The following is a 123,393-nucleotide window of genomic DNA, read 5'->3' as shown; positions in this document are numbered from 1 at the left end:
GACACTAGGACATAGAAACAGACCCAGGTGCATATTTTGCTGGAGAGAGCTACATAAAAAGACAGCAACAGATGGAGAGTAACAGAGAGAGAGAGAGAGAGAGAGAGAGAGAGAGAAAACAGAGACCAGCAAGTCACATGACAGCAGACAGATGAGGCCTTTTTCATTCATTCATTCATCCATTCATTCATTCAGCAAATGTTTGTAGAGCCCTACTGTGGAGGGCTGGGTGCTGGGGACCCCGAGGCACACCAGGACCCCTCCCCATGTCTGTCCTCACGTGATTTTAATGGGTGAGTCAGACAGGGATTGAATCATCACTCACCCAACGTAAAATTCCAATGGGAGCAAGTGTTCAGAGTTTCTCCCCTGCTCTTTCCTAACGGGCTCTGAGAGCCTTGGTGGGATGGGTGGCCGGGTCAGTGCGGTCAGGAAGGCTGAGATCTGGAGGATAAAGAGCTGACTTGGTTAGGCGTTGGGTTTAGATGGACTGTGTATGCAAAGGCCCGCTTGCATGCACTGATGCAAAAGCAAAGACTTGGTTCCAAGGCCTGGACCAGACTTCCCCTTGGGAGATGGGGTGGTATGGAAGGCTGATGGGAGAGACAGGGAGACCCTGTGTGATAAGTCTTCTCCTGGGGGTGCAGCAGAAAATCCTGGGGTGGAAAGGACTATTTCAGCATGTGCTAAGGCCCTGGACCAGCGGGCCCATGGCATGGATGCCAGACGGGGGCTGTTGGTTTATTATTTCCCATTGGACCGGAGAGCGTGGCCTCGGCCACCCCCATTCCTCCTCAGGCTGAGTCGGGTGCCCCCTCTGGCTCCAGTGCACAGGGCCTCCTCATGGCTGCATACACCACATCGTCGTGTGTTCATTGTTGGCTCCGAGCTCCCAGGGGCAGGTGGAGACTGGGTCTAAAGGATGCCTGCTACAGAGAAGGCGCCTTGGTGTGGAATTAGGGCTCTCCCATTGCAGGGCTGATCTGGCCCGGCCAGATGTCTGGCCTGACTGCTGGTCTGGGCACCGGCAGCCTGTGAAGGAGGAGCCAAACTGGAGTGCCGTGTGGCACAGGGGACGTGGCCGTGGGCTGGAGCTGTGTGGCTGAGTGTGGGCAAACCACAGATGCCAGCGCCTGAGCGACCCTTGGAGAACATGAAGGCTAGTGCTCCCCAAACTTGAATGTGTGTCAGAAAGACCTCAGGACTGGGTTCTAAAGTGTAAAGTTCCCAACCCCTCCGGTGTCTGAGCCAGCACATCTCCAGGAAGGGTCTGGACCTGTGCTTTTTTTCTTTTTCTTTTTCTTTTTCTTTTTCGGCCACTGTGCAGCATGCAGGATCTTAGTTCCCCAACCAGGGATCAAACCCTTGCCCCCTGCAATGGAAGCACAGGGTCTTAACCACTGGACCACCAGGGAAGTCCCTGGACCTGCGCTTTTAACAAGCACAGGGGAGGAGACTGAGGCCCAAGTCCCCCCGTCAGTAGCCGAGCTGAGATGGAAGATGCCACAACACGACCCCCGGTTCCAGCTCGTCCACTTGCCTCACCTGGTTCCCTGCCCTTGTGTCAAGCACTGGGCTGGGGCTCAACTCACTATAGGCCTTGGGCTATGTTAGAAACCCCCTCTGCAGATGAGAAAACTGAGGCTTGGAGAAAAGAAAGTACCCAAACAACGCAGCTGAGCTTCAGTTCTTGCTGTGCTAGACTTCCAGCAGGGAGGGGGTTCCCGGCTGCTCCTCTCTTCCCCGCACCCTCCGTGGACACACACTCAGAGTGGGAAGTCCCCCCAGAGCTTTTTTACTGACTTTGCTCTTTTCCTATAGTTTCTGGGGAAGTTGCTTTGAAGTGTTTTCCCCTTGTTTTTTCCTTTTCTGGCCCTGAAGTTGTTCTAAGTCTTCACTAATTTATAACTCTAAATTTGCTTAGCAGAGCTGCTGCCTGGTACTTGCTGGAAAGTCAAGCCTGCTGGTTCCCGCTGGGGGTGGGGGTGGGAGCGGGGGGCTGGAGGGCCAAGACCTGAGAAGCAGGGGCCCCTTGTGGGGGATGATGTGAGGGACAAAGGCTTTGTTCCCCCTTGTCCCACATCCTCCAAGTTGGGGCCACGGAAGACTCACCGGCGGCCTCAGCCTAACTTCTGGGTGGGATGATGGAATTGTAACCTTGACCGTGTTTCTCAGGTACCTCCCTGAGCCTGTTTCTTCCACAGAATGGGCTTGATGGAAGATGCTGATCACCATGCCTGGCTTAGAGTAAGCATTCAGTAAATGTCAGTTATTGTGTTTTTTTTTTTTGGTTTTTGGTGTTTTTTTTGGCTGTGCCACGTGGCTTGCAGGGATTGAACCCAGGCCCACGGCAGTGAAAGCACCTAGTCTTGGACCTAACCACTGGACCATCAGGCAACTCCCACGTTATTGTTATTATTAGTATTTTTCAATGGTTGCTCTGTGGAGCAGGGAAGGAAGGGATGGAAAGCGGAGGGCAGGGGGTCTACAGGGGCTTCTCAGAGGAATCAGCAGATGAAGGGAATTTCGAGGCAGCTCCAGGACCTCCACTTCTGTTCCCATCCAGAGCAGTATATGGACTGAGCTTCTTTGCAAGAGTTTATTGGAAAAAAAGATTTTGCCCCTTAAAAAGGGTTGGAAAATTACCCCACAGACCTGCATTGTCCAACACATGGCCACTAGTTACATATTAAGGTCTGTCTGGCGCAAACTGGGATGTGTTTTAAGTGTGAAATAGACACTGATTTCAAAGACTTAGTACAAGGAAAAGAATGTAAAATATCTCAATTCTTAAAAATATTACATGTTGAACACACTTTGGGTATGTTGGGTTAAATCAAATATACGACTAAAATGAATTTCACCTAGTTCTTTTACTCTTTCAACACGGCTACTAGGAAATTTAAAATTTCCTCCGTGGCATGCATTTGTGGCTCATATTCTATTTCTGTTGGCCCGCGTGGCCGTACACTACTAACCAGGACCAAACCCCGGGGCCTGGGAGGCTGGGGCTGCAGAGCTGCCTGTGTCATGAAAGGAAGACCTCCCTGCCTCCCAGTTGTCTGCCCCAGCTTGCCAGGGTGCCCGAAATCCCAGTACTAGGGCTTTGCTCTCTGGGGTCTGGAAAGCTTGGAAGAAGGGAGATGATTTCTGCCCTTAGCATTCTGGATGAGCCATGGAAAGAAAAATCTGGGAGGACAGGGCCCAGGCAGGGGATGAAAGTAGATGCCCGGAGGCCTGAGGGATGGCCCTTTGTTGGGGGAGGGGGTTGGAAATCTGGGTCCCAGACTTGGGGCCCCCAAGCAAGCCCATCACCAATCCTTTGCTCCTTCGCAGCCCTCACACCATCTGAGCACCCTGGCTGATAGGGATAACATTTAACATCTAGGCTTACAGATTCTCTGCTCACCTTGCCTGACCTTGTTTGATGGGTCCTACATGCTGCCTTGAAAGCACACTTCCATACATCGAATCTATTTTCCCTTTGGTTTCCATGATGGAATAAGAGATAGGTTGCTCTGAAGAGAAACAGGAGTAGTTAAATCCAGAAACCATTCAAGTCTCATTTTTAAAGGCTAGATAGTTATTATCAGATAAAATCATTCTTCCTGAAAATCCAAGGAAAGCCACGGAGATGGCAGAAAAGAACGGCAGTTGGGGGGATTGGGAGTCCAGAGGTCCTCGCCTGCCACTCGCCACTGGGCTGCTGTGGGTTGATCCTTCCCTTCTCGGTACTGCGGGCTGCTTACCTGTAAGATGAGAGCATTGGGCTCACCGTCCTCACCTTTGGTCCTTGTGTTCACATCCAGGGCAGCCAAGCCCCAGCTCCCTCTGGGCTTGTCCCAGTGTTCAGAAAAGGGATACCTTGAGATGGCTAGGCTGTCCTTCTACCCTCCACTCCCACCCCCACCCCGTGGAGTCTCACCTCCAAGGAACAAGGAGCCAGAAGTGGCCCAGAATCGTGGGAAAGGAAACAATGCACAAGGAGGTCAGGGATCCAAGTTGGGCCCAAACCCCCCAGGGAGCAGGGGGCAGAGTCCATATGGTAGGTCTCTCGGGTGGCCAGTCTGCTGGTCAGAGACCCTGAATCAAACACACTGGGCCAGGAAGAAGAGACCGGCTCCTGCCTGGGAGTTCCTGGGCTGATGGGGAGACAGGACGCCCAGACGCACCGTCACTTCCACAAATGACCAACCATCCTACATTCCCACCTGTGAAATGGGGGCTGGCAGGCCCACCTGGTTAAGTGAACGAGGACGTGGAAAGGGCTTTGTCATGGGAGCAATCCTGTGGCTTTGAGAGAGTTAGGAGGAAGGTGGAGAGAAGAGCCTTGGTTTCCACATCTGTGTAATAGTGGGGACCTGGCCAGGCCTGGGTGAGGATGGGGCAGGGCCAGTGCAAATGCGCTTCAGAAAGCTGGCAGGAGAAGTTCCTGTAGGTGGAAAGAAGCCACTGGCAAGGATTTCTCAACCAAACTCCCCTCTCTGCTTAAGGAGATGTTGCTGCCCTTCTCTGGAGAAGGAATTGAACTTGACAGAAATGTGAGTGTCCATGACCTTGTCCTTTGAATCCCCACCTTCTTATGAAGAGCAGTCCAAGCAAAAACTCCACGTCTGACTTTGCCCCTAGATGAAACCAACAAATTTTTTAAATGAGAATTGCCCTTTGTCAAGCACCTACTATGCATCAAGCACTTTGCTAAACATTTTCCTGTATTACATGCCATTTAATCCTCATAGCAATCTTATGAAGGACTACCTTTTTTTAAAATTTATTTTTTTTATACAGCAAGTTCTAATAGATATTAGTTACCTATTTTATACATATTAGTGTATATATGTTCATCCCAATCTCCCAATTCATCCCCCCCACCCCGCTTTCCCCCCTTGTGTCCATACGTTTGTTCTCTACATCTGTGTCTTTATTTCTGCCTTGCAAGCCGGTTCATCTGTACCATTTTTCTAGTTTCCACATATATGCACTAATATACAATATTTGTTTTTCTCTTTCTGACTTACTTCACTCTGTATGACAGTCTCTATGTCCATCCACTTCTCTACAAATGACCCAATTTCGTTCCTAAGAAAGGACTATCTTTTTTTTTTTTTTTTTAATTTTTATTTATTTATTTATTTATTTTTGGCTGTGCTGGGTCTTCGTTTCTGTGCGAGGGCTTTCTCCAGTTGCGGCAAGTGGGGGCCACTCTTCATCGCGGTGCGCAGGCCTCTCACCGTCACGGCCTCTCTTGTTGCGGAGCACAGGCTCCAGACGCGCAGGCTCAGCAATTGTGGCTCACGGGCCCAGCCGCTCCGAGGCATATGGGATCTTCCCAGACCAGGGCTCGAACCCGTGTCCCCTGCACTAGCAGGCAGATTCTCAACCACTGCGCCACCAGGGAAGCCCGAAAGGACTATCTTGACTCCATTTTACAAATGAGGAAGCTGAGGCCCAGAGAGGGCAACTAACTTGGCCTAGGACACAGCCAGTGAACGTGGAGCCAGCTGTCATACCCCAGTCACACGCAACTGAGCGGGGCCTGGACATGCCAGGCCAGGGCCTTCTGCTGTATCACACTGCCCCCAGTCTCTGCCTGGGTGAGGCTGAAGTGAGGCTGGCTGTTCCCACTGGGAGGAACAGCCCAGAGGCAGGCCGTGCCCTCTCAGCACTCCACTTGTTTATCTGCCGCTCTGGATTCTGCCTGCAGAGGGCAGTCCTGAGCACACACCAAGCTTCCAATCCTTTAGGCCCCGGGGTCCAGAGGTTTCTGGCACTCTGCCCCTGGACTTGGGGTCCAGGAAGCATCCTGCCCAGAAACCAACAGCTCAGCCAGCCAGCCCTTCCTGGGACCAGCTTCCCCTAGCTGGGCCCACTGAGGCCATGCCTAACCCCCAAAACCTCATGGGTCTGTGCAGATGTAATGGAGGGACCATAGGCCAGTGGGCAGAATGAGGGCTATGGAGAGGGTCCCAGCAATGCCACTCACATGCTGCATGTCCCTAAGCAAGTCACTTCATCTCATTACAAAACGAGGCCAATAATACTGCCTTGCAGGCTTCATGTAAGGAATGGTGATAGCCTAGGTAATATGCCTAGTAGATATAGGTGCCTAGTAGATGCTTAACTAGCAGTGCCCATCATCACTGTTATCTGCAGCGGCCACGCCGTGGTTCACTGAGAGGCTGCAGGAAGGGGGAAATGGAGGCTCTGGGGGTGAACTGCCTTGCCCAAGGTCACACGGTGGTAAGAGCTAGGATTTGAAGCCACGCGGTCAGGCTCCAGACCCTGGCCCTTCCCCTTAGTCACTCTGCCACACCAGGGCCAGCACAGGGCAGGTGGGGATGTGAGTCTGAGGGGGACCACAAGACAGGGTGCTTCAAGGTGTCCCCAGGCCTCCCGGCGACAAAGAAGATGAGAGAGTATCCCCAAGAGGCCGGGGCAGCATGGGATGGAGGGCATGACTGTGGCCTCATTCCCAATCCCCTGCTCTGGCTGATACCCTCTGCGGGCAAGGCATTCATTGGGCACAAGGGCCCCTCTGGGCTTGGCCTCGGGCTGGGCAGTGTGGACACAGCCTGCCAGGGGGACACCTGGCCAGCCAAGGTCAGCCTTTACCAAGGGCCCGTTGTGTGCCCGGCAGGGCCCCAGTGGGCTTTGCTAGGACCTAGTAGATTCTCAATCTGACTCCCTCCATCTAGGCCAGGCACTCCCCGGGGTTGGGGCCTGCCTGGTCTGTTTTCCTCCCCACAGTGTCCAGCATAGCAAGGGCCTAGCACAGGGCTCAGGGCACCGCGATGAACCACCGTGCTCCTCGTGATGAATTAAGATGCACGCTTTGCAGAGGATCGGAGGTGTGCTTCTGACTCCTTAGCACGGCTGGTATGGAGGGGAAGGGGGTGGCCTGGGTTGGGGGAATCAGGAGGGCTGCCCAGACAAGATGGGACCTGACGTGTTCAACTGCATCTGCTGCGACCTTGGGCATGTCACTCACTGCCTTCCTTTCCATCCCAGGGGACAAAGGCTGAAGAGGCACCCGGGCCAAGCCACCGGGAAATAACCTGGGCACGGCAGGGGTGACCAGCCGCTGCACTTCCAGTTTCCCCAGCGCGTGGCGCGCCGGGCCTACGGTCGCTCCGGGCCCTGGTGTCTCCCGGGTATCCTCCCGGTGCCCGCTGAGTGACCTTGACCCTCTGGCCCGGCTCCTGCGCCCCGGTCTCCCGGGCCGAGCCGCGGCTTTCTAATCCGCCCCGGCCTGACCTGGGAAGGCAGAGGGGAGTCGCGGGCAGCCAGGGGGCGCCGAGGCCGCCCCTCCTGCGGGCCACCCTGGCGGCGGGCGCTGGGGCGGAGCGCGCTCAGGGCGCCGGGCGCGGGGCGGGGGCACGGCGCTCCCCCCGCGGTGCCCAGACCGGGGCGCGGGGCGGGCAGGGCGGGCTAATCCCGTATGTAAATGGCAGCCAATGGAGGGTGGTGTTGCGCGGGGCTGGGATTAGGGCCGGGGCGAATGGCTGGCAATCTTACTGGGATTACAGAACAAAGAGCCTCCCTGCGCTCCCGCTCTCGGCTCCGCTCCCCGCGCCGCGCCCCGCCCTCCGCCGCAGCCCGCGCCGGGGGTGGGGGCCGCCGAGCGCCAGCCCCCCGGCCGGCCCGAGAGCCCCCGCCGGGCCCCCTCCCCGCCCAGCGCCCCGCTCTCCTCCCGCCCGCCCCCTCCGCCGCTCCGCGCCTCCCTCTGCCTCTCCTTCCCCCATTCTCCTGGATTAATTAAGGAGGCAGCGGCAGGAGGCTGAGTCCTGGCCGCGGGCCGGGGCCGGGGCGCCGCTGGCAGGAGCGCTTGGGGATCCTCCAAGGTAGGAGAAACTTTTGCGGGGGGCGGGCGCCGAGGCCCTTCTCCCCTCTCCTCCCATCCCCCCCGGGGCCCCCGCCCCTCCCCCTCAAGGTGTTACAGAATCTGGGTCCGGCTTTTGGGTGCATTGGGAGGCACGTGACTGGGATTATAATTCGGGCCGGGGGAGGGGAGGGACGGCCGCCCCCACCTGCCGGGAGGGGGTGGCAGTCGGGAGCTGTCACCCCCCGGCCCTTCCGGAGGTAGGGGCGCCCGGGGCGGGCAGCGGGCGCCCGCAGGCTGCTGCAGTTGGCGAATGAGGTCAGTTGTGCTGCCCAGGCGGCGGGCGCCAGTGTGGGAGCGGAGGGGCTGGGAAGGCCGCGGCCCCCGCCCCCCAGTTCCCCCCACCTCCGCCTTTCTCGGGCTGGGCCGGTCTCCTGGCCGGTGCCCCCCACTTACAGGCTGAGTTCAGGCAGGACTGAACAGGACAGCCAGGCAGGACTGCCCCGGCACGGTGGTTCCTGTTGGGGTCCCTGGGGAGGGGGCTGGCCTGAGTGGTGGCAGCTGAGCTCCTCGTGGGGTGGGGGGAAGGAGACTCAGAGGATGGCAGCAGGGGGTCGCAAAGCTTTCAGAGGAGCAAGTTGGGGATGCCCTGTCTGTGGGTGGTCTCTGAGTTCCCGCAGATGGGTGGGGAGGCCCCTGGAGCAGCCATAGGATGCTGGATGAGCTTTGGGTATGATGGGCTTAATGCCTTTCTTGGGTCCCCCAGCCCCTGCTTGTGGCCAGGGAGAGGGGTGATGCCCCGGCCTGGGCCCAGGGCAGAGGGGGACAGTGCAGTTGAGAGTTCCACCCTCCTGGCATTGCTGGAGGGGACTCGAGCCCTGGACATCTGGCCCTGTGATCCAGGCTCCCAGGACTAGACCTGGGGTGGGAGGCTCCTATGTCCACATCACAGCCCAAGTGAGGGAGCTCGGCATGTAGGGGTCTCCTTGCCTGGCACGTGGGGAAAGCGATGGCCTTGGGTGGAGTATGGTGCTGTTGATGTGGGGCGTGGGGCAGGTCCGGACAGCTTCTAGAGGAGTGGGCATTTGCGGGGGCTTCTCTTACTGCCCACAGCAGAAGGAAGGGGTGGCCAGAAGCTGCTCTGACCCCTCTGGCCATCGTCTCCCTCGTGTGTCTGGTTGCTCGGTGGCTAGGACTGCTGCTCCCTGGTACTGACCTGGGGCCTCCGGGCTGGGGAAGTGCCTCTGAGCAGCCCATTTATTTCAGCAGCGTCATTCCCAAAGGGTAAGGGCATCGGCATCGATTATTTATTCAGAGTGAGAGGCAGTGGTGGTGGGGAGGTTGGTGACTGCTGGCAGGGAGGGGCCGGGCACAAGGGCAAAAAGGATGGGGGCGGTCACGTGGCCATCAGGAGCAGGGGCCCAGGAGGGTGGGAGGTACACTCTGCCTTCTTCTGAACAGGGACCAGTGGACCAAGGGACAGGCCTGGCCCCAAGGGGACAGGATGTCAGAGACCCCAATCTGCTTTTGGGAGGTGGGGAGCTGAAGACCACACCCCATTCTGTACCCTGCTCCGAGGGTGACCTAGAAAGTTGTGGCTCTGACTCAAAGGGTCCCAGAGGACCCCAGCGGAGGAAGCGAGGCAGGGTTGGGACTCGGCCGCCACTCACTGACCACTCGTTCAAAATGTGGGTGGACTTGGGGGGAAAAGGTTGCAAAACTGGGTCTGGGAAGATAGCATTGTAGGGGCAGGCTTAACCTACTTAAGAGGACCGTTCTCTAGATGCTGGAGGAAGGGTCATTTATTTGCAACGTGCTTCATCTGTTCATTTAAGGCAGTCTCCCCGAGCTGGCTAGCCTTCTGACGTGGTTCCAGTTGTTTGATGCTTGGAAGTAGTCGGAAAGGCAGACGTAATGATAGGGGTCTCGGAGACAGCTGTTCTTGCAGCCTCCCTGTCTCCAGCAGCCAGGGCGTCCCCAGTTTGGCAATGGCCCAGTTGTTGGAGACCCCGGGTGAGGATCTGAGGGTGATGTGGTGGGTGACAGCCTGGGGCTCTCGTGTCCTAAGCGTGACCTTGGAACCACAGACCACATCTGCTGGTCCATCCTCATTCCAGGTTCTGCTTCGTGTCCCCTGGCTCTCGTCTGCCCACCCGCTGCCTCCTGGGCCCATTCTTTGAAACCTGCAAGCTTGCAGTTTTCCTGAATGGCCTTTGCACGTGCCGTTCCTCTCACCTCAGAGGTTCTTCCCACCTGCGGGGGCAGGGCTTCCTTAAATGGCCCCACTTGGTGAGGACTGGGGATAAGAGCTGTAGAATTTGCCTTTTTCCTCGCCTCTGTCCGGACTCAGCTGGCTGTCATGTCCTCCAGCCGGAAGCCTTCCCAAGCCTTCCCAGGACTGGCCAAGGTGCTACCTCTGTGTCCCCATGACATTCTGTCCTTCCCCTGTCCCAACATTGATCTTAATCAAGAGTTACACGTCCCGATTGTACTAGGGACAGGGCGGGGACTGAGGCTTGCTTTCGGTTCCGTGGTGCCCCAGGGCTGGTCCTCAAATACTTATTGAGTGAATGAATGAATGAAGTCCTGCCCCAGGGTCCGCATTGCTAAGCACAGTTTCTCGTGTTGTTCCTGAATTCCCATCTCTGGGGCAGGTTCCCACAATGGTTGGAATCCCAGGGTCTTTCCCTGAGCTTCCTGCCCCACATCCTCTGGGAGGCTCCTCACCCCATCACCCCAGCCTATGTCTCCCCCAAACCTGAGCCTGGGGCTTTGCTCCCTGAGTGTCATCCATCCAGCGTCTCATTTTTTTTTTAATAAATTTATTTATTTATTTATTTTTGGCTGCGTTGGGTCTTCGTTTCTGTGCGAGGGCTTTCTCCAGCTGTGGCGAGCGGGGGCCACTCTTCATCGCGGTGCGCAGGCCTCTCACTATCGCGGCCTCTCCCGTTGCGGAGCACAGGCTCCAGACGCGCAGGCTCAGTAATTGTGGCTCACGGGCCTAGTTGCTCCGCGGCACGTGGGATCTTCCCGGACCAGGGCTCGAACCCGTGTCCCCTGCATTGGCAGGCAGATTCTTAACCGCTGCGCCACCAGGGAAGCCCCGTCCCGCATCTCTTGATCCTCCGACTCTCAGCCATTCGCGGACATCTCTCTCTTTGACGCTCGGCAGCCAAGACACAGCCAGGTTCCTTGGGACAGACCAGGAGGGTGTGCCAGCTCCAGGGGGTCTGTGGAGGCCTCAGGGGGCACTGGGAACAAGAACTGCAGGGTTAATTCACAAGTCCCAGAGGGCAGAGCGAGACCCAGGACCGAGGGCTCGGGCGGGCTCGGGATCCCCCGGGAGGATGCGGGGCCTATGAGATGTGACCCCTTGTGGTGACTGGAAGGGAATTCCCGGCAGGAATTCACAAGCAGGGGCAGACTGTGGGGAAGATTGTTTTATATGGGAGGAGTGAAGGAGACGAACCTGGTCCGAAGACAGTGGCACGTCACCCCTTTGGTGACAGGGTGACAGCGGGGACTTCTGGGTGTAAATGTTGGGGTGTCCAGGTACTCACTGCCTCGCTGGGCACCCAGATTCCTCATTTGCAGGATGTCTGGCTGGGACTGTCTCACTGGGATCGATATTTCGTCACTTCAGACTTAGTGCTGTGGGTTATGTCTGATGACACAAAGAGGCTCAGAGCCCTGGGGGAGGATGGCGCATGGGGCACAGCCCTTGTTCACTTCGGGGTGAGTTAGGTTTCCTGAGTGAGCTGGGTGAGGCTGTGCTTTGTCCAGGCACGGGCTTGGGGTGACTGGCGGGGGTGTGCCAGGCAGGGAGCAGAACTCTCGCTCCGAACTCCCTTCCTCCTGGTCCCGAGCTGGGCCTGGCTGACCCACAGCTATTTGTGTGCCCACCTGTCTCCCTGCTTCAGGACCACCTGCTCCGGGCTGCCAGATTTAGCCAGTTAAAAGAGGGACACCCAGTTACATTTGGATTTCGGATAAGCGACAGATAATGCGGTATTGGGGCTCTAAATGACACTAAAAATTTACTTCCTGTTTACCTGAAGTTCAGACTGAACTGGGGGTCTTGTGTCTTTTCTGGCAACCTTTCAGCTGTGGCCTCTGGGCAGTGGGACTGTTGGGGGTTAGGGAGGGACTCAGGGTGTGGCTGGGGCCTGGAGTTGGGGTCAGGACTCAACCTGAGGCTCGGGGGGATGGTCTAGAGCGAGTCTGAATCAGGCAGCGGCGATTCTGATTTCCTCGGTTGGGCTTTCTCCTGTCTGGGGTCCAAGCGTCCAGATCTCCTGTTAGGCCTGGGTAGCATGGGGCCTCAGGGATCCCCAGCCCGCGAGGCCCTGGCGTTCAGAGTCTTCTGTGCCACTGTGGTCCATGTGGTGTATTAAGAAGTGTTGGGAGGAGCAGGGAAATTGCCGGGGTCGCCCTATCTGACACCGAATTAGGATTTGCAGGGCCAGGCCTGAGCCCTGGGAGGCTGTTTCTCTGGTGCTCCCCACCCCCCGCCCCCCGCCAAGGCTGGAGATTGTGCCCCCCCGGGGCCCCTGGTAGGGGAGGGTCCTTGTTGGGCTGGTCACAGGTTTGAGGGGTTGTCCCTTTAAAGGGATGCCGGGTGAGTACAGCATGCCGGTTGCTGGGAATTACCTCCCCGCTGCCACGCCGCCATCCGAGGCAGAAGCCCCAGCCCCTGTGTTGCACTGAGGCCCCTGGAATGTCGCAGGAGGGCCCAAGGCCAGGGAGTGACCCATGTCCCCTCCCCCCAGCTGGCTGTGTGCTTGTGTGTAAAGTGGCGATGATCCCCCCGCTCTGCCCGAGCCCAGTGGCGGTGCTGTGGTTTTGGGGGTTCAGTGTTGCATGGTGGAGGCCCCACAGAGGGGTAGGTGGGTCACACTGCTGCGGGTCTGGAGTGGAGACGGGGTGGGAAGCCAGAGGCGGGAGGTCCCAGCTTGAGGGCTTGGGGTCCTGGGCAGCTCATAGGTGCCCGGCCTGGCTGTGTGGTTGGGGAAGGAGGGACAGCTGAGGCCATGTCCCTTCCTGGCCTGTAGCTGGAGGAGACCCTTCAGGCTGCTTCTCTCCTGGAGGCTTGGGCAGGGCCAGGCCTGTTTGCTGGTGGGGTCTAGTGGGGTCTCAAGGTACGTTTTCTGGCTCCTGGCAGAATTGCCCTATGGGGGGGGGTCTGTATCTGTCCATCCATCCATCGGTCACTCCACAAGCTAGTGAGAAACTTGCAGAGCCTCCAGGTCTGCAGGGTCTCAGGTCCTGGCATCCAGCCCCAGGCCGGCACGTAGGAAGGGCTCACCCCACGTGTTATCATATATATTGTCGAGGGATGAGGAATATCTGGTGAAATGCCCAGGGCTTAAGTGTGCCGTCCAAGGAACTCGACCAATGCATGCATTCACATAGACCAGCCCCTGTCAAGACATAGAACATCCCATCCCCCCCCAAAGTTTCTCGCAAGCCCGTGTGCAGCCAGCCCCCTCCCTTCCCCCAGCCCCTGGCAGCCACTGATCTGGTTTCTGTCTCTATGGCTTCGCATCCTCCAGAGCGTCACATAAATGCAATCACGCGGTATGCAGCCTGCGTCTAGCTTCTTCCATTCCGCCTAATGCGTTGTCGGGGCATCGGGAGCTGGTCCTTTTGGGGGCTGAGTAGTACTCCACGGCACGGCTATACCACAGAGCTCCGCCACTCTTCTCGTGGAGGAGAGCTGAGCTCCGGCTCGGGGCCGCCCAGAGGAGGGGGCATCTTTTCCTCATGTTCACAAAGACACCCCCTCCCCACCCACTTTGAGAGCCGACCCTGAGCCAGGATCGCTGCACACTTCTGTCCGCAGAGCTGGAATTTCATCCTCCGTTTCTGGTGACTTGCACAGACGGGGAGCTCCCGATGAAATTACACCTGCCTGCGAGCCGCCCTCAGGGCTGCAGTCTTCCACCCGCCCATCGACCAGGTGGTTCCCTGGACAATTGATGCTCTGGGGGCAGAGTGTGAACCTGAAGGGAGGGAAGCTGTCTGTGCCCAGTGGTGTCTTGCCTGTCTCTGTGTGCCCCACTCCCCATGGAGTCTGGGGGTCTCTGGCAGTGAGTCCCTGGTCTCCACTTCTCCTGCTCTATAGTTTGGGATACAAATTCTGTGTTTTCCTGAAACAAGCGGATATGGAAGGAGGGCAGGCAGGAGCATGATGTAGGGTCAAACAGAATGGGACTGTGTGACCTCGGGTGAGTGACACCACATCTCTGTGCTTCGGCGTGGTCATCTGTGAACAGGAGAACAGAGCATCTGGTTTCCAGGGCCAGCATGAGACTCAGCAGGGGTCACACAAGCTGCTGGGCTTCCACAGAGCCCTGGAGGGCACGGGACCCTGCGGGGGAAGGAGGTGGGGACATGCGGGCTTCCAGCACCCTGTGTCCCCCTCTGAGTTGGAGTAGGGCCACTTCTATCCAAGTTACCTTTTAGGGCTCTAAATAAAACGTTGGTTGACAAACATCTGAGATCCACAGTTGGCTGCGGCTGTTCTCCTGAATGTTCGCGTGGGCGGCAGCACTGAGATTTCGGTTGGTCACAGAAGCTTCTGGTCAGGCCGATTCCAGCTCTGCTGTCTGCCTGCTGCGCGTGGCTTGGATGGCTGCCAGTCAGCTGAGCCTCAGTTTGACCATCTAGAAAACGGAGGCAGCACTGCCTGTGGGCTCATGAATGGCGGTCCCTGAGTGAAGGGGGGCCCCCCCAGGGGTTGTGGCTTCCTAAGAAAAGGGAACACCGTGGGTGACAACAGCATGGCTTGCATGGGTGTCTTGAGAGATTTGGGGGGTTTTAACTGTTTCTTTTTTTTTTTTTTTAAGGAATTCCTTTATTTTTATTATTTATTTATTTATTTATTTATTTTTGGCTGTGTTGGGTATTCGTTTCTGTGCGAGGGCTTTCTCCAGTTGTGGCAAGCGGGGGCCACTCTTCATTGCGGTGCGCGGGCCTCTCACTATCGCAGCCTCTCTTGTTGCGGAGCACAGGCTCCAGACGCGCAGGCTCAGTAGTTGTGGCTCACGGGCTTAGTTGCTCCGCGGCATGTGGGATCTTCCCAGACCAGGGCTCGAACCCGTGTCCCCTGCATTGGCAGGCAGATTCTCAACCACTGCGCCACCAGGGAAGCCCTTAACTGTTTCTTGTGAGGAAGTCATTGACTTTTCCTGATGAGCCAGCTGCCCCCACCTCCACCCCACCATTGTCCCCTCCCCCATGTCCTCAAAAGCTGGACCCCTGAGTCCCACCCTTGGGCTGTACTCGGTGGAGGGACCATGGCAGGCTAGCCCTGTGCAGAAGGGCCCTCGGGTGCCCCTGGGTGGCTCCCTGGAGCAGGCAGGACTCCTGCCTGCCCGCCCACCCAGCCAGCTCCAAGGTGGTCCTGGCGGGCTCCAAGGGGGTCTTGTGACTGGGCCCATCTGGTGGCTCATGTTTATCCAGGAGCTGGTTTTTCAGGTGTGGTGGCTTTCAGCAGGGAGGCCCAGCTTGGGAAAGGTAGGGCCTCTGGGAAGGAGCTGGGTGCCCCTGTTCTCCATGTGTGCCCTGGCTGGGGGTGCAGCCCTCTGGGTGGATAGGCTAACTACAGCCTCCCTCTGATCCTGGTCCATTGCCCACCCGCCCGCCCGGAGCCAGCCACTGCCTCAGATGCTCTGTTCTCCGCACATCCGGGGCGGGGAGATGCTCCTGGATGCCCTGGGTGGGAGGCCAGTGCCCCTCCTTGGGGGCAGGCTCCTTTGGCTGCCGTAGAGCCTCTCCACTTCCCAGCAGGGTGCCATTTAACCATCAGAGCCTTTGAAACCAGACAGGCAAGGGTTTGAGTCCCACTTCTACCCCTCACCTGCTGTGTGACTTCAGGCGAGTGACTTTACCTCTCTGAGCCTCATCTGAACAAATGAGTGTGGTTATCCCTGCATGACAGGGTTCTTGGGAGGATCCGCTTGTTCAGTTGGGAGAAGCTGGTTCCCATCCCAGTGAAGAGTGTTTTCTCAACTTGTCACACGATGATCCCAGAGCTGGCCCTTGGAGAGCTCCAGGCCTGCCCAGAGAGGAACTGGACACCATCATTCCCTGCTCTGCTCTTGCCTACTCTGCCCACGGAGCGTGGGCTGTGCCGTGCCTGAGTGTCTGTTTCTGTAAGCTGGGAAAACCCCAGGGGTAGAAGTGCTTAGTCCCCTTGGCCTGTCCACCTCTCAGACCCTTGGGGTGGGTGATGAGGCATCCCGATGCCAAGCCCTACCTTGGTGCTGGGCTACCCAGGGGTATGGGCCCCACCGTTCTCCCCAGTGGGCCTGAGGGCAGCCTGCAGGAGGTGACTGGAGGACGGGTGGGATTCAGGAGTAGTCTGGGGTGGGCATTCTGGGGTGGGGCGAGGTGGGGGCAGCAATGTAGGAAAGGGTCCAGAGATGGGAAATGACACTCCAGAAGGCCTTCCGCGGGGACCAACTTGGGGGCCTTGTGTTGGGTCCAGGTGAAGACCTTCATCTGATTGCATCACTCCCAGCCAGGCCCTGCCTGTTTCTGTGATAGCCACGATGAGCTTCATCAGTTTTCAGAACATACTGCGTTCCCGTCTTGCTTCACAATGTGCTGTTGCTTCTCCTTTAAACACGTTTTACTGCTCCCCATCCATTTCACTGGGCTAATTCTTGCAGGTCCCAGCTTGGATGCCACTTCCCTCCGGAAGCCTTCTCTGATGTCCCCTCCCGGGTCTGTGTTAAGTGCCCCTCCTCTGTGTTCCTACAGCTCAGCGCTCCTCACCTGCTGTGTTCCAACTGGCCTTGTACTTGTCTGTCTCCCTCCAATGGGTCGGGGCCGTGCTGCCCTGTCCCTCCGCATCCCTGCCCCCAGCTCGCTGCCTGACACAGTGAGTGTCCTGTACCAACTTGTTAAGTGAAGTAGAAGCAAGCTGGGTGCCGGGACATTTGGCGCGGGGCCTTGGAAGGTCAAGGGGCTTTTCCACCCTTCCATCCCAGCTCTCACAGGCTCACCCCATCGTCCCCAGTTGCTGGCCAGTCTGCTGACCTGGCTGTGCCTCTCAGAGGCATCCAGAGGGTAGTGGCAATGGTGGTGGGGGGGCCCTGTGTGCACACCAGTTTGGGGGGTTCCCCCTCCGTGAAGGGCAGCTGGTGCGTGTGGAGAGAGCACAAGTGTGAAGCCTCAGGACAGTTAATCCCCTGGACTATTTAGACACACGCTTTTTGTGCGTGCACGTGCGTGTGCACACATCTGTGCGGTGGTCCAGAGGCCGCTGGCAGCGACCGTGCCCAGTAACTTGACGTTTAGCTGAGTCCTGACCACCAGCCTCAGACACGTGCCGCCCAGCGTGCGGAGCCCCTCTAGTCCCAGCGGGTGGCACAGGGACGAGACCATCAGTTAGGAGCGTGTTTGGCTACAGGCTATAGAAAACCCAAGTGCAGAGGCATAAACAAAGAGGGGTTTATGTATTCCCCCCAAGAAGAAGCCTGTGGGTGGGTCCTCAGAGCCTCGGGTTGGGGCTCGGTGGTGCCTTTAGGGACTTTGTTCTCTTCCTCTCTAGCATGTTGGATTTTTTTTTTTTTTTGAAAATTATTTCCTTTAAAAGGTACACTTCAGGACTTCCCTGGCGGTCCAATGGTTAAGACTCCGTGCTTCCACTACAGGGGGCCCGAGTTCGATCCCTGGTCGGGGAACTAAGATCCCATGTGCGGCCAAAAAAAAAAAAAAAAAAGTAAAATGTACACTGCAGTGTGTTTTCATGTATTCATAAAGTTGTGCAGTGTTCACCATGGTCTAATTTCAGAGCATTTCATCACTCCAAAAAGGAGTCCTGACCCATTAAGTAGATCCACACACACCCATCCCCTGGCAACCAGTCGGGGTCTGTCTTTCAGGATGTGACTTCTGCCCAGGGCTGGGGCCCATAGCTTCTGTGGGAGCCCCCATGCCACCTTCCTCAGGCATCCTTCTCCCTCCCCTACTCCTGAGCCTCCTGGATGGGGTGTGCCACAACCCTTAGAGCTGGAGGGGACCTCGGGATACGTTGACCTCTTTTCCTTTTCAGATGGAGAAGCCGAGGCCCAGGGCTGGGAAGACACGTGGCTAAGGTCCCAGAGTTACAAGAATCAGGATCCAAAACCACATCTCGTGACTCTTGGTCCAGGGCTCCCCGTCCTCCTGCAGGTGCCCCGGAGCCTCCCCGGGCTTCCTCTTCAGGAGGCTGGGTGGGCGCATTGAGGCAGAACAGCTGGCGGGACGTCTGGGGGCAGACCGTGGTGAGGGGGGTGGTGGTAGGGGAGTGAGAGTGATCAGGGTATGGGAAACACCCCAGATGAGGAGAGAGGAGAGCCTGCAGCGGGACCTGGTGGCTGTAGATTCTGCTCGGAAGCGGGAGGCAGGAGGCTGGTGAGCAGGTGATGCGATGGAGTGTAGGCTGATGGCCCCTGGGACCGAGCAGGAGAGAGGGGCACCGATTTCTGCCCCCAGGGGCTCATGGTGTCACCTCGGGGAAGCCTCAAGCCTCATGATGTGTCCAGGTAAATCCCAGCGGACACCATCCTTGGGGTCTGTAGAATGGGGCTGACGAACTGGAAGGACTGCCTAAAAAAGAGACCCCTGGAGCCCGGGGGCAGGGGTGGGCAGGTGGAGTATTCGTGGGTAGTGACACTCGTGGTACGGGTGGACCCAGTCTTGGTGATGCAGGTGCTACATTTATCTGGTGTAACGTTGAGTCACTGCCTGTGTGGGCCGCGTCCGTCCTCATGGCGCTGCGGAGCGCTCTCGAGACTTCCGTGAGCACGTGGGGTGGTGGGCAGGTGGGCGTGGCACAGAGCTGGCGCTGGCTAAGGTCCAAGTGCCCACCACCCACCTTGGGGAGCGAGTTCAGAGCTATGTCAGTCCCACCAGGAGGGTTCTCACTCTGCAGGCCTTGGAGGGCCAGGACCCTGGAGCCCAATGGGAGGGGACGTAGGGATGCCAGGGGCAGTGCCTGGGACCCCTCCCTGCCGGCCTGCCCCTCTGCAGGGACAGAACTTTGGAAGAGGAGTGATTTTCTCATCCCAGGCTTCAGACAGGCTTTCTTTTTTGGAAATGAAACCAGTGCCTCCTTGCTCCCATTTTCTCGGCTTGGCGTCTGCTGCTGCAGACATGAGGGCAGACTGGGTGACCCCATGTCATGGAGGGCTGGCAGCTGCCAGAATTCTCCTCCACCGTCTCCACAACTCACCCCAACATCCCGGAAGGCCCACGATCCTGGCACCGCCCTCCGCCCTGTTTTTGACTCAGAAAGGTACATCTCCGTATCTGTAGGGTCCCTTCTGGTTGTCAGGACCCATGATGACTCCGAGAAGCCCACCTTGGGCCTCACTGCGACCCCAGAAAGGAGGCCCGGCCCCTGTCCTGAAGCCCCTTGCTCTCTGGAGGGAGGCAAAAAAGACAGTTTGGAATAATGAACCAGGGGAGGACCCCTCTGCCTTTCTGCAGATACCCGCATGTGAGCCACTGGGCGGTGAGCCGTGCCTGGGGGGCTGCTCAGGGGAGGTGTGTGGGTGTCGGGCACATGTTTGCTTCTGGCAGACTTTGCTGTGCAGCTGGCCCCGAAGTCTTCCTGCTGTGTGACCTCGGGCAAGCTACTCAACCTTGCTGAGCGTCCGTGTCCTCATCTGCCAGATGGGTAGAGTTGTGCTTGGAGGGTTGCTGCAGGGGGTTGAAAGAAGGATGCTGACGGCACAGCACTGGGTGGTCACACGTGGCTGCTGATGAGGATGGCCGTACTGCGACTGAGGCTTCGTGGAAAAGTGGGGTTCAGCCAGGACCCAGGCCAAGGTGGGATTTGGATAGAAAGGCTCCGTTGGGGCCTGGCTCTCACCTCCCACCCCTGCTCTGTGAGGAAGGAAGGAGCAGGGTGCCATAGGTGTCTACGGGAGGAGGAGACAGGCCCAGAGAGGGGAAGCAGGTTGCCCCACATGACACAGCCCCGGTAGGTGGCACACCGTCAGTTAGACCCAGATCTCCCAAGGGCTGGCCCTGTGCGCGCTCCCGAGACCATGGGCTTTTGGAAGTGGGGGCTGCCCGACAGCAGTGATCGGGCCCTAAGGAGGGAATGGTGTGAGCTGGGCTGGGCTCCTCCAGGCTCTCCCCGTCCCTGGGGTTGGGAGAGAAGGGCAGGCACGGGTCACTTTATTGAATCACATCACCTGGCTGGAGCTTTAGGGGAGCCCCAGGTTGTCCCCGGTGGATCGAGGTAGCTAGGCTCCCCTCGCCCAAGTGAGGGTGGAGGTGGGGGCGTGAGTTCGGAGAAGGAAGTGGTGTCTGTGCACCAGCCTGAGTACACACAGGAGGGGAGGGCCGGGGAGAGGAGCGGGAATGTGGCCTGGAGCCCTGGCTCCCCCTGGCTTGTGCGGTGGAGGGCGGGTCACCTACCCCCTGGGCCTCAGCTGTCCAGTGTAGGATGGATGATGATCTAGATCCTGCCCCCTTCCCAGGGTGCTGGGGCCTCAGATGTGACGTGTGAAAGCAGCTGTGGCTGGGGAGGGCTGATCGGTGCGCACCTGTGTGTGGGAGCCTGTGAGTGTCCGTCCACAAAAGAATGCGTGTCATCCCCTGGGGACCTGGTCATTGCTGTGAACCAACCCCCTGATCCTGCAGGGGCAGGGATTCACCATGACACCCCCAGGATGGACCGTGTGGCTCCATCTTCCCCGTCTGGTGGCGTTCCTCGTCTAGAGCACACAGTGGGTCTGCAGGTGATACTTAACTATTTGTGAAAGGAATGAATGGGACTTGGGGCACCAGCACGTGTCAGCCATGAGATGTGTGCGTGAGTGTGAGGACAGAGGGTGCAGGGACCTGGGGCAGCAGCAGGTGCAGTTGACAAATATCTGATGAGTGGACCTCTGAACGGAGGTGGCCTCCTGTCTCATGTGTGGGTCACCATTTATAACCTTTGGCTTCTCTTTCCCCACCTGGGAGCTCTGGGGTGGGAACTGGGCCTGAGTCACCCCAGTTCTGGGTCCATGTCATAACAGGTGCAGTGAAAATACTGTGCAATTAGTTAGGGTCCTGTGGCATCCTTCAGGTGGATAAGGGGCTCAGGGGGGTGGACAGGCCCAGGACTAGGACTGCGGGAGCCCCCGGAATGGGAGGGCAGGAGGAAAGGGTCCTGGAGTGTATGTGGTCAGGATTTAAAGGAGTAGGAACAGGGGACTTCCCTGGTGGTCCAGTGGGAGCTCTGTGCTCCCATTGCAGGGAGCCCGGATTCAATCCCTGGTCGGAGACCTAGATTCCGCATGCACGCTGCAACTAAGAAGTCCGCATGCCGCAAATAAAGATCCCACATGCCACAAGGAAGATCCTATGTACTGCAACTAAGATCCCTGCGCAGCCAAAATAAATAAATAAACAGATAGATAAAGAAAACATTTTTAAAAATAGAATGAAATAAAGGAGTAAGAACAAGAGGGTGAGGGAGCTGGAGGGCATCCAGGTTGGGGGTGGTGCCTGTGGACAGGCCAGAAATGAGGAAGGGGTGTGAGGGGGCGGGTGACTCAGATGACTGCTCTGGAGTAGATCAGGGCAGGTATAGAGGCCAGATGCCAGGGAGGGGTCCTGGTGGTCCTTCCATCTGGAGCTGAGAACTTCTAGCCCAAGTTCTCCAGTTATAGATGGGGAAACTGAGGCTCAGAGATGGGTGGTGCCCAGGCTCCACTTCAGGGTGTCATCAGGAGTTAGAAGCTAGGTTCCTTCCCATGGGTTCCTGGGACCCTTGCTCCACACCCCTGGTGGCTCACAGGTCAGGGGGCCGGGTTGAGTAGAAGCCAGAAACAGGAGGAAGGAGGGAGTGGGCTGGCTCAGGAGGGCGGGGCTGGGTTGCCAATTGGGGTGGGGGCCTGTGAGCCAGCCCAGCGGCCCAATTAGCTCACCCACAAGTGATTAGCTTTTTTCCGCCCAGCCTTTTCCCGACAAGACAAGGCCTGGTGCTCGTCGTCCACGTTTCTCATCCTTCTGAGAAGGCCTGTTTACATCTGGCAGGGGGGCTCTCGGGAGATGCGCTCGCCCCAGGGGTTGGCACCACCTGGCTTCTTCCCACCGTCCGCTGACACCCAGCCCCCAAGCTCTGCAGATGCCTGAGAACCGGTGCTGCCACTCAGCTCAGTGATGAGCTGCCCAGGGTCAGCCAGCTCCCCTGATGCCCAGCTGAGTGCCAGGCCTGCATTTCCCACCCAAGTCCCCACAGCACGTAGGGGAACAGAAGGGTCCTTGTGCTGCCCCCCAGGAGCCCCGGGTGAGCTGACCTGGAGATGATGAGACAGGTGATGTCAGGGGGAGACAGCCACTCAGCAGGTGATGTCAGTGCGAAGCCCTCATCACCATCATCTCGGCTGCCTCTTTAACGAGCCCGTAAGATCTCCAGGCCCGAGCCAGACACTTTTCACACGTTATCTCACGCGTGATCCTCTCGATGCTGAGAGCGGCGCATTTGGTGATGCCATTTTGCTCAGGAGGAAACACGTGGAGGGTTTGGGTGCCCAGTGGAAGTCACAGGCTGGTGATAGCTGGGTGGACTCCTGATCCCAGCTTTGGTTGACCCCAAAGCCCAGGCACTTCCCCGCCTCCTCACGCCAAGAGGGGCAGACAGGGCAGCAGGGGGACTCAGGCCGGCCGGGTGCAGGTGTGGTAGGGTTGGACATGCCGGGGCAGGGCCTTGGATGCCAAGGATGGTGGAGTTTGGCTCAGCTTGGTTTTGCCTCTCCCTCACTCTTCAGACTTCTGGTTCCTTTTAGTGACTCATTCATCCACCCAGCAAGTATTATGGACTGCCCGCTGTGGTTCTGGGGGACAGCCGTGAACAAAACAAAATCCCCTCCCCACGTGGGCACGTCCTGTTGGGGAGGCTGGTGAGACCAGCACTCTCTCTGCCTCCCTGGCTGGTCTTTGGGTCCAGCCTCCGCTGACTGGCACACACCTTCCCGTCCGATGGAACGAAGCGGCCGTGGGGTCGGCACTCTTTGTTGTCCTGGATTGGCAGAGGGCTTGGCACAAGGGTTCTTGGGCCTGTGTCCTGAACTCAGAGGCTTTGGGGTCCATCTGGAAGGACCCGGGAGGCCTGGTCCCCAGCGGAGACTGTGTCTCCATCCAACCCGATTGGTTCCAGGTTTTCTTGTCCTAAAGGATGAAGCCCTTTTGAGCCCTCCCCACCCCTCTTTCTGTACCTCCTTTCTCGCCCACACCCCACGGCCTCCACCTGCTTCCACTCTACATCTGCTCCCCTGGGGTCACCCATTTGCCGCGCCTCCCACCCCCGTGTTTGTGTTCTTCTAGGCTCCTGTTTGTGTTGGCCAGCCTCCTGACCTCTGACCTCCACCCTTTTCCCCTCCCCTGACTCTCTGACTCTCCCTTGTCCTCAGTGTCCCTGATTTCTCCCACTATGTTCTCCCTGGCACGCTAGGCCTTTGCTACTGCCCTGCTGTATGTCTTGCAGATCTTGTCCCTTCTGCCCAGAGCTCCCGACCAAGCCCAGCCCCTGATCACCCAGGGGTTACAGGTGTCCCTCGGGATCCCAGTCTCAGCCTCTGGGCCTCCTGTCCTCCAGCCTCTTCCCTCTGTTCTGTGCTGAGCTGGGGGCACCCTCATCTGCTCTATCAACAGAACCAGAAACCCGGATGTCACTCCAGGCGCCTCCCTCTCAGGACACCCCCATCCACTCAGTCACAAAGCTCTGCCCTGCTCAGTGATCACATCCATCCTCTCCTCTGTCCCACTGCCACCATCTGCCTCAGTCGTGGCCATCCCTGGCCTGGACTGTTGCAGAAGCTTGGTAGCTACCAGTTCCCCATCTCCAGTCCTGCCCCCTGTAGTTCACCTGCCAGAACCCCCTAAACTAACCTTGTCTTGCCCCCGCCCCAAACCTGCTGGTGGTTCCCATCCCCTAAACGATGACCTTCCAAGGTCCTTGACCTGGCCCCAGCAACTGCGCCCACGTCTTCACCCACCACTTCCTGCCCTGCCCTGGACGTTCCAGCCACGCAGAGCCAGACCCCGTCCCCACTCAACCCAGTGCTCTGCTCAGGCTCGACCAAGACACATGGCCGGCCCTGGCTGGTGGTTGGGTTTCCTGAGCAGCCGGTAATTTGGCTTTCCTTCAAACGGTCCTGCCTAATTTGGCTTTCCTTCAAATGGTCCTGCTGTATTTTTGCTCAGCATTTTATTCCAAGGAGGTGGGCCCTACGGGGGGCGGGGGGCAGAGCAGTCATCCCCCTTGTAGGTGAGCGGTGCCTGGGTATTGCTGCCCTGGCTTTGCTCCTCCTCTGCAAACTCCTGCTCCCACGTGACATGACACTGCAGTCAGCTTGGGTATCGCCTCCTCCAAGGAGTCTTCCCTGATTCCGCCTTCCACCATCCTGTGCGTCTTGTGTGTCACTTTTTACCTTTGACGAAAGTATAATTTGCTTAACAGTAAAATGCGTAAATCGTAAGTGTCCAGCGTGATGAGTTTTAACCTATGTATATGCCCCGTGTAACCACCACTCAAATCAAGAAGTGTCACCCTGTGTTTTAATCTCCTTTTTTCTAAGTCTGTTTTATTGTAACTATCCTAGCTCCTCCCAGCCTGGGACTCTCTCTAGGGCAGGAACACCTGCTGTCTGTCCCAGTGCTCTGTGGAATGAAGTGTGATGGTTTTGGCGTGTGTGCGCATACGGTCATGTCCCCACATGCGTGACCATGAGTTGGGGGCGGGGTGTGGCAGAGGCTGTGCCCATGGGAACTGGTGCATTTTGAGCCTGGCTGGGGGCCCTGCTGCGAGGCCAGATGCCCCCTCCTCAGCTGGGAGAGTGCCTGATCCCGCTCCCCAGCCCAGGGCCTCCGCAAGGAGCAACGCCCCGCCCAGAGAGGCCCCTGCCGGCTGGCAGCCTGGAGATTAGTCTCCAAGGCCACGACGCCAGTTGCCATGGGCACGCGGGCCCGAGTCAGGATTGCGATTCCTCATCCTGGTCACGCAGGCGGTGGCCGCTCCTGCCCGCCCGCCAGGAGCCGGGCTTTAAATAACGAAATGGAAACCTGACCCCCGGGGAGCTGTCTGCCCACCGGAGCCTGGCCTCCCCTCCCGCTGGGACAGGCCCCTGAGGCGACCCAGACACCGCACGCTGCCAACAGCACCTGCCCTGTCTCCTCTGGGGCAGAGCCTGGCTTTGGGGGTTCCCTTCGTTGGCTAGCGCCCTGAGCACAGGCGTGGCCCTAGCCTGGTCCTCGGGAGCCCGCTCTGAGAAGAGAGCTCACCTTCATGAGCCCCCATCCCCACCTGAGAGGGCTAAAGCCCCACCCACCTTCCAGAATCCGGGGCTCAGCAGGGGCGGGGATTCCCACGGCCAGGCCCCAGCTCCTCCTCCAAGCGGAAGGCGGGGACGGCAGAAGCCCTCCCTCGTTTCCCCAGGAAGCAGCATGATGCACGTGTCTGCCCTTTGCCCGGGCCTGGGCTGCTTTCCTGTCCTGGGGGTGGGGCAGCACGTGGGTTGGTTCTTTAAAAAAACTTTTTTTTTAAAGAATGAGGTTTCTGTTATTTCTTTCCAAATTGCAAAAGTCCTACTCCTCACGTCAGATCATTTACAAAACGCAGAAGAGTAGAGGAGAGAAAGTCACTTGTGGATGCCGCCCACCGAGATGAAATGTCTGGAGTCTCCATCCCAGGCTTTTCCGCGAGGTCATTAGTCTGTATGATGCCGGTTTCAGCCCCGGTGGGGCACTTAGGTTGTCTGCCATTTCCCTTTTTTGTGTGTTGGCGTGTGTATTTACGGACGTAGGACATGCTTTGGTGAAACGTTTTTGTACATAAATCTTTGTGTTTTGGATAATTTTCTCAGGATAAATTGTTAGGGAATTCCCTGGCTGTCCAGTGGTCAGGGCTTCACACTTTCACTGCCTAGTTCAGTCCCTGGTCGGGGAACTAAGATCCCGCATGCCTTGCGGCTCGGCCAAGAGAAAAAAAAAAAGGATAAATTGATTAAAGGAGTGGGTCAAAGGGTGGGAACTTGGTTAAAGCTCTGGAGACGTGTCAAGGCAACTTTCTTGTGTGTTGCGTAACTGGGAATCCCAAACCTGTCTCTTTAAAGCGGTTTCGTGAGGGGGAAAAAGCTATTTATTACGTCAGCAGCTCGATAATTGTTAGAAAGCAAGTCACCCAGGTAACTACCCAGATCAAGTTTGGAGCATTCCCAGCCCCCCCAGAGGCCTCTATCATGCCCCCTTCCAGCAACCACCCCACCCCACTTCCCTGCCAACATGACCACCATCCCGACCTGTAACGTCAGAGTTTGGCCTGTGTTTGAACCGCACATTAAAGGAATCCTACAGCGTGACCTTTCGCACCTGGATTCTTTCATAGTATTGGAGAGACTCTGCCGTGGCATGGCGTGTAGCTGAGTTTGTTCATACATCTGATGTCTTTTTCAACAGACCAGGCATCAGGGAGAATGCATTGGAGGCAAACACATGGGCAACGCACTGAAAGCAAGATACCATCTGAATTATTGCCCGTTTTCAAAGACATAAAGTGTGTCTCCCTAAAGGCCCTGCTCTGGTGAATAAGAAAGACTCTGCAACCAGCACAGCACTTAAGCTCATGGGAGAGCACGCCGTGTTATGGGATGAACTTGCACTGAGTGTGCAGCGATCTGGGGTACAGTCCGTCCCCTCTGGGCCTTGGTTTCCCCAGAAGCACATGGAGGTGGTCGGATGGGGGACCACCCAGCTCTGAGTGCTATGACATTGTATACTTAGAAGCACTAAGAGTTTCTTTTCTAAAGTGGGTGAAGTTTGGTCTCGCGATCCTATTTACCAACTTGCCTCACTTTCTACATAAAGTGAATGCAAGCTGTCTTTGACCTCTGCCCACATTACCCCGAGGCCAGGTGACTTGACAGAAGGATCTTTGCAGATGGTGCCCGTCTCTCCTTTAAAAACTTGCACAGACCCTCTGTAAGAGGCCTTGATAAGTGGGCAACTTCCACTTGAAAACCCCCAGGGATGGGGAACCCCGGGGCCCACGAGGCTCCTGGTCTTCCATTTGGGGACAGCCCTCCCAGTGGGGTAGCTTTTCCTGTGTTGAGTCAAAGCCTGTATCCCTGTAACCTCTACCAGTGTGACATGAATGCACATGGACTAGTGTGGGGCTTCAGGAGCCAGTCATGGAATCAAAGACTGGGGAGATGACGGGCATCACCAGGCCTGGCATCATGGGCCCCCTTGATAGCGCTCGGTAAATGGTAGGAGCTACTGTTAGTGTTCTTATTACTTTTTTTTTTTTTTTAAAGGCAAACTTTTTTTTTTTTAATTAATTAATTAATTTATTTATTTTTGGCTGTGTTGGGTCTTCGTTTCTGTGCGAGGGCTTTCTCTAGTTGCGGCAAGCGGGGGCCACTCTTCATCGCGGTGCGCGGGCCTCTCACTATCGCGGCCTCTCTTGTTGCGGAGCACAGGCTCCAGACGCGCAGGCTCAGTAGTTGTGGCTCACGGGCCCAGTTGCTCCGCGGCATGTGGGATCTTCCCAGACCAGGGCTCGAACCCGTGTCCTCTGCATTAGCAGGCAGATTCTCAACCACTGCGCCACCAGGGAAGCCCCCTTATTACTTTTTAATTGTGGTAAAATACCCATCACGTAAAACTTACCATCTTAACCATATTTAAGTGTACAGTTCAGTGGCTTTAGGTACATTCACATCATTGTGCAACAAATCTCCAGAACTGTTTTCTTCTTCCCAAATGGAAACTCTATCCCCCTTGAACACTAACTCCCCCTCCCCCCTCTCCCCAGCCCCTGGCACCTACCATGTGACTCTGCCTCTGTGAATTTGACTACTCTGGGTACCGCTTATAAGTAGAATCACACGGTATTTGTCTTTCTGTGACTGGCTTGTTTCTCTTGGCATAATGTCCTCAAGGTTCATCCATGTGGTAGCAGGTGTCAGAATTTCCTTTTTAAGGCTGCATAATATTCCATTGTATGTATAGGCCACATTTTCTTTATCCATTCATCCGTCAGTGGACACTTGGCTATTGTGAATAATGCTGCTATGGACATAGGTGTATAACTATCTCTTGGAGACTGATAATAATAATATTAATAAAATAATTATTTTTAATTATTATAAATTATTATTATACTAAAATAGTAATATTATTTTATTATTATCAACATTGCTATGATATAGGATCTCAAACCTGGGATGGTTCTGAGAAGTCACCTCTTTCGATCCCTCCTTCAGTGCTTGAGTCGGTCCATCCAGTATCCTGCTGAGACTTCTTCCGGCCTTGGATGCATGCCAGGGGTGGGATGAGAGCCCTACTACCTTCTAACACCTCTGACCATCTGAGTGCCAGGAACTGGGGTGGCATAGGGTGGAGGAAAGAGGCTTTGTGAGAGGGATCATGGTAGAGGGAAGTTCAACCAGCCATTCCCTCTGTCTCCAGTTGACCCACTGGAAGGAAGCAGGTGGGGGCTTTGACAGGAGAAACTCGAATTTGATGCTTGGGCCAATGTTCCTCCATGGCAAGGATTAGGGGACGGCGATATTTATCAAGAGAGTCTTGGAGACTGAGGTCTATAAGAATAGATTCCATTTCAACTGACAGGAATTAATCCCTCAACAGTGCAGTGAGGTACATCCGATTTGCCCTGTTTTCCAGATGAGGAAAGCAAGGTTTGGGGAGATGAAATAACTTGCTTCCTGGAAGGAAGGGCTTTTTCTCCTTGAACGGTGCCTGGCACTGGGGCTTTTTAAAGGTTATTGGATTGATTTATTTTTGTTTATTTATATCCCACCTTATTTCAGAAGGGATTTGAAAGATTCATAAAGAAACATAAACTATATATAGCAAGATGGTTGGAGGACTTCCCTGGTGGTCCAGTGGTTAAGACTTCGCCTTGAATGCAGGGGGTGCAGGTTCAGTCCCTGGTTGGGGAGCTAAGATCCCACATGCCTTGCGGCCAAAAAACCAAAACATAAAACAGAAGCAGTATTGTAACAAATTCATTAAAAATTTTTAAAAAGACAGTAAAAAACAAAGGTTGTGGCCTGACACGGAAGCAGAAGTGAGTCTAAGTTTGATGAAGGTGCGTGCCGTGGGGTCTGTTTCCATTAGGACTGTGTTCAGTTGCAAGTAATCTGATCAACAGAGACTTAAGAAGTGAGGGTTGGGACTTCCCCGGTGGTCCAGTAGTAAAGAATCCATCTCCCAGTGCAGGGGATGCGGGTTCAATCCCTGGTTGGGGAACTAAGAGCCCACATGCCGCAGGGCAACTAAGCCCTCGAGCCGCAACTACTGAGCCCGCGCACCACAACTAGAGAGAAGCCCGTGCCACAATGAAGAGCCCACGCAATGCGACGAAAGATCCCACGTGTCGCAACTGAGACCTGACACAGCCATAAATAAATAAATAAATAAATACAGAAAAATATATTAAAAAAAAAAAAAAAGTGAGGGGTTTGTTTTCTCCTATAATGAGAAGTCTGGAGGCAGGTGGCCCAGCCCTGGGGCAGCCTTCTGGGACTTCAGGGAGACCAGTGGCTTCCCTTCCCTGGCTTTTCCATCCTAGGTGGTGGCTTTGGTCATCCTGAGGTACACGGGACTGTGGGCCACCAGGCAGCAGGTGGAAGGGGTGGGGCAGCTCTGTGGGCGGGAGAGAAGAGGGTTGAGTGAACCAGCTACACCGCTGGCCACAGAATCCTAGATTCTTTCTGCGGGTCGATCACCAAATGGGATGGCCACTCTCTAGTCGCCAGTTGCAAAAGGAGTGTTGGTCTGTTATAAAATAGACCAGGAGGCAAAAACAGATGGATGATTTTTTTCTTTGGTCCCACTGTGAGGCTTGCAGGATCTTAGTTCCCCAACCAGGGATTGAACCCGGGCCCTGACAGTGAAAGCGCCGAGTCCTAACCCTTGGACTGCCAGGGAATTCCCCAAAGGGGTGATTTTTACAACTGGTAAAGGTTGACTTAACTAGGATGCTACAAGAAAAAGAAACCTCCACTGAGCGAGACTTATGAAACGTGGGCTTTTATTATATCCAGCCTGAAGCCCGGAGGTGGCAGGTCCAGATCATGAGCGTCCAGGTTCTTCCACGGGTCTGCTCTGCTGTCCTCTGCATGATGGCTTCACCTCCTGTGCTGGCTCCTCTCGCGGTCCTCAGACGGCTGTCACGGTTGGGGGTGTCACATTCAGACCATCCCGACATCCTCGTTTCAGTCCCTTTCTAAGAGCAGGGGAAACTTTCCTAGAAGCCTCGTGTCTCCGTGGCCAGAAGTGGGTTCCATGCTTCTCCTTAAACAAATCCCAGGTGAGGGAATGGGATTGCCTTGACCTAAGCCTCAGGGCGCCACCAAAATTTGCTGCCCCAGGTGTGAATTTAGGTGCCAGGACCTAATGGGGGCTCTGTTAGCAGGGAGGAGGGAAAGGACCGGGGTCAGAGGTGGGATTGGGATTCTGGTGTCTCGACCACAAATCCGGGCTGCCTTCCATTGTACTGTGGCCAGTGTAAGACCCCCTCCAGCTGCCCCGCTGGTGTGGAAGTCAGGGCAGTGGCCTGCTTTATTCTCTGCCAGCTGCAGTGATGGGTGGACAGCGGGGAGGGGGCAAGAACTCAGGGCCCCAGGTAATTCCATCCCCACTGGGGAGCCCCTGGGACAGGAGATCCCATGGTGGGTAGGGCTGCTGGGGAGAAGGGATACCCCCCCTCCCCTCAGGAGGGGAGAAATTTCTTTTTGTTTGTTCTCTCAAGCTTCTTTTTCAAGAAACACAGGCATATGGCAGCGGATGGTGCGGGGGCCGTGTTTGGGTGGTGTGTGTGCTCTTGCCTTTGGCGTGGTGATAGTATTTTTCTCCACTGGCTCCAGTGCCCAGCTAGTACATCGGGCATTGAGACTTGAGTCAAAGGTGCTCCCCTGGCATCCGGAAGAAATCCAACTCTTTCCAGTGGTGGCTCCTGGCATTTCCTATAGGGAAGGGATGGGAGAACTTTCCAGCAAACCCAGGTCTGAGCTCTGTAGAAGTCTGAACTGAGGAATGTGTGTCCGGGAGGTTGAGGATGTGGACTGGGGTTTGTGAGGGGGACGTGGTGAGTGAAGGGGTCCTGGATTCATTCCTGAGGCTGCTGTAACAATTACCATAAACTTAGTGCCTTAAAACAACCGAATTTTTTTTCTTATAGTGTGGGAGACCAGAACCAGAATCAGTACCACTGGGTCAAAATCAAGGTGTCAGTAGGGTTGTGCTATCTCTAGAGGCTCTCAGGGAGAATCTGTTCCCGCCTCTTCCGGCTTCTGGTGGCTGCTGGCATTCTGTGGCTTGTGGCCGCATCACTACAGTCTTGAAGGCCGGCATCTTCCCATCTCTCTCTGCTCTGTCTTCATGTGGCCTTCTGTGTGGGTCAGATCTCCTTCTGCCTCCTTATAAGGATACATGTAATGGCATTTAAGGCCCACCCAGATAATCCAGGATAATCTCCTCATTGCAAGGTCATTAACTTAATCACATCTGCGAAAGTGATTTTTCCATATAAGGTGACATTTCAGGCTCCAGGGATTAGGACATGACTGTCTTTGCGGGGCCTTTTCTGGGCCTACCACAAGTCCTTAAGGGCAAATTTGAGCAGCTGTTCTTATAGAAGGGCTCTCTGGTAATATATACCAACCAGGAAGAGGGGGTGGGTGGAAATTCCCAGCTGACCCCCGTTTCTCTTCCCATCTCAGCTCTGCCCCACACTGGGGGGCAACCTTGCACACATGCCTGTGGACACCCTAAACATGTACCCAAGTTCCATTCACCCTCCCAAGCAGCTGCCCCCTGGGGATGCACCTGCACCTGCATGGTCTGCCCTCAGGTGTATCAGTTACCTATCACTGCATAACAAATAGCCCCAAACTTAGCAATGTCAAACAACAGTCGTTTCTCATTTTAATCTCTCACAGTTTGGGATTTGACTAGACTCAGCTAGATGGTTCTTGTTCGAGGTCTCTCCTACAATTACAGTCAAAAGATGGCTGGGGTCGGGGTTGTCTCAAAGACTTCCTTACTCACGAGGCTGGTGCCTGGCCTGGGAAAGAGCTGGGGCTCCTCAGGCATCTCTAGATCCACTCAACCTGTCCAGCACAGTGGCTTCAGGACAGCCAGACTGCTTATACGTTGACCCAGAGCTCTGATGTTGAGTGTCTCCAAGAGAGCAAGATGCCAGGAGAAACCAAGCGCCCTTTGGGACCTGGCCTTGGAGGTCAGGGTGGCATCTCCAGAACATCTGTTGGTTAGAAGTGAGTGATTAAGGGACGTCCCTGGTGGTCCAGCAGTTAAGACTCCTCGCTCCCAGTGCAGGGGGCCCGGGTTCCATCCCTTGTCAGGGAACTAGATCCTGCGTGCCGCAACTAAAGATCCTGCATGTCGCAACTAAAGATCCCGCACATGGCAATGAAGACCCCCGTGAGCCACAGCTAAGACCCGGTGCAGCCAAATTAATTAATTAATTAATTCATTTTCTTAGAAAAAGAAGGGGCTTCCCTGGTGGCACAGTGGTTGAGAATCTGCCTGCCAATGCAGGAGACACGGGTTTGAGCCCTGGTCTGGGAAGATCCCACATGCCACAGAGCAACTGGGCCCGTGAGCCACAACTACTGAGCCTGCGCGTCTGGAGCCTGTGCTCCGCAACAAGAGAGGCCGCGATAGTGAGAGGCCCGCGCACTGCGATGAAGAGTGGCCCCCGCTTGCCACAACTAGAGAAAGCCCTCGCACAGAAATGAAGACCCAACACAGCCATAAATAAATTTAAAAAAAAATTGAAAAAAAAAAAAAAGAAGTGAGTGATTAAGGCCCATATTCAAGAGGATGGGAATTGGATGTCACCATTGGATGGGAGAAGTGTCAAAGAATTTGCCATCATGTTTAAAGCCACCTTGGGTGGACACGCCAGAGAAGAGGCCCCCTGGGAGTCCAGAACGGGGAATTGCTTGCCCAGTGGATTCCAGGGGCCTGAGTGCCCAGAAGGTGGTCTGGGGCAGATACGGGCTCGTGGCGGGGTATGTCCTCTTAGGCTTGTAGGCTGCTTGCCCCTTGGACCAGGGCTGGAGCAGGACCTCTGAAGTGCAGTCCCAGGCTCTGAGGTCAAGGGTGGGATTCCTACTAGACAGTCCCAGAACCTGACCGTGGTCTGTGTTGAAAGTGCTTCAGCCATCTGCCCTCCCAGCCTCACTGACGACCCTGAGCCACATCATGCTTGCTAGTGACTCAGGGTCTTTGCCTATGCCACCTCCTGTCCAGAGTGCTCCCTTCCTCCCCACCCACCTTGTTCATGTCTCCTGATTGTTTCAAACCTGCAGAAACAGCCCCTCCCATCAGACACCTTTCCAGGCCTTTGTGTACCAGGCCGGTACTCAGCAGGCCTGGGGGGCACACAGGAACTGGTGGTCTCATGGGGGCCCAGACACCTCTGCATCCTAGCTGAAGGAGAGTTGCAGGGTTGGAGGGAAGAAGGAGCTGTGGGTGCCCAGACGAGGGGCAGCAGGCCAGCCTGGAGGGTCAGGACATGCCTGCCCACAGCAAAGAGTGAGCCAGGCAGAGGGAAGGGTGTCTCTTCTGAAGGGCACAGGGGTGCTACGGCCCAGAAGCCAGAGGTCAGGCATGTCCAGGGGCCTGTAGGCTGGTGTGTTGGGCACCAGAGGGAGGGCAGTGAGGCTGGGATCAGGGATCAGTTCATCTCCTGGTGTAGCAGTGACCTTGGACAGGACGGTGACCCCCGAGGGCAAGGTTTGTGTCCTGTTCATCTGTGTGTGTGGCACTGCTGGGCCTGGGCTTGGGTTGGTGCCTTCTCTCTGACTGTCTCCCTACGGGGGGAGCCCCAGCAGGACTTGCATTAGCATACTTGCGTGTGCACCTGTGATGTGGGTAAGTGTGTGTTTGGGTTGCTAGTGCTCACACTCACCTGTGGGTCAGAGATGTGTTTGTCAGGTACACTCTTTCTCTCCCCCTTGCCCCATTCCAGCAGAGGTCACTGAGCAGCCACTCTCATTTTAGTGTTGACACTTAGTGAGTACAACCAAACGCTTCCCCTTACTCATAGAGTGAGTGTTATGTATCTCCAAGCCATGCTCCTTGCCTATGCCTCTCTCTGCAGAAATGCGAATACTGTCTGTCCATTTGTGTTCTCAGAGAACTCCTATTCACCTTTCAAAACCCTTCTCAACAATCATCAACTCAGGAAAACCTTGTTTGGAAACCCTGACTCCCCCAAAGCTAAATAAACAGAAATTGTTTAAATAAAAGGAGGGGGGAACTTCCCTTGTGGTCCAGCGGTTAAGACTCTGCACTCCCAATGCAGGGGGCCCGGGTTTGATCCCTGGTCAGGGAACTAGATCCCACATGCTGCAACTAAAGATCCCATGTGCCACAACTAAGACCTGGCACAGCCAAATAAATAAATAAATAAATATTTGATAAACAAAGAGGGGAGGAGCCCTTTTCCCCCATATCAAGCCCTGTTGCCTGGGTGAGCTTCTCCGCTTATTCTCATTTCATGGTTCTGTAATTTTTTTTTAATTCATTTATTTTTGGCTGCGTTGGGTCTTCGTTGCTGCATGCGGGCTTCCTCTAGTTGTGGCGAGCCGGGGCTACTCTTCATTGCAGTGTGCGGGCTTCTCATCACGGTGGCTTCTCTTGCTCTGGAGCACGGGCTTTAGGCGTGCGGGCTTCAGTAGTTGTGGCACATGGGCTCAGTACTTGTGGCTCATGGGCTCTAGAGCGCAGGCTCAGTAGTTGTGGCGCACGGGCTTAGTTGCTGCGCGGCATGTGGAATCTTCCCAGACCAGGGCTCGAACCCGTGTCCCCTGCATTGGCAGGTGGATTCTTAACCACTGAGCCACCAGGGAAGTCCCTGGTTCTGTAATTTTTTGTGGACCGGTCCTGTGAGCTCTAGGAGGACAGGCACGGCTGTCTGAGTCATTTCCAGGAGGTGTTAAGTAAACAAACTGGGGAGAAAGGAGGCCCGGGAAGCATCTCCCCTGGGGCCTCCCCACAGGTGGCCAGACCTCCAGCTTCTGCTGAGTTGTTGTAGGCTGCCTGCCCCCGCCCCCCCCCCAACAAGAGCACACATTGCCTTGGGACTTTGACCCAGCTGATGGCCAGGTGGAGGTGTGCTCTCTGTTCTTCCCAGTGTGGCCTTGCTGGGTGGCTGATAAGCACCCAGTGTAGCCCTCGGGGTTCAACAAATGTGTGTGGAAAGGAAGGAGGGGCGCCCAACACATGTGCCCCTGATACTGGGGGACCCGGACGTGCCGGCACGTGGGAGGAGGGCTTGGGCTGCTGCAGACCCGGCCCGTGGGTAGCCCGTTGCTCGCCACCCCCTAGATAGGCCGCTCGCAGGAGGGCGGGTGGCGTTTGTTTCTAGGTTCACCCCCAAGCCAGCAGAGACAAGTGACCCTCCCCAGCCTGGTGAGGCCAGGCCTCTTGGTCTCACTCTGACGGGTGGCTACTCTTGTTCTGTGTGTGTCATACACACACTGTCTCTTTTTTTTACCCATCCCCATGCTGACACATGAATGCTCACTCACACTTCTGCCTCTTTCAACACGTACTCTTCAACCTCTGGGGAGACTTGAGGGATGTGGGATTCCCAGCTGGGCCACTGTCCAGGGAAGGAACCTGTCAAAGGTGGCCCTGGGCTCTGGGGACAGGCTCGCTTCCTGCAGGCCCAGGAAGGAGAAATATACCCTCCTGGCAGGAGTCTCCTTACCTGCGCCTGCCCTGGGGTCCCACAGGCAGGGAAGCAGGGTGCAGGGTGGGCCCCCTTCTCTGCCAGCCGGGCTGAGCCCCCCGATCTGTCGCTGCTCCAGAGGGAAGTGAGTTGAAGGCTGCGTTGTGGGGTGGAAGGAACCGGGATTAGTCGGCGTGATCTGGACTCAGGTCCTGGCTTTGCCACGTCCTGGCTTTGGGACGCTTGAAACTCGAAATCCTTCTCTGTAGGATGAGGGTGGTTGTGAGAATTAACCGTGCATCGGGGCCTAACCAGTCCTGGGCACCTGGGGAGCAGTGCTGCGGCTTCTTCCCTCCCTCCCCTGGGCACCTGCTGTTCTGGCTCTGGCCCACTTTGCGTGTCCTCTGCGTGCGGCCCCGAGTCCCTGGGCTCATGGTGTGGAGGACCAGCGCCTGGGCTCCTGCGGTCAAGTGCACAAGCCCTGCCCTGGTTCCTGTCTGCCCGGCTCCAGCCAGGAGTGGGGCCAGCCCACCGGTCTCCTCAGCCACCTGGCTGTCCTGTCACCGTGCCTGGGGTTCCACCCTTAGCCCCGTTCCTCCGAATTAGAAGTCCTGCGCCAAGGAGGAGCAAAAAGAGAACGGACCGTGCGTGTCAGATGTCCCTGATCTCATCCTGGCTTCATCACTCACTTTGAGCAAAAATGTGCTGCCTCTGGGACTTGGTTTTTTCACCCTTGAAATGGGCCCAGTTCCCTCCACCCTGCTGCGCTCCAGGGGTGGAGGTCACGGGTGTCAGCGTGCTCGTAAACGGGCACTCCCAGGGGAGGTGGGCAAGAGGGTGGCTCTTCAGCCAGGGAGAGGAAGAGGGAGCTGGCAGGAGAAGCAGGGCAAGGAGGGAAGGGCGTGCAGGGTGCTGAACCCCTGGATGAAGGGGGCGTCTAGGATGGTGGGTGGGGAAAGGGGGGTTTTTTATGGGTTGAGTTGGGAGGTTTATCTGCAGCCCTGATTTTTTGCCTACACACCCTTCTCCCCTCCACCCCCCGCCCCCAGCAGCCCCATCCACTTCTCCTGCGGGGCCCCCTGTCACTGGGGGAGGTCAGGTTCCCTCCAGAGTGAGCACCTATTTTCCCAAGGGCCCAGGCCATGGGCAGCAGTAAGAACAAGTTCCAGGACAGTCCCCCCTTAGCCTCTCAGTGGCCCAATGCGGGGTGTTTAGGATTGGAAACCCCAGCCCAAGTGCTGTCTCCTCACCCTTGCCCAGGGCCCGGGGGAGTGGCCTTTCTGGGCCCGACTGCCATGGGGGCCTCCCTCCCGGGGGCAAGTCTGCCTTGAGCTGGGGCAGCGGTGACTCAGCCATGGACACAGCACTCAGCTAATCTTTGGCTCAGGGACCGGGAAGGCCTCCACCTCTCGGTGGCCGGCAAAGCTGCCACTGTCTGGGCCAGGAATCCTGGACAAGTGTAGGAGGCAGGCGGCGGGCAGAAAAACTGAGTTGCTTGGAAAAATCCCCAGAGATCATCCAGGCCCTGTACCTGACTGCGTGTCAGAATCTCCCAGGGGCTGAAAAATACAGTGTCCAGGGCCTGAGGTAGACTTGTCACCTCAGGGCTTCTAGGGGGTGGGCCCCAGGAAGCTGGGAGCTGGACCGGCAGGTGTTGGCGGCAGCTGGGCCACCTGCCCGCCTCACTCACAGATGGGCAAAGGGAGGCTGGAAAGCCGGGTGATGGGGCAGGTGTCACACAGCAGTGTCCCTGCAGACCGGGGACCCAGATCTTCCCTCCACCTGCCCCAGCTCTGCCTTTTGGGGCTTTATAAAACAAGGTTGTCGGGCTTCCCTCGTGGCGCGGTGGTTGAGAGTCTGCCTGCCGGTGCAGGGGACGCGGGTTCGAGCCCTGGTCTGGGAAGATCCCACATGCCGCGGAGCAACTGGGCCCGTGAGCCACAGCTGCTGAGCCTGCGCGTCTGGAGCCTGTGCTCCGCAGCAAGAGAGGTCGCGATGGTGGGAGGCCCGCGCACCGCGATGAGGAGTGGTCCCCGCTTGCTGCAACTAGAGAAAGCCCTCGCGCAGAAACGAGGACCCAACACAGCCATAAATAATAAATAAATAAAATTTAAAAAAAAAACAAGGTTGTCCCCTCTGGTCCCCGTGTGACCTTCAAACACATCAAGAGAGTGGCTTCCTCCCCTCCTGGGATCTCCTGGATGAAACAGCCCTGCCTCCTCCTCTGGGAGACCCTCCCTCTTTGTCCCCTCCCCTGAGGAGTCCCCAAGCCTGCCTCTCATCTCTAAGTGAACTTGGATATTTTGGACCCAAAGGCAGGACCTAATGTCCATGGCTTTGCCTTCCTTATTGGTGTCTGTCCTTGTCCTCAGTGGCCGAGAGGGGCATTTGGGCTCCCGGTTCTGCTGGTCCCTGTGTCATGGGGAGACCCACCATCCTGCTTTGCCTGGGACTAAGGGGTTTCTGTACTAAACGCAGGAAGGTCCCAGGCAAACCAGGGCGAGTTGTTCAGCCTGGCTGAGCATCAGCTGTAGATTCGATCGGCCGGTCTTCCTGCTTCCCGCGTCCTGGCAGGTGTGGGGAGTACAGTCCTCATGGTGCATGTTGACGGGAGAGGACCGGGCTTGGTGACAGAGGGACAGATGGCCGGAGCTCACGCTCACTACCGTCTGTGATGGAGTGATGATATAGCAAGGAAGGCGGCTCACGTTCTGACAGGCGTCGAGGCGGTGCTGCTGTTGCAGGTCCTGGGACCGCACTTGGAGGAGCACCTGTGCAGGACACCTGTCTGACCCAGCAGCCTCCCTCATTTTCAGTTCCTGGACTGTTCCTCCTTCGTGATCCAAATACATCCAAAGTTGCAATCCCCCACGTTACCTTTTTGTTGTGAGAGCCAGGCAAGGCCAGCATTGTCAGACCACCCTGCTTATAGCTTGCAAACATCCTGGCTCCCACCCAAAGTGGCTGACCATCACACTTTTTGTCAGTTCCCCAGATATTTTTGTTTTTGGCCACTCCACGCGGCCTGCGGGATCTTAGCTCCCCGATCGTAGTTTCCCTGACCAGGGATCGAACCTGTGCCCCCTGCAGTGGAAGCTCAGAGTCCTAATCACTGGATGGCCAGGGAAGTCCCCGTTTCCCCGAATATTTGTTGAGTGTCCCTGAAAACCCAAGCAGGTGCTCAAGGCAGTGAAAATATGGTAAACCTGACAGCCTCTGGTCTCCCGGAGCCACATTCCAGGTGGGGAAATCTGGCAGGAAGCACGTGAACAGGTCACTTCGGATGTTATGAAGGAAATAAACGAAGAGAGGGGGGCAAGGGGTGGGGGCTGCCGCCTGGCTGCGGGGTCAGGGGAGGCGCAGAGGACCCGGTGGTTGGGCTGAGGCCTGATGGGGCAAAGGGGGCAGCGGGAGGAGACGGGGACCGGGCAGAGCCTTCCGCGCGGGAGGAGCCGCGAGTCCGAGGCCCCAGAAGGGAGCACACGGTGTGTTTTGGGGACAGAAAGAGGGCAGTGCTGGAGCCCAGCACAGAGCGGGGAGGGCAGACAGGCCCAGGTCACACGGACCTGCAGCGTGGGGAGGTGGCATTCTGCCTGCGGTGGGAACCCCCTGGAAGCTTCTTAGCGGGAGAGCCACGTGAGACTGATGTGGCAGCTGTTTGCAGGGGGACCGTGGGGGCAGGAGGAGGGCAGGGAGGTTAGTGAGGGGCCACTGTCCCCACGTGGGTGAGCGAGGATGGTGGCCTGGACGGGGAGGCGGCGAGAAGCGGGCAGACCTGGGTGCATCCTAGAGCCGAGCTCGCAGGACTCTCCCTGGATTGTTTCAGGGACGTGGGAGAAGAGAGCCGGGGGTGAGGCCTCAGTGTCAGCCTGCATCTGAGCTGATGGCAGGAGAGGAGCGGATCTGAGCGGGAAACGCGGGCCGTGTTCCGTTTGGGTTGCTTGTTAGACGTTGAACGGGAGACGGGGAGGAGGTAGCATCTCAGGAGCCGGGGGAGGGGAGAGAGAAACGGAGAGTCACCAGTATACAGGTGACATGGAAGCCGCGAGATTGCCTCGCAGCGAGGGAGGGAGTTGGACGGGGATGAGAAGAGGGCCCAGGACCCTCCAGCGGTCAGCGGTCAGTGCCAGGAGGGGCGTGGCCGGGAGGTGGGGGGGAAGCCAGGTGTGTGGCCCTGGGCAGCCCTGGGAGAAGGGTTTGGGGAGGGATACTCCCAGCTCCCTGCTGCCTCTCGGCCCTCGTAGGCCTCACCCCCCCAGGAACCCGGGGGTGGGTGGAAGTCCCTTGTCACTGAGGGCTTCCTGGCCACTTGTGCCCCAGGTCAGGCGCCAGCCACCCATCACCCAGGATGTCACTTCTGATGTCCTCTCTCAGGTGACGCAGAGCAGCCCTTAGCTGCCTCCAGCCTCGCCCGGCCCCTTGTCCTCGCTTGCTGGTGTGTGGCGTGTGTGACCGCTCAGGCAGTGGCCTCTCTTCTTGCCATCCACTCCCTCTGGGGACTTTCTCCTGTTCGTTTTTTGGGCACTTGCCTCCTGGTTAACTAGCATACTTCGCGCTCTGTTCTGTGTCGTTTGTTGGTTTTATTGGGTGGTTTTCTTCTCCCTCGTTTTCAGATTAGAAGTAGCCGCACCTTACAAATGAGAAAACGGGGGGTTTAGGTGGTTGGTCCAATGTGGTCCTGGCAGCCCCACGCCTGGGTCTCACCGTGTGCGTGGTTCACGGCTCGTGGCTCCCAGCCCAGCGCTCTGGCCCCCCTGTTCCACCCGCAGCAGCTCCAGCCACGGGGACCTGCCCCTCTCTCCGAGGCCCGGGAGGGTCTTCTCCTGCCCTCCTACCCAAACGCACCCACCTGCCTAGGGCTCGGCCTCCTTGGGCTCCGGCTCCAGACAGAGCGTCCTGGGAGCCCAGATGGACCGGAGTCAGGGATGGCCCACAGCCCGGCCCCCTCCTCCTCCCTCCCTGAGTCCCTGGCTCCTTCCTAAATGGATTAGGACCTTTGCCGGAAGGAGCCAGCAGCCGTCTGGGGCGACCGGAGGCCAGGGCTGGAGCGCTGTCTGGTGCCTCCTGCTTTGCCCTGATTCGATTTGGGCTCCAGCAGCTGGGAGGCTGGCAGCCTGAGGCCTTTCTGGAAGTGGCTCAAGGGACTGGGGTGCAGGGGGTGGCTGAGGGGAGGGGGCAAGACTTCACGCGCCCCAGGCAGGCAAACCTCTCAGCTGGCCATGCAACAGACCTGCGATTGGGCTTCGTGCCACAGAAGGCCCCTGGCTGATGCTTGGTCCATTAGCAGGTCCCATCCGGGGCCTGTCATACCCTCAGCATCCCTTAATAACGTGGGTTTCAAGCTTTTATTAAAAATAAGGCAACCGGGACTTCCCTGGTGGTCCAGTGGTTAGGGCTCCACGCTTCCACTGCAGGGGGCACAGGTTCGGATCCCTGGTTGGGGAACTAAGATCCCACATGCAGGCGGCACGGCCAAAAATAAATAAATAAATAAATAAGGCAACCTAGGAGAAGAAATACATTTTATAAACATTTAGAAGTGAACCCATACACATTTTGGCCAACTGCTGACCTGGCCAGTTGTTTCTTTTGTTTGTTTTGTTTTAATTCATTTATTTTATTTTATTTATTTTTGGCTGCGTTGGGTCTTCGTTGCTGTGCGCTGGCTTTTCTCTAGTTGCGGCGAGCGGGGGCTACTCTTCGTTATGGTGCACAGGCTTCTCATTGCGGTGGCTTCTCTTATTGCGGAGCCTGGGCTCTAGGCGTGCAGGCTTCAGTAGTTGCAGCACACGGACTCAGTAGTTGTGGCACACGGGCTTAGTTGCTCCACAGCATGGAGGATCTTCGCAGACCAGGGCTCGAACTCATGTCCCCTGCATTGGCAGGCAGATTCTTAACCACTGCGCCACCAGGGAAGTCCCTGGCCTGTTATTAAAATCAGTATTTATCTACAGCCAAGTAGCCAACTTGGGCCAGGATGGAGTCCAGAGCCAAGCTCTGGTGCATCCCTAATTCCTTTGACTGTTTCCATCTCTGTCATTGGATGCGTCTCACCTTGTTATGTGTGACGTGCTCTGATTGTTGTTCCGTGTCATCGACTTTACAACCCACTAAAAGTCTACAGTCTGTGGTTTGGACTACACTGAGCTGGACACTGGGGGTGCAGCAGTGATTGGCAGACCGGTCCCTGCCCTCATAGAGCTTACAGTCCAGCGGGCAGCTGTGGTGGCAGAAGACACGATGGACTTGGCACTGTATTAGGTGCCAGGCCCAGCCGTCACCTGCCCAGGACCTCCGACCCCCAACCCCAGTTGCATGCACAGACTCCTTTACCCCCAAGAAGCAGGGAGGGCAGGACTCACAGGCTCCCTCTGATGCCCGCAGCTCTGTTCCCTGCTCCCGCCCCTGAACCGGCCACCTGGGGCCCTTGCACGGAGCACTAGAGGGTCTGAGCCCGGGGAGGGAAACTGAGCGTTCCTGCCTCTGCCCTCTACCCTCTCCTTTGCTTGGATTGGTGAGGGGACAGCTGCCCCATAGGAAGGTGCTGGCACTGGGGCATCCTGTGGGTGGGCCCCCTGGACCTGATTCCTGGGGTCAGGAAAGGGAGGGGCAGGATGGATCGGGGACCAAGGGAGGCTGACCTTTGTATCTAGTGGGGTCCAGGCCCGGCTGGGTAATACAGGGCCAGCAGACTTGTTCCCTGCCTGGTGTAGTCCCGATATGACGCCCTGATCTGAGGGGGCCTCAGCAAGGGGGGAGGATACAGCTCTGTCCTCCAGGAACCTCATGACGAGGGGCAACGTCCTGTGTTGGGGAAACCTCATCTGAGATGAAGGGGCCTCTGCCCCGTGGTATCTCTCTGCACCCCTGAGATTCAGTCCTGGAAGCCAGGAAGTAGACCAAAGCTCCACGGCCTTGGGGTGGTGGCCTTCCCCCGGGGAGCATGTGACTTGATACACAGCTGTGATGGGGGGGCTCGGGGACAGGTGGGAGGCCAGGGACACCTGCCCAGCCTGGGCAGGAAGGGGCAGGAGGTGGGGCAATCCGGGTCACCTTCCCAGCAGAGGTGACAGTTAAAAGCTAAGGGGGCAGTCCGTAGATGCCGAAGGGACCAGGGAGGGCACTCAGGGAGAACAGAACTGGTGACAGCTGAGGAGCCGTGAAGGATGTCTGTATGTTTGGAGGATGGTGACACTTAGAGTGCCTAGAGCATGGGGTATAAGGAGGAGTTGAGGCGAGGGACAAGAGTCTGGAACCTTGAATACCAAGCTGAGGAGTCAAGAGCTAATGTGGGCAGTAGGGAGCTATGGAGGGTGTGTGAGCAAGGGAGGGCCATGGCCAGAGGGATGTGCGTGGGGAGAGTTGGATTCAGGGCCTGCCAGACAGACTGCTTGTGGGTTTGGCTCTGGGGGTGCAGAGTTGGGGAGACATGCCCTGGGGCACCCCCCCCTCTGTTATCCTGCTGTCTGTTCCCACACCTGTACAGGCCGTGTGCAGGCTGCTGTGTGTCCAGGCCTGTCAAAGCTCAAACCCCATCATGCGTATAAGCCCCTTAGGTGAAGAGAAGGCCAGCTCTTGATTTGTCCCACCTGGAGGTAGAGGTGGCCTTGGGGATCCCGGGGGCCTGGCGGGTTAGCGGTGGGGGCAGCCGCCACGTGTGCCACGCCCTATGGCCCACGGCCACCTCCGCCTCCTCCTTTCCTCCATCCAGGCGACCATGGCCTTGCTGGGAAAGCGCTGCGACGTCCCCACAAACGGCTGTGGGCCTGACCGCTGGAACTCCGCCATCGCCCGCAAAGACGAGATCATCACCAGCCTCGTGTCTGCCTTAGATTCCATGGTGAGTGCCCCTGCCCGCCCCTGGAGGAGTGGGGCAGCCAGCCTTTGTAACCTCTGCCGCTCACAGGAGCCCTCGCCGACCTGGGCCTCAGTGTCCCCATCTGCCACAAGGCCTCTCTGCCGACGCCGGGGGTGGGAGGCTTAAGTGGGGTCAAGTGTGTGGAACTCCAGCCCCCGCCCCCTCGCCCCCTCACCCCGTCTTCGTTTCGTCACCTCTTACAGTTGAGGTCCCACCCCTGGGATGGTCACAAGTCTCCCTCCCAGCAGGTCACGTGGAGGGTAATGTGTCACAGTGATTCATTAGAAAGCTGTCACCCCCGTTGTTAAAGCCAGGGCTGTAACTGCATCACTCCTCTGACACCCTTGCCTCCATACCTAAACCTATAGCAGTTTATCCCAAATGAGAAAATAATAGGGAATTCCCTGGCGGTCCAGCGGTTAGGTCTCAGAGCTTTCACTGCCAAGGGCCCGGGTTTGATCCCCGGTAGGGGAACTAAGATCCCACAAGCAGCACGTCTCAGCCAAAAAAAAAAAAAGAGAGAGAGAAAATAATAATGTCATTTTCCTGTAGACTTTTCCTGGGGCAAGTTCTGTGATAGAGGGTAGGCAGGTGTCTTTAAAAAAAAAAAAATCTGTCTGGCATCAGTTAGCTGCACCCCCTGCATTTTGGTTCAGTGAAGTTGAACTTCAGAGAGGGCAGTACTTTGCCTGATGTCACATAGCATGATCAGTTTTTAAAGTGGGCTCCCAGGGGCAAAGTCTACAGTTTCCCAAGGACAGAGGGCCTCCCTTCAGGCTATTCCAGCTGCAGGCAGCTCAAGGGCTGCTTAGGTGGTATTTGGGGCAGAGGTGGTAGACACCCCTGGGAAGGCCAGCTGGGTTTGACCCCTCCCCTGTACAGAGTGGCCTTCATGAGGAGGGGGGCCCCAGGAGCTCAGCCCTGTGCCGGTAGCAGTGTTAGCTTGGTGTGGTGGTGGAGGTACAGTTGACACGGGCAGCGATGGCCAATGCCACAGCCACTAGCCCCATGTGACAATTGATACTTAAATTGTAATTTGTGAAAATTAAACAATTCAGTTACTCCATCACACTAGCTTCATTGCAAGAGCTCAGTGGCCACACGTGGCTAGTGGCTATGGTATCAGACAGTGTAGAAATAGAACATTTTCATCATTGCAGAAATTCCAGGGTCCACTGCTGGTCTAGAGGCTGTTTCAGAGGCTCCTTGGAGGAGCCAGTGACCCTGTAGCTGTCCTGGTGGCATGAACAAGACAGGCTCCCCCCGCCCTGCGACAAGGCCTTTACAGGTTTCCTAAGGGACCTCGTGGGTGACAGCGGCACTTACTTGGCAGTGACTTAACACCAGCACCCAGCGGGCCTGGGGCCGGGTCCTCAGGCGGTCTGCAGGAGGATTGGGGCCAAAGTGCTGTCCGTTCATCACCTCCCCCCGCCCAGTCTCAGACCCTTTTCCAGGCATTTCCTCCCGACCCCCATTCTCTGTGCCTTTGGGTGAGGCTACTCCCTGCTGTGGCCTCAGCTTCTTCAGCTGCGAAGTGACCATGCAGCGCAGGGAAGGCTGTCCTCCAGCTCTGCTGGCCACTCCTTGGAAACAGCTGAATCTGTTTGTCTTCTTTGTTATACAGTGTTGCCTCAGGGCAAGGGAGCAGTGGGGTTTGGTTTTAATCTTAGAGAGCAGGAAATGAACACCTTCCCCCCCGAGGAGCTCCCGGGGGACAGTCCTGCTGGCCCTGAGATGTCCCCAGCTTGCTCACCGGAGCGACTCCAAGCCGGAGCTGGCACTAAAGGCATGATCATGGCCCAGAGAGGTTGTAGAACCTGTCCTAGATCACACAGCAGTGGAACTGCGATTAGAAGCCAGACCTCCCGACTGTCCACAGAGCGCTAACTCAGATAAAAACCAGCATTTATCAGGCACCGACCGTATGCCATGAGCTTTGCAGGCAGGGTTTTCCCAGTGAAGTAGGCCTGAGATGCTGGTGGTCTTGGTCGCAGGGCCCCCTGTGTTAGGGCTTCCTGTGCAGTAGGCCTGCCAATCTCAACTCTGGGGCTGCAAAAAGAACCTCTTTGCCTCATGCCCACACGGGATGCCCCGGTTTAGAGATTTTTTCCCACCAACCACGCCCCATTGAATCCCCACAACAAGCCCATTGCAACTCTGGGAGCTGGGCTGCTTGCCTGCATTCTGCAGATTTGGAAATTGGGGCCCAGAGAAGGGCATGACTTGCAGGAAGAGGCTGATGCAGGATTGAAGCGTGGATCTGTCTGAGCCTTGGTTCTCCTGGGACCCATCCCACCTCCTCATCCAGGACTTGGAGAGCGCCCAGGATAGGATCATCCTTGAGGCTGGAGCCAGGCCTGAGGCAGGAAGCCCACCCCAGAGCAAGGAGGGCCTGGGAGGAGGAAGGGGCACAGGCCACGTGTGCCTTTGTCCTCCTCCAGCCCCTGTAACCTTGTCTTCTTCCCCTGACCTTGGCCAAGCTCTGTGGGTGTCGTTGGTTCATTCCCACTGCAGTCTAAGACCCAGAACATTGGGAGGGTGACCTCTCCCTGGAGCTGCTGGTGGGATCTCGGGCAGCTGGGAGCTCACCTCCCACCCCCCCAAAGCTGGCACTGGGGGTGTCCGGAGTGGGGGGGGTCCTTCCCTCGGCTCACATCCCTGCTCCCCCTGCAGTGCTCAGCGCTCTCCAAGCTGAACGCAGAAGTGGCCTGTGTCGCTGTGCATGATGAGAGCGCCTTCGTGCTCGGCACCGAGAAAGGCAGGATGTTCCTGAACGCACGCAAGGAGCTGCAGTCAGACTTCCTCAGGTTCTGCCGTGAGTACCCGGGGCTCCGGAGGGCCAGTCCCCACTGTCCCTGAGGGGAGGAGCTCTGGCGCTTTGCTGGGTCCCTGGAGCAACACCAGGTGGCCCTGTGTGGGAGGAGGCACTGGGCAGGAGGGGCTGGTGCAAGCTTCCCAATGTGGCGTCATCAGGGGCGGCCACAGTTTTTGTTGGAGTCACACAGCAGCCCCTCGGCCGATAGAGACTCCGGGCAGGCCAGACCCAGCTGCCTCCGTGTGCTCATGGACAGAAGGGGACACTGAGGCCCAGTGCTGTGGCCCAGTTCCTGCGCGTCCCTGATGCAGGGACCGAGTGCACGTGCTCAGCTAATACTTACTGAGCGCCTGTTGTGTGCGACACCCTTTAAGCACTAACTCACTTACCCTGACGTCAGAGGCTGGCACTGACCCTGTTACAGTAGCAGAATCTTGGAGCCGCCTCCTGGTGGCCCGTGGGGATGAAGTGACTGAGGACTTGTCCAGCACGTAGGAAATGCTCTAGAAACGGGAGCAGTTAGGGATGATGTGATAAATGGAGCCGCAGGCTGGGCCACGTGCTGGTGCTGTTTACTGTTCCCAGCAGGCTCGGGAAACAGTCATCACTGGTCTACAAACGAGAAAATGAGATGCAGTGAGTGTAACCAGGGGACACACAGCTGACGAGTGATGGAGGTGGAGTTTGCTCTTTCGGCTGCACCCTTTCAAAACAGGGGGGATGCAGGGACTTCCCTGGAGGTCCGGTGATTAAGACTCCGCGCTTCCAATGCAGGGGACGCGGGTTCAAGCCCTGGTTAGGGAACTAAGATCCCACATGCCACGTGGTGCAGCCAAAAAAAAAAAAAAAAACGAGGGATGCAGCATGGGCACCCCCGGGACCCCTGCCAAGGGGTCCTGGTCGCTCCTGGAAGAAACCAGCACCAGCACTCAGAGCTGTGAGCCGGGAGCCCCGAGGTAGAGGGGTCATTCTGAATCCCCCAACTCTTCAATGCTACCTAGGCCTTCAGGGCCCCTCATAAGCAGCCCCGGCCTCTGCATTCTCTCCTCCCAGCATCCCTGGTGCTCACCAGGCTGCACTGTGCTAAAGTGCACGTTCCCCGGCTCTGTGTATCCCTGCTCACCACTGCCTTTTGTCCCTGCTGTTCCCCACCTGGAAGGCCCTCACTCCTCCCCTCTGCCTGGCAGATGCCTCCCCAGCCTCCAGACTGACATCCCTCCCGCTCCTGGCCCCATCGGTGCCCCTCCGCCCCAGCGCCCATGCTTGACTGCCCCCCACCCCTTGCAGCTTCCTGTGCCCTGAACTTCCATCCACGCCTATGCCCCAGCTTGGCGGTGAGCTCCCGAGGCAGGTCACTTTCCCTTTCATGGTGGTTGAAGCCCTATGGGGTTAGAGCCTGGGCGGGCATTCTAGCCCAGATGTTGGGACTCAGAGATCTTGGGGTTAAGAGCAGGCCCTAGAGTCAGACCCCTGGGGCCACATCCTGGCTCTGCCAGCTGCTGCCTGCTGGGCCTCAGCCTCCTCATCTGTGAGAGGGGAGGACAGTGCTACCCTCTCCTGGGTCGATCTGAGGATTAAACGAATTCATACATGGCGAGCACTTAGAACAATGCCTGGCACTTAGTTCACACTCACTACACGCCAGCTGTTGTTTTCCTCACCGTTATTAGCATTTTCATTACCCGACCCCTGCCTGGGCCTCGACCCTGGGATCAGCCATTTCTTGGAAGGCTGTCCCCCCTCCGCCCGTGCTGGGGCATATCGTTCTGGGGTCCAGCCGCTTCCGCAGCCAGCCCCCTCTCCCACCCGGCCCTCAAAACCTGTACCCTCTCCAAGGTTGGGCAAGGGGCTGGACCGGTGTAGGGTGGGCAGTGGCAGGGTCCTGTGGCCCTAGATGGCCAGGCTGGGAGCCAGACTGGGGCCTGGGGAAGGTGCACCTGGCTTCCCAGAGCCAGGCAGAGCTGCTATTTATAGCACCGGGAACTTGGCTGGTTTATTTCAAGCTTCTCAGGTCCGGGAGGAGAGCACACTCCAAGCTGGGAGGGGCGCCCCCAAGCCCTCTTCTCATCCCCTTTCCAGTGCAGTTCCTAGCATCTTCCCAACCCAGGGATCCACTGACACTCCCAGGCCCCCACCCTGGCCCAGCCTGGCATGAACCTGCCTCTTCCCAGTCCCTCAGCCTCCTGTTGGGGTCCCCATCGTCTCCCCATTTGGCAGAGCAGAAAACTAGGGCCTCAACTTGTTAATTCAGAAATAGGTGATGGAGGACTTCCCTGGTGGTCCAGTGGCTAAGACTCCATGCTCCCAGTGCAGGGGGCCCGGGTTTGATCCCTTGTTGGGGAACTAGATCCCGCATGCATGCCGCAACTAAGAAGTCTGCATGCCACAACTAAGAGTCCACATGCCGCACCTAAAGATCCTGCGTGCTGCAACTAAGACCCAGCACAGCCAAAGTAAATAAATAATAAATAAATAAATATTAAAAAAAGAAAAGAAATAGGTGATGGAACAGACATTCGTTGAACCCCAGTTCTGAGCCAGCCCAGCTGGTCTCTCATGAGAGCTCATAGACTGAGGCCCAGAGAGGGAAGGGACTTGCGTAAGGTCACACAGCGAGTTGGAGGTGACCAGGGACGAATGCCCTCTGCTGGGCACTGGGAACCCTGAGGTAAGCAGCCCTGGCCTTAGGCAGGGCAGTTGGGGCAGGGCTTACTCGCCCCTTTATTCTTCCTTCATTCATCCACTTGCACTCCGTGTTGGGTGCCCAGCTACAGGGCTTAGCACAGGGCAGGGACGTCCCAGCTCACTGGGCTGGTGGTGTGATGAGTACTCACCATGGCCCCGCATGCTCTGTGTCCCACAGGAGGGCCCCCGTGGAAGGAGCCGGAGGCAGAGCACCCCAAGAAGGTGTCTCGGGGTGAGGGTGGCAGCCGGAACATCCCACGGTCTGCCCTGGAACATGGCTCGGACGTGTACCTTCTGCGGAAGATGGTAGAGGAGGTGTTTGATGTTCTTTATAGTAAGATCCTTCCTCATTCCATTTGGGGCCCCCAGGCGGGTGGGAGCCCCCGGCCCTGCCCAGAGGAGGAGGCCCCCTCCTGCCCCACTACAGGCCCTGGGCGGAACCTCAAGGCGTGGGTTCCTTCTCTCCCCACCCCCAGCCCTCCCTCATTCTGCATCCCCAGGCATAGATCTTCCGTCCCAGCCCCGTTTCCTGAACTACTATCCCTACCACCCCGCCCTGGTGCTGCTCACTGCTCCCTCGCGCCTGGAAGAGGCCCCAGGCTTGCCCTGGTCTCCTCGCCACCAGCCCAGCTCCCTGCTGCCCCCACCTGCCCTGTGACCAAGGGCATCTTCCTGAAGCACAAGTCTGACCACAAAGCTCTTCCCTCCACTGCCTTCTCGGGCTCCCTATCCCCCTGGGCGTGGCATCAGACCCTACCACGGCCCGTCCCCAGCCCCCTCCAGCCATGCTGACCCACCTCCTATCCTCCCGCTCATTCTGGCTTCATTTCACACCTGCTGTGACCTTTGGGCCGACCTTCCCCTCCTCTGTCTGGTGGACGCCGCGTTGCTCTCTAAGGCTCAGCTCCAGGAAGCCCCCAGCTCTGCACTGGGTTAAGGCCTCCTCTGGGCACCCACTGTGCCCTGTGCCCTCACTCGCCCGGTTGCTCTCCAGGATCAGGGACTGTATCTGCCCTTTCTGCTGTTCCTAGTCTGCACTTCAGAGCCGAGCAACAGCGGGCGCTCAGAGGGTGTTTGTTGAATGACTGAGTGAAGGCTAACTGCCCAGCCAAGCACTTCCTTTGGGGTGGAGGAGGGGAGGGGACAGGCAGGCCTGGTCTCCCTTGGGAAGTGTCAGGTTGCAGAGTCTCTGGCCCAGTGGTGACCTTCACACTCCCTGGGTGACCTCATGCGGGTCCCTTCCATCCCTAAGGGTCCCACCCCATGATTTTTAATTTGCTTTATTCCTTTCCCCACCGCAGCCTTTGGTTCTGTGGAGCAAAGGTCGGGGTGGGGTGGGGGGACTCCTGCCGTTGTCTAGATGTCAGGAGGAGGCCAAGAGGGGTAGGGGGCCCGGAGGCCCTGGTGGGCATGCTGGCCCCGGGGACAGGAGGACTTGTCACGCATGGTTGGCTGTGCCACTGCAGACGCTTTTGCCAGATGCAAGGTTCACGCCCCGAGCCCCCTTGCACCCCTGCTCACTCTGCCCCGACCCCCCTTGCCTGCCTCGGGCAGAATCAGAGGTGACTATGAGGGGAGGGGCTTCCTTCTGGCTCCAGGTGGGAGGCAACAGATGTCTGTGAGCCCAGACTCTCGGCCCTCCCTCCCCTCCCCGCTTCCCACGTGCTCACCAGCTTCTCATCCTGTCTCTTCTCTCTCTTCTGCTTCCTCTCCATTCCTCTCTTCCTTACCTGCCCTCCTCTCTCTCATTTTCCTTTTCCCTTCCTTCCTGTGGCTTTTTTCTTGCAGTTTCTCTCTCTCACCCCTCTCTCCTCACCTCCTGCTCGCAGCCCCGGGGCCTGCTTTCCCCTCCACCCAGATGCCCGGAGAAGAGAATGGCGGGGGCAGCAGGGAACCCCCTCGATGGGGCAGCCCCGGCCCTCAGGTGCAGGCCGCAGGCCCCTGTCCACAGGCCCTGCCGCCCCCCTCACCGCCGGCAGGGGCTTATTCTGTGGGAGGTTTGCAGTGCAGGGGCCTCTGGGGTCCTGTTGCCTGGGGGTCCGGCACCACGGGGAGTCACTCAGCACGGCCCCAGCTCCGGGGCGCGCCCGGCCCTCACCACAGCCCGGCTGCCGCCTCATACTAGGCCCCCTCCTCGACCCCCTCCCACAGGCGAGGCCCTGGGCCGGGCCAGCGTGGTGCCGCTGCCCTACGAGAGGCTGCTCCGGGAGCCGGGGCTGCTGGCTGTGCAGGGGCTGCCCGAGGGCCTGGCCTTCCGGAGGCCGGCCGAGTACGACCCCAAGGCCCTCATGGCCATCCTGGAGCACAGCCACCGGATCCGCTTCAAGCTCAAGAGGTGAGTGAGGCAGCCCGCCTGGGAGCGGCCCGGGGCCTGGTGGCTGGACCCCGGGGGCCAGGCCGGGCCGGGCGGTGACCTGCTTCCGTGCGGGCTCAGCCGCTCGTGGCCGCTTGTCCTGCCCGAGGGGAGGGGACTTCAGACTCCCACAGGGGACCCTGGTTGTAAGAGCTCCCAGTCCGATGGCAGAGGTGAGGCAGGAACTCAGTCACAGAGCATGCTCTGAGCCAGGTGTGGACGTCTTCCCGGGGGGCTTCTGTGTTGCAGAGAGGCTTGGTTGGGGAAGAAATAGCACCAGCAGCACTCCAGGTATCAGGAACAGCCCGTGCAAAAGCGTGGAGGCGGGAAGCCGCATCGTGGATGCCTGCTTGGGTTGTCAGCCGAGGGCTCCATTAGGGACTGACGGGCCATGAGGTCATGGAGGCTGGGCCGGGGAGGGTACCGATCGCTGGGGCAGCTGGGAAGCAGCCTGAGGGCTGAGCGTGGTCCATCAGGGCTTGGGCACCACGGCCAGTGCACGAGCCCAGGGAGGAGGGATGCGTTAGGAGGTGCGAGACGATCAGCTGCAGCTGAAAGGACGCGATTGGTGGAGAGGGGGCACCGAGGCCAGGGGGCAGGGCCCAGGTTCTCGGGTGGCCCAGCCGTGTGGCCCTGGGCACGTCACACCCCCACCCGGGCCTGCACCCCGACCTGTAAAATGGGGACTGGTCCTGCATACTTCACAGGCTGTCGTGTTCTGCAGAGGGAGGGCTCGGGGAAGACATACCCCGGGCGGGACAGGTGGGTGAAGCTGTCACGTGTCCTTTCCTTCACCCAGGCCGCTCGAGGATGGCGGGCGGGAGTCGAAGGCCCTGGTGGAGCTGAACGGCATCTCCCTGATAGCCAAGGGGTCTCGGGACTGTGGTCTGCACGGCCAGGCCCCCAAGGGGCCGCCCCAGGACCTGCCCCCAACCGCCACCTCCTCGTCCGTGGCCAGCTTCCTGTACAGCACCGCCCTTGCCAACCACACCGTGCGGGAGCTCAAGCAGGAGGCACCCGCCTGCCCTCTTGCCTCCAGTGACCTGGGCCTCAGCCGGCCCGGGCCTGAGCCCAAGGCCCCCGCTGCCCAAGACTTCCCAGACTGCTGTGGTAAGCTGCTGCTGGGACTCCCGAGCCTGGGGCGGGTGGGACAGAGGTCACTCATGCAGGGGCAGCTTCCCAGGGCAGGTCGGGGTGCTCAGGGCTGCAGGGGGCACGTCGGAGCGAGGAGCTGGGGCGGGACAGAAGGCGTGGTAGCTCGGACTCAGTCAGACCCCGGGCCTCTGCCCAGTCATCTGTGAACAGTATCCTTGGCCTGGGACCAAGAGATGCCCGAAAGGACTCCCAGGGGAGTCTATGGAGGGAGAGAGTAGACATGCTAATCAGGTACGTGCATTTAATGAGCACCTACTACCTCCACCCAGCGTGGATTAGGGGTACTGGAAACACAAGAAAAGGAACAGCTGGGCACGAGAAAGACCTGTGTCCGTATTTTGGCCCCTCTACTTAATGGCTATGTGTCCCAGGGCAAATCTCTACCTCTTTGAGCCTCAGTTTCCTCATCTGTAAAGTGGAGATGCCAATAGTACCTGTCTCGCTGGGCTGTCATCATGATGAAATGACAGGGCACGTTAGAAACGCACATTCTCAGGCCCAGCCACAGCCCTGCTGAATCTGGCACTTTGGGGGCGGGGCGAGCCCCAGCTACCTGCAAACTGACGAGTCCACCAAGTGTTTCCGACGGGCGCTCAAGTTTGAGAACCTCTGTATTAAAGCGCCGAGTCCAGTGCTTGGCACAGAGTAGGTGCTTATAAGTTATACTTAACTGTTATTGTTATTACGAGAAGGAGAAAAAAGGACACCCCTCCCCTCCACAGCCATGAGGGCTGAGCAGGAGGATGGGACTTATATGCCTGAAACAAGTGTCCCCATCTGTAAAATGTGACCTGGGATGTCCTGCCCTCCCCGATCTGCCATTCGGAGAGCACACTCTGCTAAAGAATGTCTCAGGCCTCTGGTCAGGGAACTTGCCTTGAGTTCATGATCACAGGGCTCAGTCCTGGGTTCTCCCTGGTCGGGGAGACTGTTACCCCAGAGCCCCAGCCCACGCACTCAGGCCAGATCTGGGGAACCCCTCTTGGGGCCCACCTGGAACCTGTACCTTTCCGCTCCCTTGTCCAGGACAGAAGCCCACTGGGCCTGGCGGTCCTCTCATTCAGAACGTCCATGCCTCTAAGCGCATCCTCTTCTCCATCGTCCATGACAAGTCAGGTAGGACAGTGCCGGTGGCAGCACCCTGACCAGAGTGGGGATCCAGGACTGGGGTGGTGCTTATTACTGAAATGGATGTGTGTCCACTGGGTCTTTGTGAGAGAAAGGAGGAACAACACCGCACAAGGGACTTGTGAGTGAAACCAGAGTAAAGCCAATGTATACTAGTTACATATTGCTGCATGCCAAATTGCCCCCAAACGTAGCTTAGAATGACAAGCATTTATACCATTTATACCTTACGGTTTCTGTGGGTCAGAATTCAGGAGCAGCTTAGCTGGGTGGTCCTGGCTCAGAATCTCTCAGGATCTCAGCTGGGGCCGTGATCATCTGAAGGCTCGACTGGGGCTGGAGGATCCACTTCCAGCTCACCCATGTGGTTGTTGGCAGGATACCTATTCCTTACTACCTGGGCCTCTTCGGGGCTGCTTGAGTGTCCTGACAACGTGGCGACTGGTTTCCTGGAGCTAGTGATCTGAGAGAGAGTAAGGAGGGAACCATGTCTTTTATGACCCAGCCTCAGAAATCACTGTCACTTCTGCCATATCCTACCCATTAGAAGCCAGGAACTTGGTCCAGTTCATATTCAAGGGAGAGAGAGGAATTAAACTCCGCCTCATGAAGGAACAAGGGTCAAAAAAATATGTAGACAGGTTTTAAGAGTACCACACAGTACAGAGAACCAGAAGGTTTGGGATTCATTTGTACCAAAAAGGGATATAGTGAGACTTTCCAGCAACTTTGCCTTGTGGAGGTCTCAGCCTCACCTTCAGTGAAAGGTTCTTTAAGAAACCTAGTTTCCTGGGATCAGAATGGAGACCACCACTGCCACAAACAAGCTGCATCCCGGGCAGGGAGGGGACCTGGATGTCCAGGCAGAACAGCATTGTGGGAGGCCGTGGTGGGCAAGGGATACAAGCAGAGATAGAATCTCACCAGGTACTAGGTGGGTGATCTCAGGCAAGTTACTCAGCCTCTCTGAGCCTCAGTTTTCCCATCTGCAAAATGGGAATAATATCTATTTCTGCACGTTGTCCTGAAGGATTAACTAGGATATTATACATATTGAGTACTTAGCACAGATGAGCACTTAATAAATTAAAGATGTTCCTTGTATAATTTTAATGAACCAAATGATCGCTCTAGTTATTAATATGAAATTGAAGCAGAGGCTTTGGTTTTATGGGAGAGGTCAGCAGGGCTGAGGGTTCGAGGGACTCCAACAGGGCCAAAGCTGGGTGAGACCCCGGGTGCACAAGGCATGAGGGTTAGGATTTCAAGGTCAAGACTCAGGAGGGGCCCAGGATGGACTGGCTGAGCCCGCACAGTATCTGCTGCCGTGGGGGTGGACAGAGAGGCAAGAGGCAGCCAAGCCATGGGGTCCCTGCTCCGACGGGCCCTCACTTGTACCCCCTGTGTTTTGATAGAGAAGTGGGACGCCTTCATAAAAGAAACCGAGGACATCAACACGCTCCGGGAGTGTGTGCAGATCCTGTTTAACAGCAGATATGGTGAGTGGGCGGCACGGCCCGTGGTGTGGCCCCAGCAGCGCACTGAGCATCTCATTATGTGGCAATCACTCGTGTTCCCCAACATGACGGTGGGAGCCATATGCTGGCACCACGCGCCGTCAACGCAAGTGTCACCTCCTGTCTGGGTAGGGGGTGGTTGTGTCAATATTTCCCTGCCAGATTCTCCAGGGGGCGGGACTGATGGCAAAGCCCCAGACCTTGGCTCACCTGTGTGAGGCGGGCCGCTTGGGGGGGCGGTGGCGACCATCTGGGAAAACGGCTGTTGGCCTCTTGTGCCTGCAAGTCCCCCACGCACCACCCTGTCTCCTGCCTCCTCACCTTTGCCCGTGCCGTGCCCCCTGCCCGGCGTGCCCTTTGCACGTATTGCGGGCAAACTCCTACCTGTTCTTCAAGACTCAGCCCTTAAAGCTCTGATGGTTTCCTCTCTGTTCTATGTCGCACGCTCGATGCGCTTTGTCTGTATCTGTCCCCGTGAAGGCCAGGACAGCACTGGCCCCTCTGTGCCCCCAGCACCCAGGACAGAGCTGAGCTCAGAGCACGTGTTGGCTCACCGCACTCTGGGCAGCAGACACAGGTGGTAACCGGGGCAGGGGTGCCCTCCGTGTGGTAGAGCTTCAGCCACATGCAAAGTGTGGCCACTCGTTGGCTAGACGGCAGGGGCTGGACCAGACGGGCCTGTAAGCCCTTCCCACTCTGGGTCCTGGGACCCCCGAGTGCCCTCCCACACCTGGTCTCCTTTGTCCCCTCAGCAGTCCTCGCTCACTCTCACTTATTCGCTCAGCCTCTGTTGCGCTCCATCTATAAGCCCCGCTCAACGGTCAGACGCAGTGTGGCTCTGGCCAGAGTGGGTGGCTCTCAGTCACTGTGGAGATGATGCAGGTACCCACAGACCACTCAGCACGCAGGCGTGATGTCATTGAACCCCACTTGAATCACGCAACCCCTCTCTGGGGAAGTCCCTCTGCACAATGGGACCAAGGGAGGGGGATGGGGGAAGGGGCACCACCCAGAGCTGCAGGGACAGAGAGGAGGGTCCCGGGCCGCCTACATGTGCGGGTCAGGGGAGAGCGCTGCCCTGGGAGTCCACGGACGCTTGCCGGATGCCCTGGAGATGGCCAGTCTCCCTCCCTAACCTTGGTCTTCTCACCATGACCAGACCACACCTGCCGGGGTAGGGCTTCACCTCCCTCCCTGCCTTCCCTCCCCTCCTGCTTGGCTACAAAAAACCCTCTTTCTCTACTCACAACACTTCTGACAGCAAAAGTGTGGGTTTTCCACGCCACGCAACCCTCCAGTTCTCTGTGGACACCACCTAGGGGCCCTACAACTCAATTCAATTCTGACCCTAACTCCCGGAGTTACACAGACCCCTCCCCAGGTTAAGGGCTCAGTCCCCCAAGACAGCACCCCACTTCAGATGCCAGTCACAAGTAGTGGGTCCCCAGGATACCCACACTTCCATCCAATTTGGCTGCACACCCGTGGTTCCCAGGACCCCCCTCCGCGGTTCGGCACTTTTCCATAATGGCTCACAGAACTGAGGGAGGAAACACTTTGCTTCTGTTGACCCGTTTACTACAAAGGATACAGATGAACAGCCAGATGAAGAGGTACATGGTGAAAGGTCCAGAAGGGTCTTGAGCACAGGAGCTTCTGTCCCCGTGGAGTCTAGGGTGCACCAGCCTCCTGGCGCATGGAAGCTCTCTGAACCCCTTCGGTTAGAGTTTTTACAGAGGTTGCATTAAGTAGGTGTGATTGATTTAACCATTGGCCATTGGTGATGAGCTCAGCCTCCAGCCCCTGTCCCCACCCAGAGTGGGGGATGTTTCCAACCCTCTAATCGCGTTTTGTTTTTTTTTTAATTAATTTCTTTATTTTTGGCTGCGTTGGGTCTTCGTTTTTTCATTTTATTTTTAATTTATTTATTTTTGGCTGCCTTGGGTCTTCATTGTTGCACACGGGCTTTCTCTAGTTGCGGCGAGCGGGGGCTACTCTTCCTTGCAGTGTGCGGGCTTCTCACTGTGGTGGCTTCTCTTGTTGTGGAGCAGGGGCCCTAGGCACGCGGACTCAGTAGTTGTGGCGCACGGGCTTAGTTGCTCCACGGCATGTGGGATCTTCCCGGACCAGGACTCGAACCCGTGTCCCCTGCATTGACAGGCAGATTCTTAACCACTGAGCCACCAGGGAAGTCCCTCTAATCGCGTTTTGAGCCCCCTACCTCGTGCCAGGCACTCAGACCAACTCTGGTCTCAAGGTGCTTCAGCAAGTGGCTGAAGGTGGGTCTGCAGTACACGCAGTGGTGTATGGTAGTACATTCTAGTACGTAGTAACGTGGAGGGATGGGGGCCCTCAGAAAGGGAGGACGGCTCAGAGGAAGGTGAGGTCTCTCGATAGGCTTGGGGAGTCTGGGGAGGCTTCATGGAGGAGGTGTTCTTTGATCCACCCTGGGGCCGGGGAGGCTTGGTCACGTGGGCTTGGTGGGCTGGGCCATCCTGGTTGGGGTGGGGCTGAGCAAGGCCCCGTACTGCAGGGGGCTGTCTGTACCCAAGTTTCTCCCCTCCCTCCCTAGCCAGGTGTGAGCAGGACGGGGAGTAGGGAGAGGGGAGCTGGGGAGGGCTGGCTCTGTCCACATTGGGTGGGTTCTGCCCCACCTCTGTGGGCATGACAGCTGCCAGTCTTCCAGCCTGTTGTGCGTGCTGGATGTTTCCAGAATGTTGAGCCTTTCCTAGAGGTCAGCACTTGGGCCCACCACCATGGCCAAATCCAAGGAGGAGTGTTGGGCTTGGAGTGGTTGAGGCCTTGCCCCTCCTCAGGCCAGAGCTCCCTCTGAGCTGTCCCTTCAGCTGCCCTGGGGAGAAGCTGCCGCCTGCCGCTCCCCCCCCCCCCATGAGTACTGGGGGATCCTGTGGCAAGGGTGGGGACGTTTGGCAGCCTGAACCATCCTGCAGACCCAGGACGAGCAGGTCCTGCTCCTGGTTCCGCCCTTTCGGCTACCAGCTCCGGGCCAAGTGAGCCAGCGACGTTGCTGGGGGTGCAGAGGGGGAAAAAAAACCAGAAAAGAAATGGGGGGAACCCCAGCCTTGAGGAAGCTGCAGTGTCTCTCTGTCACCCGGGGAGAGGCTGAGATTACACCAGGGTCTAAGGATTGTGCATGGTGGGCTCTATCCTCCTCTTCCCAGTGGGCAGCAGCTGGAGGCTGGGCGGGCTGGAGCTTCTGTGCCCTGGGCTGAAAAGACAGGCCTAGCAAGTCAGATGGACCCGAGGGGAGGTGGATTCACGTAGACTCGAAGAACCCAAGAGCCCATTCATTGCTCAAGTGCTGGGGCTGGGGGGTGGCTGGCGATGCTGGGGGTCGGGGGAAGAGGTGGTTTGACAGCTGCTGAGATGGTGAGGGTTTAATTAGACGACGAGCTAAGTGTGACTTCACAGTGGGATCTGGCTGCCAAAGCCTCCAGCGCAGACCTGGGCCGCATCAACAGGAAAACTATCTTGGCGGTGCCCCAGGGAGGGCCACAGACAGGCGACTCTGCCCTGCCCTGGTCCTGGCATGACTGCAGGGGGTCCGGCTCTGGGCTGGCACTTGTCAGGACACAGACAAATCCTGGTGTGGCCGGAGGAGCCAGGCCAGGATGGGGAGGGGCCTGAGGAACAGCGAGGAGACGTGGAACCCTTGGGAGAGGTTGGAGTGACCCTTGGGAGAGGCAGGAGTGAAGTGGACACCCAGCTCAGCTCGTCTCCCAGGCCTTGGGGCCCCATGAAAGTACCATCAAGCACATAGTAGGTGCTCAAGAAGTATTTGGTTGAGTGAATGAATGAAAAGGAGGAGCTGGGGTGTATGAGTGACTGAAATGGCACAGGACCGCACCTAATGGTTTGGAGGAAGAGAGCAAGTAACCACTTCCTGAGCTCGGGTTCTGTCTACACTGCTGTTGACAAAGCTGTCAGCTTCCAGCGGCGTCTCATGTCACTGATGAGTGAGCGGAGTGCTGGGCCCCTCCCTGGAGGAAAGGGCACACCTGTACAACTGGAAGCATCTTGCCAAGAGTCCACCTCCAGCCTGGAAGCTTCCCTCAGCCTCTCATTCACTCCCAAATATGCAGGAAGCAACTACTACGTGTCCTGCCCTATTTAGGTTCCAGACAGTGAACCTACGCACAGACGAATATGTTTGTAACGTCAGATTATGATAAATGTGGGATGAAAAACAAAGCAGGGTGGGCTAGGGAGGGATGGAGGGGGCTGTTTTAGGCTGGTGAAGTGACATTTGAGCAGATGCTTGAATGGAGAGAGGGAGGGAGGGAAGGGTATGGTGATCTGGAAGAAGAGTGTCTGAGTAGACAGAAGAGCAGGTGCAAAGGCCCTGGGATGAGTGCGTGCTTGGCGTGTTAGGGAAGCAACAAGGAGGCCAGAGAGACTGGGTTGAGCAAGCAGAGGGGGAAAGATGGAGATAAGGCCAGAGGTGATGGGGTCCTGGTCACGTAGGGCCTTGTAGGGCTTTGGCCATCGCTGAGTGGGAGGGGAGCCTATGGGCATTTTTTAAGAGAGTAGTGATGTATTTGGTGTTTCAGGAGGATCCCTCTGGCTGCTGAGTGGCCAGAGTGGTGCCTGGGAGGTGGGAGGTGGTGATGACCAGGCCCTGGGGCCCTGCATGTCCCGCAGCCTCCATCCCGCGTTCAGCCTTGCCGTTGCCCTTCCAGCGGAAGCCCTGGGCCTGGACCACATGGTCCCCGTCCCCTACAGGAAGATCGCCTGTGACCCGGAGGCTGTGGAGATCGTGGGCATCCCAGACAAGATCCCGTTCAAGCGCCCCTGCACCTACGGGGTCCCCAAGCTGAAGCGGATCCTGGAGGAGCGGCACAGCATCCACTTTGTCATTAAGAGGTAGGGGGTGGGGTGCAGGGGGGCAGGGCTGGGAAAGGGGGCGACAGCAGGCACAAGGCAGGGCCCTGGGGAGGCAACAGGGGTCAGGAGTGGAACGAAGGGGTTCTGTAACCTGACAGCTACGTGGCCTCCTCCTTCTGGCCTCTTTTGAGTATTGAATGGAAAAATGGAGGCACAGTGCCTGACCCGAGTAGACGCTGGCTAAGTTCTTAGAGGTGTTTTCCTGTCCCTAAAGAAGACCTGAGGCCTTTGTACTTACCTCCCTTCAGAGAGGAGCCCACCTGAGCTCAGGTGGGGCTGGGCCAGCCTCTCCCTTTCTGCACCTCCCATCGGACTACCCTGCCTGCTGGTAGTTTGTCCACCTTTCCTGTCCTCCCAGGTGGCCAGTTTCCCTGGTGCAGGTGCGGGTGGGTGGGAGAAGGCAGAGCACTATGGACTCTGGAACTGCAGCCCCTTCCCCCCGACCTGCCGCCACTCACCCCCCAGCCTTGTCTCCCAACTCCCACAGGGGTCTTTGTCCTCACAGCTGGCCGGACTCACCAGCGAGCAGGCATCTCCAGGCAATGCCAGGCTTCCTGGGATGCTTCCTCCTAAATAGTTAGAGAGGGAGGGGGCCAGAGGCCATGCCGTCCAGCCCCCTGCCTCCAGCAGCACTGCCTGCATCGGGCCCTTCCCAGGCATCCATTCTGGGAGCCCGCTGAGGGCGTGCTCCCAGCGTGTGCACGCACCCACGCGCCTGCTTGCTTGTTTGTTGCCCTAGACTGTAAGCAGGGACTGTGTGTCTCGTTGCTGAATCCCCAGCGCCCACAGCAGTCCCTGGCACGCGGGAGATGCCAGTACATATCTGTGGAATAAATGGATGGATGGATGAAAGTGCTTGTCCAGATTTGGGCTCGGGCCATCTAACTTGTTAGAGCTTAGGAAATAAACAGGGTAATCGGAGAGAAAAAAATGGTGGGCGGGTGGGGGTGAGGAGACCTGTTTAGGGTGGTCCGGGGGCCTCTGAGAGAAGGTCCCATTGGTTAAGCCAGAGCTGGGAGGTTGAGAAGGGCCGCCTGCACCCAGCTGGGCAGTGTCTGGGTAGAAGAATTGACCTCAGTGAGCAGCCCAGACGGCTGGGGTGCAAGAGGGTGGGGATTGACCCTGAGAGCGTGGAGTTGTTCTGAGCCTTGGGAAGGACGTCTGCAGGGTTGCTGGATGCCAGAGCTGGGGTCTGCCCGGCCCCCTGGCTGCTGGGGGAGAATGGACTCTAGGGAACAGAAGCAGGAGACTGGCGAGGAGGCTGCTGCAGCCGTGGGCCAGGCCGGCGTGGTGGGCACGGGAGAGAGCAGCTGGGGTGGGGATGGAATCCGAGCGGTGACGGGATGTGCTGGTGAGTGGACCGTGCAAGTGGGGAGGGGAGTGGGGTGGAAGGCTCACCCCCATGTTTCCAAGTGAGTTCACCTTGGAGATGAGCAGGAGATGGAATTTTCAGAAGCCCAGCTGAGAGGTCAGAAGCTCGGGAAGGAGGTCTGGGGGTTAGAGATAAAAATCTGAGAGTTGGCAGCGTGGGCCAGGAAGGGATCACGGGCAGGAGAGAAACAGAGAAGAGAAGAGAGGGGCAATTCCCTGGTGGTCCAGTGGTTAGGACTCCACTCTTCCCTGCTGAGGGCCCGGGTTCAATTCCTGGTCAGGGAACTAAGATCCCACAAGCCATGCAGCGTGGCCAAAAAAAAAAAAGAAGAGGTGGAGAGGGCCCAGATGGACTCTGGGATCCCCACGTTAGAGGCTGGGGCCAGGATGAGGAAGGGCCGCCAGCAGAGGAGGCTGAGAGTGGCCAGGGAGCTGGGCGGGCATCTCACTGCCACCGAGGGAGGTGACTCTGAGAGTCAGCTCTGACTGTGGGGCACTCCTGCGCAGAACCCTTCACCGCTCCCCCGACTCTCCGTGAGCCCCGGTGTAGCAGCTCCCAGGGTACCACACTCCATCCAGCCTGTCAGCAGCCACTGTGCCCGTCTTAGTGCCGCTCCACCTTCCCTCCTGTTTCTCTGAACTCCTGCCTCCTCACGTACCTCCAGCCTTTGCTGAAGCCCTTTCCTTTGCCTGGAGCTGCTCCCCGCCCTCCTTCCCACCTGTCCTGTCTTTCAAGGCTCACTATTCTGTCTAGAAGCCCTCCCCTGTCCTCAGTCGGAAAGAATTTCCCCCTCCGGCAGCAGGTGGCTTCTTCCCCCCATCCGCGTCCCCACCAGCCCCCCATCACCCTGATCACTGGCGGCAGTGGGACCACATCTGAGCCACCTCTGTGCCCCCTCAGCCCCTACCAGGGGTCCCACTTGATAAATCATTCTGGAGGTGAATTTGAAATCATTCGAGGGAATTCCCTGGCGGTCCAGTGGTTAGGACTCTGCACTTCCATTGCTGAGGGCCTGGGTTCGATCCCTGGCTGGGGAACTAACATCCCGCAAACCGAGTGGCGTGGCGGGGCCAAAAACAAAATCATTCGGCCTTCTGTCAGGCAGTGTCTCCTGTTTTCTAGCTTAAGTCTCTCTTGCTGCTGCCTAAGTCCTTTTCCTTCAGTTGACTCCTGGTAGCAAGGGAGGAGGCTAGGAGAGCAGAAAGCAGCAAGGGCATCCCAGTGACCCCTTACATTCCTGACCATGGTATTTGAGTCCTCACTGTGGCTGACCTTCATCTCCCTCTGTCCAAACTGTAGGTCATTTAATCCTTCACTAGTATTTGCCAGGCGCCTCCTGCAGGCCCAGCCCTTCACTGAGCTCTACTGAGGACTTCACGAAACAGCAGGCACAGTCCCCATCTGCCCCCAGGGGCTACCGCGAGTCATGGGGGGTGGTGTGATGAGTCCTGGGAGCATCAGACAGCATGTTTCCAGGTGTAGACTCGATGACATCTGAGCAGCAAGCCTGTGGGGCTTCCTGGAGGAGGAGGCTTGGCATCAGGCAGACTGGGCTTGAAGCCACACACTGCGTGATAACCTTGAGTAGCACTTCTCTTCTGAGCCTCAGTTTCCTCATTTGTAAAAATAGGGACAATGATGCCCTATTCCTCAGGTTTTTCTCAACATAGTATGAGGAGGTAGACATAACATACCTGGCATGGAATAGATGCTCAATAAACGCGAGTCCTCTCCCTTGACCTCATCTCCTTCACGTATAGAGAAGTACTAAATCAGTGCTGACAACCTGGGTTCGAATCCTGGTCCTACCATTTTCCAGCTGTGTGTCCTTGGGCAAGTTACTTAACTGCTCTGCCTTACTTTCCTCGTCTATAAAATGGGGCTAATGAGGCAGATTCCCTGGCGGTCCAGTGGTTAGGGCTCTGCGCTGCCACTGCAGGGGGCATGGGTTCGATCCCTGGTGGGGGAATCGAGATCCCACGTGCTGCACCGTGTGGCTAAAGAATAAAATAAAATAAAATGCGGCTAATGATTGTTCAGGCCTCATAGTGCTGATGGGAGACTACATGGATGTGAGCAAGGTGCTTAGAACAGAGGCTGTTCCTTTCTGAGCCCCAGTGCATTTTCACTGTTGCACATCCCAGCCTCGTCAGGGAGACATTTGAGATCACATTTGCGATCGTCCTTGCAGAAGGGAGTCAGAGAACAGAGAGCTTAGGAAGCAGCCAGGAGGGGGAGTTTCTGCCCCAGCCCCGGTGTCTGCAGTGGGGGGGATTTCAGGGTGCTCTCCTGACAAAAGGGAGAAGCCCCTCGACAAGGCCTGTGGGTCTTGTTATTAGTGGAAGGGGGCTCCCTGGCGCCTGGGTCCCCACTCATGCCCAGCCCTGACCCCTGAATCCCCGGTTCCCCCCAGGACACAAGCCCAGAGCGAGAGGCTGAGTTCACATGTGTCGGTTCTACCTAAGGGAGGACTTCAGAGGGAAAAGTGTCTGGAGGGGGTCCTAGAACTCTGCAGTGTGCAACAGCGACCCTTGGTCAGCGCTCATCAGGTGGGCCCTTCCAGGCCGGGCAGCCCATGAGGGCGTCTGGCACAGCATTGGAGCCACGTCGGATCAGACCTTCTCCCTGTCATCTGTCTCCCCCCATCCCCGCCCGCCAACTCCACTAGGAACTGCAGGCCAAGGTCTCACACCCCCTCCCCTGTGCTCCCTGATAAGTAAATATAACCATAAATAATAAAACCTGCTGTTAACGCTGGGAGCCTCCCCGTCATTGGGTGGAGCTGAGGAAGCATGCCTCATCGTGGAAGCCAGTTTCCTCCAGAATTATTCCCTGTGGCTGCTTCTCGGCCTTGGGGGACCCAGACGAGCGTGAGCCTCCAGGAACAGTGGGGGAACCTGGCGCCTCTCAGAATGAGAACAGGACGCCATGCTTGGGGTCTCACCGCCCCGGTAACCCACGCTCTGCCTTCTGTCACTGACCTTTTTGCCTCTGTTTGAATTTCCCTCTGGGCCCGCCTTGGGCACTGTCGGCCCCCTTGTATTTGGACTCAGACGAGCGGGACTTCATTTGTCCCATGTCGCCTCTGGGGGTGCCAGTTGAGTGACCAAAGCCCTGTCCCCTTGTCCAGCCGCTCCGTGGCACGCAGGCTCTGCTGCAGGCCCCCCAGGCCAGCTGCCTGAGGCACCCCAGCCCGCTGGGAGCCACCCTGGGGGGTCTGGGAGCAGAGCAGAAAGGACAGCAGCCCTGCGGGTAGGCGGCCAGGTGATCCCAGCTCCCTCGCTGACCTTTACTCCATCCTCGTCTTCCAGGAATGAGAATTCCAGGTGTCTTAACAGGGTGACTCAGGAGTCCCCAAATGGCCCCTGGGCCCCTAGCCATCCCCCCTCCAAGCCATCCTCTGTGTGATGATGGAGTGATCTGAGGGTCCCATGCCCCCTGGGGGCTCCCCACTGCCCACGGTGTAGAGACCACATGCCTGGGCACAGCACTGAAGGCTGGTCACCTCCCACAGGATGCCTCCAGCCGGCCAGATGGAGCCGCCAGCCCTCCCTATGCCTTTACCTGGACAACCTCTCAGCCCTCCCACCTGGGCTTGCCACCCCCAACTCCGTGAAGTCTTTCCTGACCCCCTCCCTGCTTGGGCCCCCTTGGCTTCTGAGACACACCTGAGGGGTCCCACATGTCACGCTGTGAGGCTGTGATCTGGGACGCTCCTGGCTTGTGCCATTGACGGAGAGCTTCCTGGGAGCAGGGCCTACCCCGTGCCTGTCGCTGAGACACAGGTGGTGGTGGGTAAAGACTGCGGAGCCCTGGTGGGAAAGGGGTGTGAGTTATCCGCCAGCTGTGGCCGAGGAGAGCTCAGGGCTGGAGGAAGCCCTGCCCCCCAACCTGGGTTGTCGAGATGAATAGGTTGGACCCTCCGGGACCCCCACAGGGGCTGGCCAGTGCCTCCCCTGGCCGTGGAGAAATGGTTTGGGATGTCTGGTTGTTTGGGGGTATCTGGCTATTCTGGACCGTGCCCTCTCCTGCCCCCATGTGAGGCCAGCCCGGTGCCCAGGTCTGTGGCCATGCACGTGGGACTCGAGTGACCATCACTGAGGGGACCTGGAGGCCGGCTCCCCTCTCATGCCCATCTCTCCTCTCTCCCCAGGATGTTCGATGAGCGAATTTTCACAGGTATGTGTGGGTACCGTCTAGTCTGTTCTGAAGCCACCAAGCTGATGCCCCCAAGAGTGCTTGAGCTGCCACCACACCGGACCCGAGGGAGCCTGGGTGTGGCTTCTGTATCCGGGGCCCCCAGCTCCCAGGTGCAGACAGGCTGTCAGGACATCCCCTCCAGACATGGGAAGCCCTGGATGGGGAATAATAAAGCTGACGTTTGCTGAATACTAACATGTGATGGCTACTCTCCTAAGCTGTTAGCGTATTTAATTTTAATTTAATTTAGTTTTCAACAGTCCTATAAAGCGGGTTCTGGTTTTTTCCCTAAAGTCTAGCTAGTGAGCACTGGGGTCTAGATGCAAACCGAAGTGCCCAGGCCATGACCAGTAGGTGGCCTGCCTCTCAGGAGGAAGAGATGGGCTCTGCCAGGTGCAGCAAAGGGAGCACGGATCTTGGGGTGCAACATATCTGAGTCCCAGTACCGGCCCTACCTCCCCCCAGCTTTGGGACCTTGGGCACGGTCATATGGGCCTCAGTTTCCACATCTGTGAAAAGATAAGAGCACCATCCTCTGGGTTCCTGGGATAACTAAATGAGAGAATGGTCCCATGGTACAGCCTTGGGAGAGACTCGGTCCCTTTCCCAAGGGCTCCCTCAGCCCCAGTAGCATAGCCCGTGTCCTGAGGTCAGGACAGCCGTTTCTGGCTTCTTCCTCCTGCCCAATCCTCTGAGATCCCCGGCATCCTTATTCCTCATCCCAGGGGAGGCATCTCTCCCTGGACCCCTTCCTGGCTTGGCTGGACATGGAGGCCACAAGAAGGAGGGACAGAGGCTAGACCACACCTGAGGGGTGCCCCGAGGAGCTTCCCCCAGAGGCCCCTGCTGGGTGCCCCACAGGCAGAGGAGGCTGGAGAGCCTTCGCCCTGACCGCCCTGCCCCTCCCCGGCTCTGCCCCCAGGGAACAAGTTTACCAAAGACCCCACAAAGCTGGAGCCAGCCAGCCCGCCCGAGGACATCTCTGCGGAGGTCTCCCGTGCTGCCGTCCTGGACCTGGCTGGGACTGCTCGGTAAGGCCACACCCCGGCTCTACCCCAGCTCTGCAGGGAGGAGCAAGGCCTAGGGCTGGCCGGAGGATGCTGGGCCCAGCGTCTCACTCCACCTGGACACCCCGCACAGGCACCTGTGCACCTCACCCCACTGTGGGCCAGGGAGAATCTAAAGGGACCCAGAAGGAGAACAGAGATTTCGCCAATTTTCTTCCACCTGGAGGACTCTTGTCACCCCTTGGGATCTAGCCATACGTTATCTAGTCTCAAAAGCCTTCCCTGGCACCCAGACTAGGTCAGGAATCTGCCGTGCATGTCCACAAGGCCTCGCACTCAGCTCACGGCCTGGTTGCCATTCACCAGTGCCCCCCACCCAGGCCAGGGATGGGCCATCTCTCCCGGAATCCCCACGTCCAGCCCAGGCCTCCCCGACAGTGTTCTATGAATGAACCGAATCCTCCATCCCAGGGTCCTGCCCAGCTTCACTCCCCAAGCCCCTCCCCAGACTCCTGAACCCTCTCCAGGCGGGTGGTCCCTACAGCTCTTAGTCCCCCCGACAAGCACTGATCAAACCCTCACTGCACTAAGTGGTGGGGCTCCTAGACTGGCCAGACCCAGGCCTCAGGAGCTCCCAGCTGGTGGGCAAGGTGGACGCCCAGAACGTCACCCCAGGATAGGGAGCAGGAGCTCGGGTGGGGCGGCCAGGAGACTGTTGTCCAGGAGGTGGGACACTGGGAACCTTGCTGGCGTGGGGAGGTGGGGCGTGGATCCTGGTGGGATGGGAGCAGATGTGGTCAGGGGTACATCTTGAATTGGCAGCCGCCGTGGGCCCCTGACTGCTTGGAGGGGGAAAGCTCGGGCTGATGCCATGTCATTTCTCGGCTTCCTTCCCACAGGTCGGACAAAAGCAGTCTCTCTGAAGACTGTGGGCCAGGTGAGGAGCTGGACCCCACTGCATGTGTCTGGGGTGGGAGGGCGTCCACCAGCCCCACTCAGCAGCTCTGGGGAGGAGGCCGGCTCAGACCATGAGCCTGGGTATTCATGAATGTCCTCTGTCCACCCCTGTCCCCTGACCCTCCCCCAGGCCGCAGAGCATGCTGGGAGCTTGCTGGGGGCCGGGAGGGGCAGGTGGGATGTGGGTGGCTTTGTGGGAGACCTGGATTCGGGTATCACCTCTGCCTCCACATCCCTGGCGATGCAGGCCTCAGTTGCCAGGTCTATACGTTGTATCTACCTATAGCTCAGACACCAGGGCTGACGTGACTTTTCCTGGCACTACTAACAAGTCACAGACAGGAGAATGTTCAGGAATGACTCCCCTGCCCGGCCAAGCTCACGCCCACACTTGACCAGATCCCTCGTTTCCCCCTCACAGGAACCTCCGGGGAGCTGGGTGGGCTGAGACCCATCAAAATCGAGCCAGAGGATCTAGATATCATTCAGGTCACTGTCCCAGGTAAGGCCTGATCCTGCCACCCCCGCCTGAAGGTACAGGGATTGAACACCACCGTGTCCCCTCCCGGGCTGTCCTGTTCTGTCTCCCGAGCACCTGCGCCGGCCAAGAAGGGGTCGCCAGGCCACTGTTTCTCTGGTCTGATTGTGAAAGGGTGCAGCATTGCGTGTGCTTTCTGTAGCCACATCTGCCCTCTGGGCTGGGGGTCAGGTCTCAGCTCCGACCTTCCTAAAGGTCCCCGCAGCCTTCACCTCTCTGGCCTGGCTTCCCTGGGATTTGAGAGGCTGCGGGCGAGAAGAAAAGGTCATTGGAGTAAGAGGATCTGAGTTTGCCTCCAGACCTGGATCCCTCTGAGCGTCAGTTTCCACATCTGTGAAGAGGGGCATGTACTTGTCATCTGGAGGCTCAGTATGGGGTAACCACAGGCTCCAGGCCCCTTGGGTCCCCGCTGTCCTCTGGCACAGCTACCCTCCCAGAGTCCAGGGTGCAGCTTCCGTAAGGGTCCTGCTCTGTGGGCGTGCTGGGCTGGGAGGTCCCTGAGGGACCGTGACGGGGTGGGACAGACAGAAGATGCTGTTGTCATTTGGAGTTTTGCCTCCAGACCCTTCCCCAGCCTCTGAGGAAATGACAGACTCGATGCCTGGACATGTGCCCTCGGAAGATTCCGGTTACGGGATGGAGATGCTGACTGGTAAGAAATGGGCTGGGGACCCACCTCCCTGGGATGTAACAGGGAGAGGGGTGGGCCAGGAAGCCTCTAGACTTTTCTTGGTATTGACTGTCCCCCTTAGGAGAAACTCAGTATATGCCTGGCTCCCCGATCCAGGCCAGGTTCCTTTCTGAAAACTTGAAATAGGCCTTGAGTTAATATTAAGTCTGGTTACTATGTCTTTCCCAGGAGCTCCCATTTGGATAAATTTGTTTGTTTATTCAGTAACTATTTACTGAGCACCTACAAGGTCCTGTGCAAGGTGCTGGGGACAGAGCAGTGAACCCAACAGAACAAAGTCCCCGCCCTTGTGGGCTGACATCCCAGTGCAGGGAGACAGGTAGTAAGCAAATCAATAAGAAAAATGAGGGAATTCCCTGGCAGTCCAGTGGTTAGGATTCCAGGCTTTCACTTCCAGGAGCCCGGGTTTGATCCCTGGTCAGAGAACTAAGATCCTGCAAGCTGTGCAGTGTGGCCCCAAAAAAAAGGAAAAAGAAAAATAGAAAGTCAGATGGTGGTAAGTGCTATAGGGAGACACAAAGCCAGGAGGGGAAGTATTAGGGGCAGGAGGGGGTGGTTATTACAGGATTTGAGTGGTCAGAGAGGACCTCACTGAGAAAATGACATTGGAGCAAAGACCTGAAGGAGGTGCGGGCAGGAGCCGTGTGGATATCAGGACAGAACTTTCCAGGCAGAGGGAGCAGCATGGGCAAAGGCCCTGAGGTGCGCTATGCCCAGCATGTCTGAGCAACAGCAAGGAGGCCGGGTGGCTGGAACAGAGTGAGGTGGGGAAAGGGAGGTGGTGGGTGAGTTATGCAGGGTTGTGTACATCAAAGGAAGGACTGGAGACTTAACTCTGAAGAGACAGGAACCAGTGCGGGGGTTGGCGCTAATGGAGTACATTTTAACAGTGTTTACTCTGACCGTGGAGCTGAGAACAGACTGCAGAAGATCTGGGGACAAAGACAGAAACAGACTCTGACGATAATTTAGGCAAGAGGAATGGTTGGGCAGGTGGATAGCAGCAGGGAGAGGGTAGGGTTCTGTGGGTTTTGTTTTTTAAAGTTTATTTTGGAAACGTTCAAAACCACCCAAAGTTGAAAAGAATAGCTTAATGAATCTCACATGCCCAACTCTCAGCTCCAACCATTCTCAACAGATGTTATTATTGATAATAAGTAAGAATTATTACACATAGTTAATGTTTTTAAAAAGTGAATCATTATAGGACTTCCCTGGCGGTCCAGTTGTTAAGACACTGCGCTTCCACTGCAGGGGGTGCAGGTTCGATCCCTGGTTGGGGAACTAAGATCCCGTGTGCCGTGTGGCACAGCCAAAAAATAAAAAAAAAATTTTTTTAAGTGAATCATTATAAAGACAAATAGTATGTAAATTATAGAAGGTTTGCGGATATGGCAGAAAACAATATTAGTACTTAGATGATTTGAGTTTGGAAGGCTCTGTATAAAGGGATGCAGGGCCAGGGCAGGAAACTTTAGGAAGATGGCTGGAATTTGTTTCCCTTGCCTGTGATGTCTGGTGTGGGCTTGATTAGGTGGGGAGAGGGGTGGGTATTTCTTAAGGATACTGTGCAAAAGCATAGTAGGTGTATTTAAATGAACAGTGTGAAGAAATCTCATAATGTTCAATGTGAAAAGCAAGTGCAGAAGGATATAGACAATATAGCACTTCTATAAATTTGGAGATGTAAAAATAGTATTGCTAATGTTTTATTTTAAAAAATCGTGTGCAAATATGACAAAATGCTAATGTGTATTCATTCCGGCTGATAGGTCCATGAGTGTTTGTTATAATATTCTGTATGCTTTACTGCACTTTTTAACTTTTCCCCTACCAAAAATAAACAAGTGACTGGAAAAATAAATAAGAAGGTTTCCTACAGGCCCAGATGGGTGGTGCCGCGTTAATTGGTGACAGAATAAAGGCAGAATATCTCTGCTCTTCGTCTGCTTCCGTCTTCTCTGTCAGGGAGAATGGTCTGGAAACAGGAAAGAGTGAGGAGGACCTGGGAGTCCAGTTCAATAAGGAGATATAAAGGGTCCCCAGAGCAGCTGTGGATGAGTGTGATCTACGGATAATACCTAAGACGTCCATAGGACGTGAGAAGTCACAGCTGACAACAGAGATAGACTTGGAGATGAGGTTTTGCCCAAATTGCAAACAGGTGGACCGTGCGTTAGTCCCAGGCACAGTTCTGGAAGAGATTTCTACATGGGCGACTGTGAGTCATCAGAGGGGACCCAGTGTGGGGTCATCCACAGGACTGAGTTGGCTCATACGACATCAAGATCTCCAGATGACCCTGGGCCAGCTGCGGAAGCTCCTCATGATCTTTATAAACAAAAGGGTTTTGACTCTAAATGCAGTTTTAAGTATTGTTTTCAATTTAAATAAAAGTTATTTGAATTTCAAGCAAAAAAAAAGGGAGGGCTGCAGGGGGACCCCAGCCTCCACATGGGGAAGGTTTCCCCTGTTGTCCTGCAGGGCTTGGTCCTTCCTCAAACATTTGTCAGTTAGTTGGATAAAGGGACCTTAGGCAGCAAGATTATGCAATTTGCAGATCCTTGGGGAGGAATGGTCAGTCCATCCAAGAATGATGTTCCCCATGGCCTTGACAGACCAGAACACTGGGCTGAAACACACAAGAAAAATTCACAGCCCCAGGACGGGTGTCATGGGTTGTGTTCCCTGGGGCCCAGTCTCTGAGATGGAGTTTAATGTGTGGGGTGTTTATTAGGGGCTGCCCTTGGGATCAACACCTATGTAAGGGAGGGGACCGAAGCACAAGGGGGACGAGGGAGAAGGCAAGCCATGATCTGGCTGCAGCAACACGTCTTCCAACCCCACGGGGAGCTCGGAGCCAGAAAGGCCCCTTAGAGTTGCTCCCCGTTGCACTGGATATCCTGGCCTTTATACCTCCACCTCAATCAGTCACGAGATGCGGGCCACCCTGGAAGGGCAGTCCTTGAAGGGGCAGCTGCCCGCTGACCACACTCCCCGCTGCTAGGCCAACAAGCTCTTCCTTGAAGGGGATCTGAGTAGTAAGTACATCCCAGTACCTGCCACAGAAGAAGAGAGAGACAGTAAACAAACACATGCAGCCACAGAGAAACAAGGGCTTGAACAAAGGGGCATCTCTTGCACCTTTTAACTCAACAGAACTTTTGCTGAGCACATGGGGAAACGGGCACAGACCTGGTGCTGGTAAGAACGCAAATGGGCAAATTGCTTTTTAGAGAAATTTGTCAGCTTGAAGAGCCATAAAAATGAGCACCACCACCCCCTCCCCCATACGTCCAGCAGGAACCGGGTCCGAGGAAATTGTCTGAAATGTGAACAATGTTTTCTGCACAGAGATGTTCGTGCCAACGTTAATGATGACCATGAAAAATTGCAACAAGCTGGTCCAGCTGTCAGGGAACTGTTAATGGTATCCTCCTGATGGACTATTAGGCAGGCACTAAAAATAGGCAACAAGGGAGACTGTAGAAGACGCAAAACTGATGGTGTGTACAACTGTGTTGAAAACATAATCACTGTTTTGGGGGGGGGAAATATCAAAAAAGTAGCTATGTTAGGTTAAGTGATTTATCTTTGTCACTCCCTAAATCAGTTGCGATGTGCTTTTAATACCTTGGTAATGAAGAAAGAATATTGTCAGGCACGGACTGGGCGTGAGTGGAATTGGAAGCAATCCGGTGACTGTGTGGGGAGTGTAGTGGACCAAAGGCTCAGAATGAGCTGACAGTGTGGCCTGGTCTTTACGAGGTCGCAGGTCACCTGGCTGCATTCACAGCAGTATTAAGAAGACCGAGGGGGATTTCCCTGGAGGTGCAGTGGTTAAGAATCCGTCTGCCAGTGTAGGGGACATGGGTTTTATCCCCGGTCCGGGAAGATCCCACATGCCGTGGAGCAACTAAACCCTCAAACCACAACTACTGAAGCCCGCGCGCCTAGAGCCCATGCTCCGCGACAAGAGAAGCCACCGCGATGAGAAGCCCGCGCACCGCAACGAAGAGTAGCCCCCGCTCACCGCAACTAGAGAAAGCCCGAGCACAGCAACAAAGACCCAACGCAGCCAAAAATAAATAAATTTAATAAGTTAAAAAAAAAAGAGGAAGACCAAGGGGGTCCCGATCTGGAGGCCCCTGGGATTGGGGGGCCGTGGACCAGCATGGTGCCATTTCTATTGGAAAGGCTTCTCCCAACTGGTGGTGTTACTGTATTGTACAAATCATCCCTCATTTGCTCACCTGGTGCCTTGGGCATCTCTGGTCATGCCCTCGATCGTTTACCAAGGTTGAAAATGGGGAGGCATTGAGCACATGGACGGGTTTGTTCAGGGTAAGTAGCCCAGCCCCCATGCCAGGGGGCGGGGGGAAAAGCAGGCAACTTTCTCACGTTTGGAATTAGGGCCCCCAAAGTACACAGGCCATCATCTCCTGCTGCCTTTGAAAGAGCCCCCCGCCCCCCAGGAGAGGACCTGGCCCCGCTTCCTTCTGTTTTCAGGGTCCTATAACAAAGGCTGGCAGAAGCCCCTCCTTAGTGACCTCTGCTTAGTAGAGCCACAGAGCTGAGCTGGTTCCCTGTGGGTGTCTGGGTCCGGTCATCTCCTGCTTGGCTCTCAGATTGCTGCTACCGCCTGGGGGTGGCCCTGCACACACGGACAGCTCAGAGCGGGGACAGACTTCCTGGTCTCCCCTCTTGTTCCTCTCAAGCCAGTTCGTGAACTTGATCGGTGCTGCCGCTGTGACATCTGGGCATCTCCCTCCGCCCTGAGACAGATCCAGCTCCCTGATTCAGGGAACCCTCCCTGGCAGCACTGCTTGTCCCTCTGTCCCCACCGGACTCCTCTCCTCCTGTCTGCCCCTCTCTGTCTAGAAACGGCAAAGATGATGTTGATGAGATTGGGATCCCCCAGGGGCTTCCCCTGAGACAGGGGCCTTCGTTCATTTGGGAGGAGAGTCCGGGAAGGGCAGTCCAGGTACGAAGGGGGACTGGACAGGACAGCAGTGCCGTCAGGCCGGTCACCCCTGTGGGCAGCTGAGCTGCGGGACCACAGGAGCCCACGTAAGTCGCACGCCTGAGTTAACGCAGCTGAGGAAGCTGGGAGCTGGGCTGGTGATCTGCCCTCCGTCACTGGCTGAGAGCTGTTTCCAGGCATTGATCCCAGCCCTTGTACCTTGCTGGTCTGCTCCCACAGCCAGAAAAAAGCCTCCAGGCAGAGTCAGGTGGGCCCAGCATCTACCTGCCCATAGTGTACCTATTGCCATGAGGAAGATTTAGGCCGAAAACTCAGGCCTGGCCCTTTTTAAGTCAGAGGCTGAGCATAGATGAAACCTTCCAGAACCTTCCGGGCTGAGCCCCAAGGCTTAGGCTTGTCTGGCAATCCCAGATGCAGGCTCCCCTTCCCTCCGTCCGTGAGTGGGCCTTGACCGTGGGCAGCTCTCCCAGGATCAGCCTCTTTCCTTCCCACTCACGATCCCGTCTGGACCATCCCTGCATTCCTCATCACCGAGCGTCCTCTCCACCAGCTGGCCAAGAGCAGACCCGGGGTCCGACTGCTCCACCCCTCACCAGCTCAGCCTCGTGTCAGGGGCTGAGAAGGGCTGTTTAAGGGTTAGCCCTGCCTGGGAAAGCACCTGGCAAACACACGGCAAACTTCCTAAGTCGCAGTTTCCTTCTGGTTGTTTCAAGTGTTGAAAGTCCCCACGCCTTCCTCCAGCTCTTGGCATCAAAGAGCTGCTGCTGATGGAGGCCCTGCAGCCCGCTGGTCGGCCTGTGCCCCGCCCCCTGCACCCCACTTCCACTGTCCGCACTTGGAGTTCATCCTCCTGCGGAAATCCGCCATCTCTGAGTTTGTCACCACCCTCCCCCCACACACTGTTCCCCCCTCCCTGCCTGTGTCCCTCTCCCACCCCACTGCTTTCCCTGGACGCTTGGGTCCAGCCCAGGTGCACCCCCCCATCGGCCCCCCAAGGCCAGTCTCACCCCTCCCCTGTACAGCTTGAGCCCTCACCTCCCCTGTTGTTCACTGTACCACGACCTTGCGGCCTGTTGGACGGGCACCTGGGGACAAGGTTGGGTCCCTTGGGCCCAGTCCAGAGCCAGTGTCATCTTGTCAGACGCCCCGGGACCACATGACCCTAGATGGCTCCACGCCCCCACCTGCCTTTCCTCCATCCCCTTATCCAGCCATGCCACGTGACATGTGGAATCGTAGTTCCCTGACCGGGGATAGAACCTCTGCCCCCTGCAGTGGAAGCGTGGAGCCCTAACCACTGGACCACCAAGGAATTCCCTCTGTTTTTCTTTACGGCATCACCGCCATCTGGCATCGTATGTAATGTCTGACGTCACATGAGGAGGACAAGGCTTTGTCTTGTTCCCATGTGTCCTCAATGCCTAGAACAGAACCTGGCAGGCAGTAGATGGAAGGATAGGCTGGTGCAGGGCTGGTCTCCATGGGGTGTTTACCAAATGTCACAGGATATCTGGTCTCTGAAGCTCACATGGAGGCGAGGGCAGGTGCTTGTGCAAAATTGGAGTCCCTGATCCCATCTGGGAGTCACCATGCCATGCTCCAGAGTCTGGGCCTGCCGTTCCCCACCTGTCTGCCCTGACTTTGGTGGTGCAGGAGATGATGAACATGGCTGTCTGGCACCCTCTTTTTCAGACAAAGGCCCCAGCGAGGACCCGCGGCCTGAGGAGAGGCCTGTGGAGGGTGAGGCACTGTTCACCCCCCACTTTTCATGCCCCCCCACGTCTCCTCCCCTCCCCTGTCCTGCATCTCCTTTTTGTCTCTTCCCAACACCGGGTTTGGGGGTGGGTGTCCTGTGGGCTGCCTGAGTTGGGAGGAGGTTTGTGGACCTGTCTTGTAGAACTAAGAGGTACACAGTCAGAGGTAGAAGCAGCTCTTTCTGGTAAAGGAAATTGTAAGCCTTTCTTATTTTGTTTTTATATACGCCCTGCCTCTTTCCACAAAGGTTTTAAGGCTGAGTCTTCCTGAGCAAGTCGAATTTAGGCCTGAAAGCACAAAATTGGCTTTGTGTCCAATAGACATGTTCAATCTCAGGAACACTGCTCATTCCCACCCTGCGGAGGGTGGGAGTAGGACAGGCAGGGAGATCAAGGTGAGGATGGGTCTGTTTCCACCCCTGGAACGGAATGAGTGGGTGTCAGAGGAGAGGAGCATCACTTTCCCAATCCCAAACCCAGCCTGGCAGGGGAGGAACTCTGAAGTTTTAATCAACATCCACTGCCACCTAGTGGCGGCATACTTAATTTGCAGGCTTAGAGTTCACGCGCTAGCTAAGTCACTTATGGTGCTGGTCTAGAGTGACATTCACACAGAAAGGCCCATGGTCATTCTTAGGCCTCAAAACCTTCCATTCAGTCCTGGTAATGCCCTAGATCCGATTTCACAAGCAGGTATTTGAGTCTCAGAATTGTGGACCTGTCTGCAGGTGTGCCACTTCTGAGGAAGTAGGTTACCTGCCACCATCACCCTTCCCCATTCCAAGGTCCCAGCGCAGGGTCATTCTTGGTGCCAGCAGACCTAGGACATGAGCTGAGAAGCAGGGTCCTGCTGCCACTGGGGAGGCTCACCAAACTGTTCTTTGCCTTTCAGACAGTCATGGTGACGTGATCCGGCCTCTGCGGAAGCAGGTGGAGCTGCTTTTCAACACGCGATACGGTGAGCGAGGAGCCGGGTAGGGTCGAGGGCATCCAGGCCTCCCTCCAGCTGCCCTGTTTTCAGAGGGCCTGACCCCCCATCCCAGCTGCTCCCTGAACAGAGACAGGGGAGGGAGGGACCGGAGGGTCTGGGACCCACTGGGAAAGGGCTGGGGCACTGCAGGGGCTGCCACCCTGCCCCTTCCTCAGCTCTAGACCTCCCTCCCGGGGAGACTGAGGCACTGCCAGAGAACCCCACCCTCTGAAACGCGGCGTCCCCACCTCCTCCTTCAACAGGCTCACACTCACTCACAGTCTGCCTCAGCCTCAGCTTGCAGAGGCCACTCTGACTGCTGTCACTGCCCCTGTGTCCCCACAGACACCCTCGTTCAGGGTCCTCAGGAGGACAGATGGACAACAAGATCTTTCCTACCAGAAAGACCAGGAAAGAGAACAGGGAGGCAGGGAGAAGCCTACTCTTCATTCAGCCCTTGTGGTTGGCCAGGCACTGGCGAGGTGCTTCACATGAGTTCTCCCATCCCATCTCACAAAACGCCCGTGTCCTCATGCCCATTTTACAGATGAGGAGAATGAGGCCTGGGGAAGTGATGTGGCTTGTCCTAGACCCCACAGCTAGTGAGCGCCAGTGCCTGGCCTGGGCCTCAGATCTGTCTGGGGCCCAAGGCGTGGTGTTGGGCCATGCAGGGGTTTGGGGTTATTTATGGTGGCAGGGGGACCCTCCGGAGGGCCTTTCGGGCAGCACGGGGACAAGTGGACTTGGGTGGAGCCGATGCCAGGTCTCACCAGCCGTCAGCAGTTTCTCCTGCATTGCCAGGGTATGAGGGCACGAACTGAGCGTAGGTCTGGGGGCCCCACTTACTTGGGTTCACATCCCCCAGCTCTGGGGCCCTGAGACCTGAGACAGGTCACGTCCCCTCTGGGCTCTGGGTCTCTTACCCACAGCCTGGGGCTAACAGTACTTACCTCAGTCAGGAGGATTCAACTAAGGGCTAAGTTTCAAAAGGGCTCCAGCACCTGCGGCCCCCCCCATGCAGACGTGGGAGGTGGGAGTTGAGGCCCGTGGCCCCATGGATCTGGGTGGCCCTACAGCAGCCGTATCTCTGCAGCCAAGGCCATTGGCATCTCGGAGCCTGTCAAGGTGCCCTACTCCAAGTTCCTGATGTACCCAGAGGAGCTGTTTGTGGTGGGGCTGCCTGAAGGCATCTCCCTCCGCAGGCCCAACTGCTTCGGGATCGCCAAGCTCCGGAAGATCCTGGAGGCCAGCAACAGCATCCAGTTCGTCATCAAGAGGTAAGGCCCGGCCGGGTCCACGGGAGCCCTTCCAGGCCTGCCCGGTACCCAGGAGCAGCGCCAAGTAGCCATCTTCCTCTTCAGACTGGGGAAGGCTTTGTTTTTAAAGAAGATAGGGCATTCGATGAGGTTTGGCCTCAGCTGAGCAGGCACGAGGTTGCCCAGGCCCAGCCCAGGCCTGAAGGACCTTAAGCAACCAGACTAATGCCGTCTCAGTCCCACGAGAACAGCCCCCAGTTTACCCAGCTGTAGAATGGGAGTACACCCACCAGCTTGATCTCCTGGATAATTCTGAGCATCCTCTGGGCCAGGGGGCATCCAGGCTGAGGACAATGCCCCATGACCCCAGGACTGGAAAATCAGGCATTGGCATTTTGAGTCCCTTCTGTTTCCTCGGGCATCTAATTTTTGTCAGCGAGGACCCAGGGAGCTCCAGTGTATCCAGCCTTTGTGCCAGCTCAGATATAAAGTCCCTTTGGAGGAGATGGAGGCAGCTACTGAATTTTTAAAAGATGAGGGAGGACCTGGGGTGAACTGTTTCGTGTGTTTTTGCTTCTGCGTATTAACGTGATGTCTTATAAATTTACTTTTGGTTTGGTTGGAAGTGACAAGAAAGAGGAGACTCTTAAGGGTTTGTTCTCCCTGGGGGAGTAGATGGCCCCCAAATTGGGAGACTCACAGTGTCCTTCACACCTCGAGTGGCAGGCTGGTGATGGGGTGCGGAGCAGGGAGCTCTCTCGTGGGGCCTGGTTTGCTCCAGGAGAAGCAGAGAGGGTGGTGCTCCAGGAGATGCAAATAGTGGACACGTGGTTCCTTCCTTCCACAAATACATCTTGAGTGCCCACCGTGTTCCAGGAGTGATGCAGCAGCAAATGCCACCGAGTCCTGCCCTCGAGTTGGCTGACCTCACGGAATTAAATCATAGTACAGTATCAGGTAGAGATAAATGCTATGATGCAGGTTAAAGGGGCAAAGAAAGAGGGGCAGGAGGAACCTGTCTATGGAGGGGACTTTGGAGCAGAGACCTAATGAAGCAAGGTTTGCAAATTATTTTCAATGGAAGAGCATTGAAGCAGCGGGAACAGCAGGTGCAAAGGCCCTGAGGCAGGGACATCCTTGTGTGTTTGAAGTGTAGCAAGGCGCCATTGTGACTGGTGCAGGGGGAGTGAGGGAAGAGTGTGAGTGGCGAGGCCCAAGAGATAGCAGGAGCTGGATCATACAGGGTCTTAGACTGGTTTAAAGAGTCGGGATTTTATTTCAAATTTAACGAGAACTCACCGGAAGTTTTTCAGGAGGATGGGCAGGGGCAGAAACGGGGACCAGTGAAGAGGCTGTTCCTGGCCCAGGGGACAAGGTGGCATCTTGGATTAGGTAAAGGTAGGGGTGGGATGGTGAAAAGTTGTCAGAGTCAGACAGTGTTTTGAAGATGAGGCTGGTAGAATTTGCTGATATATGGGTTGTGAGTCTGCTGTGTGTTATGTTTGAGGTGCAGGGAGGGTTGGCAGGTGGATTACGGGGTTCAGACTCAGGAGAGAAGTCGGGGTGGGGACAAAACGTGGGAACCTGTCAGCATTCAGGAGGGACATAGCACATGGGGGCTGCTTGCCTCATCCATCCCCTCAAACTGAGAACTGGAAGCCCGTGGGTGACTCACAGGCTCCTGGGTCTAAGTCCAGCTCCTCCTGTTACTCCCCCGACCTTGGGTAGGTTGTTCAGGGTGTTAAATGGGGCATACTGTACCATTCATGGGGTGGCCCTGGAGGTCAAGGTTTAGCAAAAGACCTGGCACAGTGTAGGTACTCAATTAAGATGGTTTGGGTTTTTTTTTTTTTTTAGTATCAGGTTTATTGAAGTTTAATTTGCATTCAGTAAAACTCACCCTTTTAAAATGCACAACTCTTTGATTTTTGGCAAACTCACACTGTCACATCACTACCATCAAGATACAAAACGGTTCCATCACCCCACAAGCTTCCCTTGTGCCCCCTTGTTGGCTACCCCAGACCCTGCGACCTGGTAGTTGATCAGTTTTTTTGCCATTTTACCTTTTCCAGAATGTCATATAAATGGAATCATACATTGTGCATCTCATTGGGTCTGGCTCTTTCAGTCAGCTTTTGAGATTCATCCATGTGGTTGCCTGTATCAGGAGTTCATTTCTTTAGATAATTCGTTTTCTGAATGCCAAGTGAAGAAAATGATTCAAGTAGGAAAGAGTGATTAACTTTGTCCAGTGGAACAGTTGGGGTGTTAGGATTAAGGACCAGTTGGGGTGATTCTAAGGGATAATTGGAGAAGAGAGATTGAGCACTTGAGTATATTTATTTTGTTCTTCATTTAAAAAATTAGCCAAAAACACTATTGGGAAAATTAGTGAAAAATCGCCACTTCTCATTAATCTTACTTCTAAAAAATATGTATTTTGGGGGTGATGTAAATGTTCTGGAATTAGAAGTATGGCTGCGTAAACAACTTTGTGAATATACTATAAACCACTGATTCGTGTACCTTAAAGAGTGAATTACATCTCAATAAAGTATAAATGTATGTGTGTGTATGTGTGTCTTATGTATGTACGTTCGTATGTGTTTATATATATAAACACACACACACATATATATATATATATTAGCTTGCCAGGGCAGCCATAACAAAGTACTACAGACTGGGTGGCTTAAACAATAGAAATTTATTTCTCGCAGTTCTGGAGTCTGGAAGTTCAGGGTCAAGGTGTCAGCAGGGTTCGTTTCCCCTGAGGTCTGTCTCCTTGGCTTGCAGACAACCACCTTCTTGCTAAGTCTTCACATGGTCATTTCTGTCTGTCCACACATCCTTGGTATCTCTCTGTAACCTAATCTCCGCTCCCTATGAGGACACTAGTCAGATTGGATTAGGGCCCACCCTAATGTCCTCATTTAAAGACCTTATTTTGAAATACAGTGAGCCTATAAAAATATATATGAGAAATCATCACTTGGAGGAGATATCACTGATGGATTGATTTCCACCTAAACCGGAATTCCATGTCCTTCTAAACAGCCTCCAGACAGCAACTGCCAGTTGATGAGAGTTGGCACAGAATCAAATCAAACTCTCTAAATCTTTGATCAAAAAACATTCTTAACCCAGATTCTTGAACAAACATGTATCCAAAATTTTCATATTCTTTTGTGCATTCTTCTGGGAATAGGGTCCCTTGCTTTCATCATCAAATTCTCCGAAGTTAAAAAAAAAAAAAAAAAAAAAAACCTTGGGAAATTTAAAACCATGGGTGGATTCACACGGATGGGAGACTGAGGTCCAGGGGAGGAGTGGCAGAAGGTCTGTCTGATTGCAGTGCTGCAGGGCAGTTCTGGTGCCGACCTCCCAGACTTCGCAGACCCCACGGATTCAGGACACAGTCCCCAGCAAGACCACCCCCACTTCCAACATCAGCTACAAGTTCAAAGGTCCCTAGACCACCGACACTCCTGAGCAGCTGGCTGCAAATTCAGGGGTTCCCAGGACCCCTCCCCAAGTGTGATAATTAACTAGCACGACTTACAGGACCCAGGAAAGCACTGTATTGCAATGAGAGTTTTATAGAAAGGATGCAGATCAGGACCAGCCAAATGAAGAGACATAAAGGACAAAGTCTGGGAGGGACTGGACGTGGGGCTTCCATCCCCTCTCCCTGTGAAATCAGGGCCCATCACCCTCCCAGCACATTAGTGTGTTCACCAATCAGGCAGCTCCACCGACCCCAGTGTCCACACTTTTACTGGAATTCATTGCTAGCCTTCACTGGATTACTGGCCAAGTGATTGGACTGTCTCCAGCCCCCCTCCCCTCCCTGGAGGTCAAGAGGTCTGGCTGATACCAGTGGCTTGACAAGCTCCAGACAAGCTACATTATACAGCACTGATTCTAAGTGCCCCATTTTTGGTGCAACCTTGTCCAGCCGTAGCAGGCCTGTCTGGGTGGCGGGGGTCTGTGCTGAATGGCAGGCTGAGGGCACTGGGGAGGTCACATTGGCCAGAGGAGGGCTGACAGGGCATGGTGGGTGCAACAGGTACCAGAATCACTCCTTCAAATCTCCCGAAGGGAAGGGATGCTGGACCAGGGTTCAGTGTGAGGTTGGGTCTGTGGGTGAGGCTTCCCGGGGAGGTGCTGAGCTTTTCCTCACAGGGGTGTCCAAGCAGTGACACAGGAGACCCTGCCTGGGAGTGAGGCCAAAGGCCAGACTCTCAGGGCGCCGCCCCCCCATCAGGTGGATGAGGATCTGGTGTCCCTCCTGGCAGCGGGCATCTGTGCCTGACACAGAGCTGGGCTTACAGGGCCAGGGAGCGAGGAGGCACAGCCCTGCCTTGGATCACAGTTTCAAGAGCTGGAAAAGCCCTCAGACTGCGTTTAGACCCCCCATCACTTCCTCTCTGCCTTCTTATGGGGAAACTGAGGCCCAGAAAATGTAATGATTTCCCCACAGGCACTGAGCAGGGCTCCCAGCTCCCAGGCCAGAGTGCTTTCTGCGGTCCTGTTGTGTCTTCAAGCATGGGTTTATGAGGCCCGTTCCCCTCTGAGCCAGGGCAGGGTTATTATTCCATTTCAGATGAGAAAACAGGCCTGGGGTGGGAGGGGTCCCTCAGCTGGAGAGGCTGCGGGCGAGGAGGAGGGGATACCTAGTTTGAACTCTGCCCCTCTCGCTGTGTGGTCTTGGGCATGTTACTCACCTTTCCGATGCCTCAGTCTCCTCTTCCTGCAAGTGGGATGATGGAAAACAGTGCCTACCTCAAGGATGTCGGCGGGTTACCTAATGTGAGGACGGGCTCTGTGGAGTCTGCAGGGATACAGACATTAGTGTAAAGCTGGGTCTGTTCCCCGAGGCCCCGACTCCAGAGTGAAATGGTGTCAGCCAGAAACCTTGGACCTTCCCTACACCTCCAAGATCTTGCCACAGTCAGTCCCAGACTGTGTCTACGCTTCAGACCAGCTCCGTAGGAAGGCGCCCAGACCACGTGCTCTGACCCTGGCCAGTGGCAGTTACACAGCATCCTGGAACCGAGAGTGAGGGCGTCAGCTCCACCGGGCCAGGACCAGGCTGGTTTCGCTCCTGGCTGGATCCTCAGAGCCCAGCGCAGCCCCCAGATCACACACGTGGGTCAGCAGGACAGCTGCCTGGGAGGCAGAAACCCCAGACCTTGACTGTCCAGAGCCAGGAGCGCCCACTGCACAGATGTGCAGACTGAGGCCCAGGGGGAGAGCTGGGTAGTACCGGGGAGCCCTGGAGGGACCTTGGTGATAGCCCCACTTGTGTCTTGCAGGCCTGAGCTGCTCACCGAAGGAGTCAAAGAGCCCCTCACGGACAGCCAAGGTACCCTGCGCAGGGTCACGGGCCGAGGCGCGGGCCGGGCGTGGGAGGGGTCCCAGGCTTCTGCCATCACCCCTCCTCCTGCTTCCTCTGTCCTGGTCCTGTCTACCCTGGCATCCCCCCATTGCCCTCCCTGCTGGGTTTGCCCCCACCAGATACCACCTCTGTCCCGGGTCCCAGGAGCTGCCTGCTCACCCTGGCTTCTCTCCCCCCCGCCCCCAGAGAGGGATTCCGGGGACCCTCTTGTGGACGAGAGCCTGAAGAGACAGGGCTTTCAAGGTAAGGTTGCAGCTCAGGATGGGGTCCGCAGTCCCAGTGCCATGACCTTGACCTGGCTTGGGTTTGGAGGGCCAGGCTAGGGGTGGGAGGGGCTGGCCGCCAACCTCAGGGCCCCCCGGGGCCTGAGCGAGGCGGGCGGGCAGCCAGGCAGGGCTGGAGTTTGCCAGCTCCAGTGAGAGGCTCCGCAAGGTGGCTGGGGGTTCAGGGGTACAGGGCGTGGGAGCCGGCCCGCTGTCCCTCTGGGGAAGCAGCTGACCTGCCCGCTTCGTATTAGGCAGCCGGCCGCCGTGCTCTTAGTGCTTTGAAATCCGAGGAGAGGAGGTCACGGAGGGCAGGGAGGGCTCTCCGGAGAAGCAGGGCTCTGGTTGGGCCAAGGAGGGGTGGGAGGACGTGAGTTTGGAGGAAGAGGCGTGGAAGATGGGGAAGCCTGAGTGCAGGACTGCGGAGAGGACCGGACGTGAGAAACAGACGCAGAGAGGGGCCAGGGTCTGACGGGGGAGGCTCCCTCCCCACAGTGGAGGCTGGTATTACCTTTTGGTTAAGATCAAGTGTAGTAGCAGTAGGGGCTGCAGTGGCTGACAGCAGCTGTCCACGTGCACGTCGGGGCAGCTCTAGGGTGTGGCTGTGAGTCCCCTAGGGTGGGTGCTCCCCATGTGGGCCCTGGGTGGTCAGTGTGACCCTGAGGAGAAAGTGGGGTCAGCCAGACCAGCGGCAGGAAGGGCCAGCCCCTGTGGGTGGAGGAGCCCGAGGAGATGGGGCCCAAATCCCAGAGGGGCACCTGCTTACACCCCAGCCTCTCAACTCCTTCCTGGGCAGCCGGAACTTTCTATGATGGGGGAGTTCCGGCTCTCACCTCACCCCGTGACTCCTCGTACTCAGCCCTCTTAGCAGACTGGGGTCCAACCGGCCAGAGACCCATCCCCTCCCTCCATCCTCCTCCACCTCTCTCTTCCCACAAGGGAGTGCCAGGCTCTCATCTCCCCAAGGCCGGGGGCTCATCCAGGGGTCTCGTGGCAGGTGCTGACACGCGGGCTCCTTAAGAGCTAGCCTCTGGGTGGATGAGTGACCACTGGGGGCTGCCAGGCCGGCTCCCTGCCTCCGCGGAGCTGCCCTGTCCGCTGAGCTCACGTCCCTGCGCTGCCTCCTGCCTCCCGCCTGACCCTGACGAGGCCCCACTCCACCCGCTGGTGACGCAGGAAGCTACTCCCCTTCATGGCGTCTCTCACCTCCAGGGCTGGCTCACGGGTGTGGGTTTCAAATGTCAACAGTTAATTTCCAACTCATCGCTCTTGTCGCGAGAGTGTGCGTCCTTCCGGAAAAGACGCACGTCTCCGTCAAGAAGTTAGTGCTGCAGGACTCCAAGGGGCCCACTCCACGGAGCTGATAATTGCCTGAGAAGGAGTTCCCCATAGTTAGGAAATCATATTCCTTTAAAGTCACCAAGTGCCTTTTCATTTAACGGCCCAAATCCGTAACCGTTTTTCACTTTGCAGAAAATTATGACGCCAGACTCTCACGGATCGACATTGCCAACACGCTGAGGGAGCAAGTCCAGGATCTGTTCAATAAGAAATACGGTGAGTCCCGGGACACCCTGGCGGGAGGGAGGAGAGGCAGGAGCATACCAGTTCTGGCCGTGGTCTCCTCTGGGAAGACCACTCACCTGCATACAGATATGTCTTGAGCACTTACTGTGTGCCAGGCACTGGGGAAAAGGCAGTGAAGAAAACACGCAGTCTCGTGGGGACTTCTCTGGCGGTCCAGTGGTTAAGACTCCGCGCTTCCACGGCAGGGGCTGTGGGTTCGATCCCTGGTCGGGGAGCTAAGATCCCACATGCCAAAAACAAACAAACAAACCAAAAACCCACGCAGTCCCTGCCCTTGGGGGACCCTGCAGACCAGTGACGTGAGACCGACATTGAACAGCTCTACCCAGAATCCAGTGACAGTGAGGCGTTGTCCCATGATTATGCAGGAGAAGAGCAGGCTGCTCTAGAGAAAATCGCTTTCCTTAGATTGGAAGCCAGGGAAGGGCTCTTGGAAGAAAGAACTGAACGATGGGTAATCAAGCAGAGTGTGAAGGAAGGGCATTCTGGCTGAGGTAATGGCGTGTGCAAAGGCCCTGAGGCTTGTCTTAAGAAGGAGCCAAGGGAATTCCCTGGCGGTCCAGCGCTTAGGACTTGGTGCTTTCACTGCCGTGGGCCCTGGTCAGGGAACTAAGATCCTGCAAACCATACGGTGCAGCCAAAAAATATATATATGTGTATATATATATACATATATGTATGTATATATATGTAGGTAGATAGACAGCTATAAGAAGGAGCCAAAAGCCGAAGCATAAGGGCAGGCACTGGGGGAGAGGAGGGCCCTGCCGAGCTGGCCAGAAGACAGATCCAATGGGCCAGGGCCTTGGAGGGAACCATGATATCGGGTTTGTGTTTTGGGCGGATTGAAGTAAAAGGAGCAGCTTTGCACTTTTAAAGTGTCTTCCTGGCTGCTGTGAGGAAAGTGAGTGGCTGTGGGAGGGTGGGAGTGGACACTGGGAGACCAGCCCAGAGGCTGGAGCAGTATTTAGGCGAGAGTGATGATGGCTTGGGCAGGCCCTGGCCGGGATGCTGCAGGAAACTGGATGGAGTGAGATGTGCTTCAGAGGGAGAATCACTGGCGCAAATTGACAGGGGCGGCGGGAGGAGTGGAGGCATCCAGTTGCATCCTGCCTCGAGGAGAACAAGCTGTATCTGTTAAGGTGCTTTTTGGTCTCAAGTAACAAAAACAAACTGGCTTCAACCGTTAAGGGGGTTAATTGGCTGATGATTCAGTTACTATGACTTCGCAACAGATCACCCTAAAACGTGGTTGCCTAAAATAACCATGATCATGTATTATCTCTGAGGGTGTCAGCGAGTCAGGACTTTGGGAGCAAGCTGAGCTGGGCAGCTGGCACCCACGGTCTGTCCCGGGGTTGCAGGCAGAAGGCGGATGAAGCTGGGGTCATCTGGACGGCATCCTCACTCACATGTCTGACGCCTGGGCTGGGGAAAGAGCTGCTGCTGGAACCACTGGGCCCCTCAAGCATCTTTCTCAGTTTCTGTGTGACCCCTCTACGTGGGCTTTCTGGCATAGCAACTCCATGGTAGCTGGATTTCCTGCTTGTTGGTCAGGGCTCCTGAGTGTCCTGAGAGAGAGCGCCAGGTGGAAGCCATGTTGCCTTTTATGACCCAGCCTCAGAGGTTGTGCAGTGTCCCCTCTGCCATACTGCGCATTGGTCAAGGCAGTTACAAAGTTCCACCCAAGTGTAAGAGGAGGGAATATAGACCCCATTCTCTATGGGGAGTGTCGATGTTACACTATAAGAGGAGCATGTGGGATGGGAGAAAGATTGGTGCAGCTGTCTTCGGACAGTACAATTAGCCATAACTCAGGAAATCCAGCAGTAGGGTGGCTTTCAGGATTAGCTGGATCCAGCAGCTCAGGGAATGAACTTGGTGTCCTTCCACCGTGTCAGAATCATCTCAGGCTAACTTCCTGCTTGCTAGCAGAATGACCACAGCAGATCCAGACATCCCATCCAGGGAGAGAGCTGACTTTTCCACAGGCTTTCTCAGGAAAGCCTGATAGTTTCCTAGAATTCCCTGGGCCCTCCCCTGTTTCTCATTGATCCCCATTGAGTCACATGTCCAGTCTTTACCCAATCCCCATGGCAGAGAAATGCCACGTGCTCATTGGCTTAGGCCTGGGTTACCCAGACCTGTCACCGTGACAAGGGGGAGGAGGGGGGAGTACAGAGCTGCCAGAGACAGGTAGATACCCAAACTGCCAGCCAGGGAGAAGGGGCAGCGCCCTCACTGAGCGGGGAAGTTTGAAGAGGGGAGATGATGGGTTGCATTTGGATATGTTGAGTCTGAAGGGTGAGTGGAGATGTCTCATAGGCAGGCAGAGAGACAAGTCTGCTGTTCAGGAGAGGTGTCTGGATTGGATGCAAAAATTAGATCATAGGAGCAGAGGAGACACCCCTAGGGGTGCAAAGAGAGCAGAAAGAGGACCCATGCAGAAAGCCAAGGAGCCCCGTGTTTAGAGGTCAAGTCCAGGAGGGGGAGGAGTGGCCAGAAAGGGGAAATCAAGAAAGTGAGGCATCACGGACACCAAGGACAGGGCTTCGAGGAGGAGAGAGTGGTCATCTGTGTTGGATTTGCCAAAAGAGAGCAAATACCTTCTGGGTTGGGCAACACAGAGGCCGTCAATCATTTTAGCAAGAGCCCTTTTGGGGGCAAGGAGTGAGGAAGTAGAGACGGCAGTGTTCCCATTCATGGATGATGGGTATAAGTACATTTCTGTCTGCAGCAAAGTCAGGATAAAGAATTTAAAACAGGCTGGAAATCCATAGAAACAGAAAGTGGATTAGTTTGGTTGCCAGGGCACGGAGGGAAGGAGTGAGGTGTGACTGCTAATGGGGATGGGGTTTCTTTTTGGGGTGATGAAAACGCTCTGGAGTTAGATAGTGGTGATGATTTCACAACCTCCTGAGTACGCTAAAAACCACTGGATTGTTTAAGATGGTAAATGTTATGGTATGTGAATTACATCTCAATTAAATAAAGCCGAACAAACAAGCTGAAGCAATGGCACGAAGCCAGGGGTGACATGAAGACTCAGCCATTCTGTACTTGCTAGATGCGGGGCATGCATCAAGCTCTGAGTTTCCTAGGAGCCAGAGCAAAAAGGGAAATGAGGCCAGTTATACCATTCCCAGTGTCCACAAGATAAAAATTAGTTTATTGCCCAGAAAAAGTTCAGCTACTTTTAGTGCAAAGACGTGCAGAGATTTCTGCAGCACATCTTCGTAAAGGGGCATCCTGTGACACTGAGGAGTGTCCAGCCCTCCGTCCAGGAGGGGACTCCCATGGTGCACCCCACCTAAGTCAGAGAGCCATGGACGTTTCACATCAGCCTGACAGCAGGCAGCAGGCCTTGGCCCAGAGTAGATCAGCAGTGGACTCAGGACCGCTCCCAGGCTGTGAGACAAAGTACAGTCCCTGGGATGGACATGCCACAGCCCTCTGCAGAGGGGATTGGCGACAGGAATGAGGCCGAGCCCCAGATATGGAAAGAGAGCCCTGAGGCCTGAGCCGCACCCTGGCTGGCCTCCCTGCTCCCAGATGCGATCTGCCCTTTTAGGCCAGGCCCATCCTGAACCAGGGTGAGGCAGAGCCTGTGGGGCTGATGGAGGATCAGGCGTTGTAGGGAAGGGCCAGCTGTGCCCACGAGGTACCGTCCTTGAGACGGCTTTCAGATTCTCAAGCTGTGAGGCCTCTGACGTTAGCCCCTGCCCTCTCCCAGCAGTCATAGCCACACGTCCCCTGGCCACTCCTCAGCCTGCCCTGGGCACAGACCCACACCCCCGCCCCCCTAGGGCCCCTGCCTCCCAGTCCCTCACTGACTGTGCCTTTCTGCAGTGCTACACGACAGCCCCCCACCGTAGCCCCCTGTGCACGGGGTGTATCACACTCGTGCCTGGAGCACCCCCTGGCTGCTGACAACCCACCAGCCCCGCCTCTGGCTCCTGACAACACTTCCTCTGTCCCTCTCGTCCTCAGGGGAAGCCTTGGGCATCAAGTACCCCGTCCAGGTCCCCTACAAGAGGATCAAGAGTAACCCCGGCTCGGTGATCATCGAGGGGCTGCCCCCCGGGATCCCCTTCCGAAAGCCCTGCACCTTTGGCTCCCAGAACCTGGAGAGGATCCTTGCGGTGGCTGACAAGATCAAGTTCACCGTCACCAGGTACTCAGGGGAAGGGGGAGAGAAAGGAGGCGAGGCTACCACGGGAGGGGGCTCACACCACAGACCCCTGGCCTTTCCTTCGGGCGGACCTGCCCTCCATGGACACGGCAGCTCTTCCAGCACCACCCTGGGTCCTGGGGGTTGGAGGAAGGGGGGACTGCAGGCCAGCCAGGGTGCAGGGAGCCCCACAGAGGTGAGACTAGCTCCCCTGCCCCCCAGCCACCATAGTGGGGGCAGCCTTCGTGGGCCCCATCTACCTGCTGCGGCACCTGCACTCCCTCCTAGTCCCCTGGAAGAGGCAGTTTGGCCCGTGTCAGAGCAGAGGAAACCGAGACGAGTGATTTGCCCCAGGCCACAGAGCTAGCTGGGTGGAGCCAGCAGGGCAGAGCCAGCGGGAGACCCTGCTTGGCCTGGTGCACAGCGGCCCTGCCGCATCGTCCCAGGGTCCCCAGGGTCCCGTGCGCACAAAGCACCAGGCATCTTGTTAAAATGCAGATTCTGGTTCAGCAGGTCTGGGGTGGGTCCCACGCATTCCTCACAAGCTCCCAGGCCCTCCCCTGACACCCCCATCTCTGTTTCTCTTCCAGGCCTTTTCAAGGACTCATCCCAAAGCCTGGTAAGAGGCGCTGGCTATGGGGGACCACTTGACACGGGGGGTGGGCCATGGTGCTGGGGGCCAGAGGCCGGAGTGGAGCTCACCGTGGGGTACCGGTTCCAGGGCCCTGGAGTGGGAGCCCCCGCCCTTCTGTCCTCCCGCTTCCCTGGGCTCTGGCCCCAGCAGGGAGGAGGAAGGCCAAGCTGGAGCCTGGCCCCGGTTCCTGGGACAGAGAAAGGGATGGTGGGGTGGCACTGGTGACTTTTAAGCCTAGGATGGGGGTTCAGGAGGGAGGGGCCTGGCCGGGTCAGTGCCCCCCACTTTCCCTAATGCAGGGGCCTTGGTGAACAGATGAGGTTGATGGTGGGTGGGTTCCTAACCTCAGAGGGAGGGGTGTCTGCAGGGGAACCTGTGAGCTTGGCGGTGGGATGTGGGTGAGTGCTTACCCGCTTCGTAAAATGCCTCTCCTGGCCCCATTTCAAGGCATCCACCACCCCCTCACCATCCCCCGGGCTATGTCCTGGCCCTCCCAAACCCTGAATGAGCAGGGGCTGTCCCTGCGGGGGGTGACATGACCACCTGGTCAGCACTCAGGGCTGGCCGGGCCTCCAAGGAGGCAGGTGCATACGCAGACCCCAGAGCCTGCGTGTGGAGAGACGGGGAGGAGCTCTGCCGCCTCTCCCCTCCCCTCACTCGGAGTCACTGGCAGCCCTGGGCCCTTGGGGAGGCTGTGCTGGGAACAGAGAAAGCCTGCAGTACAGGAATCCAATTTCACAGTCACGGTCACATCCACTTCACTCCTCACCCACCTCCGTGCGCCCTGACCCTGCCACCTATAGCTGTTCACTCCCTGCGCCCAGGCCTGGCTTGGTGGGCTTCTGGGGAAGGGGCGACCTGGAGGGGGGCCAGACTCACTGAGGGGCGTAGCCATGTGGCAGCTGCCGTCGGGCTGCAGGGACCCCAAGGAGGAGGAGCAGAGGAAAGGGTGCTTGGGAGGGTTTCCTGGAGAGGAAGGCTCTCGTGGGGCCTCAGGGAGCGCAGGACTTGGAGGGCCAGGAGGAGAGGGAGGGAGAGGCAGGTGGTCAGCTGGGGAAGCAGCAGGGGTCCAAGGCCTACGCCCAGGGTGTTTTTCCAGAACTCTCAGAGGTGTGAAGGCCGTCGGATGATATTAGGAAGGTAGAGATGGTGAAGGTAAGGGCAGCAAAATGCAGCAGTGGTGGCCCCGGCGGAAACCTTGCCAAGAGATTACTGGGTGTCAGACCTTGTGCTGACAGCTTCCCGTGGGTCCATTTTACACATGTTTCCGGAGGTCCTTCCTCCTAGGGCTGGGCAGTGGTCTGGGTACCGTGGTTACAGACAGAGGAGGCATCTCGTTTACTCCTCACACCTGTGAGGTTGGCGCCAGAGCCTGACCTTCAGGGGGAAACTGAGGCTCGCGTTTCAGCAATGTGCCCACGTCACACGGCTAGCAAGTGGCCTGGCTGGCCTCTAGGCCCGTGATCTGGAGCACTTCGCCCCCGTGGAGAGGTAGGCCTGTGCTTCTGGGGGCTGCAGGACAGAACAAGGGTACAAGGGCTCAGGTGCTCGTGAGAACATCACAGGCCCGGGGACCCTCTTCTCATCGGCCATGGGGGGCAGGACACACCTTCCCTGGTGCCACCTGGGGCCCCAGGCCCATCCCTGCTCTGTGGCAGGCCACTCAGCCCTCTGTGGACCTGCCTTGCTCCAGGACCGTGGTGGGCAGCCTGTGGTCCGCTCGCCTGCCCCGCAGCAGGGGCCCCGTGACCCTGTCAGCCCTGTGCCACTGAGTCAGCTTCAAGCCACTGCCCGTCCCGACTTCACTTTCTGCCCAAGTTGGTGTCAGAGCCGGGCAGTGTCCGTCCTCTTCCCATGAGCGGCAGCGGGAAGGATGGCCGGTCCTCCCTCTGCTGATGGAGAGGAGAAACACGGCGAGGCAGTCCGTCGGCCTCCCCCTGCACACCCTGTGATCCCCAGCCCCTCCTACCCAGAAGGAAGGGCCCCACGGAGGCCTGAAAATATAGCTGCTCCAGGGGTATGCACGTATTTTAACGAGTTTGAAAAGCAAGAAATACACGTGATCGTATGCTGGGCTGTGAGTTCAGCGCTTTGCGTATCACCTTTTTTTATCCCCTTTTTACGGATGAAGAAACTGAGGCCAAGGGAACTTCAGTGACTTGCCTGGGACGCCCAACCTGTAGTGGAGGAAGCGTTGGTTCCACACCTGGCTCCCTGCTCCGTCAGGGAGGCCCACTGATGCCAGGCGGGCGGCACGTAATTCAGAGCAGCCACCAAATAGCGGAGCGTCGGGCTTTGGGGAGAAACACTGGGGGGCGGAGAGGCAGCCAGCAGCCATCGCCCCCTTCTGGGGGGGTGACCTCTTCCACTGACCACGGCTCACCCTCCAGCAAGGGGGGCTCGGCAGCTCATCTTCCTGTTCGAACAGCTTCTTGAATCAAAACCATCACCCCAGGGTGGCCATCTGCCCCCCATTTCTCTGTGCCAGTCTGCCCGCCCACCCATCGGCCTTCCCTGTGGCCCCTCTGTGTGCGGAGAGGGCCCTTGGAAATGCTTCCTCTGCCCACGTGGTATGGGAGAGGGTGGCAGGCTTCCTAGAAGAAGAGATGGGCACCTGGCCCTGGCCCCAGGCCTCAGGGATGGAACTGCCAGCGCCTTTCCAGGCATTGGCGCTCTGGGCCAGGTGTCAGCCTGGAGGGACCGGGGCAGATGGGCTGGCAGGCCAGCTGTGTGCTTCCTAACGCCATTTGTCATGCTGGGCTGGGAAGGTGTCCAGACTCACAGGGGCCTCCGAGGGTTCACCAGAGGTCGCCGGGTGCAGCTTCTGCCCCAGAAAGGGCTGTTCCCAAACTGTCCATTAGACAGTCGCTGAAGCCTGCTGCGGGCCAGCTCCTGGGGTTCTGAGGTGAATTGGAGCAGGAGGTCGGGTCTCTAGGGGAGGCGGAACGTTGGCAGGTGCCATAGCCTGGAGAAAGGTAGGCTATACCTGTGCGCATGGAGGGGTGGCAGATGATGTGCTTTGGGATTGGGGGCCGAGGTGGTGTGGGGGCCACGGGAGAGCACAGGCTGGTGCTCAGACAGAGCCAGGGTGAAACCCCAGACGCCTCTTACTAACCCTGTGACTCTGGGCTCATTATTTCACATCTCCGAGCCTCCACTTCCTCATCCGTGAGATGGAGATGGTCATATCTGCCTCCCCAGGTGATCTGAATGAATGAATGGTGGGCAGTGGTGGGTGAGCCATGGAGGATGGTTTTCCCCCTGCTGATGCTTGAGAGAGATGTTTGTGAAGCCCTCAGCCCTGGACCGGCTGTGATGGGAAGGGCTCAGCCAATGGGGTTGGCAGTTGTTATTGTTATTCCTGGGGGTCGGGAAGGCTTCCTGGAGGAGGGGACATTAAGCTGGGCCTTGGAGTTGAGCAGAAGGGGGTATAGTTCTAACACAGGGCACAGCCTAAGTGAGGGCACAGAGCGGGTGTCTGACTAAACCAGGCTCAATTCCAGGGGCCTGAGTGAGTGAGGCCTGGGCAAGGTGCACACCACTGGAAGCTCCTTGTCACCTGGCCAGGCTGTCACCCACCTGCCTGCAACAGCACTGAGTTAAATTAGGGACACTGGGCCAGGGGCCAGAGAGGCAGGTGGCTGGGGACAGTCTCTGCCCTCAGCAGCACCAAGTCAAGGTGGGTCTCTCCCCAGACCCAGAGGGGCCCGAGGCTGTGCAAACCCAGGACAGCAAAGGGGGCTGTTCATGATATGTTGGGAAAGATCAGTGGTGACTAAGGAAGGAGACGCCCTCCGCCCAGGTAGCTGGTGTAGCAACAGCTGTAGAACATTCTAGTAGGTCGGGAAACACGAATACATACCCATGGTGGAAATCTGGAAAATATGGAGATCTCACTGCCCAGATGGCTGTTTATTTTTACGATGATACATTTCTTCCAGATTTTTCCCCAAGCTTATTAATTGTATATCTCGTCCTTTCCATAAATTTACATACACGCTTAAGCATAGCATTTTCCCATGTCTTTATTTTATTTTATTTTATTTTTTTAACATCTTTATTGGAGTATAATTGCTTTACAACATTCTCATGTCTTTAAAACACTTTACAATGGTCTGTCATCAGGGTGCATCATAGTTATATAACAGTCCTGTCCCCCAAGAGTGGACATTGGGGCAACTCCTCAAACCGTGGATACCTGACATCCACAACATGCTGATGATTTGCTGACTACCAAGCCTTCCCATACCAGCACTTTTGATCTCCCCCAATAACCAGTCCTACAGGAAGAAACAGGCTCAGAGAGGTTAAGGAACTCGCTGGAGGTCACACAGCCATGTGCCCAGGCTTTCCCCACCCCCAACCTTTCATCCACACTGGGTATGTCTTTGCTGCCCCCTTCTGGCTATCAGCATCTATAACATTAGTCCTGCCTGTCTAACCCTTAAGGCTCATAATCCTTTGAGTTCACTTATTTGCACAACAACAATAAAAAGATTATTGAATGCCTGTTGTACGCCAAGCAAGATCTGGGAATACAAAATAGAAAAAAATCTCTACCCCCTGTGGTGCTTATATTCTAATAGGGGAGACAGGTAAATAAGAGCAAATAGTATCATATTCAATAGTGACAAGTGCCGTGGAGACAAATACAAAAGATAGGACTGTCTGTCAAGAGCACAATTTTAGAGAGGCCACCAGAAGTTAAGGCCTGAATGAAGACAGGGTATAAGCCATGTAGAAATCTAGGTCGATGGTCAGGGAACTAAGATCCCACATGCCGTGGGGCAACTAAGCCTGCGTGCCACAACTACTGAGCTCGCGCACCTCAACTAGAGCCCCCGTGCCACAAACTACAGAGCCCACGTGCCCCGGAGCCCACACGCCACAACTAGTGAAGAGAAAACACACACGCCACAACTAGAGAGAAGCCCGCGCACCACAACGAAGAGCCCATGCCGCAACGAAAGATCCCTCGTGCCTCAATGAAGATCCCGCGTGCCACAACTAAAGACCCAGTGCAGCCAGAAATAAATTAACTAACTAAATAAATAATAAATGTTTAAAAAAAAAGAAAGAAAGAAATCTAGGTCGAGACATCCAGGGAGAAGAGTTGTCAGTGCAAAGGCCCTGGGGCCCTGGACATATTTTGAAAGTAGGGCCAACAGGATTGCTGAGAGTGAATGTGGGGAGGGGGAAGGAGAGAGATCAAGGATGGCATCAAGGGACTTCCCTGGTGGCCCAGTGGTTAGGACTGCATGTTTCCACTGCAGGGGACATGGGTTTGATCCCTGGTCGGGGAACTAAGATCCCGCAGGCCACATGGTGTGGCAACAGAAAAACCCAAAACAAAACAGGAGAGCATCAAGATTTTTGTCCCAAGCAGCTGGAGAGGGAAGGGGAGGTGAGGATCTGAGTGGTGGGCAAATTTGACACCGTAGTGAACAGGCTGGGAAGGCAGTTGGATCGACAAATCAGAGCCGCACGGAGGGGTATAGCTCAGGGATAGAGCATTTGACTACAGAGAGAGTCCCCCTGGAGACGTGCAGTCGGGAGCCATTCTGTATTTCATGCATTTTAGTCATGAAAATGGTGGATCACAGTGGGGTTCAGCATGGAGAGTCAGAAGGGGTCCGAGGATGAACCCTGGGGCCCTCCAGCATTTAGAGCTGAGGAGAGACAAGTGAACCCCCAGAGGGTGTGATGTCCTGGAAGCTGAGTGAGAAACTGTTGAAGAAGGAGAGTGATCACCTGGGCCCAGTGCTGCTGCAAGGTCAGGTTCAGACCTGAGATGGGCCTGTGGGATGGAGCAGCCCAGAGGTCCAGGCATGGCACGGTCAAGAGCAGTTTCGGGGGCTTCCCTGGTGGCGCAGTGGTTAAGAATCCGCCTGCCAAAAAATAAAAATAAAAAAAATAAAAAAAATAAAAAGAATCCGCCTGCCAATTCAGGGGACACGGGTTCAAGCCCTGGTTCGGGAAGATCCCACATGCCGCAGAGCAACTAAGTCCGTGCGCCACAACTACTGAGCCTGCACCCTGGAGCCCGCGAGCCACAACAACTGAGCCCACGTGCCACAACTACTGAAGCCCGTGCGCCTAGAGCCCGTGCTCCACAACAAGAGAAGCCACCGCAATAAGCCCGTGCATCTCAACGAAGAGTAGCCCCCTCGTCGCAACTAGAGAAAGCCCGCGCACAGCAACGAGGACCCAACGCAGCCAAAAATAAATAAATAAAATAAATACATTTATTAAAGAAAAAAAAAAAAGAGCAGTTTCAGGGAGGGGAGAGGACCTGAGTGGAATCGTGGGCTCAGGGGAGAACAAGAGAAAAGAAATGAACTCATCAGCTGCAGGTGATGGCCCTTTAGGGACAGAGGAGAGGTGGGGTGGGAGCTGCAGGGTGAAATGGGATGAGGAGAGGGTTTCAGAGATTGAATAGTGACTGTGATTTTAGAGAAATGGATGATATGGCAGCAGAGAGGGTGGGGAGAGTGGGCAGAGGAGGGACGTCCCCCTGAGAACAGGAGGTGGGGAAGGGGGTGCTGAGAGCACTGCCAGAACCCCTCCGCACACAGGGGGACAGGGGAAGGGTGACTGGGGTGGAGGGAAGATTGTTGGAGTCAGGGTCCTAGAGGGAGGGCTAGAAAGATGGGAAGGGACAGTCTCAGAAGGAAGTATGACCTGGACACCGTGGAGGGGCCACCGCTGTTGATGACCAAGGGGTTTAGACGTGACTGGAAAGAGGAGAGGAGGTAGAGACAGGGAGGGCCAGGGGCTTGGAAGGCGTGTCTGCCCGCGCGTTGATCCCCAGGAAAAAGGACGGATGGCAGCGGTGTGGGTGTCCTGAGCCATGTGCAAGTTCAGTGCCACCCACAGGCAAAGACCAGTCCTCCCCCTCCCCCAGGAAAACCAGCTCCCCGCAGGCAGGCCACGCGCATCTGGGGGTCTGGGAGAGAGCTTCCCAGGGAGCTGACGTTCCTCCCGGGGGATGGGAGGATTCCAGGCGGAGGGGCAGCACTTGCAGAGGTGGGGAGCCCTGAAATGACCATCCATGTCCAACCCTCGCTGAGTGCCCAAGGCGTGCCAGGCCCCAGGCCTTTCCCCCAGAGCCTCGTGGGGTCTTCACAGCAAGCCTGCGAGGTAGATGCTGTTTTCATTCCCATTTTGCAGCTGAGCACACTGAGGCTGAAGGAAGCAGTCACATAGGTAACACAGGGCTGAAGTCATACCCACGGCCGTGCCGTTCTGGAGCCTGGGCTGGTTGGGCAGTGGGGGGAAGATCGCGGCAAAAGAATAAGGCCGAATCATGCACGGCCTTGACCTAAACGCTGGGGACTCAAGCTTTCTCTGGTGGCATTGGAGGCTTTTTCAGTCAAGGAAATGATAGGGTTGGATTTGTATTGTCTTATGATTACCATGGTAACCACACTTCCACCTACCAAGGTGGATGGGAGAAGGCAAAACTGGAGCAGCGTGGGCTGTGGGACCCAGAGATGGGTGGGGTTAGGATCTAGAGGTGGCAGTGGGGCGTGAGGAGGGAGAGAGGGCAGAAGGTTCCAGAAGGGTGATAGTGGTGTCCATCCCCAAGGCGGGGTCTGCAGGCCTGTGGGACATCCCGGAGCAGTCGTGGTGCTGAGAGCCTGCAGGGTGGTGCTGGGGCTGGCCTGGGTGAGCGTGGAGCCAGCAGAGAGGGCCCAGGGCAGAGCCGGGAGCACACTGACCTCCAAGAGATCTTGAGGGAGAGGAGCCTGTGAAGGAACAGAGGAGGTGGAGCCCGAGGAAAGGAGGTGGAGGGATTTGCGGGTTAGAAGCGCTGAGTCAGGCAGCTGTTTGCAAATCTCCCACGAGAGCAGAGTCCTAGGCAACGCCAGAGAGATCAAGGAAATGAACATTCTCCAACGGTTCTCGAATAGCAGTGGCTTAAAAAAAAAAACAAAACGCCTTGTTAGGTAGTGAGTTCCCCATCACTGGAGGCATCCGAGCAGCCACTCACCTGGAGGCACTGCAGGAGAGGCGGGAGGGGCTTTGCCCGCTGCAGCTACCTTCGGCTTGTGCATCCCGTGCCTGTCTGCCCGGAGCCCCAGCCCTTTAGAACCAGGGAGGGCGCAGACAGAGGGGTCTCCCCACCCACTGACTCACTTCCCTCTGCTGCCCGGCTCCAGGCTTCCCCACAGCTGCCCCGCCCCAGCTCCCTTCTGGCCAAACACAGGCTTCCAGCTTCCTCTCCTTTTGGTTTGGTTCTTTGGACGCCAGCAGCTCAGCCCTCCCTGCCAGCTTGGGGGAACTCCCTGGTGAGCAGCCAGCCGCCCCCACTCCGGAGCAGGGGCTCCGGCCCCGCAGACAGAGCAGAGCTGCCGACTTGCTGTGTGACTCCAGCAGCAAGTCTGGTTTGCCTGCCTGGGCCTCGCTTTCCCTGTTTGCAAAGTGGGAATAGTCACAGCAGGGCTGCCCCGGGGTGCCCCAGCAGGGCAAGGAAAGGAGGAATAAATGGCCCGTCGCGCGCGGGAGGGGTGAGGCGGGGAGGCCGGCCAGGCCGGAGCGTGGAGGGCCTGGAAGGCCTGGCTTTGCAGCGTGGACTGGACCCTGCAGACCCGGCCTTGGCAAGCTCTTCCGCTGACGTCCCCGAGGCCGGAGCCCGAGCACCCCCGCGGGACAGGGCCGAAGCTCTGCCGGGCCCCAGCTTTACCTAGGAAGGCCCCATTCCGGAGAGTCTCCACTTGAGTTTTCATTCAAGGAACTATGTCAGATTACGTTCTTCTGAGACAATAGATCTTCCCACTTGACCTACATCCCACCCCCAGCGTTGCCTGAGGCCCAGTTTGAGAAGCTCAGCTGTGGGTGAAGGGTCTGCGGAGGGGAGGGCTGCGATCCCATTTGCGGGGAGGCTACAAGGGGGGAACGGCTCCAGCCCCAAATGGCACCTCTTGTCATGGTCCCCATTGGGGCCTCTGCGAGGTCTCTGCGGGGTCTCCTGTCACTCATCGGGTGCTGGGAGGAGTGGGCTTCCTGGAGAAGGGGACCTGAGCGGGGCCTGGGATTGACCTCAGCAGAGGGCATTTGGGAGTGGGGGGAGGGACTGAATAGGAGCAGGAACAAGTCGCCTGCTGGGCCCTCGGGAGCTGGGTGACCTTGGATGAGTTAACTTAACTCTCTGTGACCCTGGATAAGTTAACTTGCTATCTCTGGGCCTCGAGGTCACATGGAGCAGGGACAGCCTTCATGGTCCACCCCCCGACCCTTGTCACGCACCCCTGCCTCCCTCTCTTCCCTACGCCACCCCCCTCCACCCTCCCAACTCATAAGAGCTCAAAATAAAACCCTCCTTTCTCAAGTTTCTAAAGATGTCACAGTTCCAGTGCCAGCCACATGTTTCTCCACTTCATTATCTCTGCTTTTCTTTGTTAATTAGGCTCCAGTAATGATCTCACTTCTGCCTTCCCGGGAAGAGCTGGCATCTGCTGGGTGGGGCCTGGAGGCCTTTGTGGGCAGACGCCCGGCTGCCAGGCCCAGAATTGGCTGGCTGCCTCCTTTCCTGCAGGAGAGGCGGCCCAGTGGGCCACGGAACAATGTGACTGATGTCAGGGAGGCCCCGCCCTTTCCAGCTGGGTCGTGGCCGCCCCAGTCTGCCGCTGGGCTGGTCAGTGGTCCCAGCCCTGCCCTCCCTCAGCTCTGCCAGGTGGGGGAAGGGTACCTCAAGGTTCCCAGCGGCTGTTAGACAGGGGGCTCCTCAGGCCCCAGGAGCGAGCAGTGGGGGGCTTCAGGCTCTTCTGCAGCATTCCAGAAAACCTCACCGAAACTAGTTCCCCAGCTGGGACCACCCAAGCCGACAGGAACAACCAACGCCTTTATTTAGGCTGGAATGAGATCAGCTCTCAGGGTCACCAGGCACTGCGTGCGGAACAGAAGCTCTCTAGCTGGCTGATAAATGCGTCTTTGAGCCATGCAAGTGGAGGCCTGGGGGGCGGGGCACGAAGGATGGCTCAGCACATGTGGCTTACTGGGTGGACCGGATCTTTCCAACCTCCTGGGCTGGGTGGGGTGGGGTGGGGAAGGGTCTGGTGGCCAAAGAGACCTCCTGGTGGGAGGTGGGGATGGGGACAGGACAGCACAGCCTGCGGAGGGACCCCTGCAGGTTTGGGAGCTCAGGGCCAGGTACTTAGTCTGTGAACGGTTCCGAGGTGTCTGCTGGGCCGGGCACTGGGCTGGGCGTAAGTGGCTTTTGATCAACACCAATTAAAGAGAACCGTGCCTCATGGAACTTACGTTTTGGTGTGGGTGCAGAGAACAGACCACGTGCGAAGGGTAAAGTGTACCGGGTGTGAGCGCTGAGAAGTCACAACCCCGGATGTGCGGTGGCCGGGGGAGGTTGGTGAGCAGAGGCCTGAAGGCGGCAGTAATGAGCCAGGAGGGCATAGAGAAGAGCCGGGCAGGCCGAGTCCAGACTGCAAAGGCCCTGAGGTCCCCTGCCAGGGTGGGAGGCCAGGTCGGGTGGGGGACCTGGTAGGAGATGAGGCGGAAATGGGAGAGAAGGCCGACTGTGGACGATGGGGCAGGATGCTGACCCTTGTTCCGAGTGAGCTGGGAGCCAGGGCAGGCTTCTGAGCAGAGGAGAGACAGAATCCAGTTTAGGATCTAACAGGATCCTTCTGGCTGCTGGGTGAGGACACACGGGGTGGCAGCAGGGGACGACGTAGGGAGTTGGTCCTAGCAAAGCAGGTGAGGCCCAGTAGTGGCAGCAGTGGTGGTAAGTCCTTGACTCTGGGCAGAGTTTGTAGCTGAAGCCGACAATTTGCTGATGTGGGCTGTGAAAGAGAAAGGAGTCGAGTTTGACCTCAGGGGTTTGGGCTGAGCTTCTGGAAGGATGGAGGTGCCGGTAGGTAGCTGAGACGAGGAAGATGCAGGAGGAGCTGGCTGGGGGGGTGGGGGGAGAGGGGGAGTCTCAGGCGTGTTTGTGGCGTGTTAAGTCTGGGGTATTATCCAGGTGCTGTTCCATGTACAGTGGGGGCGGGGGGCGTGTCCAGGGAGTGTTCCAGGCTTGAGGTATAATTTGGGGAATCACAAGCCTGTTGCTGGTATTTAAAGCCCTAACAGAATGAGATCATCGGGAGTGAGTGGAGTCAGAGGGCCAGGGCCCTGGTGCCTTCAGCCTTTGTGGGTAAGGAAAAAACCGGGAGGAGCCAGGAGTGGGTGGTGTCCTGGGGCTGAGTGGAAGAACCCCGTTCTCCCTGGGGGAGGCCCTTCTCCCCTTGTGGCCGTGAGGCTCCCACGGCCCAGAGACGCGGCTGAGCATCTTGCAGGGACGTCAGGGGTCAGGCCCTGAGCAACGATGGCTTCTCAGCAGGCCCCAGGCCCACTGTGCCGGATTATAGATGCCACCCAAGGCAAGCGGGAGAAGGTTTCCGTTCTGCTCCACAAAGTAGGGGAGCCCCGGGTTTCCACTGTCTGTTCCATGAAACAGCAGGTTCTGCACGCCCTCTTGGGTGGGGACCTGGAGAGTGGCAGGGCTGGGTGAAAACAACTTCACTGGTACCAGCAGAGGATCTTCTTCACCGGGGAAAGGAGGATGGATTTGCCCCACGGACAACAGAGAGCCCTCAGCGAGTTTAAAGCGAGGGAAGGACATGGTCAGATAGACTGTTTAGAAAAATCTGAGTGGCTTGCAAAGCAGAGGATGAATTCAGGGAGGGCAGGTGAGAAGACCCACCTGGATTTTTGGATGGAGACAAGGGGGCACAGAGAGGTTTCGTTGGCTGCTGTAACAAATTACCCACTCGGTGGCTGAAAGCAACACAGGTTTATCTCCTTACAGTTGTAGAGCTAAGAAGTCCGAAATGAGTCTCACAGGGCTAGTCACCGTGTCCGCAGAGTGGGTTCCTTCCCAAGGCTCCGAGGGAGAATCTGTTTCCTTGTCTTTTCCATCTTCTAGAGGCCGCCTGCATTCCTTGGCTTGCAGCCCCTCCAGCATCTTCAAAGCACATCCGTCCAACCTCTGTTGTCCCCTCTCCCTCTGCATTTGACCTTGCCTCCTGACAAGGATGCTTGTGATTACATTTAGGATCCACTCGAATAACCCAGGATAATCTAGCCACCTCAAGATCCTTAACTTAATCACACCAGCAAAGTCCCTTCTGCCATGTAAAGAAACATAGTCACAGGCTCTGGGGATTAGGGCATGGACAGCTTTGGGAGCCACTGCTCAGCCAAGGTTTCTCTCCTGAGCGACCGTGTGGGAGGTTGGAGCCAGGGACACACGAGAAGGGAGGAGGGACAGGTTTGAGGGGACCTGGAGAAGCCGGCCTGGGATATGCAGAATCAAAGGTGCTCGAGGGAGCAGGTGGAAACATGGGTTTGGGGGTTGCGGGTGCAGAGAGAGAAGAAACAGCAGCATGGATGGAACAGAAGGAAGATCTCTTCCCTCCCCATGTGCAGCAGCTGAGTCGGACACTCCTGCCCTGTCCTCCCAGCCACAGCAGAACGAGGCTGTACTGCCAGGTGGTCAGTGGGCTGGGGTGAATCCTGGCTGTCCCTCTAACTCACTGTGTAACCCGGGGCACGTGGCTTCCTCTGTGTGCCTCAGTCTCCACGTCTGTAGGATGCAGACACTCCTAGGACCAACTTCGTAAGGTTGTCAGAAGGATTAAGTGAAGGAATCCATGCAAAGATCTAGGAAGAGTGCCGGGCACGCAGGAGCTTAATTTCTCAGACAGTTATTTACCGAGCGCTTGTGATGTGTCGGGTGTTATTGCGGGTGCCGGGGCTGTAATCCTGAACACGGGCAAACAGACTGCACGCTCAGCCCACAGGAAGCATCTGTTCTCGGGTCGTTGGCTGCAGAGTTTGCTGTACAGCATGAGGATCGGGATCGGTACCCCCCCTCCCCGCGTAAGGCAGTAGAGCCCTCCCTCGCCTGTGCGGTCCGCTGCCTCCGTCTGCCCACCTCGCCCGGGCTGGGTGCTGATGCCCTGCTCATCACGCCTAGTGTGTGGCATTCCGTACCTGGCCAGTCGTGGCCACAGTTCGGCCTTGGGACCATGGAGGAGGGAAGGGGAGAGGAGAGGGAAGGAGACGATTTCCCTTGGGAAGGGCCATGGCCATGTCTGCTCCCAGGACCGTCTGTCCAAGACAGACCCCCACAAGAAAACCTGGCACTTGCTCTGCCCAGCCAGGTTTGCAGGTTCGAGCATGGAGCTGCAGGAGAGTTTGTGAGAAAGCCCTCTGAGGAGGTACTGGGCTGTTCCCGGATGGGAAAGCAGCACCCAGGGGTCAGAGAGGACTGAGTTTGAGCCTCAACGCCACCCATCGCAAACAATGCGGCCTTGGTGGCTGGGAACAGGCACCTTGACTCCTCTGAGCCTCGATTTCCTTATGTGTAAAATGAGGATCATAACACCTAGAGGTCAGGCTTGTCGTGAGGAAGATAGAGCATCACTGCGTAAATCGCCAGGTACCGTCTCTGGTGGGCACGTGGCATCGGCAGATGGAGGATTTGCATCCCAGTGTCTGGCAGCTGGGAGGGCAGTGAAAGGGCCTGGAGCCCCAACAGGGGACGCCCCAGCCAGACAGCTCTCTGTTGGCCATTGTTCCAGGCTCTTGTGTGCCGTGGGTCAGCTGAAGGTCAGACATCTGGGCTCCAGGGAGGAACCTGGATCACCTGCCCAGGCAGGTTGTGGTCCACCCACCACGCCCCTCCATCCCAGGGAAGGGAGACGGATTGACGGGGGCACAGAGCCCAGCTCGAGGGAACTCTGGGGGAGAAGGCTTGCTTTCTTCCCTCCCCTGTCCCCCTCCCCAGTGAACCCCATGCACTGATCAGATCCGTCATGATCCCTGGCTCATAACCCACTCTGCCATCAATCCCTGCATGTAACCATCAATCAATCAATTGATTGATGGTTGTAACTTTTTATCTTGAAATGATTTTTAATTTACAAAAAGTTGCAAAGATAGCACAGAGTTCCCAAATACCGTCTGACCCATGTAGGATGTTAACATCTTGCATAACCATGGTCCATTTGTCAAAACTAAGAAATTAACATCGATTGGTGCCATGCAATTAACTAAGCTACAGGCTTTATGTAGATTTCTTCAGTTTTTCCACTGATGTCGTTTTCACATTCCAGAATCCAATCCAGGATACCACATTGCATTTAGCATTCATTTATTTTTATTCTTTCATTCGTATTCCCACATATTTGTTTGCTCACTCGTTAATAAATACTATGGTGAATGCCCATGAACCCACCACCCGTCTAAGAATCAGAACAGAACCAATAACGTACATCCACCTATGTGCTCTCCCTCATCCTGTCTGCCTCTCTCCCCAGAACAAATATTCTGAATTTTATGTGTGTCATTCTCTTGGTTTCTTTCCCTTCAAAATTGCAAAACTGCAGGAAAAAAAAAAAATAGTATAATGCCTGCCTATATATTCTTTGTCTGGATTCATTAATTCTCTTTTTTGTGTTTGTGTTAATTCTTCTTTCTTCTTCTTTTTATTTTTTTTTTTTATTTTTTTTTATTTTTTGGCCTCGCCATGTAACATTCGGGATCTTTTTTTTTTTTTTAATAAATTTATTTTTTTTTAATTTTTGGCTGCGTTGGGGCTTCGTTGCTGCACGCGGGCTTTCTCTAGTTGGGGCGACCGGGGGCTACTCTTCGTTGCGGTGCACGGGCTTCTCATTGCGGTGGCTTCTCTTGTTGCAGAGCATGGGCTCTAGGTGTTCGGGCTTCAATAGTTGCGGCACACGGGCTCGGTAGCTGTGGCCCCCGGGCTCTAGAGCGCAGGCTCAGTAGTTGTGGCGCGCGGGCTTAGTTGCTCTGTGGCATGTGGGATCTTCCTGGACCAGGGCTCGAACCCGTGTCCCCTGCTTTGGCAGGCGGATTCTTAACCACTGCGCCACCAGGGAAACCCAGACATTCAGGATCTTATTTCCCCGACCAGGGGTTGAACCCAGGCCCTTAGCAGTGAAAGCTCTGAGTTCTAACCGTTAGACCGCCAGGGAATTCCCTGGAGTCATTAATACTTTCCTTTTTAAAAAAATATTTATTTATTTATTTATTTGGCTGTGCCAGGTCTTAGTTGTGGCACTCGGGATCTTCATTGTGGCACACGGGATCTTTAGTTGTGGCATGCAGGATCTTTTAGTTGCAGCATGCATGTGGGATCTAGTTCCCCGACCAGGGATCGAACCCAGGCCCCCTGCATTGGGAGCGCAGAGTCCCAACCGCTGGACCACCAGGGAAGTCCTTGGAGTCATTAATTCTTAACGTTTTTTGCCAAATTCCTTCCCTCCCTCCCTCCCTCCGTCCCTCTCTGTCTCTCCCACAGGCACAGACCCCGCCCCATTGATTTCTGTCTCTGCCTCTTTCTCCATTCAAAGTAAGTTGCAGACATCTTGACTATTCACGCCTAAATATTTCAACACACAACCCACAACTCTCCAGAACAATGCTATTCTTTTGCAGATCCACAATACCGTTGTCACACTTATAAAACTTACTAACTCCCTATCATCTAATAGACAGTCTGTATTCAAATTCCCAAAAATGTCTTTGACACTGTCGTCCCCCGTGATTTAATCACTGCTCACAGGTTGATTTCTTTTAACATGTCTATTGCATATAATACAGGCCTAAACCAAAATTGTTTCATTTTGCTTTTTTTTTTTAACTTTTTAAAAATTATTATTTATTTATTTAGTTGCACCAGGTCTTAGTTGTGGCAGGCGGGCTCCTTAGTTGCGGCATGTGGGATCTAGTTCCCTAACCAGGGATCGAACCCAGGCCCTCTGCATTGGGAGTGCAGAGTCTTATCCACTTTGCCACCAGGGAAGTCCCTTTTTTTTTTAACTTTTCTAACCAAGGTGTCCTATTGTAACAAGCCTGGAACTTGCTTCTGTCACTTAACATGACGTAACACAGGGTTGAAATGTGTGGCCATAGCTGTTTGTTTTCAGGGCTCTGTAATATTCCATTGAGTGACTGTACCACGATTGATTTGTCCATTCTCCTGTCCTTGGCCATCTGGGTTCCCTCCATGGTCTTGCTGTTACTAAGAGTGATCTTAGCACACTTGAGCATGTCTTCTTTGGCACACATACGAAAGATTCTCTTGGGTACACGAGATCATGGGCCCGGGGAGGGCTTCCACCCCACTGCAGCATGGCCATCCCCTTTCTGAGCCTCAGCTTCTCCGTCTGTAAAACAGATGGAGGACTTCCTTGCGGATCCAGTGGTTAGGACTTCGCATTTTCACTGCCGAGGGCCCGGGTTCAATTCCTGGTCGGGGAACTAAGATCCCACAAGGTGTGCAGCATGGCCAAAAAAACCCCAAAATTCCTGCTGCCCCTAAATACAGATCATGGAAGGGGTTAAGAGATGGACTGAGTTTTTTTTTTGTTTTTTTTTTTGAAAGCTTTTTTTTTTTTTTAATTTTTTTAATTTATTTAATTATTTATTTATGGCTGTGTTGGGTCTTCGTTTCTGTACGAGGGCTTTCTCTAGGTGCGGCAAGCGGGGGCCACTCTTCATCACAGTGCGCGGGCCTCTCACTGTCGCGGCCTCTCTTGTTGTGGAGCGCAGGCTCCAGACGCACAGGCTCAGTAGTTGTGGCTCACGGGCCCAGTTGCTCCGTGGCATGTGGGATCCTCCCAGACCAGGGCTCGAACCCGTGTCCCCTGCATTGGCAGGCAGATTCCCAACCACTGCGCCACCAGGGAAGCCCTGAACTGAGTTTTATCCTGGCAAAGGTCTGGTGCCAGGAAAGGGAGGTATCATGCAAGTCGCAGGGTCCCAGAGAGGGACTTGGCTCCGCTCCCTGCACAAGGCAGCTGTTCTGCCAAGGTGGGGTGCCCGTGGATAACCAGCCTCTGCTCTCTTGAGAGCCAGGCCCGCCCAGGTCTGCTTTTTGCCTGAATCGCCCAGCCCAAGCCTGGCAGAGAGGAGAGGCTGCTTCGAGAGGGTTGAGGAGGAGGAGTTATTGCACTCTTCCCCAGAGATCTGGTCTCTCCCTCTGAGCGGCGTTCCTTGCTGCGGGCTGCCTCTGTGTCATTTTGGATCATGACTGTCAGCTCACAGTCATCAGCCTGAGCTGGGGACCTCAGACCAGGCGCAGAAAGGCCAGGCTGCTCAGGGCTCGTGTACTTTGCCCCGGGAGAGGGCTGTGAGGCCACCCCAGGCCTCACCCCGAGCTGACTGGCGTAAAACTGTGTACATGGCATAGCTGTGGTTTAATAAGCTTGGTTGCTTTCTTTCCCCAGGCAAAATTCAGTTAATCCTCAGGCCAACAGACAGCAGATTAGAAACAACAGGATGAGAGCTACAGTAGTGAGATAGACAGTAGTGGGAGAGAGGAGACCAGAAAACTGGAAACAGCAGCAAGAGGCAGGAGAAATGCCAGCCTGGGGCAGTGGGGGACAGGTCACTGCAGCTAGGGCAAGTTCAATAGCACTTTCTGGACGGCACTGGCGGTCGGGTCATGAGGGTGACCTCCGCCTACCCCCAACCATGTGCTTAATAAGAAAGGGGTACTTGATGAGTTTTAGAAAATGGTCTCCCCCACATGAGTAAAGCAAACCCAGGGACTTAAGAGAACAAACTTCCATCGTCTGGAAGAGTTTCGTATGGAAGATTTCATTTCCTGAGACTACACAAGACAACTGAGGTACTGATCTGGTAATAACATCGATGATAACTTGACACTGATGGCAGAAGACCTTACATTTTTTTATGCACGGTATCATTGGATCCCTCCCAACAGGCCAGGATTCCCATTTGAGGGATGTGGAAACTGAGGCTCACAGAGGTTGAGTGCTTTTCCAAATATCACACAGCATTAGGGTTACAGTCAAGATTGCCTTGCAACCTGCTGGGCCAGTGAACTTCCCTGTCACTGGCCCTGAGGACCCCCTTTCTCCCCACTGTCTACAGGCATTCAAGCAGGTACATTGAGGGCACACCACACTCCGCATGGAGCCCTGTGCCATTTCCAAATGGAGAACATTCTGAAATGTTTGCAACCGTTGGTGTCCTTACAGCCAACCTGGGTTCAGAGAAGCTCAGGCAGGACCCCCCCAGAGAAGAAGAGTAATAACTAGACTGTAGACTGTGCCAGGCATGGGCATAACGTCCTCACCTCATCCTCACGGCACCTCCATGTGGTCGTTGTTGCTAATTTTTATTTTTTAAGGTTTTTTTTTGTTGTTTTTCATTTTTTTTTAAATTTTAGGCTGAGTTGGGTCTTCGCTGCTGCGCACGGGCTTTCTCTAGTTGCGGCGAGCGGGGGCTACTCTTCGTTGCACTGAGCGGGCTTCTCACTGCGGCGGCCTCCCCTGTTGCGGAGCATGGGCTCTAGGTGCACGGGCTTCAGTAGTTGTGGAGCGCAGGCTTCAGTAGTTGTGGAGCACGGGCTCAGCAGCTGTGGCGCACAGGCGCAGCTGCTCTGCAGCATGTGGGATCTTCCTGGACCAGGGCTCGAACCCGGGCTCGAACCCTTGTCCCCTTGGCAGGCGGACTCTCAACCACTGCGCCACCAAGGAAGCCCTGTTGCTACTTGCCAAAGGAGGAAAGCCAGTGGTTGTCTAAGGTCACGAGCTAATAACAGAGCCAAGATTTGAGACCAGACAGTCAGACTTCAGAGCGTGTGGTCTTAACTCCTGGCAACAGGGCTGCACCTCAGAGCCCGGGAAAGACCACTGGGTTTACGGCCGGGGCCCCACGGGGTCCCAGTGATTGTGCCTCACCCCCCTCCCCATGTTCTCATGTTTCCTGATCCTAGTTTGGCCCACAAGCAGACCAGACTCAGAGGTGATGGCTGCCGGGACCGTCCCACCCCAGCCTAGGCTAGGACAGCCACTGCCCACAGCCACCCTTGGGGAGGTCCCTGGTGACCACAGGCCTGGCCACCCCCTCTCCAGACGGTGGGTGTGTGACGGTGGTGGCAGGAGCCTGGCTGTGTCAGGAAGGAGTCCTGTGACCTGCCCACAGCCTGCCAACAGGCCCACTTGGCTGGAGGTGCAGGCTAGCAGGGCGCATGGCCTTCCTCCTCCACACCGGGGCTCGCCAGGACTCGGCCAGGGGCCAGCTGAGGACGGTGGCCATGATTCACGTCACAGGAGACCAGCTCTGTCCTGGGCACCTCCGAGCCCCCCGACACAAGCGTGTTCAGCCCTCCCCCCTGCGTGGAGCTGGAGGGCTGGGGCTCAAGCAGGAACACAGGCAGGGCCTCTTCACCTGGGGTTCAGGTTCAACCTCCCAGCAACTGCGTCACTCCTTTGCCCTCACCACCCGAGGGGTTGCCTCCAGTTTCCTCTGAGTACACAGAGGATCAGCGCCTCTCTCCCCTCCAGCCCCTGCCAGAGGCTGACCTGGCCTATTTCATTCAAAAACTAGTCCTCTAAGAAAAATGGAACTCCCTTCCTCCAAATTAAGTAAAAACAGAGGTGGGGGAGAAGCCAGGAGCAGCTGCGGAGAAAAGTGGGCATCCTCTCAGAGGCCCGACGCTGAGCTGGGAGGATCCAGTGGTAACGTGCGTCGTGGGCCTGACAGTCTGCACGTGGGACATGCTTGGTCCACTCAGCAGCTGTGATTATTCTTGGTATTATGGAAAAAGGCCCCTAAACTCCCATCACACTCCAGAGGCATTCAGGACACCTCCCGGTGCCACCAGCGTCCCTCAGGCAACCCAGGTCCCACTTTCCTGACATTTAACTGCTGCCACAGTTTGCTGCCCGGGACCGGCCCGTGTGCTCTTCCTGCTGGCTGCCCTGTGATGTGGTGTCACCACCTCTCCCTGTCAGCTGCAGCTTGGTTTGGGGGTGCTGTCTCCGGCAGATCAGACAGGACATAGGGGAGGGGAAATTTTCCATGTCCCCTAACATGTGTTGAGCACCCACGGGATGCCTGCAGCCCCAACATGCAGATAAGTCTGCATCCCACGGGGCCTTGGGTGGCATGGGTGTCACCTCCTCTGGGAAGGCCTCCTTGATTCCTGGCTGGGTTGGGGTTGTCCCCCCCCCACCCCATGTTTCCACGAGCCATGCACTGACAGTTATCAAGCCCAGTGGGTCACCGAGTGTTCCTCACCGTCCCCTGCCTCATCTAGGGCTGTGCTCTGTACTCTGCTAAATGCCCAAGGGCAGCACCGCATCCAGATGGGACGGTGCTCGTGAAATATTTGTCCAAGACGAATACTATATCAAGACAGTGAGCTGAAATGCTGAGAGGTGACATGGCGTGGCCCATGCGTGGCCCTTTGGGGCCTGGCATTGCCTCTCACAAGGCAAGGGCAGTGTGCAGCCCAGCCTGCCCTGTCTTTGTCTCTCTCCACCCACTGGCAGCGGTGCAGCAGGAGCCTGCTGGGGGAGGTGGGGTTGGTGAGTGAGTCCTGCGCGCCCAGAGAGGTGCACAGGTGACAGCCATGTCCAGCAACTACGGGGACCTGAGCTTGTGGGCTTGCTTTGAGGTGCTGTCTTTTAATCCAGAAGGCTTTTTGTCATGTACGGACTGAGTCCGGCCCTGCCCTGAGCTTGAGAGGAGACAGAGGCGTGGAACTATGAGCTGATGGAACGAGAGATTTAGAGGAAACACCTTAAAGATCAACCCTTCTTTCTACAGATGGGAAACTGAGACTTCAGGAAACCCAGAGTGCGTGGTAGAGTGAAAGACGAGGACTTTTGGGTCAGACAGAGTATTCCTGGCACTTAGCGGCTGTGTGACCTTGGGCAGGTTACTTAACCTCTCTGAACCTTTGTGTCCTCGGCTGTGGTGAGCAGTGGCCGTGACCGCGTCCGGGAAAGCTGCCAGCAGAGCATCCAAGTGCTCGTTGGGTGAATCCAGGCCGATCTTTCCCTGGCCTGTGTGGTGCTGCCGTGCCTGTGCAGAATGCCGGCCACCAGAGCAATCCCTGGTGGCAGGGGCTTAGCTAGATAGAGTGTCCTGCACCTCTCTGCAGGCTCTAGGTGGCCCTGGGGCCCAGGGCTCAGTCCTAGTTGTCTGCTGACCTGGAGGAGGGTCAGGTTGATTCTCGCCACCTCCAGGGTCCTGAAAACCATCTGGAAGGGCCATGTTGGGGCGTGTGGGAAGATGGAGGGCTCCAGGGGGTGCTGAGTTTGGGGTCTTGGTGTGGCCGAGGGGAGCCATCACTCCCCAAGATGGGGACACAGGGAGAGGAGGTTATCTGGGATGCCTGACATTTGCAGTGTCTCGTGGGCACCCAGGTGGCTGGTTGGCCGTGGTTGAAGAGAGAGATTCAGGAACTCCGAGATACGGCAGATCTAGGTTCCAGAGTCAGGAGCGCGGGCAAGAACAGGGCCAGACCAGGGACAGCGGGTGAAGGAGGAGGAGGCGCCGGGCAGTGCGGGAAGCTCTCTGCCCTGCGGGGCGGCCCTGGGCTGGGAGTGGAGGCCCCTCCCTGGCGGTGGTGCAGGGATAGGGCTGGGCCTCCTGGCCGGGGTGTGAAGGGCAGGCGGGGGCAGCAGACAGTCTGAGTGGCACACAGCCCTTGGCTTCCTAAATGGAACTGAGTTCTGTGAGATTTTCCAGATTAGCACAGGGGTTGTTTTTCTTCACAGACCCATTCTGTCTGCTCTGCCCCTCACCGCCCAGGCCCTGGCTCCCTGCTGGCTGCCAGCTCCTAGTCCCCACCCCCGCCCCAGAGGCCCAGCCCGGTGCTTACTGTGCGAGGGTGCCCGGGCCCTTCCTGGAACTCCAGCTCCCTCCCCAACCCAGGGCACCAGCCCGCAGCCCGGACCTTCTCCATGCCATCCACTCCCGCCCAGCCCGGCCCTGCCTCTGGGGGGCTCCACGGACCCCAGCTGCTCTTCTAGGCCAAGGAGAGGAGTGAGGGGAGCACAGGGGCCAAGCAGAAAGTGCCCGTGGAGGGCTGCCCTGGACGCTAGGCCGGAAGCGTGTGCGGCCCCTACACCCCCAAAACACGCCTGTCTCCCTGGTCACAGGCCTGGGGCTCTTGGTCTGCAAGGCCACCAGGGTGAGTTCTGAGAGCCCAGCTCAGTCAGGCCAGCACACGCTGCTGGACCCACCCCCGCCCCCTCCCCTGGCACCGGCCCGGGCTTCAGCCGCATCCAGCACGTTGTGACCTTTCTCCCTTCAGTGCCCACGCATGGGCCAGTCCTACACCTGCTGTCTTTTCCCACCCGCACCCCACTCGTCACAGACCCCTACCTGCCTTCCAAGAGACCACTTGAACTTCCTGCTCTCCCAGGGGGCCTCCCCAGGCTTGCACGGACGGGGTAGGCACCCCGATTCATGCCCCACGTCTCCCCGGAGGTGTCCCCCGTCGCACTTCTGGGCGCCACCCCTGCTGGGCTGTGAGTTCCTGGGAGGAGGCCCACGGCCTCCCTCTCCTCGGGGTGCTCCGTGCCTGACACGGGGCCTGTACGGGGGAAGGTGTTCAGAGGATGCGGGACGGGTGGATGGATGTACAGACAGACGGCTGAGGCCAGAAACAGGCTGCAGGGGAGTGGGCGGGCCCTGGAGAGTCTGCGCCAGCAGGTGAGGGTCTGGGCCGCCATGGGGGAGAAGGAGCAGGTCCGGTGGCCGAGACCGTGCCGACCCTCACGCCCCCTCGTCTTCCTCTTGTAGATGAAGATGATGCCAACAGACTTGGGGAGAAGGTGATCCTCCGGGAGCAGGTGAAGGAGCTCTTCAACGAGAAATACGGTCAGTGCGTGGCGGGGGAGGGCAGGGCCTGGGGGGCAGCCGTCTTTGGAGGCGCCCCTCCCTCTGCAGCCAGCCTGGCCTCCAGTTGCCCCTAGCTGGCCTGTCCGCTCCCTGGGGACATAGTTGCCCTGTCCGAGACTGATGGGAGCTGATCCCTCATTCTCCCCACCCAAGAAAGGGGAAAAAACCCTGATCTGTGGTGCACACAGTGGGGATGGCTGTGGTCAGCATTTCTGTTTCTCTAGGGCTGGGCTGTGTGGCGGAGGCCATGCCCCATGGCCAAGTGCTTGTTCACGCAGACGCTTGTCTGCCCAACACACACTCAGCCCTGAGATTCCAGAGGAAGGCATCTGATCCCGCTGTCTAGGGGCTCCGTGTCGGGAGGGAACTGGCCGTGGAATGTATGAAAGGTGCCAGGTCCTGTGCAGAAGGCATCCAGGTGCCAGGGCGGAACCCAGGATGGTGCAGTTGATAATACGGTTACCACTGATGGAGCATTTTCTAGATTAGTGGGTGCCAGGCTGCACTAGGTGCTCTATGTACATTTTGTTTGTGATGAATTTAGTAGTATTGGCTCCACTTTGTATTGTAGCAGAGAAAGACAATTTAAAAAAAAAAAAGAATTTCAGAGAGTGACAAAGGAAAACAGGAAAATGTAGAAGTGTGATGAGGGTAAGAGGGGGTAGCCATGGTCTGTCTGGATCGGTGAACCAGAAAGCTCCTTGGGGACTTCTCTGGTGGTGCAGTGGTTAAGAATCCACCTGCCAATGTAGGGGACACGGGTTCAAGCCCTGGTCCGGGAAGATCCCACATGCCGCAGAGCAACTAAGCCTGTGCTCCACAACTACTGAGCCTGCGCTGTACAGCCCGCGAGCCACAACGACTGAGCCCGCGTGCCACAACTACTGAAGGCCGCGCACCTAGAGCCCATGCTCCGCAACAAGAGAAGCCACTGCAATGAGAAGCCCGTGCACCCCAACGAAGAGTAGCCCCCACTCGCCGCAACTAGAGAAAGCCCACGCACAGCAATGAAGACCCAACGCAGCCAAAAATATAATTAATTAATTAATTAATTAATTAGGGGGGGAAAAAAAAAGAAAGAAAGTTCCTTGGAAGAAGGGACGTTTTAGCCAGAACTTGAATGTCAGGCGGGGACAGACATTAGAAGGAAGCTTGCCAGGCAGAGGGAACAGCTCAGTGACTGGGGAGCAGCGAGAAGGCAGGAGGGCCTGGAGTGGGAAGATGTCCCGATGACGGGGTGGGGAGAGGTGGGCAGGCCAGGACTCCAAGTTGGGGTTTCATTTTGAGAGTAACAGGAAGCACCTCTGCTGGTGGTTTGTGGTGTCTTTTTCACTTTTTATTTTGGAATCAGTTTTCAAACATATACAAAAGCAGAGAGAATGACAAAATGACCCACCATGTAACCCAAACCCAGCTTCTGTGCTTACCAACATTTTGCCAATCTTATTTCATCTATTTCCACAGGCACACTTTGATAGGTTTAGTACTTTAAAACAAATCTAAGGCATCCCATCATTTCAGCCACAAATACCTAAGTAAGAACTTTTATGTTTTCTAACACAATAAGAGTGGATTTTTAGCAGGCATCAGGTCCTCATTTGTCAGGTCCAGGCGTGCACACTTAACAAATCATTGCACTGGGCATGTGTGAAAGTACCTGTTTCATTGCCAGTGTTGGATATTGCTTTTTTTTCTTTTCTTTTTTTTTTTTTGGCCGAGCCTTGAGGCATGCGGGATCTTAGTTCCCTGACCAGGGATCGAACCCATGCCCCCTGCAGTGGTAGCATGGAGTCTGACCACTGAACTGCCAGGGAATTCAATGGATTTTTTTTTTTTAATTTTATTGAAGTATAGTTGATTTACAGTGTTGTATTATTTCTGCTGTACAGCAAAGTGACTCAGTTATATATATTCTTTTTCATATTCTTTTCCATTCTGGTTTATCACAGGATATTGAATATAGTTCCCTGTGCTATACAGTAGGACCTTGTTGTTTATTCATCCTGTATATACTAGTTTGTATTTGCTAATCCCAAGCTCCCACTCCTTCCCTCCCCCACCCCTCCTGGATTTTTAGTTTTGCTAATTGGATAAAAAAAAGTGATGTGTGTGTTGACTTTTAAACTCTCTGTGGTGCAGTGGCTACTGAGTGGGGCTGTGCTGGGTCCCAGCCGTTCCCCACAGAGCTTGGCTTTGAAAGGGGACATCTTCCCTGACTCCCTGTGCCCTCTAGGTGAGGCCCTGGGCCTGAACCGGCCTGTGCTGGTCCCTTACAAACTGATTCGGGACAGCCCAGATGCTGTCGAGGTCACAGGCCTGCCCGATGACATCCCTTTCCGGAACCCCAACACGTATGACATACACCGGCTGGAGAAGATCCTGAAGGCCCGGGAGCACGTCCGCATGGTCATCATCAACCAGCTCCAGTGAGTGCCCCCAGCACCTGCGTCAGGGTGGGCAGGGTGGCGGGGGCCATGGGAGAGGGTGCTGCTTGGATCTGGGAGGGGAACCCCCAAAGCAGGCCCAGCCAGGAGTCAGAGAGAGAGAGAGACAGAGAGAAAAGGAGAGAGAGGGACCTTTCACTTGCACAGAATCCAGGAGATGGACTAGCTTAACACTCTCATCTTAAAGATCGGGCAACTGATACCCAGAGTGAGGAAAGGGACAGTGTAAGTTACAGTGGGTCAGCTGGGCTCTAGACCCAGGTATCTTAGTCCATTCGGGCTGCTGTAACAAAATACCACAGACCGGGTAGCTTAAACAAAAGAAGTTTATTTCTCACCATTCTGGAGGCTGGGAAGTCCAAGATCAAGGTGCCAGCAGATTTGGCATCTGGTGAGGCTCTTCCTGGTTCACAGATGGCCCTCTTTTTGCTGTGTCCTCACATGGTGGAAGGGACAAGGGAGCAATCTGGGGCCTCTAATAAGGGCACTAATCCTGTCTCGAGGGCTCCACCCTCCTGACCTGATCACCTCCCAAAGACCCCACCAACAAATACCATCACATGGGGGATTAGGTTTCAACATTTGAATTTTTTGGGGACACGAGCATTCAGTCTGTAGCCCTGGTGTCCTGATTACAACCCCTTTCAACTGAAACACAAGGCCTCAGCATTCATGGGTGTTTGTTTATTTTTTTGATTTTAACTAAATTTGATTTTTTTTTCTTACTATTCCCCTCATGTTTACCCATTTTACTGTATTTAGAAAATAACAGTAATTCAGTACCCCCACCCCCCAGAGACAACCACTGTCTGTATTTTACTATATATCCTTATAGTGTTTTTTAAAAAATACAGTAGTTTATTTGACTATTTTCGGATTTAGAAACAATACACACGGCAAACTTGGGAAAATACAAAAAGGTAGAAAAACGAGGAAGATAACCCATAACACTCCTATTCAGAGTTAACACTGGTGGTGCTTTTTTTTTTTTTTTTTTTTTAAATATTTATTTATTTATTTGGCTGCGCCGGGTCTTTGTTGCAGCATGCAGGATCTTTAGTTGCAGCATGTGGGATCTAGTTCCCTGACCAGGGATCGAACCCGGGGCCCCCTGCATTAGGAGCACAGAGTCTTAACCGCTGGACCACCAGGGAAGTCCCTGGTGGTGCATTTCTTTCTTAGTTTTTCCTCTACTCATATTTTCTTTTCAATTTTACAATCCATGTTTTAAAATTAAAATAGTATTTGCATGTGTCAAAAAAATCAAATTATTCAGAGGGGTCTCAAATGAAAAGTAGAGGTTTCCCTTCCTTCCCAACTACAGTCCACCCCCTGAAGTAACTTCTGGAAAATAGGAGAAAATGCCCACCCCACACCCTGTAGGCATACTTCCCACAGAGAACCACCAAAGACATTCTGGGATTTTCCTTCAATGTTTCCACTTTTCTTTTAATGCCTGTTAGATATATATTTTGAAAAATGAAACTGAGATCAAACAGTATTTATCTGTAGACAGTAAGTAAAACTTGCTGTTTCCTCTCTGACTATCTTGCATGTATTTGACCATTATCCATTTCCATGATAACTCCCTTTAATGACTGTTTAGATAGACCATAATGTCCTCTACTGATGGACATTTAGGTTACGTCTAATTTGTGGGGGGTGGTTCATATAATAACACTGCAAGTAAAATAATCAATAAAATAAAAAGTAAAAGATATATTAAAATATACTACTGTCTCAAATATCCATTTACATAAATCTAGGCACACACTTTTGATCACTTGGTCAGACGACACCCTCGCTCTCTAGAGGAAACCAGGTCCCGAGACTGGCGATCATGCACCTGCTCTGGGCGGGGATGCTGACCGTTTTCAGTCAGGTCTTACCTGGCTAATGTTCCAGCAGTGGCGGCATCTCATCTCATGTCATCTCACGAGAGATGTCGCCCAGACTCAGGGAGCAGGTGAGAAGGAGGAGGGGAAACCTCATTTTCTAACTGCCACCTCATCTTTCTCTTTTTCAGACCTTTTGCAGAAATCTGCAATGATGCCAAGGTGCCAGGTAAGTCAGAGGCTAAAGAGGCCATCCTTGGGAAATCCCTGGCAGTCCAGTGGTTAGGACTCTGAGCTTCCACTGCAGGGGGCACAGGTTCAATCCCTGGTCAGGGAACTAAGATCCCACAAGCCACGCAGTGTGGCTGGAAAAAAAAAAAAAAAAAGGCCACCCTTCTGCCTCTCAGGGACCAGAGTCTATGAACAGATCTGGGCCAAGTGGCATGCAATAGAGGGAAGTGTAGTCCCCCTGCCCAGTACCTCCCCAGGGAGCCTGAGATCTCCTTCTGCAGCACCAGTATCCCCAGGTGCTGGAAGGCCAGGAAGCCTGCAGGCGCCTTTCAGAGAGGCCCTGCCACAGAGGGCCAGATCAGCTAGAGAGGGTGTCAGATCTGCTAGAGAGGATGAGGGACAGGCTGGAACCAGCAAGAGGGGACATCAGGTAGGATGGGGAAAGTCACCTGGGGAGGGGAGGGGGGGTGACGTGGGGTCAGCAGGGGTGAGGTAGGCGGGCGCTGCCCGAGACTGGCTGGGCCCCCTAGATTCTGCCTGCATTTGCAGGGCAGCACCTGCACCAGACCCTGGTCTTCTGGAACCTTTCAGGGCGCAAGAACCTGGGAGACTCTGGGATTCTGATTAAGCAGGTGTGCCATAGAGCTCGAGAGGATGGAGCCCTGGGGATTGGGAGGTGCACCTCTGATTAAGAAACACCCATCTAGTCCCACCTCTCATGGTACCTCTGGGAAACTGAGGCCCAGGGAGGGGAAGGGACTTGCCAAGGCCACGTAGTGAGTTGGTGGCCGCCTAGAACCTGGTGTCCGGACCATCCCTCTGAACCACAGGCCACCGTGGACTGCAGGCCCCAGCATGGCTGTTTAATGGGGACAGTGACGGAATTCAGCGAGGTGGCCCCACCCCAGCCTGAGACCCAAGATGGTCCAACTCCAGATGGTCCCAGTTCCCCTGGGACACCACAGCCCGGGGTGGCACAGGCAGCCAGCAGCCACCTCCTTCTAGCATGTGCTGATGCCACGGGCATGGCACTAGGCACTCATGGTAGGGAGGTGACTAGGTTTGGGAGCTGCTCCCAAGTCAAAGGCACACTCGCAGAAGGCTCCGTGGAGGCCTCAGGGAGGAGAGTTTGGGACAAATGATCAGAGACTGGATGCTGTCACTTACATCCACCCCCCCCCCCCACCATGGCCATCTTTAGGGTCTTACAGTGACCCTAGGGTGGCCACAGCCCGGGGCCAGCACCTCTGACTTGTTTGCATGTGGAGCCTCCTACAAAAATCCCTCCTCCCTGGCTCACAACCTGGGCTCCTCCTGCCTCCAGAGTCTCCTGTTTCCCGGGGTCTTTATACCACATCCCAGACGCCAGGCTCTGGTTTTGCTTCAGCAACTGAACAAACAGTTGCCCCCTGGGCCCAGCCTGCCCTCATGCTGTGTCATTAAGACCCTTCTGGTGGGCTGTATCAGTAACCTGTCCATCCACTCAGTCAAGCCCAATCCCCACCTATGCATCACACAGCTGCAAATTGTTTTTTTTTTTTTTGGCCTCGAGAATGCGGGATCTTAGTTCCCCGACCAGGGATGGAACCCCGTCCCCTGCAGTGGAAGTGCAGAGTCCTAACCACTGGACCGCCAGGGAATTCCCCAATATACAGCTGCAAATCTTTTTGATAAGTCTTACATATTCACATGAATTGAATTCAGCAGCAACACAACCCCTGCTAGTCCTGCTCTGTGCTGGGCTTGGTACTAGGCTCTTTCATACACATAATCTCCTTTGAGTCTCATATCACAGTTGTCCCCTCTTGGCTCAGAGAGGTTAATCAATTTACCAGGGTCACACAGCTAGTAAGTGGCAGCAGTGGAATTTGAACTTAGGACTTCTGGCTCTAAACCAGGGTTTCTTTCCATTGGGACACTGCCTGTCTACTAGTACCTGTGACCTGTTATCATTCACAGCAAATCAGATCTGGGTCATCACACATCAGCGGTAACAGTAGCAACGATACTGATACCAATTCCCAGTTTCTGACTGTTTACTGGGGACCAGGCACATTAGCTCATGTGACTCTCCCGGCAAGCCTGCAGGATCTTACATTTTACTTGTGACAAAACGAAGGCCCGTTGGCCACTAAGTGACTCCCCCTAAGACTTAAGTCTGTGTGGCTCTGAGTCTGGGGGTTCTGGGGAGGCCGGGAGCCCGCAGGCTACGTGGTCTGGGGAGGGTATAAGGAACCCCTGGGCCTGAGCTGAGCCTGCTGGGGAGACCTGCCTGGGGGAGGAGGCTCTACTGTTAGCAAAGCAGACAGGTGAGCGGGAGCAGGAGGGTGGGCGAGTGGGGCGTGGGGCTGCTTAGGGAAGGAGGCTGGAGAGACGGGCCTCAGCCGCTGGTGGGTCGGGAGCCTTGAGTGCTGAGAAGGGGACTTCAAACCTGAGAGCGAGGCCTTCTCCAGGGGGGGTCAGGAGGCCAAGACACAGTGGCCCTGGCACCCGGCGTCAGCAACCCTTTCTCCCACCAGCCAAAGACAGCAGCCTCCCCAAGCGCAAGAGAAAGCGGGTCTCCGAAGGGAATTCCATCTCCTCTTCCTCCTCCTCTAACCCGGAGTCAGTGGCATCCACCAACCAGATCTCACTCGTGGTAAAGTTGCACAGACCTGGACCTGACTGCTCTTCTCTCTGGCTTTCAGCCGGCACTCGGGCAGGCTCGTCTACTCTGGAGCGTGGGTCTGGGGCGCGGGGAGATGCTGGGCGCTGAGTAAGAGTCTGCAGACACATCTGCCTGCCCTACGCATGAGATGGTCCAACCCCCTCTCTTCAGGTGCCCACAGGCGCCCGGGGAAGGAGTTCATACCCCCACTGTGCAGATGGGCAAGCTGAGGCCGAGGAGAGGGAAGGGACCTGACCACCCACTCGGCAGGACCTCAAGCAGACTCCTGGGTTCCCGGGGCAATCAGATGCTAGACTAATCTCTGTACTCACATCACATGCTCTGAGCCACAGCCCTGTGAGGTGTTCCCTGCAGTATGTAGACAAGGAAAACCAGGGTCAGAGGCCGAATGACTCTGTGGCCTCATGGCTGGTCAGTGGTGGATGGAGACCCCACCTCCAAAGCTCCACCTGTTCTGTCATGTGGCTGGATTTTTCTCTCCCACCCACGAGGAAAACCTCATTAAGAGCACACACTTGAGGGTTCTTTCTGATTTCAAAATACTAGCTTTGAAATCCCAAGTCCAAATGGGGAGAACATTGGAAGACAGTTGAAAATGACTTAAGGATTTGTTTATCCTTGGACCCCTTCCTGCTAAACCCCGAAGCTCAGGCTTTGCCTCTGTTCCTGCCAGGGTGCTCACAGAGGGTCCCTAGCCCCTCCCACCACCCAGAGAGACAGGACAGCTGCTTTGGAGCCTGAGGCCTGGAGGGGGCTGAGTTGATGGGGGTGACCAGCAGTTCTGAGCCAATCCCCAATTCCCTCCCCACATGTCTGCTCACATGGTTAGCCCCCGGGACACAGGTGGGAATAGGTCAGAAGGCTCCAGCCCAGGCCCCATGCCACTGGTGAACTGCGTGACCTTAGATAGGTCACGTCCCCTCTCTGGGCATTCCATGGCCTCAAAATAAATAGCATCTGAGGAAGCCCTTCAGAAAGCAGCGCTGAATGTTCTGGTGTGCTCTCCACGTCACCTGGAGTCCTAACCCGGGCTCTCTGTCCCCCTCTTTCTAGCAATGGCCAATGTACATGGTGGACTATGCCGGCCTGAATGTGCAGCTCCCAGGACCTCTGAATTACTAGACCTCAGTGCTGAATCAGGACCTCACTCAGAAAGACTAAAGGAAATGTAATTTATGTACAAAGTGTATATTCGGATATGTATCGATGCCTTTTAGTTTTTCCAATGATTTTTACACTATATTCCTGCCGGCAAGGCCTTTTTAAATAAGTAAAAAAAAAAAAAAAAAAAAAAAAAAAAGCATTGCCTTTGTTCCTAACTGTTGCGTGTTCTCTCTTGGAATTTGTGGCTGCAGCTGTCACTGGAACGAGGTCAGGAAACCCAGCTCAGGTGGCCTGCTCAGGCCCTCTGTCCTTGCCAAAACAGAGGCGGTGGCCCTGACCATGGGGCCCTGGGTACAGACTTCACTCATTTGGCTGCTGCTGGGGTCACATGACCTCAGGATGCGGCAACACGGAAGGCAAAGTGCTAGGCTGACCCCCCTGGCCTCAGGGATCATTCAGTGTGGTAAGGGGCCGTCTTGTCCTTGCCCCAGTAACTCAGGTGAAGTCAGAAAAGTCAAGTATGGGGACTTCCCTGGTGGCACAGCGATTAAGATTCCAAGCTCCCAATTCAGGGGGCCTGGGTTCGATCCCTGGTCCAGGAACTAGGTCCTACATGCCGCAACTAAGGAGCCCAAGTGCTGCAACAAAGGAGCCAGCGAGCTGCAACTAAGGAGCCTGCCTGCCACAACTAAGACCTGATGCAACCAAATAAATAAATATATATATATATATATTTTTTAAAGTCAAGTATGATAAGCAAGTATGGAATCTCCATAGCTGGAGGGAAGGCATCTTGGCGAAGGGGCTTTGGGTTGGGCCTGGAGGGCTGGGGTGGGTTTTTTTGTGTGTGTTTTTTTTTAACATCTTTATTGGAGTATAATTGCTTTGCAATGGTGTGTTAGTTTCTGCTGTACAACAAAGTGAACAGCTATACATATACATATATCCCCTCTCTTGCGTCTCCCTCCCACCCTCCCTATCCCACCCCTCTAGGTGGACACAAAGCACCGAGCTGATCTCCCTGTGCTATGCGGCTGCTTCCCACTAGCTATTTACATTTGGTAGCATATATCTGTCCATGCCACTCTCTCACTTCATCCCAGCTTACCTTCCCCCTCCCCGTGTCCTCAAGTCCATTCTCTATGTCTGCGTCTTTATTCCTGTCCTGCCCCTAGGTTCTTCAGAACCATTTTTTTTTTTTTTTAGATTCCATATATATGTGTTTGCATACGGTATTTGTTTTTCTCTTAAAAATATGGAACGCTTCACGAATTTGCGTGTCATCCTTGCGCAGGGGCCATGCTAATCTCTGTATCGTTCCAATTTTAGTGTTTGTGCTGCCGAAGCCAGCACCTGGGGTGGGTTTGTGATAGAGTTCTGGGTACTGAAGCAGAGTGATGGGCCACAGCTGCTTCTCAGAAAGACCACTTTGGTGGCAGGTGGAAAGGTGAAGGAAAGGATGAGACAGACCGGAGGCAGAAAGACAAGTCAAAAGGGCCTGGCGGTAGTCCAGGCCTGGCACCCAGTGGCCGCTCATTCAGTCCTGGTGGGGAAGGCAGGGCGCCCTTACCTAGCGCAGAATCAGGAAATGGTCCTAGAAGCACATTAGGAGTTGGTGGGACAAAGCGGGGAGGGCTGGCGCAGGACGGTGGGACAAAGCGGGGGAGAGCCGCACGTGCAAAGGCAGGGAGGCCCGGACTGAGAACCTGGAAGTTCCAGGAACAAGGAGTCGCTGGAGCAGAGGACTCGAGGAGAGTGGCTGGAAGTGTGACGGATAGGCGGATAGGTGGGTGGGTGTGTTCCCAGCAGGCTGTTCCCTGCACGTGGTGCTGTGATCGAGAGGTGGACGGGGGCAGAAATGCAGCCTGGGTTCTGCTGGCCCAGCCTTGCACGTTGCATCCTGTTCTCCCCGGCCCTGGTGGAAGACCTTGTGGGCCGGGCAAAGGTGATGGGGGATGGTGGTGAGAGCCACAGCACGGAGTACCAGGGGAGAACCAAGACCAGATCTGCATTTTGGAAGGGTCCACTTCCGGCAGAGAGGAAACTTCAGAGGAGAGAGAAGCTGGAGGCCACGTGGGAGGCTCTTGTAGTTGTTCCAGCGAGAGCTGGCGGGGGTTTTGAGCCAGGTGGAGAATAACAGGGAGGTCAGCCAACAGGACTTGGAGGTCAACTGGATGCAAGTGCTGGGGCGTGGAGGAGTCAGGGTGACCACGGGGTCCAGCCAAGGTCCAGCAGGAGGCCTACGGCTTGGAGGAACTGAGTCCTGAATCAGCTAAGTACACGATCCAAACAGTTCAGGAGCTTCTGCCAGCCCTCTGGGTTAGGCCGGTGCCCAGAGCTGGGAGGGAAGGCCCTGTCCCAGCCTTGCAGACTCTGCTTCCTCCTAGAAAGATGCAAGAAGCCAGAACCACGAGCTTGGCATGCCCCACCCAAACTTGTCCTCTCTCTGCCACATGCCAGTGGCCCCAGGACCTGCCAGGGCTCTCCACTCCATCCTCAGGCCCCTGGCCCTGGGCCCAGCTGGCCTTGTAATCTCCAGGATCAGGGGAGAGGCGACCCCCTATACTGACCACACCCTCAAGGCATAAACTGCCTAGGAGATCAAGGACATCGTTGCAGCTGCCACCTTGCCTTCAGCCCCCTTCTCTTGGCACCCAGCCTTACCCCAT

The 123,393-nt window shown here is 56.2% G+C and overlaps 1 protein-coding gene and 2 non-coding genes across 6 annotated transcripts; 1 reads left to right on the top strand and 2 right to left on the bottom strand.

Moving 5' to 3' along the window:
* The first annotated feature begins 7,619 nt into the window (after positions 1 to 7,619).
* On the top strand, positions 7,620 to 120,909 carry GTF2IRD1 (GTF2I repeat domain containing 1). Of its 4 annotated transcripts, XM_059896399.1 has the most exons (27): positions 7,621 to 7,841; positions 43,252 to 43,380; positions 46,072 to 46,213; positions 49,077 to 49,232; positions 51,050 to 51,233; positions 52,051 to 52,361; positions 53,433 to 53,522; positions 54,950 to 55,033; positions 59,752 to 59,935; positions 65,482 to 65,507; positions 66,451 to 66,559; positions 67,435 to 67,472; positions 67,914 to 67,994; positions 68,593 to 68,682; positions 75,398 to 75,445; positions 76,352 to 76,417; positions 77,523 to 77,706; positions 83,007 to 83,056; positions 83,276 to 83,332; positions 84,826 to 84,909; positions 88,930 to 89,113; positions 89,701 to 89,729; positions 112,344 to 112,421; positions 114,676 to 114,868; positions 116,913 to 116,950; positions 119,472 to 119,590; positions 120,674 to 120,909. In XM_059896399.1, the coding sequence occupies exons 2-27, from the start codon at positions 43,258 to 43,260 to the stop codon at positions 120,740 to 120,742; spliced, it is 2,817 nt and encodes a 938-aa protein (XP_059752382.1). In that variant the 5' UTR covers positions 7,621 to 7,841; positions 43,252 to 43,257; the 3' UTR covers positions 120,743 to 120,909. The 4 variants fall into 4 exon arrangements, with proteins under 4 accessions (XP_059752384.1, XP_059752382.1, XP_059752383.1 ...); XM_059896401.1 differs by lacking the exon at positions 83,276 to 83,332 and having other exon boundaries at positions 7,620 to 7,841; XM_059896400.1 differs by lacking the exon at positions 75,398 to 75,445.
* TRNAR-CCU (transfer RNA arginine (anticodon CCU)) lies at positions 115,967 to 116,040 on the bottom strand. Its single transcript has one exon. It is a non-coding gene; the product is annotated as a tRNA-Arg (tRNA).
* A 1,064-nt stretch (positions 120,910 to 121,973) lies between the features above and the next one.
* Positions 121,974 to 122,077, bottom strand: LOC132350081 (U6 spliceosomal RNA). The gene has a single exon (XR_009497833.1). It is a non-coding gene; the product is annotated as a U6 spliceosomal RNA (small nuclear RNA).
* Between the last annotated feature and the right edge of the window lie 1,316 nt (positions 122,078 to 123,393).

The sequence above is a fragment of the Balaenoptera ricei genome, chromosome 15 (genome assembly GCF_028023285.1).
Source record: "Balaenoptera ricei isolate mBalRic1 chromosome 15, mBalRic1.hap2, whole genome shotgun sequence".
NCBI lineage: Eukaryota > Metazoa > Chordata > Mammalia > Artiodactyla > Balaenopteridae > Balaenoptera > Balaenoptera ricei.
This window is presented reverse-complemented; position numbering and strand designations above follow the sequence as displayed.

Coding starts and splice junctions, on each gene's coding strand:
- GTF2IRD1 (XM_059896399.1), top strand. CDS start 43,258: ATGGCCTTGCTGGGAAAGCGCTGCGACGTCCCCACAAACGGCTGTGGG. Junction 55,034..59,751: donor CCTGTTTAACAGCAGATATG/GTGAGTGGGCGG, acceptor TTGCCCTTCCAG/CGGAAGCCCTGGGCCTGGAC. Junction 66,560..67,434: donor GACCTGGCTGGGACTGCTCG/GTAAGGCCACAC, acceptor TCCTTCCCACAG/GTCGGACAAAAGCAGTCTCT.